Below are 144,179 nucleotides of genomic sequence, written 5' to 3'. Positions count from 1 at the left end.
AATCCATACCACTGATGAACCATGATGTCAAATCTCAGATCTTTAACATATTTTGTATACTTGGCTCTCAGTCATGTTGCTGAACTGTTTAATGGTGAACTTCCAAAAATTTGGAACTAACTATGTGTTTGGATTTGGTAGGTGTCTTAGTTTCTAGTATTCTACTCTGTCCACTGAGAGGATTTCCCTTCACTGTGGCTTTCAGAACCACCCCGGAGTGGAGCTGTGTGTGGCAGCACTAGATTTATGACTAGCTGTGATCCAGGCCCCAGTTTTTCTTTTTCCATCATTTAGTCATAGGAACCTTCCAGGAAGCCATAGGTATGAACTGATGGAGAGGCATCAGTAAAAAAGAGAGATTCAGTTATAATCTTGGCCCCTGTCGATGTAATTTACACATATTTTTGGATGTTCTTAGGCCTGATTATGAATTCATAGTACAATGGATTGTTGCTGCACCTTAGCCCTCACAAAAGTATGACTTGTTGAGAATCTAAGGTCCCACGCTTTCTTGGTGTCACATGTTCGGGCATTCGGTCTCTACTGAGACCCAATTGAAATGGAGACTAGTTTACACTGTAGAAGATACAGCCTTGTTCCAGCTATCTTGAAGATCTCTGTTTTGGCCTCTGTATTAAAACTTGCCAGAGACTCCACACAGCACCCTTATCCACCGGCTTTTATGTGTTATATGGCCTAATCAGCACAGCCACTGGCACCACAGTCCGGACTCAAAGCTAGTAGTCATCTAAGTCATGGTAAGGGGATAAGAACAATGTTACCAAATGCAATGTGGCATGTAGTGTCTTCAAAATTCAGATGTTATACCTCTTTAGCAGTAGAAGGTAAAAAAGGAACAACTTATTTTTTCTCTTAGTAAGAATGCCTTTGCATGCCTGGAAGTACTGTAATCCTCTAAACTTACCTCTAAAACTTCACAGATTTTATCTCCTATGCTCTAGCATGTATACGTCTTCATAGGTAGCTAGACTGTATATCAGTTATTACTCACCATGTCTAGTTAATAAGATGTCATCTATAGAGTTGATCATTTGCTGTTCTATAGAATTTTAAGATGTAAAAATTCCTTTTGGAGTCTAGTTTTGCAATGAACAGGGTGTTAATATGGCCCCAGAGCAAGACAGAAAAATGGATTATTGTATTCCTATGTAAATTCAAACTGCATTTGACTTCCCTTGCTAATGTGGATATGTAAGAATGTTTTTACTAGACCAGTTACCAAGTTAACCAAATATCAGGTTATACTGATATTTTCCAATAAAAATTCTACTTTTAGCAAAACAGCTGTGCTTTAAGCTACTACTTACTTAAGATAAAAGTAAATTTTCACACACAAGCATCTTTGATACCATATATCGAATCCTGCTTATAACATAGACAGAAAACCCTATTTCACCTACAGCTTATTAAGGCATTTTCAGAAGACCAAATGTTTTTTTAAGTTTTTTAAAATTTTTTCAGTGTATTGATTTACTGGGAAGGAGAGAGAAAGAGAGAGAGAGAGAGCGCACACAAGAAGGTAGAGGCAGAGAGATAGGGAGAAAGAAAGAATCCCAAGCAGGCTCTGCACTGTCAGAGCAGAGCCCCATGTGGGGCTGAAACCTGACACAGGGCTGGGGGTTGATGTGAGGCTCGAACCCACAAACCATGAGATCATGATTTGTGCTGAAACCAAGAGTAAGACACTTAACTGACTGGACCAGCCAGGCACTCCAAGACCAAATGCTTTTTAAAGTATTTTACCTTTGAAACACTTGCATAAACCAAATTTCACGTAGAAATTTAATGTACAAAGCAGGCAAAGATGGAGCTCCTCAGGCTAAATTAGAGACAGGGTCAGCTTCACTCTGGCAATTCCTTGGCAAAAACCTAAGGATCTGAGAAATACAACAAGAAACCATGGCCTTGAAGGAACAAAGAATCCAAGATCCCTAATATAATAAGGTCAAGATCATCCAGAATAGCCACCTACCCAGTATCTAAATCTTAAGAATTTCTTCTACGACATACACTCTGGGTATTTATCTAGCCTCTGCATAAACAATTCTAGAAAGCTAATGTTCCTACAGGGTTAAATTCCCTAACATCCATTCATTCTAATGAGCCAATATTTAGATCAACACAATTTTTAACCCTAAGCAATGTTCTAAGAATGTTACTATGATATGGTACACAGAATTGGCCTTTGCTAACTTTCAAAGTGATAAGGATACAAGTAATACAGATGTGATTTATAGTTTTGGAAGGTGTTATGTATTAAATTGTGTTCTCTCCCTGCAAAAAATAAAATTGAAATCCTAACCCTCAGTACCTGTGAATTTTGACCTTATACGAACATAGGGTCTTTGCAGATTTAATCAAATGAAGATTTAATCAAGTTGAAGTCGTATTGGAGTCAGGTGGGCTTCTAATACAATATACCTGTTTCTTTATAAGAAGACAGCTCTGTAAGGACATGGAAATAAAGAGAGAATACTGTGTGAAGATGAAACAGAGATTAGAGTAAGGCATCTAAACACTAAGAGACACCAAGACTCTCTGATCATTACCACCAGCTAAGAGAAAGGCATGGGAGACATTCTCCCTCACAGTCCTTAGAAGAAATCCATGTTACTGACATCTTGATTTTGAACTTTCAGCCTCTAGAACTGACTCAATTTGTGGTACTTTGCTATGGCAGCCTTAGGAAACTAATATCAAAATTAACCTTTCTTTCTACCTTGATATTTAAAAGAATGAATTGAGGAATTATATCAAAGTGACTGAGAGGGACTTGGAGTTTAAAAAATTTGACTGAAATACTAGTTTTATCTATTATTTGCATGATTTTGACCAAACACCTTAACTCTAAAAATCTCAAAATATGCATTATTTAATTTGGAATTATAATAATAGTGCCTACTTTTTAGAACCCACTGAGATTAAATATTATTTCATGTGATGTAGTTAACATAAAGTTAGTACTTAATAAATATTAATTATTACTATTATTATTATTACCATAAAAACTTTGTATTCCAAAGAAAGAATGGAGACATTTTATCTGACATTGACTCATCTACTCTATAAATATTTTTTTAGCATCTTTTGTGTTATCTAGGAGCTACATTAAGAGTTTAAAACACAAGATAGAAAGACATAACATAGCTGACATTAATAGAGATTATATTCTATCTGAGAGAAACAGTAAATTTTAAGCAAATAAGTCAAAAGAGGAATTTCAGAAAATTTCAGGTAATAAAATTTGTGAAAAAAAATAAAACCACTCTGGGGTGAACAGGAACAGACTTGTGAATATGGAGAAGGCAACAACTTTAGAGAAAGTGGAATGTGAAGGTTTGTCTATCCTTGGAAAACTTTTTAAAGTTATTAATGTCAATTTACTTTAAAAATGATTTTGTATGGTTTGAAAAATAAGATGTGGATAGTCATAGGCCCCAAATAGAAATATATCCTATTTGAAGCAAAGAGTTGTAACCAGAAGAAGTAGGTGAAGGGTGGAGATAAAAAGGGAAGCCTTAGGATGAGACAAGAGGTGATATAAGACAAAAATAAGTTAATCAGTGGAGCTTCTAGTCCTTTCCTTCCCTCTGACTAGAGAAACTGGCTTGGTTTTGCTTGCTGTGTCTTTTCCATCCCATTGAGGAGAGTGCTGCTGATTTTAGAATAGCAGAATTTGGCTCCATCAAATTAAGAGGTTGAGGAAGTGGCCAAAACATAAACTCCATGTGGATTTTGTCTATGAGAAAAACCATCAGAGAGGGTTAATGATACTGCTGAGACTATTTTCAAAGGTGGGAGCCACCCAGGCAAAGATGTCACAGGTTTGCATGGGAGAGTGGTACATCGATGAGATGAGGAGAAGACAGACACAGAGTGAATGGGTAAGGAAGCTGGAATTTTCTTCCTAGGAGTTGTAAGCATTTAGAGAATGGGAAGGAAAACAGATTTAATAGGATCTGCAGTGAACTAAGTACTTCGACATGTTTTGGGCTTTTAACAAAAGTAAGTAAAAACATGATTTATTTTTGGGAGTGTGCTTCATCACCAACTATGGGCAGGAGCCTCGAGGACTGTAGCATCCAAAGGGTTACAAAAGCATTATTAGTCCTTCCTCCAACTGACCCCATTCCCATCCATCTGTTCAGCTGATGGTCTGAGTTCCCTGGACAGCACAACACTTCTCTTGACCAAAAATATTATTAAAAAGCCCCTTAGAATTTAAGAAACTGTATAGTTCATCAAGTAAGTATGGAAGAAAATCTGTTTTCTTTGTGTTGAAGCCAAGATGAATTGGTTATCTGTGAGCTGCTTCTGACTTCATCGCACTTTAGGAGTTTCCAGTTTGTCCAATGAAACCCCTGTTTGAGTCTCTTGGCTATCTGGCATCCAGATACCCTTTTCCTTAACCATGGCTCCTATTTTTGCAGGGGAGCAGTTTTATCCTATACTCCAGACTATCCTGCACTCTAAGCCTAGGGCTGCCTCGGACTTGGTTGTTCATTTCAAAACTTTGGCTCAACATTGTGTAATGAATCTTCATTTTTGCTTGTCCTTTCTCATAAGAAACTCCTAGAATAACCTAATATCATCTGAGTCTCTACGTGAAACTTACACCTTTCCTGAGCTACATATTTGAAGCCCCATGCCTGATGTGCTCACCGTTTTTCAGATTTACTGATCATTGATCCTTGACCTCTAGACTGAATATGTTGACCTTTTCTGGGACTTGGTCTCTAACTGCTGGCCATACATACTCAAAGGGTCTCCAGCTGTACATACTCTCTTCTACTTCCTCAAAACTGCATCTCTTAGTCTTAACGCTTAAGTCTCAGTCTCATTTCCTTTACATATTCCATGCTGATGGCTTGGTCAAGTGGTCTGCCTGAACCCAAAGTGCTTGAAGAATACAGACTATCTACACAAACACAACTGTACTCAATTAGAAATATGGAATGGAAAATCAAAAGTGATTTTTCACACCATTATTGATATCCAATGAGCTTTAAAGATGAACTAAACACTGTTGTTTATTTATATGTACTAAATCAACTTTAATAGCAAGCTGATATTTTTTATTATTTTTTTTAAATTAATAGTTTATAGTCAAGTTGGTTTCCATATAACACCCAGTGCTCATCCCCACAAGTGCCCTCCTACATGACCATCCCCTTCCCCTCCCCACCACCCCATCTGCCCTCAGTTTGTTCTCAGCATTCAAGAATCTCTCTTGGTTTGCCTCCCTCCCTCTCCCCCACTATTTTCCCACTTCTTCTCCCCCATGGTCCTCTGTTAAGTTCCTCCTAATCCTCCTATACGTGCAAACATATGGTATCTGTTCTTCCCTGCCTTACTTATTTCACTCAGCGTAACACTCTCAAGTTCCATCCATGTTGCTACACATGGCCAGGTTTCATTGTTTCTCATTGCCATGTAGTATTCCATGGTATAGATAAACCACATCTTCTTGATTCATTCGTCCGTTGATAGACACTTAGGCTCTTTCCATGTTTTGGCTTATTGTTGAGAGTGCTGCTATGAACATTGGGGTCCATGTGCCCCTATGCATCAGCACTCCTGTATCCCTTGAGTAAATTCCTAGCAGTGCTATTGCTGGGTCATAGGGGAGTTCTATGGTTAATTTTTTGAGGAACCTCCACACTGTTTTCCAGAGGGGCTGTACCAGTTTACAAGCTGATATTTCTTAAGAACACCTATACCTTTATCATCCTACACAAATTTCTATACTTAGAAAATGATTGGTTATAGAGGAATGGAATTCATCAATTGGTATTAAAAAGCTCTAAAATTTTCAAGTCTGTTGGCTTACTGAACCAACTGAACAATTAAACTAATTATGCTTGAAATTCTCTTATGGTTTCCTCCTCATAAGATCAAAGATTTTTATTATAAAATATAAGTAAAGCACATATATGAGCATCACTGTCATTTAACTCGTACAGACAGCTTTTCAGCACATTCTCTTACTACTTTGCTGTTTCTACTCTATTCCCTTTTACCTTTGTAAAATATATTTCTCTTCTGAGCACAAAATACCTTGTCTCTTAACATTTTTCAACACAAATCTCATGTACCAATGATATGCATGTCTTTACTATAATATTCATTTATACTTATTATTTTCCATTCCCATCTCAGACCCACCAGGTGTTTTTGTTTATATCGCTTTGATGTGTTTCAATGGATTTCTTTTCTGAAATCCAATGTAAGATGAATCTGAAGCCATTAAAGTGTTTACATATTGCAACATCTTTGTCTCCAGCCTTTGTCCAGCGCACATATCCACTGAGCCTCTTGTCATGTAGGTAACCTTATTCCTTCCTGGTGCACTACTAGTAATTTGTACCGAACCTCATCAAATGTAACACCTGGATCCAAGTTGGGAGGCACAGACTCAGTGTCAGTCTTAAGGCTGTCTGCAGAGGAATATAGTGAGAGACAGCCTGTGCTTTGAATTTGCTAGCCCTTTAGTAAATTACATGCAAAGATAAAGAGGATGACTTGCTTGTTGATAAAACACATTCTTTATTCTCCCTTTTCCAACAATATATTTAATAACACCATAGGGCATAAGTCATCAGATGCCTAATATAATAAGTGTGTAAGTGAACACATATAATTTTTTAAAAAATGAACCTTTACAAAGAACATTGTATTTTATACAGAAAGAGAAGAGAGATTTCAAAATGGTATACAATGCTTTCTGTCCTGTGGGGAAACACAACCAGCAACAGCATTAAAAAATTGTGGATATCAGGAGGGATTTGTTCCCACTGCTATACATGAGAATCTTTACTTGTAATGCTGTTATAACAAACCCTGTGGAAATGGTATAATTATTCCCATTTTACAGCTGAAATTCAGAACTAGAAAATGACTCACCGAGTTGGAAGTGGAATCTGGATTCAAATAAAGTGGGTTTCATCTAATAGCTCTTGTGTGGTTAAACTGCAGCCTACTATAGAATTTCTGCAAATAAAATGGCTATTACAGTTTTCATCTTCTTTTTTTAAAAAAAAATTTATGTTTTATTTATTTCTGAGAGAGAGAGAGACAGCATGAACAGGGGAGGTTCAGAGAAAGAGGGAGACACAGAATCTGAAGCAGGCTCCAGGCTCTGAACTAGCTGTCAGCACAGAGCCTGATGTGGGGCTCGAACCCACGAACCGTGAGATCATGACCTGAGCTGAAGTTGGACACTCAACCGACTGAGCCACCCAGGCGCCCCTACAGTTTTCATCTTCTTGAAAGAAAAGACACAAGAGTCCCTTAGGGATTTTGTATAAATAAGCAGGGCTTCTTAAAGTCACAATCATAAGGCATGAGTTAGACATAATATTAAATACATGTGTACATATGTACATAACATGTCAATTACATATACTACCATATATTTTAATGTTATTTTATATATTATATTCTGTATTATATATATACATACACACATGTTAATATTATGTCTTTGAAACCTATGCCTTATAAATATAACTTTTGGAACTTTATTTGATGTATTTATTATACAGCAAAATGTATTCTTTTTGTAGCTTCATTACCTCCCAATATGTAGTCTTATTCAACAAACACATTTTTTTCCCTCAATCTAAACACAAGATATTATCTAATGGGATTAATTTTGAAAAGTTTACTATTATGATTCTCTGGGTGTATTTCTTTGCTCTTTGATTTTTCTTGTCCTTTTTGGTTTTTTTATAGGTTATCATCTTCCTTTACGCCTTTTGAGACAATTATATTTCAAAATTAACAAAACATTAAAGTTACATTACACAAGGAAATGGAGGGGGAAATGAGGGAAGTGTAAGGAAACCTACATATATGTGGCACTCCTGCCATCTTGTGGGTTTTCTGTGTTATCTATAGACCTCATTTAATTTTTCCTTTTTTTAGGGTGGGGGTGATTTTTGAAGGAGTATTTTGAACATTTTGGCTCAACTCCTATACTGTCAATTATTTAAACCTAACACACTCAATAATAAACAGAAAACAAAATGTAATTTATTCTCAAATAGTTCTGAAAAATTATATCTATACCTATATCTATAATCTGTAGCTATACTGGGGCACCTGGGTGGCTCTGGTGGTTAACTGACTCTTGGTTTTGGCTCAGATCATGATCTCACAGTTTCCTGAGTTTGAGCCCTGCATCAGGCTCTGCACTATCAGTATGGGTCCTGGTTGGGATTCTCTCTTTCTCCCTCTCTCTCTGCCCCTCTTCCACTCATGCTGTCTCTGTCTCTCTTAAATAAATAAATAAACATAAAAAAGAATAATCTATAGCTGTACTTATACCTGTATCTACCTTTATGCCAATACCTCTACTTTTCAAGAAAAAGAAGAATAGCTAATAATAAACAAATGGGCCCAAAAGATAACAAAAGATAAATTTGGGTAATATTTTATTCTTATTTCTGCCATTTGTCTTTGTTTCAAATTACTCTCCAATAAACACTTTCTCTCTCTCTTCTCTCTCTCTTCTTCGTAGATACTAGTCCAGAAGTTGACCCTTCTCACCCCTTCATTATCAGTCTTTCTTCTGGTACTGAATTAGTTTGAAAAACCTTTCAATGCCCTCCACCCTTACTCTTCTCAGCTATTGCATAATTTCTTATTGGGCTTGCCAGAAAATAAGTCCTCTAGAGGAGAGTCTGTACTTGTTCCCATTTATTTCCCCCTTATTAGCTCGAACATAACATAATTAAAAATTAAAACTCAACTCCTGATCTTCCTTTCTAACCTACCTTTCCAACCATCTCCCATCTACTTAATGGGAATTCCATCATCCTGTTTGGCCAAACTCCTCTGCACATGTATTGTCTTCCTCTTTTTCTCACAAATCACATCAATCTATTCAGTAGACGTTATAAGTTCTAAAATCAAAAATATATCTAGAACCTTGACCATTCAAATCCTCTACTACAATCTTCCTGACTCAACCACCGATTACTTGGATTACTTCCATAGCCTTCTAATAGGTCACCTAAGGGGCCACTGGGTGGCTCAGTCAGTTGATGGTAAAACTTCCATTCAGGTGATGATCTAACAGCTCGTGAGTTCGAGTCTCACATCGGGCTCTGTGCTGACCGCTCAGAGCCTGGAACCTGCTTCAGAATCTGTGTCTCCTTATCTCTCTGCCCCTGCCCCACTCATGCTCGCTCTCTCTCTCGCTCTCAAAAAAAAAAAGAACATAAAAAAAAGTGAGTCAGCTAATCTCAATTCTTGCTTCTCTGGAATTTATTCTCAGTACAGTATCCAGAACAATTATTTTAAATAAGTGAAATTAAGTCATTACTCTAATCAGTGTCTATAATGGCTTCAATTTTGAGGTCCTGAAGTCCTTATAAAAGCCTATAAAGCCCTTTAGAATCTATTTGCCTCCTTAGCACTCTTCCTGCGCACACCCTGCCCCTCCCATCTCTTACCTGATGGGTAAGACAGAGACTCTTCTCTTCCAGCCTCCCTAGCTGCCTCACTGTCCTTCAATCATACCAGCTTGCTCCTGCCCTGGTGCCTTTGGACTGCCATTATCCTCCTTCAAATTTTCTTTCTTAAAGATCTGTACAGATGGACACTTCTATAATTTTTTAGAATTTATTTTGACAGAGAGAGAGAGAGCAGGGGAGAGAAAGAGAGAGAGGGAGGGAGAAAATCCCAAGCAGGTTCCAGGGTCAGCACTGAGCCTGACTTGGGGCTTGAACTCAAGAACCATGAGATCATGACCTGAGCTGAAACCAAGAGTTGGACGCTTAACCAGCTGAGACATCCAGGTGCCCTGATAGATAAACATTTTTAAAATTTTGCTCAAATACCACCTTTGTGGTGGTCAGGTTTAAATTCATGACACTGCATCATACATTCCAGGTGCTCCTTATCTTGCTTTCCCTACCTTTTTTCCCATCATAATATTCCAATACAGGCTACACATTTGTTTATTTCTATTTGCCCATTCAGGATATAACCTCCCTGTGGGCCAGGCCTTTTCTGATTAGCCCAGAAGAGTGGCTGGTTCATTGAAAATGATCAATAAATATATGTACAAAGAGTAACTGAATCCTTTTCTTTTTTTCTTTTTAATGTTTTATTTATTTATGAGAGAGAGAGAGAGAGCGTGAGCAGGGGAGGGTCAGAGAGAGAGAAGTCACAGAATCCAAGGCAGGCTCCAGGCTCTGAGCTGTCAGGGCAGAGTCCGATGCAGGGCTCGAACCCATGAACTGTGAGATCACGACCTGAGCCAAAGTCGGATGCTTAACCGACTGAGCCACCCAGGCGCCCCAACTGAATCCTTTTCAAAGGCAATTGCCCAAGTTGCTTTTTCTGATGATTGAAATTAAAATAAGTAACTGTACATTTATTGTAGAGTTGATTTAAAGGAGATCCGTGTGCTGTAAAAAAACGTATTGTAGTAAACATGTTATTTTTCTCTCAAAACTTAAACTTATCAATTCTTCTGCCTCTTTAAGATATGAATCTTTTTATAAGCCTCTTGACTACTTTTACAACCCAGGATTGTCCTTCTCAAGGACCTGGGAGTCATGCCTTTGAAATGTAATTATCCAGGAAGATAGAGCCTCCATTTGCCAGTCTGTAGGAGGGTAGAAACTTAACTTCAAAGAGTAACCTACTCCAAGTTGTAAAAGCCACCTTCTGAAGAAAGAAGAAAGTTTACTTTATTTTGGGTAAATCCAATTTGTAAACTAAGATGCCCTAATATTCCACCTGTCACCCAGGCTTTGTCTCATAAGAGCTGATTATCAGGACTTGATCTTTCCTCTGTCCCAGGTTGCTGGCAAAAGTGTTAGAATAGTATCAATTTCTTTATTCATCTTATTACAGTCTTTGGAAAATGGTGGCTCACCAGAGGACACTCCTGGGGTCTACTTAACAAATGTTAATTTAACACAGTTATAGCACTGGTCCATTAAAGAAAACTTATTTAAATATATTTTTATTTCTGAAATTGACATAAATGCTCATTTTTCATAGAAATGAAAATCATTTAGCCCCATATTCCATAACTTATATATGAAATCCGGAAGTGCTAAATTATATGTAGCTATGTTGAAGAAAATAAGTTTTTTCCAAGCCTTTCATTTTTAAATTTGACACTTAATGAATTTGGTCATACAGAAATGAATTTTCTAACTCATTCTCATCAGATTATTGGTGAAGGTTTTGTTAAGGCAGAAAGTACATGGATTGTATATGAAACTCCACTGACAGCTAGAAAATTGAGTAGTTCAGGCACTGTTATCCCACTTTTTCGCTCCCTCTCCTACTTTTTCATCCATCTTCAATATAAACTCCATTGGGACTCTTTAAAAGATTTTTTCAATTATGTATTTATCACAGAGACTATCCCTCTAGCCCTGTAATCTCCACTTCCTTTTATATCACATTCACATTCATTCAAGTATTTGATTTTCATGCTCAAATTCTCTGAAGTGAATGGTTTCTTCATATTTCATGATGTGATATTGTACCAGTGCATTCACAACTTAAAATTAAATTTTCCATTTTAACTCTATAACACTGTAAGTGCCCAGATAATCTTCCATCTGTTATTATTTCTTATTCCCTTAAGGTATTAATCATTTTCAAATGTCCACTCCTCCCAGCTTCTCTATTAGATTTTTTATTATTGTGATTTATTTATTAACCTGTTATTGGCCATAAATTAATTTTATATTGTTTTCATAGGAAGGAACAAGAAGGTACAAAGGTGTAGTGTTTAAAATCAGTAGACTTAGTTTGTTACTGGTGTGGATACAAAAGGAATATGCAAGAAAAAAATGTTTTCTATCTGCTTTGTGCTATTATGTTTAGATCTGAAAGTGAGAGTTTTCACTCATGTAACTTACTATCCATCACCTTGGAGACTTGACTCCAAGAGCATTTTTTATTTCTGCCACTTGCAGATTGGAAGTGGAAGGAGGGCTTTAAAATGGATAAGAAGATTTAAAAAAAAAAAGATGAATTGGTGTTCTGTGTCACACAGCCAAGATATTTGTGCTTTCTGTGTCTTTGAGTTATTTTACAACTCTATAAATTGTAGAAAACAGATAATAATACAAATGAGTCTTGTCCGCAGAAATGCTAAGCAGTTGTGTCCAGTAGAATGCAATTGATTATTGCTTTGTTGATAGACCAATTTTTGCATATATTTGCAAATTCATTTAAACATTCTCTCACTGAATACAAATATGTGAATTTTAAAATTTTGTTTGAACTAATTTGTAACATCTTACTGATTTCTTTATTAACTCATTAATTAAATTAAATCCCTGACATGTTCTTTTCATATTTGTATGATATTCATCATTATGCCCTCTTTTTAAACTTATTTCTTTAAAAAAGAGTAAAGAAAGGCAGTTCATTGCCTAATGTTAAGTCAAGTTACTTTGACCTAAGAAACATGTTATCCAAGCACAGTTCATAACCTCCTCCATGACTCAAGAGGTTAGGGTTCCCTTCTCTTCGTGTTCTCAGTGCCAGAACGTAAGCAGATCTTAACCCTAATACTTTTATGAGGGATAATTCCAATAACATTCAACATTTAGTGTGTGTGTGTATGTGTGTGTGTGGTGTGTGTGTGTGCACATGCTTTCATATGTTACTGGAAATTATTAAGAGAGATGAAAGAGCATTTTATAGCAAATACCCCAGTTACACAATCTAATAAAACCTCAGTCAACCTTCCTGTCCTCACCAAAGACCTCCATTGATATCTTTCCAAGGAAACATTTTTTTCATGCTTATCCTTCGCACAAAACCATCTGTTCTGCACAAGAATTTTCACATGTTTACCTCTATCAAGTGCCTTTATTATTTAGTTACAATATTCAGCAGGAAATTTGGAGCCAGTCCAATCTCCAAACTTTGGAGTCTCCTTGCATTATCATTTGTTGCATCTTCCAACAAAAATCCAGTGTTCCTGGTAGTGCTATAATTCATTATGACTTACTTTACAGAGATTAACATTATAAAGATTCATCCTTAGTTTTTATAACATTCACTCCATTATTCACATCAATAGTGTTTATTTTTTTTTAATTTTTAATGTTTTATTTATTTCTAGGAGAGAGAGAGAGAGAGACAGCGTGAGCAGGGGAGGGTCAGAGAGAGAGGGAGTCACAGACTGAAACAGGCTCCAGGCTCTGAGCTGGCAGTCAGCACAGAGCCCGACGCGGGGCTCGAACCCACGAACCGCGAGATCATGACCCAAGCGAAAGTCGGACACTTAACCGACTAAGCCACCCAGGCGCCCCACATCAATAGTGTTTATTGTAGAAGCTATATAAATACATATTACTCAGCCAGACTTAAAAAAACAAAAACAAAAACAAAAACAAAAACCCTTAACTTCCCAAAGCAACAAAATGATTGTCAAACCGACATTTAAGACTTATATTTTTCGTAAGGCTATTTACTTTGATATTTTGATTATTTTTTTTTGTATTCTTTTTGTTTCTAATTTACATCCAAGTTAGTTAGCATATAGTGCAGCCATGTTTTCATGAGTAGATTCCAGTGTTTCATCCCCTCTGTATAACACCCACTGCTCGTCCTAACATGTGCCTTCCTTATACATTGATTCTTTTCATAGAATTAATATAATACTTTCATTTATTAAGTGAAGAATGTTATAAAGAAATCATCCTGTCCTTTTTCCTTTGCTCTATAGCCTCTCCCACTACATTAAATCTCTCTCTTTCAATTCTGCCTTATAAACATCTCATAAAAACTACTCATTCTCTCCATTTCCTGCCACTGGAATACATCAGGCCACCTGGATTTTATTAACTGGATTCCTATAAACACCTTCCTTACTCTTCATTTCCTCTTTCTGATGACTTTACAGATTCTAGTCTTCTAAAACACATGGTTCAGACTCTTAATATTACATGTAAGATATTTCTTGTCCTCTCCACCAACTATTTCTGAATTGCATCTAATCTGCCCATTAGATTTTAGAGTATTCGGGACTCAATTCACATTGCAGCCACTTTCAGATCAATCAGATTAGGATGTGATGCTCACCCTATAATGCAATCTCTGTACACTGATAAGCTAAAAAAATCTCAATGTTTACTTCAAATATCTACAACTTTTATTTTTTTTCTTGTCTTATTGTTTGACCTATCCTTCCCCAGATGTTCTCCCACTCAAAGTGTCATTTTGGTCCTTTAGGAAGCAAAGGTTAAAAAGAAGTTAGAAGTAACACTTATGAAACCTAAAAGGAGTAAGAAGCATAGCAGGCTTTATAAAGGCACCGGACCACAATGGAGATCAGAAATCTGTGAGAGGGAAGGAGAATGAAGATGATTGTACAAAGGGAATCTCAGACTGTGATCCAGGCCTGGCAGCATACAAGACAACCTTGTTAGCAACTCCAGAGCAAAGATGAGCCATTGTAGAATTTCTGTATTCAATAAAAATAGCCAGTCCATAGTACCTCCAGCACACCTAGTCTGGACTTGTGATGTTCAGGTGAAGTGTGGTTGGCATAAACACTGAGGTACGTCCCAAGCCTGCCAACATTGTTAACATTGAAGCTGAAGAGAAAATTATTTGTTGACAAAAGACTTCACTGGCATATCTCCTGACACCATACCAGGTCAGCCTAAGACTTCTGTACTCTGTGATTTGTTGCATTTAAAAATATATATTATTCTCCTATGTTGATCTGGGATAGCACGGTGCTTGGCTCATTCTAGAGATCTAGCTCTCAAATATATAGATATGTTATATTCATACTATTCCTAGAAATTGATGGCTCTCTCAATTTAATAGTTTTTATTCACTTGAATGGTTACCTATTTAACATTGTCAAACCAAAAATCAACCTCCGGGATGATAACATTAATACTTTAGTGTGAAACTAAGTCAAACTATCCACTGATCACCTTCCATGAAGCACTGAAATTAATACAATGAAAAATACATCTCTGGTAGCTGTATGTAGTAGAGTAGATTTCAAACTATTCACTACACATCACTATATATTTTTATTCCACAGCCCCTCTGTGTGGAAATATTATATTTCACATCCATTGACAAGCTTAGATATATGACATACTTTGGATGAATGTAATATGAGAGGAAATGACATGAAGTACTTCTGAAGAAATGTCTCAGAAGCTATCAGAGTTAAACTAATACTCCTTACATATTTTTCTTTCCCACAAGACTACAATGACAGGGACTCAGATATGGGCTGTCTAAAAATAAAATTTAAGAAAAGGTGGAAAAGACAAACAACAGTGAAAACATGTATAGCTTCCCTGCAATACACAGAGTGTGAGGTAAAAAACAAACCTTTGTTATTTTTAAGCCATTGACATTTTTTGAGTTGTTTGCTACCAAAGACTAACCTAGCCTAAGAAGATTGATTCACTTTGCATTTACTGGTCAACTTTGGGGTTTCCATATGGTGGAGCAGGGTTTTGCATCCTTGACTAGTTTCTTGACATCCCACATCTCTTCAGTAAAACAGAAGAAGAATGAGACTTACTTCATTCGGTTCATACTCCATGTGTTGTCATAAACAAATGAGTTCAAACATGTAAGAAGAATTCCAGAAGAATCCCTGGAACACAATAGAAGCTTCTAAGATGTTATCCGCTGGGTGTTACCACTTCCACCAATGCCATCGGTTCTATCATACCACTGCCCAATCAGAGACATTGGTTCAAGTCTAATTTCCCAGTTCTACCACTTACAAAATTTATCATCTGGCATAATTTCTTTAAGCAATTGAGCTGCGGTTTTCCCACATAAATTACTTCATACACATAAGTGTTTTATTAAACATTTGATTCAGACTCTACAGTTTTGAATGCCACCAATATGTCAATAATTTCTGGTTTTTCCTTCTTGGCTATATTCAGTCAAATTCTGACCTGTGCTCAATGTATAAGGAATACAAGAGGATTATAAAATGCCGATCAGTATATCAGACTCCTCTGGTGCCCGTGTGGGTTCATTTTCCAAATATTTTGAGAAAGTAGTGCCTTCATTTTGATATTAACTTCTAATGATCATGTCTAGTGATTTCTGTATTTGTTTTTTTTCCCTTTACTCTTAGACTGACTGACAATCTGAACACTTTAAACCTTTCAGTTCTTCTTTTTGGATATCCTAATATTTTATTTTCATAAATTTTCATTTTTTTCACTCTAAACAGAGCTCTAAATAAATTGTTTTAAGTATCAGCATTTTTGTTATAAAGAATATTCTACAAAGTTTATGTTAATGTGGCAAACACTTTAAAGTATCTGATTTGGTCATAAGTAATGGAGACTCAAGGAAAACTCTTTTTAGAAGTTATTCTTTCTACTATTATATATTCAACACTGGAGAATAATACTCTGTTTCATTTCTTTTACCAGGAGTAATTAAACAAAAAGGCAACCTTTGTTTCTTAGAAATCCTATACATTTTTATGTCCTTATTTTTCCATGTCTGTCTATACTTTTCACATAAAGCATCTTTCATCATCTGTGTGTGACATCGGTATTCATTGTAACCCATTTTCCTGAATTCTATACACAGGTTGCATATACATTGTTACCAGAAAACAAAACAGAACAAAACAAAACCATATTTTTCAAAAACACATCATTCATCGCTGAAAAGAAACAAAGTACAAAGTTTGATTTTACATTACCTTTTCTGACACTCTTGTTTCTCTTCATATTGTATAAATCTTTTGCCTTTTAAATTCACTTTTTCGCTCGGCTTTTTAGATGTTAAATATTTTCGCATTATTCCCTGACTTTCTGACCTCCTTGACTTCAATTTCTCTCTGAATTCAGTCTACCCTCTAACAATGTCAAAGCTACCCTTATAAAAATTAGATCTGATTATTACACTTTCCTGAGTTCAACCTCCATAGACCCCCTAATATTAACAGGCTAAAGGTAAAATACTTCATATGAGCTATTTGTGAAAGTTTTTATGGATTTCCCTTTTCATTTGATTCTTGTGATGCCACCTACTTCTGCTTATTCTTTAGATCCTTCTGGCCTCCTTACCTTAGACCTTTAAATATGGAAAGCACATTCTCCACAATTTTTACCCTTCTGTCTGCCCTCCAACTTTTGTACTTTTCCCATAGAAATCTCAACTATTCACTAACTGTTTTAGGTTAATATCATCTACAGCCCTAAACATTTGCCCAGGTGCCACTTCTGTGTTTTTAATGATCTGGACAGTATCTCCTCATGAGGGATCTCCTCATATTAATTGTGTTTAAAAGAAAACTTGCAGAGTACCTGAGTGGCTCAGTCAGTTAAGCGTGTGATTCTTGATTTCAGTTCAGTCATGATTTCACAACTATGAGATCAAGTCCCACCTGGGACTCTGTCCTAGGTGTGGAGCCTACTTAAGATTCTCTGTCTTCTTTTCCCTCTGTCCCCTCCTCCATCCTGTCTCTCAAAACAAAAACAAAAACAAAGAAAAAAGAAAACTTGCTTCCTATGTACCATCCTCTTCACCCATTGTCCCACAAAAATATCATCTTCTTTGCATGCTTTCCTTGGATCCATCATTGGCTCCATTAGTATCTTAAGACTTAGGTTTATAATTTTATTGAGTTGTGGAATTGGAAGAAGGCTTATCCAAGCCATCTCTCAGAATTCCTACATTTCCTCTACAAATTTGACTTCTGGCCAAGGTATCTGTGAACTCAGCAATTACAGGCTAAATTGTGTATTTATGTATTTCCTCAGTATCACATTGCAACCTTTCCTCAGTATCACATTGAGAGTTTAAACCAATGGCCTAGACTTGCCCTTTTCTTTTTTTATTCACTACTTTTTTGGGGCTTATTTCCAAATTTTGCCAATTGAGTCTCCCCAGTATTCCTCAAATGCAAACCTTTTCCTTTTCCTTTTCCACTGTCCTCAATTTCAGCCATATTCATAGATCTCCACCTGCCCTATTGCTGCTCTGATTCAGACATAAAAGAAAGAGACCTGGCCAATGAACATTCAAGACAATAATCTGAGAGTCTGGAGGCAGAGTGGTTCACAGAAATCTCTTCCTAGTGGTATTAGTTTCTTATTGTTGCTTTAACATATTACCACAACTTTGTGTCTTAAGAAATATTTATTATTGTACACTTTTGTAGGTCAGAAGTTCTAAATTCAATATATGATTTTTTACAGAGGCTTTTTGGGAGAATCCATTCATTTGCCATTTCCAGCTTCTAGAAGCTTCTTACAGCCTTAGCTTATGATGTCTTTCTTCATCTTCAGGGCCAGCAATGTAATATCTTGAAATATTCAACTTTCTCTCTCTCTCTCTCTCTCTCTCTCTCTCTCTGTGTGTGTGTGTGTGTGTGTGTGTGTGTGTGTGTGATTTCCTCTGTCTCTCTCAGTCTCTATCTTACTCATAGGCTTTTTATCGAGTCCAAGTTGATGAGAAAATATATGATGTGAACAATTGCTGTGATATGGACTAAGAAATTGGAGGCTGTATTTAAAAGATGGCAGAATTCACCACCAGCGGTTTTGATGAGTCTAACATGACTCTGTTTAAGGTGATTTTTCTAATAATTGGTGGAACATTTCTGCTATTAATTCCTGGAACAGAACTTTTTCTGTGTCCCAGTCTTGTTGGGAGTCATTCTGAGCCCACTAGTCAAGAAAACTCCTGGTGAGGTTAAAGCAAGTTTGCATGATCTCTTATCAATCAGATGACAACTGATATCCACCCCCACTCAATTATTTCTGCTTGAGCACCGACCCCTGAGGTACCTTGTTGATCGGTATGTATCAAGAGTGACTTGTCCCCTTATTCCAGCCCTGGTAGGATGATTGCACCTTGTAAAGGAACTTATTGTGGGAACTTCTTGTTTCAACTATGGGAACAGACATCGTGTCTCCAGCAGGTCCTGTTTCCCTCCATACTTTCCCTTGAGCTATGAACAGGCTAATGACCCTTACTCATAAAAGATTGACCATTACATGTACAATTCTGTTTCTACCTTTGCATTAGTCCAAGAGGCTCATATAGCTCAACATGTAAATCAGCTAACCAAAAATGTCTCACATGCCCTAGCTATTCAAGAAATCATAAAACTAGACACAAAGGTAAATGCACTCGATGAGGCTATTCTATGTATTGGAAATGAGCTAAACTCTTTAAAGGTATGGTTGGCTCTCCTGTGCCATAAAGCTTATAACTGGAAAATCAAGGCTTGTCCAGAGACAAAGAGCCTAGCTTAGAGAGAAGGAACAGATAAGAGCAGAACATAAGTTACTACATATACCTTTATTAAATGATGGTGTATAGCAGTCCCTTCCCTAAGGCCTACATTTCCACAAACACCTTCCCTTCCTCTGGCAGCTGTGATGAAGATGGATAAGAGTATCTACAAACCTATGACTTAATCTTAGTGTTATTAAAATGTGAACACCTGTTATTTTCTTAGTTACTCAACCTCACTATAATTGGGGCAGTTCTGCAAAAAGACTTCTGTAAAACCTGTTTCTGTACATTTTCCAAAAACATCTTGTCACAGAGAACTATCCATTGTAAAAATTCCATTTTCTGATGCCATGTTAATGTTTGATCTATAAATAAAGACACCAAAACCGACAGGACAGAGATGCCTTCCTGGTGATCAGAAAGAATCTCAGGGCTCTCTCACTCTCTCTCTCTCGTCGACACAGTCCATCCTTCAGGGACTCCTCGACCCGGCACAGTCTCACAGAGGAGACTCTTCCAGCCACATAGATTTGTTATCATCTTCCGGAAATTTCTGGATATCCTTTTGTCTAATTGGAGACACAGTGTGAGTATCTTCTTTCACTTTTGTGTAGATTTTAATTCCCTCTAGAATTTAGGTTTTTGGTTTTGTTTTAATATTATTCCTCGCAGTTCAATTTTTTCTCACATCTTGGGGTAGAGTTCAGAAAACCAGACTTTGGCAAAGCCTTTATAATTGTAATAGTCCCTTAATTCACTTTTTCATCTTCAGTATCTCCCCAAGTTTTACATATTTAATGTTTCTGCTTATTTAAACTTTTTTGAGAAAATGTTTAATGTCTCTTTCTTAAGAACAATTAAAGGATTCCCGCAGCCTCGCAAATGATATCTAAACTCCCTGTCATTGAATTCAGGACCCTCTATGATCTGTCCTTAAAACTAACTTTAGAGACTTAACTTGCTTATTTCTCTACCCAGAGCTAATTTCTCATAAGGGAGATACAGCGCATTTCTAAATTCTGCTAGTCATTTGGTTCGTGTTTTAAATTCGGCTGGTCATTTGAAAACCGTGTACAATCAATTGTATGAGGTAAGAGTCACTGCACCCTGATATTGGATCTCCTCATTACTCATAATAATCTCTGTTCAGGACGTTTGATACACTGACCATAAGTAAAGTATTTAGATGCTGTATATTGCTTTGGCTATGGGAATCAGGAATATATTTATAAGCTCATGTAGCTTTCATCAGCGAGTCATTCCTTCCATACAAACCTTTGCAGTCATGTGAGAGTTCAATGTCATATAACATAGTAACCTGGAAAAATGCCTTCAGATTCTTTAAAAAATAATAAGTTGCTCTCCTGAGGTTAATGTTAAATGTGGCCTAAATATTTATATTCACATTTTGCAACTTGTCACTCCTAAAAATAATCAATCTTCCTGGAAATTGTTAATGTTTCAAAAGGTGAAGGGATGGTAGAACTTTCTGTTATATTATTATATGACTCTTGGACAAGAGCTCATCTCTTTCTTTCTTTCTTTCTTTCTTTCTTTCTTTCTTTCTTTCTTTCTTTCTTTTCTTTCTTTCTTTCCTTCTTTTTTTTTTCTTCCAGAAAGAGAATGCCAAGCAGGCTTAGCATGGTCAGCAGGGAGCCCAAGTTGGGGTTTGATCTCATGAATCATGAGATCATGATCTGAGCCCAAATCAAAAGCCAGATGCTTAACTGACTGAGCCACCCAGGCACCCACAATTTGATTTTTTGGCCGTTTTCTGAAAATGCTCATATATGCAATAGATCTATAAATAAAAGCATTAGGTTTATTTTTGCCTCACACTGTCCATAGATCATAGTACAAATTGCTAACATGTCATTTATGTCCTTATCTTTACTCACCGGCAGAACCAGAATTGAACCTGAGAGAATACTGTAAGTGTTTAGTTGCCCATGCTGTTCATCAAAATGCCTGCCTGGAAAAAAGGAACTCATTGCCATGAGAAATAATACTTCAGATTTTCAGACCTCCACTGAGAGAAAATATCCAGTGTTCACAAAATCCAGGTAATGTAAATTAGCAATCTCTTTGGCTCCCCTTGTTCAACAATAACAAGGACCCAAGGGGGTGTGTAAGTATCTTTGGAAAATAAGTGGGAGGTTGGTGACTTCTGCACAAAGTCTCATGTAACTTAGGAATGCCATTTAGTTAAAAATAGTATTGGTGACTGGATTTAGGGATATTTTTGTTTTAACTAATTTAAAATGCTTACTGAAATCATAGGCTACATAGTAATTCAAAAGGACTAAACTGTTCTTTTGAAGAGCAAAAACTCTTCATAGAATTACTGAAATAATTAAATGAAATAGAAACCTTTACAATTCTTTAAAAAAAAAACAAAACAAGAAAGGAGGTAAGGAAAGGAAAAAGGAAAAAGAAGACAATGTGCCATATTAGAAAACATGCTAATTATAAGTGACTTACTTTATTAATTTTATGATAATTGAATTAAGTCAAAATTGCATAGGAATTTTTTCTGTGTAATCAAAGTAATAAATGATATTTGTATTGATCCTGTCCAAAGATAAACTGATAAGATTGTTTTTTAAAAATATTTCTCATTTATCTAGTAATCTGAACTAATCAAAGCCTTAAATAAAATATTTCCAATTCCAAAATCTAGACCTTTAATCTGGTGTATGTATGTATGTATGTATGTATGTATGTATGTATGTATCTATCTATCTATCTATCTATCTATCTATCTGTCTGTCTATATCTATATCATCTTTATCTGTATCTGTATCTATTTGTCACTGAGCAGTAAGAAATAGTTTGTAAACTAGATATATTTGTAGGTGTAGCTAATTATAATGGGTAAGAGATTTTCATGACCTCCCTTAAGACAATATTGATGGCTGGGGCGCCTGGGTGGCTTAGTCGGTTAAGCGTCCGACTTTCGCTTAGGTCATGATCTCGCGGTTCGTGGGTTCGAGCCCCGCGTCGGGCTCTGTGCTGACTGCCAGCTCAGAGCCTAGAGCCTATTTTGGAGTCTGTGTCTCCCTCTCTCTCTCACCCTCCCCTGCTCACGCTGTCTCTCTCTATCTCTCCTAGAAAAAAATAAAACGTTAAAAAAAAAAAAAAGACAATATTGATGGCTTTCCTAAAACTCTCCTAGTTAGGAAGAGACGGATATTGTATTGACTTTTTTACTGAAAAATTTCTGGCATTGCTGAATTGATAGGGATGTCATTTTAAATACAAAATAGATACATTTGTTTATTTGAAAATATCTTCAAAGAGCAACACTTTCTTAAAGAGAGACATATATAAGGGTGCCTGGGTGGCTCAGGCAGTTAAAAGTCTGACTCTCGATTTCAGCTCAGGTCATGCATGATCTCACAATTCGTGAGTTTGAGCCCCACTTCGGGCTGTATGTTGACAGTGCAGAACTTGCTTGGGATTCTCTCCTCTCTCTATGCCCCTCCACCATTGGTGCTTTCTCTCTCACACACAAAATAAATAAATAAACTTAAAACAGAAGCATAATATTTAATCTATTCTACTTTAAACATATATAAACTCTGTTTAAAATTCCAAGAAAGAAGTTATAAAAAAAGATATTTAATACTGAAGGGAATATTAAGTCTTTCACATATCTTTAGTATTGATGCCTTATCTTTTGTAGGAGAGTTTGGCAGATGTCTTCTTGACATCGAAGTCTGCATTTGTCCCCAGGAAGAACTTTACTCAAAACTTCATGGTGCATTTTAACAGATTTTAACAGCATTTGTAATGCTGACAGGACCAAAGGTGGCCACCATGCCATGTTTTGGAATACCAGTCTCTCTTCAGCCCACAGGGATAAGACCAATACCACCACTTTTGTAGATATCCTAGAGGGGCAGAAGAGATATCTTGCCACTTGAACAGTCTGGTGGGAGAATGCAATACAGAGCTTCAAGCACTGTGGTTCCAATGGCATTTCTGTCTTTATGGGTGGCTTTCCAGTCCTTGAACGAAAGTGTGTTAGTACCTGGCTCCAGCATGTTGTCATCACTTCAACCAGAAATTCGTAGAAGTGTTACTGTATTGAGACTGTACATGATCTTATGCATAAAGATAGAGTTAGCTTTGACCTTGTCTGTGGCTGTTCAGGCTGTTCCATCTTATCTCCAAGAAAGTCTGGAACCATAGCAATAAATTTGACTTAAGACAAGGATTAAGTATGCTAAATAGTAGTAGGACAAATCACCTGATATTCAGAACCCACCCAAATCTCCTCTGGTGGAACGCTGTACTAGCTTATCTCATTATTATTAAAATATGTAAATAATAATTATTAAATAATAAACATATGTTAAATAATTAAATAACATTAAATAATAAATGTATATTTAAAATATAATTTAATAGATAGATAATTTAATGCTAATTATTATTATTGTTATTTAGTTTATATAACCTGGTTTTAGCTGGAAACTTGCACCTAGGCTCCCTTGAGCCCAAAGAGTCTCACACATATTTTGATGGTACTTTTGCATACTATGATTTGCCTTTATACAGTTGTTTGTAAGTACTTAGAATACCTAGTCCTGTGTGATAGCTGCAGCTGGCATTGTAGGAAGAATAAATGAAAGTATCCTTTGGTGCAGGTTTGCTTCCCAGGCTGTCCTTGGTTTGATGTCACACACACTGATGGAAGACAATATAGATGTAAGTTTAGAGACATAAGGGTACCAGCATGGTTAAGTGTCAGTTGATTTTGGCACATTTCATGATCTCACCAATTATGAGATCAAAACCCAGTCAGGTTCAGTGCTTACAGCCCAGCTCCTGCTTGGGATTCTGTCTTTACCTCTTTTCCTCTCTCTCCATCTTAAAATGAATAATTAAATGAATAAACATTAAAAGATAGAATTGGAGAAATAACTCAATTGGGCTCTTTTTAAGTTTTAAACAGAGAAATTTATCAAGAATTTTTATGCACTCCCTGGGCTATTTCAGTGAAAAATGTAAAAAAATGAAGAGAAAAACCTGAAGACTGACAAAATCCTTTTTAAAATGCAGAGAACTGATTCCAAAAGAAGTTCAGGAAGACATTCTGCCCTTTGATACTAAGTGAGATTCTTCTGAGGCTGCAAAAAGATTAAGAATGTTCATTTGGATTCATTTTATGATGACAAAGTATCACCTAATTTTATATCTTTGATCAAGTGTTATTCATACTTTGATAAAAAAGATTCCTTCTGGACTCCTTCTGACCCGAATTTTGGGAGGGCAGGATAATTTGTGGTAGACTATTAGCTCAGGTCCTCCAAATGAGATTCAATTCTGGGAAAATATATGAAATTATTTTGAAAGAAGAAAGCAAGATTAAAACACTGAATAACTTTGAGACAATTAAGCCGGTGAAAACATTTCTATAGTTCATTTAAAATGAAATAAACTAGGAGTTAGAGGAAGTCACTATAAAATTTTTAATAGATTACAGTAAATATTAGGTGGTCTGGCTGGTCCATCAACTCTTTAGACTATAAAAGAACTGGAACAAAATCACTCAAATTTTCCTAGCCTAAATGAACTTTTAAAATGTGATGATAACACAAATATAGAAACTATGTTCTCTTCAGAACAAGTAATGATCAAAATGGTGTGAAATAAAATAGGGAATTGCATTTCTGTGTGATGGGTTGATAAGGGTCCCTTGACACAAAAATTCAAGAGATCTGAGAACAATTACATTGACATGAGTTAAATGCCTGAGGGTGATGAGGAAACTATTGGATACTACTGCTCAATGTACTCATATCCAAATTGGCTAAGGAAATAAATTGCTAATAAAATAGTTAAGGGATGACATGCTTCTGTTAGGGAATATAGTGATACAATTTTGGAAGGCTTACATGTAAAAATGACTCAAAGTAGATATTTATGGAAGAAAGTATTGTATTCTAATGTATTATGCCTATCAGAAAGTACTATGAGATTAGATATGATGTATGAATGTGGGATTTTTTTCCATACTTAAACCATTAGGAAAAAGACAGCCATGCCAATCTCCTCTTCACCTGTTTAAATGTGGTTTGCTAGATGGACCTCTTTAGAATTACCTAAATCTACTCAGGAACTTAATTTAAAGCAGTGTGGGATATTTGGATGTCATCAAGGGATTTTTGCCTTATTTAATAATATTTTAAATACATTAATAATATTTAAATAAATTAGTACCCTAAGAGTCATGTTTAATATTCCAGGATTATCTGCGAGGAAAGCTAGTAAATCTTGTAGTTTACTTGCAAGGTGTAAAGAATTAGACAAAGTGTTGCTTTAGTAGTATTCTGTATTCAGTATGGTTTTAACAAGTCATACTATACAACATGCTAAAGTAGATCAGTATTTTGTGAGCAATTTGGTTAGTTTTTTTTTTTCCTCCCAGTTCTTATTTCAAAAGGAAGCCAAACTAATTTTTATTTGTGTGGAATGGAACCCAACAAATACTTACTGTATTCTCACACAGATATAGATCCTGCTGATTATTGACCAACTCTGTCATGAGGAGACTTAGACCTCACTAAATGAAAAAAAGACTGTTATTCATCATATTGATTATACTATGTTGACAACTCAATCTGAAGGTCAAATGAACTAAACTAAATGCTGATAAATCAATATAGCCACCAGAGAGTCATGGATTAACCCAGCTAAACTACAAAGTCAAGCACAAATGATAATATTCTTAAAAATTACCTGGGCTGGAGACACTACAGATATACCTCAAAGAACCAAAACTTAAGTTACTTTCTCTGCCATCTCCAAAGTGAAAATAAAAAGCAAGAAGATTGATTGGCTTGTTGGTCTCTGGAGAAATCACATACCACAAGTGAGAATTTTACTAGTCTCTTTTCACAAGAGTATCAGAGAAAAAGATGAATTTTAATGATGTTATGTACAACAGAAGACACTCAGCGTTTCAAAACACTCCATCTAATGGCTTATCCAGTCTATTTCTTGGGGTGGTACAAGCCCAATGCTGAAATGATATAAGTGTCAGCCACTTGCACTCATGTTGTCTAGGGCCATTTGCAAAAGCTCATATCTTTTACCCAGCAATAATAACTGCTGGGATTTTGGAGTAGAAGCTTGCCAGAAGCTGTTGCCATATAAATTCGTTTTGAAAGACAATTTTAGGTTTGTTACTGGGCTTACAATGAAAATGTTTCTGCAATGGAAGGACATGAAATTATTTTGAGACACAAAGCACTTTTCATGTCATGGATTATATCAAAACAACATTCCAACAGAGAAAGATACACACAGAGGAGTTCGAAATTTTATATTAAAAAACATGTTGCCACAGTACCCATCTCATCCATGATGAGATGAAGAGGTGGCTGCCATACGTTGAGTTCTATATTAGATTTAGTTGAGGAATTACTTAACTCTCCAGTTGCATAGGTGTGTCCCTAATCATCAGTTAATAAATTAATTCTAAATAAGCAATAATGTTCCCATACAGTACTTCCCAGGATACTCAATCTGAAATGCAGCTGTATTGTATCAGGTCAAAGATTGAAATTTGCAAAAATACTTAAAACCAGATCCATTAAGTTAGCAGTACTAGGGCCAGTGTTCCTTGTGGCATCTGAAGAGCTAGATAAAAATAATTATAAAAAAATAAAACAGTAACGTTTTTAACCAATTCTTAGACAGTGGCTAATGAATTGGCAATATGATTTATTAACTGTGTCTTAAATTATTAGAAGATAAAAGGAGTCCCAGTATGTGGCAATATTGTCATGAAAAAGTTATTGTTTTAAGAGGAAAAATCAAAGATGTATATAATAAATTGATTGTGTCCATACACACACACACACACACACACACACACACGCCTGCACACACATGAGTGCTTCAGAATGGAACTGGATCTAAAAAAAAACAGATGTTATTTTTCACTCCTTGCAAGTAATCACTTGAGTACATGAAATGAGTAGTCATGAAGCCATTCAGACGTAAAAACTGGCAGAGAAAACATGCACCTCACTGTCTTTGAAACCTCAAAATATGGGGCACCTGAGTGGCTCAGTCGGTTAAGCATCTGACTTCGGCTCAGGTCATGATCTCATGGTTTGTGGGTTCGAGCCCCACATCAGGCTCTGTGCTGACAGCTAGCTCAGAGCCTGGAGTCTACTTCAGATTCTGTGTCTTTCTCTCTCTCTGACCCTCCCCTGCTCACGCTGTCTCTGTCTCTCTCAGAAATAAATAAAACATTAAAAATTTTCTTTAACCTCCCCCCAAAATCGGTCTAATAATTCTCTTTGTTCAACAAGACCCGTCAGAAAACAAAACCACTTAAAAGCACCCTGAGGGGATCTGGGCTGACCTGCATCTAATTAGAGGATGATACTGGCAAGTTACCCTTGGCCCCAGTTGCGGATCTTGACTGGGATAAATATTCATTCTGGATTTGGAATTGTATACTCAGCAACTAAAACAAATCTCCAATGCTATTGCCTGCTACAGAAAATAAAGTTTTTAATGTGCAGACCATTAAGTTCTTTGAACAGGAAACTCACTTTACAGCAGGTGGAGTACAACAATGAACTAGGAAACATCACATACAATAGGCTTTTCATAAAACTTCCATTCCAAAAAGTAGTGGACTGTTTGAAATTTGGAATGAACTATTGAAATATCTGGTTATGAAATTGGGTGGTGATTGGAGACTGAAAAAAATATCTTGAAAGATACAGTGATTTATGTGTTAAAACAATGTGTGAAGGTAAATGGGTTGTACCATTGGATAGACTGATGAGATATCAAGGAAAAAAATAGGAAATAGATGGTGGAGCCTGATGTAAGAATGGACTTATATGAACTTATTTCTTCCTCTTTCTCCCCCTCCTCCTCTTCCTCTTTCTTTTATTCCCCCTCCCCCTCCCCCTTCCCTTCCTCCTCTTTCTTTTTCTCCTCTTCCCCCTCCTTCCCCATCCACCTTCCCCTTGACCCCTCCTCCTAATCTTCCTCCTCCTCCTCTTTCTGTTTCCTCCTTCCTCTCCTCCTTCTCCTCTACCTGGTCTAGCAGTTCTGGGACCTAGATTGCAGTTACTAGTTCCAGACAAAATTGTCAACTTTTAAACATGACACCATAACAATTCTAAATATTAAATATTTGGGTTCTTAAAGAATAATAGTATGATTGTTCCTTCCTGTCACCTATCTAAACTGAGATTAATGGTTCTGCCTCTTTACTACCTTGTGAATGAGCAGTTTCATTAACCTATATTTTTCCAATCCTACCTGATATATCTGGGAATGGACACTGGCGGGTCTTATGCTGTGCCCAGCACTATGAGTCAGCACCCTTGCTGAACTTGACAGATCTATCCCAAGGCGACTTTCTGGGTGAAATTTAATAATAAATGGAAGTAAGTGGACATAATTGCTGATTGAACAGGAGAAAACAAATTGGTAATCCTGAAAGGAAAATGTAACAATATTTTGGTGCCTTGATAGCAAGAGAGTCATGCTCCTATCTTTATTCATAGATGCCCATAAGGTTTAAGCTATTTCCTGTCAGAATCTCTTCCTTTGTTTGAATCTGATGATCCATGATGGGTCCTGGATTCAGCAAGCACTCATTCTACATTATCTATGTGATGGTACATCTCAATGATTTTAATAACTTTCTGTGGATGAACATTTGAGAAAACTCTGAAGTTGATTTTTCTTTTGTTTCTCATTTTACATGTTATAGTAATCACATTGGACAGCTTTTGAGAGATAAGCTATGGAAAGTCTTACATTTAAAACTCCTACAAAGAATTTTGTTGAACAACTGAGCCATGTACCATTATGTAATTATTGACTTACATTATTATATGTTGAGAAAAGTACCTAAATAAAATAGTCTTAAAATATCTTCACTGATCAACTTATTGTAGTATTCTCTGTCCCAAGATTTTCAAGAATAGAGGCCAAAATCAAGATAAAGAATACTTAGCAAACTGAAATCAGTGTTAGTTTAGGAAAGACTGGGTAGGCTCACAATAGTCCCAATGCTCTTTAAGTATACCTGTGGGGAATTTTTTGGAATACACCAACTAAACTATATTTGGAAGTTACAGCCATCCATATGACATTCTACTGAGGAGGTCATCTTTTCTGGTTCCAATATAGATTCTCAAACTACTTAATCAATAAACTAACTGGCAACAATATGTTTGGTCGATAAGACAAAATTGTTTGAAACATTCTAAGAGGAACTTGAGTCATCTTGGCTCAAGTCTAGAAGTCATAGGATAAGCCAAACTCATCTATAATGAGGAGAGATATACTGAGGAAAAAGATTCATGAGCTTCTATTGCCATTTAGAATGCACTATATCTTAGGAAAAATATAAAGGGTAATAAGTGGCCTGTATACAAGATATGGTTTTAGAAAGGTAGTTTAAAAAATTCAACATATTGTTGGCCTTCTAGGAGGCTTGGTTGAGAAATACTGTGCAGACTGATGTGAGAAGGGTTATCTATGAATCCTCCTCTAGATGGAAGTAGCATAGCTCAGGGAAAATAGTCTTTGACTTTGGAAGAAAAAAGCACAAGGAACCTATGTGAAACTTTTGGTCCCAGTAGGCTATAGAAATACATTTATGGACACTATATTTTCAATAAATGTTCTTTAACTTTGAAAGCATCATGAATAAATTTAAGAAGAAAATTTATCTAATATACAGTAAATTAGACCAGACACCTATTAAAAATGTCTAGGATTCTTACTAGAGGACATAAAGCGGGGATTATTTAAGGAAATTTTCTATTGGGAATCAATGAGTGTGCAAACTTGCAGTATGATACAGGAAATAAGAAATCTGGGATCTGGGATTAACTGACAGCTGGCCCACTGAATGATTTAACAATATCTATAAGAATACTGGTATTGATGACCATACTGGGAGATTGAATTGGTAGGTTGACCACATACTCTTCCAATGGAAGATGATTGGCTAGAGAAAGTGTAGGTTTATCTAATTATTACTGCATTAAACCCATATATTGATCCTTTTCATATATTTTAAATTTCACCACAGAAAGGAAGTGAAAAGATTGTAAGCTTGTGCATGACACACAAATTTGAATTGATATATTTGGTAAATTAAAATCCCTCCTTAAAAAGCAATACCTAGGGGCACCTGGGTTACTTAGATTCTGACTCTTGATTTTGTCTCAGGACATGACCTCATGGTTCCTGTGTTCAAGCCCTGCATCAGGCTCTGTGCTGACAATGCAGAGCCTGCTTGGGATTCTTTCTCTCCCCTGCCCCTCTCTCTGCCCTTCTCGTGCTCACACATTTTCTATCTCAAATAAATAAATCAACATTTTAAAAAAGAAATGGAAACTCATTAAAAAAAATTCCTAGGTTTTATTGGGTGATATGATTAGTGTTTTGATTCTTATCATTCAACTTTTTCTATTTTATATGTATTTTTAAAGACACAATATGAGAAGTGATGATGTTAAGGCATATGCATTGAGAAAGCCAGAAAAAGGACAGAGGGCTGACTATTTAATAATGGAATTAACTGATAGATTTTTGGTGGTTATTTTATGTTTATCAGAGATGCATGGAACTATGGCATTCACCTATGGCCAAAGAAGGATGGAAATGTTTTGTTAGTGAATTAAAATACATTGAATTGTTTTCAAACTCTTCTGTAAGCATTGGGTCTAGGTTTGTCTACATATGTCTACAAAATAAGCACATAGATGTATTGCACCTGATTTATAAGATTACACAGCCTAGTGTCAGCTACATTAAAATAAAGAAATAGGGGAGTAAAAAACTTCCTCAGTAAACTTGTAACATGGATGCCTTAAAACCAAGTCATCTAGAGCGTATTTTGGTGCTCCATCTTCCAAAGACAAAGTATGCCATCTGCAGCTGAGAATGGATCCTGGAAATTTTAGCTGGAAGTCTCGATTCTGCCTCATGTTTGCACGTGCTTCCTTCTCCAGCCATCTCCTGCTTTGCATATCTTTACCTTTATGAAAGTTATACCTGAGTATTCCTCTGGACTGTTGTGAGTTCTTTCAACTCTCTTTTCTTGTGTAATTGCCAAATCTTACAAATTTACTACTTATGCTCTATGGTTCCTTTTGTGTTTTGGAAATATTTTCAAATTATTTGATTTATAATGCCATCATTAATTTAAGCACTTATACAGAAGCTTCTAAGAGAAGATCAATGTTCTTGATTTTACTAGAACAGCTTATAAGAATAGGATTTGAGGAGTAACGAATCGAAAGAAGAGTGGCCTTGGAAGTACTCTGCTTTGGATCCAGGAAATGTGAAGGAGCTTTGAACAGAAAAGATTTTTAAAAAGAAAAAAGAAACTTATGAAAAGTTATTATTCTTTTTATCTTCAGTTTGCACTATTAATTTTATTTTTTTAATGTTTATTTATTTTTAGAAGGGGAGAGACAAAGTATTAGCAGAGGAGGGGCAGAGAAAAAGGGAGACACAGAATCTGAAACAGGCTCCAGGCTCTGAGCTGTCAACATAGAGTCTGACGCAGGACTCAAGCTCATGGACTGTGAGATCATGACCTGAGCTGAAGTCAGCTGCCCAGCCGGCTGCACCGTTAATATTAAACAAGGTCTATGATAAGTTACTCTTTCCTGCTGATGTGACTCCATCTCCTACATGATAAGCCCTGATTCTATCCCTACCTATGGCGTTAATTAAATTAGTCATGCCACCTTAAGATAAGTCATTTTTCTTCCCTGGAATCTCAGTTTCTTCATATATAAAAGAAGTTAGTTGCAGCAGCAGCTGGGCATCAGAACCTTTTCATACCCAACATTCTACAATATTTTGTGTTTCAAAATTCATACATGTCTAACCTATACCAGATATACCAGCACATTGGAATAATTGTTTTAATGTTTATTTATTTTGAGAAAGAGAGCATGAGCAGAGGAGAGGGGCAGGGAGATAGGGAGAGAAAGAATCCCAAGAAGGGTCTGTGCTGTCAGCTCAAAGCCTGATGTGGGGCTTGATCTCACAAACCATGAGATCCTGACCTGAGCCAAAATTGAGAGTTGAATGCTTAACTGGCTGAGCCACCCAGGAACCTCTGGGATTATTTTCATTCATTCCTGCAGGTAAATGTTTGTATACTAAGTAATGTAGTACACTAAAGTCTATACTTTCTGATTGTTACTATTTTAAAATCATATTTGAATCATTCTAGGTCAGAGTGATGGATCTAGTGATTAGGTATTATCCTGAATGATTAGAGATATAAAATATATAACAGACTGCTTCTTCTTTATTTGTCCATTGTGTTGACAGAGGTAAGTCAACCCTCACCGTTCATTTACCATGAAAGATAAAAGTAAGAGACATGGAAAATATCAAGATAATATGTAATGCTGATGAATTAAAATTAACAACAACAAAAAAAGAACCAATAAGATATAGTGAAACCTTGGATTGTGAGTAACTTGTTTTATAAATGTTCCACAAGATGAACAGCCATTTCTAATAAATTTTAACCTGATAAACAAGCTATGTCTTGCAAATATGAGTAGTACATGATGCTGAACACGACATGATCACAACTGAGCCAATGGTTCTCTCTCTCTCTCTCTCTCTCTCTCTCTCCTTCTCCGAGATTGTGGGTGATCATCTCCCATGCTCATATGCTTGGTCTCAGACTGTGGTGCTTGATAGAAATCCATGATTTTTCAGAACATTGGAAGGGCTCACAAATGGTATTGGTGTATTTTTTGTCACTTCCAAGCACCTATGGACAGTCCTTTGCTTTTCTAGACAAGAGTAAGCTTAGAAATGCTTTGCTTCATTTGAGGTCAGGCTGCTTGCAGATATAGACCCTTTCCTCTGCTGCCTTTTTTCCAGTTCCATTAAATACAGTCTATGACAAGAGTTTAATACTGTACCGTAGTCAACATCTATGTAAGTGTATACAATGGCCCCCATGCAAAAAAAAGCTTGAACACAAAAGTGGTAAAAAGAAGATGATGATTAGAGTGGAAGTTAAGAAGGAAATCATTGAGAAGTACAAACGAGGTATTCAAATGGCTGAAATTGCAAGACTTTATAAGAAGTCTACGCCTGTATCTCGTCTGCAGAGGAGGAAGAGAAAAAGGTGGAAAATACTTCACATCAAATGAGATCAGGGAGATTTGTAAAATGTTGGAAACAGTACAAAATTTGTAGAAAACACCACCCGAATAAGGCTGTAGCAGTGTGAGAGATGAATCAGTTTGAGGACAATGCAATGTCTCATTTCCGTGAAATCCTCAAAGGAGGCAAAAATGTCATTGGATAGGTTTCCTGTTAAAGTTGCGTAAAAAGAAAAAGATTCCATTGAGCCAAGAGATAGCAGTGATTCTGTTAGTGACAGTGAAAGTTGTCCTACACAATAACCCTCTTCTCTCTCATCTCCCTCACACCAGTCATGAAGGTCTTCAAAGGTAAGTTCAGGTTAATTTGTTTATTTTTTATATTTTGTATTTTCTTTATTATTTTGTATTATATTATAATATAACATATATTATATTATAGTATTATAACCTTTTCATATGAATATTTTTGGGTTATGGAATGAATGATCTGAATATCCATTATTTCTTATGGGGAAATTCATCTTGATACACAAGTGATTTGGATTCCAAGCATGTCTCCCTCACTTTCTCTCCAAAGTGATTAACTTCATTTAAATACCATATACATGTTTCAGGTACGTCTGGTCACTTCATAATTTAAAAATATTATTCTTTAAATTTTATCCTGCTCCTTTGATTTAGTTATTGTTCTTGAAAATTAGTGTCATTGCATCTTAAGAAGATTTCTTATCTGCTTTCAGTATGAGAAATAGAGGAAATTCTAGTTGAAAATGCGTATAATGACTGATAAAAACTGAAGTTATCTAGTTTGCTTATTCCTTCCTAGTTGGATCTGGGCCATTAGGTGATCTGAAATGTACTTTAATTAGTGACATACTTATCTTAATAATGAAACTATTAGTAATTTCCATATAAGCAGGCCATGGAAAGCTAGTTATTGCTGAAAATAAAATACTTAACATCGCAAATACTTAGGCTACTTTTATCCTGAAACTGTGTTTCATGGTTTTGTTTGTTTGCTTCACAGACTTAGTGTTTATCAATAAAATCGAATGGAGATTTTAAAAATGAAATAAAATTGCCTATTATTATGTTAGAAAACTTTCAAGACCAAACTTTTTACCTTTGAACCCAGCATATAATTATTTGCTACAAAAGTGTAGAAAACAGCACAAGCACTCACAATTGGAAGCCAAACTTCTTATTATATTGTCATCAAGTCTAAGAAATTTGGAAAATTAGGTTCTTTTTAATGTTCAAAACTGCTTTTATGTTTCAGGTTAAGCCAAAACCAGCCTATTTATTTTCAACGTTTCAAAGATACTATGCTTTCAAAACAAAGGAGATTCCAGGCATGTTCTATTTGGTTTTACAAAATAAGCACTGATTGCACAATACATTTAATTACATTTAGATATCATTTGTAACAAGGTAGTCATTACATATTATCTATTAATTATACTTCATGATTGTATGAGATAAATTTAAGTTACATGTTGACGATTCATGATATGAAACATCAAATTATCTTATTAACATTTTTCCCCATCGAGTTTTCTGCATCTGTGATTATTTCTGTGCAGAGATAAGCCAAATTTTTCGTGAGGGATAAAAGCAGTAGTTAGCAATACAAGATACTTTCTAATGTCCAAGGGATATAAATTAAGATTCCAATAAATCCATCACACTTCAATATTAAAGTAGTATTTACTGAATTACCATATACATGTTTTATTACCAATGCATGTTTCATTAATATAAAAATAATTATGAGAGTCTGTAGGTACAGACTGAGTTAAGATGTGATTTTTTAATGTACAAAGGAAATGAAAGTAACAAAGCTTTATAATAGAAATTAGACTGTCTTAAATATAGAGGGAAACATTTTACCTGTGATTTCAAAAATTGTCTTATTACCCAGATTGTACCATTATCCTAGTATACTTAGAGTCCTAAAACAAGAATAAGAGAGCTACTTTATTATCATCGATTCTGAGGCCAGCAATAATTCCTAGTTTGTACCTAGTAGGGTATTCTTAAGGATTGTATTGACACACAAGAATTAATTGAAACACATTGGTTTCACTCCAGTTAATATGAAGAACAGTATATTAAAATAAAAGCATTTTTTAAGTAAGTTTTTTTCTTAAAAACAGAGAACAGAGGGTAGATGGGGATAGGGGAGAGGGGAAAATGGGTGATGGACACTGAGAAGGGCATGTTTGGATGAGCACTGGGTGTTGTATGTAAGTGAAGAATCTACTCCAAAAACCAAGAGCACACTTTACACACTATATGTTAGCCAATTTGACAATAAATTATACTAAAAAAAGAAACTTATTATGTCTAAACTTTACTTTCTATTATGCCCTAAACCACTGATGTAGAATAAAAAAAAAAAAAAAGCTAATTCCTTTGAAAAATAAAAATAAAAACAGGTCTTTTAGTTTCTTCTGTATGGTAGATTAGAAACGTCTGTAAACGCCTTGTGACTCCTCTAAGTGAGAGTTGGAATCACATGTTTTTCCTCTCCTTGAATCTGGGCAGGTCTTAGTGAATTCTTAGCCCAAAGTAATGTAGCAGAACTGATCTTTTAGGAATTGCAGGGACTCTGCCAAAAACGACATTTCAGCGTGGGCCTGGGTCTCTTGAAATACTTTCTCTAAAAGTCCTGAATTGCAAGGTGTGAATGCCAATTACCCTGGAACCGTCAACTGAGTCCAGCCAGACAGCTTTCAACCACAGAGCAAACCAGATTATCCAGACCCATCTGCCAAGTGAATCTGAAGAGTGACCTCTATTGGTGCCATGCAGATTTTCTGATCCAGACAATGATGATCTATAAGAAATGTGTGGTTGTTTAATTCCTCTGGGTTTGGGGGTTCTTAAATAAAACAATTTCTTTCTTTTTTTTGGAGGATTGGAGGTTATCCAGGTTAGCTATGTAGGAATCCACCAGGAACACTTGAAAATATCGTACATTCCTCATATGCACAAATGTTTACAATGGCTTCATTTCTATACAGTGGTCTAATCATGCCTTTGTCACAGATCTAACAATTACTACTTGATTTGGATTATATCTGGTAATCTGCTCAGAGAAAGTGAGGAAAAACAGGTGAGGATATTTTTTTTCATTTTAAACTCCAAGTAACGCATATTATACAATCACAGAATCTTCATGTAAACTGATACAAACCAATTTCTGGATTACAAAGAATGTAAACATATGTGTGGGAGTGGGTGTGTGTTTATGTCACAACAAAAATTTCATGGCTTGACATATATGTAGGTTAGTTTCGACAACATTTCTATCTTACACATACTTTTAATAAATTACTACATTGTTTTTTTTTTAAGATGATGTTCTGGATCCTTCTAGCCAGGCCTACATTTGTGTCAGCTTTTAGAGTAACTTCACCTATTCCGACCTCTCAGGCTTTTGAAAATGCCTATTTCTAAGTTTAGATAGTGTATAAATAGTTTCCTTTGTTATCTTATGGGAGAGGTGTTTTCAAATGTTTTCTAAAATACAATAGTTCTCCTTATCCACCCAGGGGTACATTCCAAATCCTCAGTGGATGCCTGAAAACATGGATGGAATTGAACCGTATATATACTATGTTTGTCCCTATACACACATACCTATGATAAAACTTAATATATATATTAGGCATAGTAATTAATTAACAACAATAACTAATAATAAAATAGAACCATTATAACAATACACAACAAAAGTATTTTGAATGTCATTTCTCTCTTTCCCAAAAGATCTAATTGCATTGTACTCACCCTTTTTATGATGATGATGTGCGATGATAAAATGTCTATGTAAGGAGATGCAGTGAGATAAATGACAAAGGCATTGTCATGTGGTGTTAGGCTACTATTGACCTTCTGACTAGACATCAGCTGGAGGATGATCTGCTTCTGGAATGTGGTTGACCACTGAAACCACGGGAAGTGAAAACTTAGATAAAGTGGACTCTTGTATGTTAATAGATAGACGTTGGAAGAAAGGTAATCTATTCTGGTACTGGGTGCATTTATTGATGATATGTAGCATTTTTATGTGTAAGGAAGTATATGCATGTAATATTTTAATTTGATCTACTTATATCGACTATATCCCTATTCACATTTCCATTTACAATTAATATGTTAACATACCAAGTTATTGTATTTTGTCATGAAAAAGCCATACCTTTAAAATACTGTAAATGCCAGCAACAAAGTCTCTGAGATCAAAATTGAGAAAATAATCCTGTATCATTGATGGAAAATGACTTCTTTCACTATAAAAAATAGTTTGATGCAAACTTCAGTCAAAACAAAGACTTTAGCTGAGATTAGAACTGTTAAGATTTTAAAATCATAATAATGGAATCTGTACAGGACCTTACTTACAGTGTATACAAGCTAAGCTCAGTAATATTCAAATTACTATCTCCATATTAAAATGCATACATTGTAATTACATCCTGTGAAGCTACTGCCTATACCTAATTGGGTGGCTGTTTTCAAACTATAGATAAACATTACATCCTTTGAATAGTAGGGATAGAAGTTATTAGAATAACTTTATTTTATAACACATTTCATTTATAACATGCTGTCATTTAGGCTTGATACTTTTTTTAATTTTTAAAATCAAAGAACAATTCTAGGTATAAACTAAGTTTTCATTAAACTAAATTGCATAATAATTTGTGTGACCATAGGGAAGCAACAAAGTATAAATTTTAACTGACCAAATATTTCTGATTCAAATAAAACATATATGTCCTTTAGAAAGAAAAATAGTTTGTACACTATAAAAGAAAATTTACATGAAGAAAATATTAAATTTTCAATTTCAATTATAGTGACTAAAAAGAGGAACAGCTGTTTGGTAAAATTATCATTTTTCTAAATTGAAATCACAGTGAAATACATGTTTATAAAATCTAAAACGAGAGTGAAGAAGATGTCACATTGCCCTCACCCAGTGAGCTTTGTTACATTTGGGATCATATTCTCAAAACCTGTCAAAATGTCTCACTTTTTATATTTAGATGAAGTTGTTGATTTATGAATTATGATTCAGCATATTTGGAAAGTTAATATCCTATCACTTCAGTTATGAGAACGATTGTTAGGGCTTCAACTGAGCTCTGAAAATGTACACTTATACCCACAAGCCTTGGGCAAGAATGCACTGGTGACAGTCTCATCCAATTAATTAACAAGTTTCTAAGGAATCGTTTATCAAGTGCATTTTTGTGTTGGAAGGTATTCTATCACTCTAATCAAGTGATAACTGACATTGTAAGAAAGGCATGTCAAATAGCTTAACAGAGAGATGAAACACACAAACTAGATAATAGACTGGAAGAAGTTATTTTAACCTCGAAAGATAAATAAAAATATGGAAAAACAATGTTAAATTTAAGTTAATGTATGTAGTCATGGCTAATGTGGTCATTTCATGACTAATTCCGGCATCGACCCAGAAGAAGAGTTTTGAGAATAAGGAAGGACTTTCAACGAAAGTGCTGAGAATTTGTTGTAAACTGGCAAAAGTTAGGCATCGTTAGAGTCTAGAAGCCTGATTTCCAGAAAAAAAAAATGGAAAAGGAAGTCACAAAAAAATCCCTAAAACACTGAGGCAGTGAGATCTACTGATGACCTACAAAGAAAGAGTAGATTTTACCATTGCAAAAATTGGAGCCAGAAGTCAGTGAAATATTGTTTCCAAAGTGTCGGGGGGAAGTAACTGTTAAATTGCAATTGTTTACTTAGGTCAACTACAAGTTAAGAACGAATTTGAAATACCATTTTCTTTAAATTTTGTTGTTGTTATATGGACACTTGAGAGATTCTAATGAAAGGTATGGACTTCTGCTCTGGCTAATACATGTGCATGCAAGGATTGCATGAAACTTTAAATTTGTATATGCCCTGAAGCCTCTTCTCTGTTCTAGAGCACATTACCTGTGAATCAAGCTACTGTAGTACGTATGAATACACATGATATATAAGAGAATGTATATACTGAATATCTATGCCACTTTCTTTAGAACCCTGTAGTCCTTTTTTTTTAATAACCTGTTCTGATTTTTTTTATGTGTTTTTGAGAGAGAGAGAATGGGGGAGGGGCAGAGAGAGAGGGAGACATAAGATTGGAAGCAAACTCCAGGCTTTGGGCTGTCAGCACAGAGCCCAACGCAGAACTCGAACTCACCAATCGCAAGATCATGACCTGAGCTGAAGCCGGAGGCTTAACTGACTGAACTACACAGGTCGCCCCACCTATACCAATTTTATTAAAGGTACCATCCATTACTTCACACTTATGCTAACACAATCCATAGACTTACGATATATTTCATGCTTTCTTCAAGCACTCTCAGATACTGGCACTCTCAATTTCCACTAACTCAAGTAAAGGATACTTGCCCTAGATTCATATGTAGACATGCAGATACATAGTCTTCAGAAGCCAGACAATATAATTACTTGTTCAGGGCAAGGGATTATCTATCTGTTCTCTTCTGTTACTAGTAATAGCTTTTGACATTCCAAAATATAAATCCCTAGTTTTTTTTAAAGACAGAAACTTACAAGGAACAGTTTTCATTTTGAATACATATACAACTCAGAATGGCAAAAGGATCTATAAAATTACTCCCCCCCTAGCCATTGAACACATTTTGAAATTGAGACACCTATAAGGTCTTTGGTGCAATAACTTTTTCCCCAGTCTTTCCACCCAAACTGACTGGAGGGTGAGAATTGCACAAGTGCTGATGGCAGAGGTCCTGGAACAGACTGCTGGCTTGAATAGTGTCTCTGTGTCACCAGTATCTGGCTATTTGAATGAGGACTTGTTTCAGTTTTCAGATATGCTTTTTACTTTGTGAATATTTAGCCTCACTTTCCCACCTGCAAATAAGAATAATGATAGTAAATACTTCTAAGATGGTGGTCAGTATCAAAGGTTTACATTATTTCTATCATTTATTACAGTTGCTGAAATAAAATAAGTACTCCCAAAACTGTCATCACCCATTATTATTAGTGTAAATACCTACACAGTCATATTCTATTTCAGATAGAAGAACAGCTCAGTTATTTCAAAATAGCATTAGTGTTGACTATGTTATAGAATGAGTAAATTTTAAAGGTAACAAATTTCAACTAAATAGAATAAATTTACTTATACACAAATATATCTTAGTTTGTAGTTTGGGTAAGTAAATATACAACTTGGGAACTACTCACACTTGGAAAAGTTTTGAGAAAAATATTTAAATATTACTTAAATTATTAGTATTACCTATCAGAAATATTTAAATATTAAAAACGTTATGGTACATGTAATGAAAAGCTATTGCCTACAAAATTTCAAATCACAAATTTCTTGTCTTGTTTTACATTTATTCATATAAAGAATAATAGTTGAATTAGAATTTGATATCTAGAGGCACCTGGGTGGCTCAGTTGGTTAAGCAATCAAATTTTGGTTTGAGCTCAGGTCATGATCTCATGATTTGTGAGTTCCAGTCCCTCAAAGGGCTCTTCACTGACAGTGCGGAGCCTGCTTGGAGTTCTGTCTCCTCTCTCTGCCCTGCCACCACATGCTCTCTTTCTCAAAAAAGTAAATAAATAAACTTAAAAAAAAGAATGTTATATCTAGCTGAAATCCTAAGGGACTTAAACGCTGCAGATCAAATTATACACTGAACTGGCTAAGATAAACTAAGAAAAATGTCAGTATTTTAAGGCATTTATTTATTTTTTAGAGAAATGGAGAGTATAAGTGGGGGAAGGGCAGAGAGAAAAACAGACAGACAGAGAGGGAGACACAGAATCCAAAGCAGGCTCTAGTTTCTGACCTGTCAGCCCAGAGCTCTACATGGGGTTCGAACCCATGAACCATGAGATCATGACCTGAATCAAGTTGGATGCTTAACTGCTTAACTGACTAAGTCCCCCAGACACCTCAAAATGTCAGGGTTTCCTTTTTAAAAAAAATTTATTTATTTATTCATTTTGAGAGAGAGAGAGAGAGAGAAAGACGTGGAGAGAGAGAGAGAGAGATTGAGAATCCCAAGCAGGTTTCCTGTTATCAGTGCAGAGCCTGATATGGGGCATGAACCCATGATACGTGAGATCATGAGCTGAGCTGAAGTCTGACACCTAACTAATGAGCCACCCAGGTGTCCCAAAATATCAGTTTTGAATAGACATGTTTCACATTTTCTAAAACCAAGAAGCAAATCATATAGAATTCTCTCTACTATAAATATGGAATTTCTGGCAATTAAAGAAAGTAAATTATATGCAATATTCTTTCTTTAATATTTAAAATTTAAAATTATTAATAAGCATATCAATGCATATAATTTTGTCAGATAAATTAATGCATGTGTCATATACTGTATTTATTATATTAACATATAATTTATTTGTAAAATATAAGAAAATAAGCATGGGAGACAAGAGCAGAAATGGACTATTAGGTCTTCACCAAGATAAAAAGTTTCTGCACAGTGAAGGAAACAATCAACAGAACTGAAAAGCAAACTTTTGAATGGGAGAAGACATTTGCAAATGATATATCTGATAAAGGGTTAGTATCCAAAATATATAAAGAACTTACCAAACCCAACACCCAAAAACAACCCAGTTAAGAAATGGGCAGAAAATATGAATAGGCATTTTTCCAAAGAAGACATCCAGATGGCCAACAGACAAATGAAAAGATGCTCGATATCATTCATATTCAAGGAAACACAAATCAAAACCACAATGAGATACCACTTCACATGTGTCAGAATGGCTAAAATTAACAGCACAGGAAACAACAGGTGTAAGTGAGGATGTAGAGAAAGGGGAACCTCTTACACTATTGGTGAGAATGCAAGTTGGTGTAGCCACTCTTGTAAACAGTATTGAGAATCCTCAATCACACAAAATCCACTTGCTGAAATTTAAAATTGGTTCTTTTTGTTTCAGGTTCAGTTAACTGGAAAACACTTCCCAGGAATATTGATCCTTTTTATATAAAGGGGTTTTATTTCAAGTATTTTTTTTCCTTTTTCTTATTTGATTTTAGCTTCTCTTATACTTTTTAAAAAATTTTAAAGGTAGAAAATATTTGGTGCAATAACATTAATTTTTAATGTTTGGTTTTCTTTTCTTTTAGAGCATAATTTTTATTCTCCCACAGAGATAAAAATATGACAAAAACTAAGTATCACTTTTGAAATTTTAAGGGTTATGTTGAAGATAAATTATTATTTCTTTGAATAGAATCCCTGCCAGAGTAACAGTGAAGTTTATAGAACTTGCTCTATAGAGATAGAGCAACCCACTCTTTTCCTCATATACAAAATTTATATTCACACACAACTATACTCTAAGAAATACCAGTTTTGCTTAATTTAAAAGTAAACTCTGGAATAGTATTGGATATTTTTTACTCTATAATTATTTATTAAATACTCACTATGTTCTGAACACTATTCTAGGTGCTGAGGCTACAGTGAGGAACAACAAATTCCCTCAGAGAGATCAAATATTTAATTTCCAAAATTAGCTTTTCTCTTTCTTTCTCTCCTTCCTTCCTTCCTTCCTTCCTTCCTTTTTTCTTTCTTTCTTTTTCTTTCTTTCTTTCTTTCTTTCTTTCTTTCTTTCTTTCTTTCTTTCTTTCTTTCTTTCTTTCTTTCTTTCTATTTTCTTTCCTTCCTTCCATTCCTCCCTTCTTTCCTTCTTTTCCTTCCTTCCTCCCTTCCTTCTTCCCCCCTTCCTCTCTCCTTCCTTCCTAGTTTTCTTCCTTCCTTCCTTTCCTTTTCTTTCTTGTGAAAAGAATATAAAACACTTTTCTTCAAGATTTCCTCAATTCATCTATAAATTGAACTAGAGTATGAATTTCATTGGTTACACAACTGTAACAGTATTTAGCAAAACACATATTGCGTTCTAAATTTAAGTGCAAACATTGCTCACAAAGTATCTCCTTATGTCAAAAATGGAAAATCTAAAATAATACAAAAATATGATTCTATGTCAGGAAGTTATTCTAGACAGCTTCAAAAATGTGTGTAAGACAAATGGGTCTTGATTCACTGTATGTGATGGCCTATTCAATTGACTGAGATAAAGCATGTTAACAAACGCCAGGGGTTTATGGAAAAACCTGTACTTGTGTAACACATGCAACATTTAAAGTGCTTAATCAATAGGGAAGAGATCGTGAAAACAAATTCTGAAACTTGCTAACTAATAGCAATAGAAATTGCTTCTTTTTCTCAACATTCTACATTTTCACAGGTATAACATGCATTTTCCTCCTCCAGACGTTAGAGGAAATTATTAAAAATAGTCTTGGGGAGGACAATTATGAACAATAATTTATTCTTCATGGCATTTTATTAGGTTTGACTAAGCTCAAATGAATCTCATAAGAAAAGGATTATAATTTTAACTTATAATTTCTCACAAATTGGATTACATGAAGGCTTCCTCAAAATTCTAACATAAGAATAAATACTGCATCGTTCAGTATTTTTAGGTAGCTATATGAAAGAATGATTTTCCTAAGGGTACTTTCACATTATTTTAAGATCTTCAATGTTAGTAGCATCATTCCTTCTGAAACTAAGGATGTATGCATCCCCTTTAGTGCATTGAATCAGAAGCCAGCGTAATCATTACCTATATCTCAGTTATAACTGCATAGTTTGGTGTAGAGCACATGTGTGAAGAAAATGATCTGTCTGATCTCCATTATTTGGAGATATGGTTGAAACTCTTGAAATGAGTACACTGAATAACTAATTTTATTTTTGTTTTTAAATGTTTAGTGAAAACTTAGTTTAACTAGGACAGAATACAGGTAAGTGTGCCTGATAAGTGTCCTCTTCCAGAATGGAAACCATTAAAATCCAAAACTTTATCAACTAGATGGTCTGGTCTAAATTTGCCTTGAATCTCTGATCACTCATCTTGATTTTGATGATTACATGTGCTTGGGATTTAAATAGAAAAATCTTGGGGCGCCTGGGTGGCTTAGTCGGTTAAGCGTCCGACTTTCGCTTAGGTCATGATCTCGTGGTTCGTGGGTTCGAGCCCCGCGTCGGGCTCTGTGCTGACTGCCAGCTCAGAGCCTGGAGCCTGTTTCAGTCTGTGACTCCCTCTCTCTCTGACCCTCCCCTGCTCACGCGCTCTCTCTCTCTCTCTCTCTCTCCTAGAAATAAATAAAAAACATTAAAAAAAATTTAAAAAGAAAAATCTTTTGATGTTATTCATCTTATAATGTTTGGAACCAACAAATATAAGCATATACTTATTTTGTGATGGGTACAATGCACCCAGAATCAGGATATTATTAAAACAGAAGCATTGTTTCATAAGTTGTAATTAAATTTAACCAGATATAACATTTTTATTTTATTACTAAATAATAAGTATACTGAAAAATACAATGAATTTAATACTTTTCTTATTTTACATAGCCATTGGAAAAAATATATATACTCAGTTCACCTGATTTTACATATTCCTTTTTTAAGCCAGATCTTTTGTGTTTGAGCTTTATAGATAGACATGGTGCTCTGATTGATAACAAAGATATTGTTAGAGAGAAACATTTCCAAATGTAAGAGCAGGTCCATACTATTTTTTTTTTTTTTACTTTATATTACCATTTCTCTATATCCTGGTCCATAAAATTGAAAAAGTCATATTTCAGGTAAGTCTAAAGATTTTAAAAACCTCATGTGGCATGAACAATGAATGTTTTTTTTCCCAGAAAGTTATGGGATTTTTTTTTACAGTAATAAACATGATTTAGAGATTCACAACAGAACTATAAAACAAATAAGTGATAAAAGATAGTATGAAGCTTTGCCAAGTTCTACTAGATGTCAGCTTCTTTAAAAGAGGACTCCATTTGGGGACACCTGGGTGGCTCAGCCAGTTCAGCTTCTGACTCTTCAATTTCATCTGAGGTCATGATCTCACGGTTTGCAGGATGGAGCCATGCATCAAGCCCCACCTTGGGCTCTGCACTGACAGTACTGAGCCTGCTTGGGATTCTCTCTCTCCTCTCTCTGCCCCTGCCTTGCTCAAGATCTCTTGCTCTCAAAATAAGTAAATAAACTTTAAAAAAATTAAGCTCCATTTTGTACAAGCTGATGAGAGTGAAAGTAGAGGTCACCTATGCCAGAGAGTCATTTGACTTTATATCTTCCATCTGCCTCTGCCACCTTGCTCCATAGCTGTTTCCCAAAATAACCAGAGCTGTGGCCAGGAAAACACCCATTGTCCAAGAGTAGTCAATTACTTGCTGCTTCCACTCTGGACACATCTGAGATATGCTGCAACTGTGACACATCTAAGTAACAGGTGTGTGGCATTTTCAGAAGATGGCATGGTCCTCAAATGAGTTGCTGGTATTTTACATTGGCAAAATAACTTCATTTTACAGATCGGAAACAAAACTAAAAGCTGATTTTTATGCATTTCATTATTTTAGAATAAAATAAGTACATGCTGTTGTAATAAAATTGTCTTTAATCACTTTAAAATAATTTAGCATATTTTTAAAATAACAATTCATCAGGTTTTTAGTGGATAATGATTTGTATTCAGAAATGAACTAGCTTTTGTAAGGACAGAAAACAATACATATAATGTGCTTCCTGCTCAAAGGAGATTGTGATCAAATTAGGCTTATAACATATTTATACAATAATTAAAGGGCATAAATGAAATAACCACATTCCAATTAAAAGCAGGAACATGAGCAATAACTATCAGTACTGTGGTGGATAGAAAAGTTATTAAAAAGTTAAACCATGGAATCCGGTTTCTGAGATACCATGGAATCATTTGATTTACAAAGCTCAAAAAGGAGCTTTTAAGAGGTATTAAATAACTTTTAGAAGTTATTAAATAACTATTAAAAAGTTAAGTAGCTTAAATGATGCTTAGGGTTTCTGAGATACAATGGAATCATTTGATTTCCAATGCTCAAAAAGGGGCTTTTAGTCGAAGAATTACTTATAAATATATTTTCATCTAAAATTCTGGAAATTTAAGAATATCTGAGTGAGAAATAAAATACTAATTATTTGATTAACAAGTTTTATAAGGATGTGCTTACAGCCTACAGTTTGGAATATAAAATAACTTTATTTGGTAATTATACTTGTGTCATACTTTACATAATAGATTATTTTCTGAAAAATTCATTAACTGAAGTTCACTTCAGTGAGTAATAGTTCATATACATGAGAAATTTTATATATGAAGTGTGACATAACATCCACTATTATGTACACAATTCTGATTAAGAATGGACTTGCCTTGGGGCGCCTGGGTGGCTTAGTCGGTTAAGCGTCCGACTTTCGCTTAGGTCGTGATCTCGCGGTTCGTGGGTTCGAGCCCCGCGTCGGGCTCTGTGCTGACTGCCAGCTCAGAGCCTGGAGCCTGTTTCAGTCTGTGACTCCCTCTCTCTCTGACCCTCCCCTGCTCACGCTGTCTCTCTCTCTCTCTCCTGGAAATAAATAAAACATTAAAAAAAAAATGTTAAAAAAAAAAAAAAAGAATGGACTTGCCTTTCTTCTTTTCTGGGTGGCTCAGTCAGTTGGGTGATTGACTCTTGATTTTAGCTCAAGTCATGATCTCAGTGGTGTGGGATTGAGCCCCCTGTCCAGCTCTGCACTGAGCATGTAGTCTATTTAAGAATTCTGTCTCTCCCGGGGCGCCTGGGTGGCTTAGTCGGTTGAGCGTCCGACTTTCGCTTAGGTCATGATCACACGGTTCGTGGGTTCGAGCCCCGCGTCGGGCTCTGTGCTGACTGCCAGCTCAGAGCCTGGAGCCTGTTTCGGTCTGTGACTCCCTCTCTCTCTGACCCTCCCCTGCTCACGCTGTCTCTCTCTCTCTCCTAGAAATAAATAAAACATTAAAAAAAAAAAAAAAGAATTCAGTCTCTCCCCTCTGCCCCTCTCCCCCACTCTCTCTATACATATACGTATAAAACATAAAATGACCTTGCCTTTGTATTTTATTTTATTTATTTATTTTTAATTTTTTAATGTTTATTTTTGAGAGACAGACAAAGCACAAGCAGGGGAGAGGCAGAGAGGGAGGGAGACACAGAATCCAAAGCAGGCTACACACTCTGAGGTATCAGAACAGAGCTTGATGTGGTGCTCAAACTCAGGGAGAGTGAGATCATGACCTGAGATGAAGGCAGACACTTAATCAACTGAGCTACCCAGGCAGACCAGTATTTTAAATATTGATTTCAAATATTAGGTACACTACAAGAAGAAAAATCTATTTTAAAAGATAATGAGATGTAGATTTGCATAAATCTTGAGTTGTTTAAAATACTTATTTTCCAAACATTTATATATATTTATAGTATTTTATACTCATGAAGTAAAAGAACATTTAACTTAATAGTGGATAGATAAAACTACTGAAGATGAAAATAATGAACATGCTCTAAAAATATTCTCATCAACATAAGATTTTGAGTAGGAGGCTCACAGAAATAAATTAGAATATTCATTATACTTAATTATTACAATATTTATTGTTTATTTTTGTTGTTCAATTTATATACTCATGGAAATTATTTAGTCAATTTGTTTCTGATTAATGTTTCTTATTACTTAAGTCAAATATGTCAGATTATATTTGTAACAAATATGAATTTGAAAAATAATATATGTATAAAAATAAAAATTTAAATTATGAAAATGTATAATGGAATTGAGATTATTACATATACACTTCTTTTAATTCTTTATTTCTGAGAGAGAGAGAGACAGCGTGAGCAGGGGAGGGTCAGAGAGAGAGGGAGACCCAGAATTTGAAGTAGGCTCCAGGCTCTGAACTCGCTGCCAACACAGAGCCTGACATGGGGCTCAAAGCCATGAACTGCAAGATCATGACCTGAGCTGAAGTTGGAGGCCCAACCCACTGAGCCACCCAGGCGCCCCTATTACATATAAACTTCTTATGATAACTTAAAGAAACATTATTTGCATTTGTAACTGAATTAAACATTGTCATCCCTACATATGTATAGAATAAGCAAATTATAGCATTTCTATACTGCAAATAGATTTAGAAAAACTTTTATCACTATTCTGGCTTGTTATATACTCCTGCACAAAGGAGTAATATAATTATCTCAGAAAAACCCTCATACTTCTCAATTATTGTTGTATTTCTTTTTTTTAAACATTTTTTGGGGGTTTTTATTTATTTTTGAGACAGAGAGAGACAGAGCAAGAGTGAGGGAGGGTCACAGAGAGAGGTAAACACAAAATCTGAAATAGGCTCCAGGCTCTGAGCTGTCAGCACAGAACCTGATGCGGGGCTCGAACCCACAAACTGTGAGATCCTGACCTGAGCCGAAGGTGGACGCTTAACCGACTGAGGCACCCAGGCGCCCCTGTTGTATTTCTTAAAGAGGAAAAATTAACCTTTATTTATGTAAGAAACTGCACTTACTTCACTGTATTTTCATATTTATCTAACAGCAAGTGTAATTTTTAATGATTAGCCTTTCTATTTTATATAAGCTTTATGACTTCACATAAATATTTGGTATACTTCACTTTTCTTCACAAAGGTGAACAGTTCCAGTTTATGTGGAAAATACAGCATTTCTACCTCAAGGGAATCCTTGTATCCACTAACACTAAATGGTGGGAAATGTCATTTAAGATCAGATTGGCTGCAGGGTGACATTGAATACTTTAGACCTTTGCTCAGCCTAATTTATTACCAAATATGTAATTTCTTCTACTCCTGTGGCCATAAATTATTTTGTATCCTGTAATTTCTCTTATCTGCAAAAGGGAAGGGATGTGTAGCATATCACGTATATGAAAAAGAAACTTCCTCTCAATTTCCATTTGATGAAGTCTGATTCCCTTGAAGGGAAGCTACAATTTTTGGTATTACATTTCTCTCTGTATGCTATGGTTTCCACATTTCCCAGCCAATGTTTTGAAATGTTTATTTTTTCACATGATTACTTAAAAATCATGTTAAGTGGTTTTAATCTGCATGTTACACTAAACTTTTGAATTGAAAGCAAGAAACTGAAGGCTTCTACATGAAGCCCAGTTATATTTGGACCATGCTGACACAATGAATTATGAGGAAATCCAGACTGTAAGATCTATCACTCTGACCATGTCAAAGAAAAACTTCTATGTGTAGTGTTCTTCCACTAACTGCATTGATAATTTGATAAAATTTTATCTGGTTTACATTTTTTATGTGTATTTATTTTTGAGAAACAGAGACAGAGCACAAGTGGGGAAGGGGCAAGAGAGAGGGAGGCACAGAATCCAAAGCAGGCTCCAGGCTTTAAGCTGTATAGAATCCAATGTGGGGCTCAAACTCTTGAACTGTGAGATCATGACCTAAGCTGATGTCAGACGCCCAGGCACCCCAAATTTTATCTGCTTTAAATTATCAGCATTTCATCTTTCAAGGGCAGTTTGCTTTCAATCCCCACCTTAGTTAATCTAAAAGATTGATTGCGGGGTTGGTGTTCCTGGGTGGCTCGGTCAGTTAAGCGGTCAGCTCTTGGTTTCAGCTCAAATCGGGAATCAAAAACAGACTAACTTCTATTTTTATTGGAACTCTGAAAAGTTCAGTGACAAAGTTAGTTTCTTATACCTCTTACCTGATATTTTTGAATGTCATCAATAAAACTTCTCTCCCATGTCCATGTTGACTACTTAAGCTCAGGTTACAGAGACTTTCTTTATAATTATTACAATTATTTAATTTCTACAAAATTAAAAATCTGCTGAATAGACTGTAAAGTGTCTTCTCTTTAGGGTGCAAAATTCAGAAGAGCTAAAATATTCAACATTGTGTAAATGTTAATTGCAATATAAGGTCTAAAATCTAGAGAATATTCCAATAACATACAGACCTTAATTCAGTATTGATGCTTAAAATCACCAAGACGTGTAAGTTATGACTGGCAAATTTTTTTCTTCGATTTCTCAGTTTTATTCTGTGCCTTGTAAGAAAGCCAAACTTTATTTTTAAGAATATAATGCAGCAATGCCAAAGCCTCCAATTATAACACAGTGTCAGGAAAAAGGTGTCAGAGACCAACCAGGAAAAGATTGATTGGCAGAGAAAACTGACTGATTAGAAGCAGTTGAATTAATGGAAATCCAATGCTTGAATCCAGGGATTTCTGGAAGGCTAATAGCCTGAAAACTTTTTCAAGAAGACCAGCCCAAGGTGCTAACCTGGAATCAATGAGTATGTAACATGATTCCAACACAATTACAGATAGCATATAATTTAAGTTACACAGATCAACCATACAGTGAATATGATATACCAGGAGACCTGAGAGTTTGCAATATATGCAGATTGGGCACATAGAAGGAGTTGCCACTGTTTAGCCCAGGTGAGATGGCATATTGTCAGGGATGCTGGAATGCCCTTGACATACTATGATTTGGTTAATGCAGTGACAGCATGTCCTGTGTGTTCTAAAAATGTCCAAAGCAATCACCAAAGGAGTCTGGGGCCATTCAGCAGAGTTCCCAAATGGCGAGTTCCCACATTGATTATATTGTCCCCCCCATATTTGGCTCTAACATGCCTTAGTTGTGTGGGCACTGCATCTGACCCAACCCAAGCTTTCCCCGACCACTGTGCCAACCAGGCTGCTATAATAGAGAAACTGAGTAACAAGCATGGATATTCTCAACAACTAAACAGTGATTGGAGGTCATATTCCAAAGGTCATGATGTGCAAGGTTGAACAAAATAACATGACATTGAATGAAGATTCTATCTCTCATATAACCAGTAAGCTGCATAGTTGGTAAAAAGAAAAAAAAAATATGAAAACAGCAAATGAAATTACTAACAAGTAAAATCACCTTGGCCAGGTGTCCTAAAGAATGGTTCCAGACTTTGATACATTTGAATGTTCACCAGTAGCACCTGTTGCTCTATATGCCTGACCAGGGACCTTTGTCAAGACACCCAATACCATAACTGGGTTGAAATCATAGGAAACAGCCTTTGGCTTGACTCTCACCATAGATCAATATCCATGCTTCTCGGAACACCAAGACCCATCATACCTGGAACAGGAGTTATCTACTGGTCAATGAAATGCACCTCTAGGATGGGTGAGTCACTTTGCACCTTGGGTAAGAGGGTCCTACTAAACCTCCACAGAGATTCCATTATCCTGCTGCAAGCTGGACCTGTGGAAATGTATTATACTTGGAATGGACCATCCACTATTGGAAGAGGGAAGAAGACAGGGGCCCTGCTCTGGAATATCCTGCCCCCATTTATCTCCTCATGACTTAACGTGCTGCCTCTCCTGACCAACGTGTTTGATATGTACAATGAGGTCAAGTTCCTAAAGTTTCCAGCTTCTCTCTCCTCAAGGACAGGTGGGCACATTCTGTTTTCCACTGATACATTCTTTTGACTGCCATTCTTTTTTCCCTCCATCGTCATGGAGGCTATTACAGCACATATAGAAGCACTTACTACATTCACCCAGTAAATCTTGAATATAGCTGACAAAGTCTGTATTCACTGAACACAGAAATGTTTCTGCTGAGGAAATCTGTCCTTCAAAATAAGATGACTTTGGGCATTATTACTGCCTCACAAGGAGACACTTGTGCCATTATGTAAACAGAATGTTGTGTTCATTCTTGATGAGTCTTCTAATATATCATCTTTATTATATCACATGGGGACACAGATGAATGCCCTGAATGATTTAATCCCCAGCCTAGATGGGTTCAGATCATGGGGCTTTTAGTGGAAAAAGTTGTCACTGATTTTGGGAATCATTATGTTTTCTCTGCCATGTGTCTATATTGTTGCTGTGGCATATTATTCCACAGTAGCCAAATTGCTACCAAAGGAGCCACCTTCATGGTAGTGAAACCCTTTTCTGACTGCTCTGGGCACATGAAAGAAGAGGAAAGCCTGTGAAATTGTGAGAGCTGGTCACAAGATCCAGGAATACTGGTATAGGTCATCAAGAGGATGTGACCTCTAGTTGACTCAGGATCAAAGGCCAGGAATTGGAGTCTCACCGCCATCCACCATTCCCCCATCCTTGGAATGTATATCCCATACTTTTTCCACCCCCAGGAACAGCCCCACAGACACAACCTTGAGATAGCAGTGTGTTGTTGAGACCATCTGAATGGTATACATGACTAAGCCTCATTATAAACTAATATTTGGTAGGGGGTTGTGGAGATCTACTGCTCTTGTGGCCACCCAAGACAGGTCTTAACATAGAAGTTCCCTTGCTTATTAAACCTCTGCCTGCCAATCTGGAATGGCCTGCCTCTTTCTTTGGTCTTTCAAACTTAATAAAGGGAAACCTCACCCTTAATAAAGGAAAACCTTATGGAGGGAATGGAATTGAATGGTTTAGCAAGGGGAGCTCATGTCCTATCACTCACCGTTAACTGCACATGGATGAATCTTGCACATGAATACTATTATACTATTGCTGCAGAAGGAAATAAGGCTTCCTCTCCCCGTGTATCAGCTTAACCAATGAGAGATTATCACAACTCAGCCAATGAGTTGTGCTATACTTCCAGGTCTCAGACAATGGACATTTTGTTTATAACAAACAGTCTTCACAAATTCCCACTTTCCTCTATAAAAACGCATTCCTCGCCTTAGTTCTCTAGACTTAACTAATGGTTTTGCCATAGCTTGCTTGTCCCAGATTGCAAGTTTTCACTATTCTTAGATAAATCTTTTGCTCATAAAAGAAATGGCAGTTTTATTTTTAAAGCTATCTGTTTTCCTTGCCCTAGGCTTACAGGAACCGGTTTCAGATTTCCCCTGGAAAGCTCTTGACTAACAAATTAACAACATTGTGGGTGTGTGTTATTTTATATAATAAAATAATTACTTATTATTTTATTATATAAGATATATTATNGCTGCCAGCACAGAACCCAATGCGGGGCTCGAAAACCACAAACTGCTAGATCATGACCTGAGCTGAAGTCAGACGCTTAACTGACTGAACCACCCTGGCGCCCACAAAGTGAACTGATTCTTTAAAATTGAATATTTAATTAAAACCAGATTATTTCCTAGAGTTGGTTCAACAAAGCCCAGTGGCATGACTATTGGAAAAGTTTTATATTGTTTTGTTTAGACAAAATAAAAAAGATGTAGGAAACTATACAATTAAAATGGCTATAAGAGTAATTTGTGAAAATGAAAAATTTTTAAAGTTGGACTTGCATATTGAACACATTAGAACTCCAGGGTCCAAAATAGTTTCCACTACCCATATGTAGTTTATAAGCATTTGAATTGTGGCTAGCCAAATTTAGAGGCACTGTAACTATAAAATATACACAAGATTTCAAAGATGTAGTATGAAAAAAGGAATATAGAGTATCTCATTAACATTTTTATATGAATTACATATGAACATGATTACATTTTCATGTATTTATTATTAAAATTAATTCCTACTTTTAAAAAATATTTTACTAGAAAATTTAAATGACCTATGTGACCAGCATTTAAGACTTATATCATAGTTTGTTTGTAGTGCATGGTTCTATTAAGGATTCTAATCTGCAAGGGATTATCATTACTGTTGTAGAGACTTTTCTATCGACCTTCAATTCTCTCTGCTTACTTTGACTATATCTTTTATTTTGATAAATTATACTACTCCATTTTAAATACAAGTCATTTAACCTGTATGCTTATATTTAAAAAAATTTATTTAATTTGAGGTTATAATATAACCTACTTTGTTTCCATTTTTTTTAAATTTTTTCTAATGTTTATTCGTTGTTTTTGCATGAAAGAGTGAGAGAGAGAGTGGGGAAGGGGTAGAGAGTAAGAGAGACACAGAATAAAAGCAGGCTCCAGGCTCCAAACTATCAGCCCAATGCCCAATGTAGGGCTCGAACTCATGAAATTTGAGATCATGACCTGAAGTAAAGTTGGACACTTAAGCGACTGAGCCACTCAGGTGCCCCTAAATAACCTACTTTGGATGAAGATAACACTTTTGATACATGTCTTTGATGTGTCTGACATACGTCAAATTAGAGACGCATGTTCTATATTCAAAGTCAATATCACCATTGAATTCTAAAGGAAAAATCCAGTTACAGTAAATAGTTCTCATTACTTGTTTCTTGGTTTCATAAAGATGAAAGACAGTATTTTACTTTCTCTGTGATTATAGATACTGTGAGAAGAATCTGTTCACTTTTGATAAGGTATTTTCAAAAATGTTTTATAGTGAAATAATTTTTCAGAATTATCTTGTTGCTGTTTTTGTCAGTATAATTTCTTGGGTGTAAGTTAGATAGATAGATAGATAGATAGATAGATAGATAGATAGACAGATAGATAGATAAATATTGGCAAATGTTTGTTTTGAGCAACCTAGAATCAAAGTCAAACCATGAAATCAGGGTTTCTGATATACATAGAAAAGAGCAAAGGAATAAAAGTAAAGCAAAACCTTCCAATGTAACCATTCTGAAATAATCATGTCCTATTGTGCTAATGCAAGATTTAAGAAAATATTGTCATGTATTATATTGTCTGTTCTCCAACAATTTTTTTAAAAGATTAAAAAATGTAGGTAGATGGTTAACACTTTTCATAAGTGACTTTTATCTATCTTGAAGGAGTTTGGGATGACTATGATATCTCAGAGTATACAAAATAATCTTACACTGGTCTGAGGAAAAAAAAGGTGTATTGAAAAACTTAGAGAAAATTTTTTTCTCAAGAAATTGTTTCAATAAATGTGATGTTGTACTTATTCATATTCTGATTAATTGGATTGCAATGTTGAGACTTCATTCTGTGTGATAATGGAAAGTTGCCTATGTTACATGACCAATATTCTATTACTTTAATTTGACATGACTATTGCTTTTATCTGATAAACTAGCCACTAAGTTTGAGAAAGTGGAACCAATAAATTAACCTATTAAAATACTGACTACAGGGGTACCTGCGTGGCTTAGTCAGTTAAGCGTCCAACTTTCTATTAGGTCATGATCTCATGGTTTATGGGTTCAAGCCCCGTGTCAGGCTCTATGCTGACAGCCAGCTCAGAGCCTGGAGCCTATTTCCAATTCTGTGTCTCCCTTTCTCTCTGACCCTCCCCTGCTCACGCTGTCTCTCTCTCTCCTAGAAATAAATAAAACATTAAAAAAAAATTTTTAAATACTGACTACAGAAGAATAATGACTATTGTAGCCTGAGACTTGTAGCATTTCTTTGATATATTGTCCAGCAAACTGAGCTTACTTGAGAATGCTGAAATACAATTCAATGGAAGTAAGATTTCCTTCAATAGAATATGTTATATAAAACAACAAAAAAATTTAATGAGTCTAAGCATACAGTTATAATCTATCATCTATCTATCATCTATCTATCTATCTATCTATCTATCTATCTATCATCTATCATCTATCTATCTATCTATCATCTATCTATTATCTATCTATCATCTATCAAATCTATCAATCTGTCTAAGTAAATTATTGTATATCAGTAAATTGGAACAAGACATTGACCACATATGGGAAAGACAGATTTGTTCAACTTATGTCTTCAGGCTTTCCAGAATATTGTATTTTCTGCCCTCAGCCAGCATCTCCCTGTACCACCTGCACCAGCTACTTTCCTCTACCAAATTCATTCTGTGTCCCAAGCCTGGACCGCATTTTCCAATTTCTCCATCCATTGTTAGGTGAGATAAACATCCATAGACTCTTACATATCAGACACCTAGCTGTGTGCATAATGATTCTGTGTGTAGACTGTGAGGTAGCAACATGTTGAGCACCTAAGTACTTGACGCATACAAATCCTATCCATCCTTCACAATCCGGCCTAATGGACCTTTCTTCTTTCCCACCCAGTCATAATCACCTATAATTGTCTGTCTATTTTCTGAACTTCTAAAGTTCACTACTCTTTAGGAAACATGAATGAATACCACTGAGTCTAAACTGGATACTATGGAGGAATCGTGATAACAGAGATGCCTGCTCCATGAAGCTTCTATCCCAATAGGTAAAATAGATAATAAACAGAAAAATAAGTTGATTGAAATACAATTTCAGAATATATTAGATACAATAGTATATATAAATTGCAGTTACTTTTACTGGGATTATTGGTAAATCATTCCTCAGAATGAATTATTTTAATAAACTAAGCAGATGGTTTTATTCTTAACATTATAGAGACACCAGACACACTGAGAATATAAGGATCTTGGCTGGACTTGAGAGTGAAAGAATAGCATTCCTGGAGTTTAAGCAGCACCCTCCAGAGAAAGCTGCCTTAGAAAGGGGTTTAGATGGCCATGAACAAGTTTATGCAGTCAGAGACAGGTAGTTAGGAATTGAGAGGTGAAGGAAGCCAACAGACTTATCTAAGAGGTGGCTGGACAAATTTGTCACTTTTCTTCGAGCTATCAAAGTATGGCTACATATTGTTTACTTAAAATCTATTAAAAATGAACACACTTTAAACAGAAGTTATGTGGCATTTACTTATATATATAAACATCTTGTTAATAGAGTCAGTTATCTAGGTATTGTGATTGAATTTTTACTGTCTCTTTCTCTCAAAAATAAATAAACAAAGAAAAAGGGGGACACCTGATGTCTCAGTCGGTTGAACGTCTGACTTCAGCTCAGGTCATGATCTTGCAGTTTGTAAGTTTGAGCCCCACGTCAAGCTCTGTGCTGACAGCTCAGAGCCGGGAGCCTGCTTTGGATTCTGTGTCTTCCTCTCTCTTTGCCCCTCCCTACTCATTCTCTGTCTCTCTCTCTCCCTCAAAAAAAAAAAAAAAAAAAACAAAAAAACACACACACACACATTAAAAAATATATTTTTAAAATTTTGTTCGGGGTAACTTTTTAAGCAGAGGAATTTTTAACTACTTATGAGTGATTGATCTGCAGCATTATATTCCACAATGTTTGAAACTTCCATTTTAAGAGTTCCAAATTCAAATATCTAATTTTTAAGACACAGCAAACATGATTTCAAATATTTGATTTCTATCATTATCATTAATCATCAGTTCATTCTTTGAGACACCAGCATGAGATCATGACCTGAGCTGAAATCAGGAGTCAGATGCTTAATCGACTGAGCCACCCAGGCACCTGGAAATTATTTTTTATTAGACAATGCTAGACACTATTTTCTGAAAATGAGTCAATATGGGACCTCTCTCTAGGCTACTAGCATTTACTAGGGCAGTGAGCATATGCAAAGAAATGAAATTCTAGGTGGGCAATTTTCACCATTAAAAAAGCAAGTATAGCATGTATACAAAATGACCTTACCTACTCTTGGATTTAAAAGATACCCAAAGAAAGGAAATACTGTTAGTTATTTGAGAATTGCTTGTTATTTAGTACAACAAAAAGAGACACTTTTGCACATCTTCATGGACTTCAAAAAACCTTTAGTCTAATTGTACTTTGCCATGGCAGTGACTGAATAGGAATCTCTCTGAACATCAGATCCTAAAATAAATTATCTCCCATCTTACCTCAGTTGCCTAGTTCCCATGCTGTCAGATAAACAGTCATGTCTGCTCTCTTTCCTTTCCATGCTATCTGATATTCTGCCCCCTGCCTCAAATCACTGAAATGCTTTCCAGAATATTCTATATACTCCTTAGATTTTCTTCTCTGTGGGTTTCTCATTTCCCCTTTTTATCTGAAGAAAATTTTCCAAAATGTCAATGACTGGCATTTGAATGCCTGCATCACTTTCTTGCTTCTGAAAACCTACTCCAACAATTTTGTTTTTTCAGCCTGTTTCTCAGCAAGTTCAGTTGGAGATGTCTATAATCCAATGACAAGTTATACTAACAGGGCCTTCTGGTCTTCCAACTAAGGGTAAAATATCTCTCTTCATATTTTTTATGAAGAGATTAAATTTCATATTTTCCCATTTTTAATATGAAAATTAAATATTTTCACTACTAAATATTTATGATAGCATTTTCCTTGATATTTAAACTTGATGTTTTAAAAATAATTTCCAAAGACGTTCTTGACCATTTGTTATCTGTTATCTAATAAAATTTCCCATTTTCATGCTCTATGCTAAATGAATTTACACAACCATTTGGATAAAAACTGCAGGGGGAAGCTAAGACAATAAAAGATTTTTCAGGTGTAGTTCTAAATTCCATTCTTTATGTTTTTTTCTATGTATATGTGTTCCTGCTACAGTAAGACTATATGTTACATACACCAGGAATATAAAATTAAGACAATATATTACCTATGTTTGAATTGCTTCCTGGCATCACTGATAGTAGTAATTTGGACCTGGATATCATTGAGAATTAGCTAGAAACTGTCCATATTTTAAGAGAAAAAAAAAGAGTAGTCCATAGAGAGTAGACCAGGAAGTGCATTTTAACCACTCGCCTCTAGGCTTGGCATGTGACTCCATTCGCCCATGAATTCACACAACAACACTGATAAGATAGTATCAGATGGTGCATTGTAGGTCTCTGTAGGGCTTTAGTAAACATTGAGGTAACAAAATTAAAAAAAAAAAACTTGGAGGACAAAAGAATTAAAATGAGTATAAAAATGTCACACTGTGTATGAAAAATTGCATGGAAAAAATTTAAAAGCAGATTGTTTCGTATCTACTTTGTACTTATGCTGTCAATACAGCCACATATGTGGCTTTTAATGGATGCTTTTGGACATAGTTCCATCCTTATATTTTAACAGAAAATAAATTGTATTTAATGTGATGATAGCTCTGGTATTATATTAGTCTTGGCACATTAAGTAAGTTTTCTGAGCTAAGGAGAACTAAAGAAAATTGGTAGTTTAAATTCAATTAAGGGAAAAATGCCAAGGGATTAGCAGTTGTGCTCGTGGCATACTTTCTAAAGCTTAATTGACCTTCTTAAGTTACTTGCAGTATGACAGGTTATACGACACACAATGGTAATAAGAGATGGATAGACTTTTTAAAATAAGTTTTTAAGACAATAAACAAAATTAGATGGAATTGTCAAGATAATGTACTTCCTAGTTACTGATGTCTATTTACATACACTGAAATGTACTTGATGCCATCAACCTACCTTTGAAATACATTTCAGCCACCGACAGTTTAAACATTACACATCCCTAAGCATTTAAGTACATTTTCTCCTTTGGGATGGAAGTGACTGAGGTGTCATTCATCTTTGAGCAGAATGCCTCACGCATAGTAAATCCTCAGGGGATATTTGTTGATTTATAAATAAATGTACCCATAAATAAATTTGTCAGTGTCACACAATGATGTGACCTGTATAAAGAAATCAATTAAAATATTTCATAATTAACATATTAAAAACAAATGTCCTTACAACATGTAGCTTGTTTAAGAGGGTGAAAACATAGGAGATGAATGAAGGAGAAAATATTATTATTTTTTCCAGAGCAGGTTTTCTCAACCTTGTCATTTTTGACATTTTGTGGCAGATAATTTTTTGCCTTAGGGTGATATACAATGCATTATAGGATGTATAGCAACATCACTACCTTCTCTACACATGATATTAGTATCATCCCTCCCACCCCAAGTGGTGACAATCAAAAATATCTGCAGATATTGCAAATATCCTTGGGGAGGCAAAGTCATCCTAGTTGAGAAACACATTCCTAAAAAAAATATATGGAAAAGCCAGGAGTAGCTGAAGTAGGGGTAAGTCCAGTATTAAACATGAATAAGTAAGTTGAATGAAGTTTAAATCAATGAATCTTGATATGAAACGAGACTCGCTTGAATAAATTATGATAATGGAAAAGACAGATTAGAAGCTGAAACCATATTAAGAATATCTAAATTGTGCAGGTATGTTTCTAAATCTCAGAAACAACTAGAAGACCTCATGTTTTTTTTCATATTATAATAGCTAACAAGATTACTAACGATTTCTTAAGTAATCACCTCAAAGAATCAGCTCTCTACGTTCAGATTAGTAAATTGAGGGTTAGAAAAAGTGGGGGCCTTTCTCCTGGACCCACAGTCTCTATTCGGTCTCTCTGCATCCTTGCCACTTCTTGGCTTTCTCGGGACTCTCACCCTTGTTCACTTTCTTTGTTCTCTGCTTCTTTTTAAATTCAGGAGGAGGGTGTTGCAGATATGTTGTTCACCATTGCGCTTCCTGTAAATGTTTGATAAATGAGTGGATAAATGAGTGCATAAATGAGTGACAAATGCCTAAAATGAGAGTGGTTGCTTAGAGGAAAAATTAATCGACGCTCAGGGCAGCTGACTGTTTAATGAAAATTCAGTTCACCTGGCTTTATTTCCTAACTTAACAATTTATTTCACATCTGGACAAGTCATCACCTTTCTGACTGCCAGCTCAGAGCCTGGAGCCTGTTTCAGATTCTGTGTCTCCCTCTTTCTGACCTTCCTCTGCTCACGCCATCTCTCTCTCTCTCTCTCTCTCTCAGAAATAAATAAATCATTAAAATTTTTTTTAAAAAAAAATCAAGAAGAATGGCATATGTGCTTCTTATAATTGCAAGTATTTCTTCAAAATTGCTTTCAAAAGAGGTGTTACTGGGCACCTGAATGATTCAGTAGGTTAAGCTTCTGATGCCATCTCAGTTCAGGTCATGATGTCACCGTTCGCTTTGTGATATCTAGCCCCGCACTGGGCTCTGCACTGACAATGCGGAGCCTACTTCAGCTACTTGAGGTTCTTTCTCTCTCTCTGCCCCTAACCTACTGGCTCTTACACTCTCTCTCAAAATAAGTAAATAAGTTAAAAAAAAAAAAAAAAGGAGGAGGAGGAGGAGGAGGGTTGCCTGGGTGGCTCACTGGATAAATGAAGGACTCTTGATTTCAGATCAAGTCATGATCTCACGGTTTGTGAGTTCGAGCCCTGCATCGGGCTCTGTGCTGACAGCACAGAGAATGCTTGGGATTCTGTCTTCCTTTCTCTCTTTCCCTTCCCAGCTCTCTCTCTCTCTCTCAAAAATAAATAAATAAACATTAAAAAAAGAAAGGGTTCTACTACCTCTTGTTTTAGCTATAATAAAGTAATTGCAAATTCTGTTTAAATCCAGTTTATGTACTTAAGAAAACGTCTCATGGAGATAATTGTGTAGGGACAAAAATATCATAACATCAACATCCTATACCAATTGATTTCTACCCATATGCCCTAAATTATTGACTGAGAGAAGTCTTTTGTCTGGGTTACCATCTATGCAAAGTGAATGTATAAATATATCCTACAAACCGATTTTAAAGATAAATCCTCTGTTGTTACCAAAACCTCACAAATTTTATTAATTATAGTCAAAGTAAGGTTGTGAAACTATGGCTTAATATAAATTAATACCAAACAGGTTCAAGGGAAAATCCTAGTGTATTTTATATCTTAAAAAAATATGGGTGGGTGTATGCTTTTATCTCTGGAGAAAAAAAGTGAGGTGCTTACTGCTCCTCAGAACTAGCAACACAGTTGAACTGGATCATGAAACTGAACCCTTGTAAGAGCAAAGAGAGGTAGGCCCATCATGTTTCTCACTTTAGAGATCAGAAAACTGAGGCAGAGAGATTATAAAATCACCTAAATGTATATAATTAGCAATAATAACCTTAACTCATTTAATACATAACTGATTTGGGGCACCTGGGTGGCTCAGTCAGTTAAGCGTCCGACTTTAGCTCAGGTCATGATCTCATGGTTCATGGGTTGGAGCCTCATGTCAGGCTCTGTGCTGACAGCTTGGAGCCTGGAGCATCCTTGGGATTCTGTGTCTCCCTCTCTCTCAGTCCCTGCCCTGTTTGCACTCTGTCTATGTCTTTCAAAAATAAGCAAACATTAATTTTAAAAAATACATAACATGGGGCGCCTGGGTGGCTTAGTCGGTTAAGCGTCCGACTTTCGCTCAGGTCATGATCTCACGGTTCGTGGGTTCGAGCCCCGCATCGGGCTCTGTGCTGACTGCCAGCTCAGAGCCTGGAGCCTGTTTCAGTCTGTGACTCTCTCTCTCTCTGACCCTCCCCTGCTCACGCTGTCTCTCTCTCTCTCTCCTAGAAATAAATAAAACATTAAAAAAAAATTAAAAAAAAAATACATAACAGATTAATAACACATAACATAATCAATTCCTTAATTAACTAGGGAATCAGTGTTAATTGGAGAGATTAATAAGAAGGGTAAATTTTTATATGGACAGTAATTTAAAGACCTACTGTCCAAACATTGCTATATGAAAAAATCAAATAAGATTTAGTGTGGAATGCTATAATGCCTTAGTTAAAAGACCTAATAACTGGTAATGAGTTTGGGTTTCAGAATGAGTTAGATAATAAGTAATTCACAGCAAAATAGTGCAGGGTAAATTATATAATGAATGTTGATTTAAATGCATTTAAAATGCCTATTGTAATCATAAGAACACATAAAATTTGTAATTTAAATCTATAAATAGTTACACTACATTATTTACAAGTCACTGTATTTTTTCCTAAATTTTCACAAAAATTTTATGTAATGTTTTTAATTTCTAGATTTCACAATGTAAAATGTTTTAATTTTCTCTTGTGATATTGAAGATACTATCGATCAAAAAGTAAGAAGAATAGGTAAATAAAGGCAAACTAAGATGAAAAAAAGTTTTTTCATTAATTTGTTTAGTTTTTCACTAATTTAATTAGTTTTTAAATTAATTTTTCATTAATTTAATTAATTTCAGTAATTTCATTACTTTGTCAATGTCTGAATCATCAAAAAGTAATCATAGAACCATTAACTTTTTTCCAGACTTGTCAAGGACATGTATCTTCAAACAGTATTATTCTCTGAGTCATCAAGATCCTTGCTAATGCAGCTTTTTTGATTTAAACTTTATATATGTTTATTTTAAATTTTTTAATATTTATTTATTTTTGAGACAGAGAGAGACAGAACATGAGGGGGGTAGAGGCAGAGAGAGAGGAAGACACAGAATATGAAACAGGCTCCAGGCTCTGATTTGCCAACACAGAACCAAATGCGGGCCTGGAACCCACAAACTGCGAGATCATGACCTGAAGTCATGACCATAAGCCGAAGTCAGACGCTTAACCGACTGAGTTACCAAGGCACCCCAATATATGTTTATTTTTAGATATATATTATCAAGATAACAATCCATCTTACTTTGTAATTTTGCGGATTCCTTTTTAACATATGATGGAAATGAATGTCTAAAACCCATATTCTGTTGAAATATATCACATAAATGTTGATCAATGTCAGAGAAAATTTACTGTTTATACATATATTTCTAATCTTATTTGAAAATGAATGTCAGAGGCAAATACATGTCAAAATTGAATTTTTAACACTAATCGTGAGTCCAATGAAATTGGCACTCTAAAAATCCAGTGAACTTAGTAAATATTGGATCAGGAAGGTAATAATAAATTTAAATGCAAATACACTGTAGAATATAAATATCAATTCTAAAATATGCATAAGAATTCTTTTAGTAAAGAAGATTTGTAAAGTTTAAAGCAATCTTATGCTGTCAATGGCTTTCAACTCCACAGAAAATGATATGGAATATTTACTCATGTTCTCAAAGTCTAAGCAATAGGACCACAAAAAATATTCACCTACCTGTCTTTCAGTCTTATTTCATTCTGTGCATTTTACCTTACAGGATTTTTCACATTATGCTCTTGTCTTCATTAACAGGAAACATAACTGAAGCCCCACAATTATGTCTTGCATTCCTATGCATCGAGCCTCATTTTCCATGTTACTCTTTTATTCTAGAGTTTCTACAGAACTGGAGTAATCAATTCAGTGAAAACTGCAAAGTTGGAAAACATATGCCAGGGTTCATGTTTCTAAAGTAGAATGGATGTCCCATTTGATTCAAATGAAGGAGTTTGGTAGAAGGAATTATTAAATATATTTACTTCTTTACTTAAAAAATACACTTACTTCTAACAAGGCTGTTAGATATACAACAAAACAACACATCTTGAGCCTAAAAACTTTTCATTTTTATTTGGCCTCTAAATAAATGGCATCAATTCTTCAGCTACTAGCATTCCATTATCTAAAACCTCTAAATATGGAGATTTCTCAGACTAAATCAAAGACAACTTCAGAACCCAAAGAAAACAATTTCTATTAAAAAAATCCTCCTTCTGACAACTTTTTAGGGAGTTAAGGGGATGAATTATTTAGGTGAATACAAAGCACTACTGTGCAGATTAGGAATATAATGTACATTTTAAGGTATTTTTAAATAGTTCAGTTTAACAGATTAAGATTGAAATTGTTTATAGAAAGTACTCAGATTCATAATGGATGCTGTGTTTCCTCCACTTCCAAAATAATAATCCATTTGCATGAATCAATGAATAACAATGTTTTGTCTATTAAATAACCAATAGAGTTTGTAGATTTTTGTTTAAAACTATTGAATAATGTTTATTTGGATATAACCAGTTGGCACAGCTGTACTTAAAAAAAGAAAAGAAAGAGATGAATTGTTAACCAACTTAATTCTTAATTGTGTGATTAAAAAGAACATACAGAAAGAAAAGAAAATATTGTTGATTTTAAGTATTTTACATAAGCATAAATAGTGAAATACTACTTTTTCAAAAGTGAATTACCCAAGAATTATATCCAAGGATTTATAGGATAAAAACTAAAGCCATTTCTTTGTATCAAAATTCCATTGTACATCATGCTAAACGCTTATGTAAATTCTGATTTTCCCTACATTTAAAAAAATGTTAAAGTTTATTTATTTACAAAAAACAGAGCATGAGTTGAGGAGAAACAGAAAGAGAGGGAGACACAGAATCTGAAGCAAGCTCCAACCTGTGAGCTGTCAGCGCAGAGCCTGATATATGAGACTTGAACCCACAAACTGTGTGAGATCATGGCCTGAGCTGAAGTCAGACGCTTAGCCTACTGAGCCACCCAGGAACCCCTGATTTTCTCTACATTTTTATGTCATCATTTAATCATTTATTTTTAATCTCATGTTGCAAAATGTGTAGAACTTGGAATGGAAGAAATAAAGTACTGTATAATATATACTCTACATGGAAAAAATGACCTTGACAGATATATCCTCATTGCCTTGACCTGAGCAATAGAAATTAAAATTTTTTCTTATGGGAAGTCTAATTTTCATATGGTCATATCAGAACCTTTAGATTTCAGTGGCTTGTATTTAACATTTTAAAGTGCAAAAGAAAGCTGTAAATAGATTTCTGAGTACAAGCAGTGCAATGTTATTCTTTTAATGTAATTGTGAGCTTACAGTTCGAGGGGTTTAAAATTACATATCCAGCCCTATTTTGGAGTGGAAAGAAGCAATTTTATTGTGTGTGAGTTATCTTCCAGCAAATGACTTATGGAACTTAAATTAATAGTGGATATAGACCTAGCAAAAAGCTTGGCATCAGCAGTTAGCTTTGTCAAAATGATAACTTATTATTAGCCAAAAGTCCTTAAGGATTTGACATGACAATTGAAACAACTTTCTTAGAAATGAGAGCAAAGGAAGTGGAATCCAGATATCCATACCTGTGTAAAGTAAATCCCCTGGAAATTTAAATTTTCAGACAGAGAAAGAATTTCTGGAATAAATCATTTCAAAACCAAACAAAAATATCAATATATTATCATATGAGAGTCAATCAAATTTGAAACTGTTCTTCCTTTTTATCAGTACAGAAAGTGGCAGAGGCAGATGTTTCTAACATCTGGAAGCTTCTAATATCTTGATTAGAGGAAAACAAATTGGATAAACTAAGTCATTATCTTACCCTCTACCCACAAATACAGCTTTCTTTACTCATCTATTTCTTTCAACTTTGTCACAATTCTGAATAACATTTGAAATCAACTTGGGAAGGCTGAGATTAATAAAAAAAGTTACAAGAGTCTATCCAAAACAACATAATACAGACAAAGCTCTAGCTTCGAAATTATCAGACACCATCACCTTCTTTTGGAAGATTCAGCTTATGAATGGCAAAGTTTGGAGACCAATTCCAGTTTCCATTATTCCCAGAGGCACTAGCTGAAAATAAGCCGACAGGCCTCTCTTCATAAAGCTACTCATGGAGAGTAAGGCCAAGGCACAAATTCAAAGTTTATACATGAGAATGAGGTCTTGGGAGATGAGGAAAGAATTTTCCACAAAGTTACAATGGGACAGTATCTTTCAAGTCAGTTTTGTAAAATGTATACGAACTTAGGAACTGGAGTTAGAAAGACCTGAGCTTGCACCCTAATCCCATAACTTATTAGTAACCTTATGAATGCATATTCTGTAAAATTTCAGACTGGGTTTCTCCTCTATAAAATAGTTTTGATGATAGGAAAAATAATACCTATTTCAGAAAGCTGATTTCATGATTAATTGAGGTGATCTTTATAGAGCAGCCCTTGTAGCATCTAGCACGCCACAGCACCCATAAATAGTATTCTGTACCTGCCATCTTTTTCTCTGGTTTTAATGGATTGTTTTACAGAAACAAAGTCTTCAACTTTGGTTTTAAAATGTGATCTAAATAAATTCAGTGGCTTATACTTCATTGTCATCTTTATTAATAAGACAAATTGGAGTTCTTAAAAAATAAATGAAAGGAGGATTATCCATTTCATTTGAATTTTATATCCAACCTGAAAATGGTAATAGTTCAATATACTTAAAATTCCCTTAGATAATACATGAGGCTCTAGCCTAAAAAATTATATAATAGAATTTTTAAATAAAGGATAGAGCTGGAAATGACATTAGAATCTTTTTAAGTTCTGTTTTGTTATAACTAAAATTCAGACAGTAGAAAGATAAAGCTATTTATCTTAGTTTGCGTAGGTAGGAAGTAAGTAATTAGATTTAAACTTGTTTCTCCTGCCACCTAGTTGAATATTTTCTAACCAATAACAAAATATCATGAGAAAACTCACACACAAACATATGCACACACATTTCATTTTATAATTGTATAATATTTAATATATGTATGTATATCTTTTAGATTGTCTAGATTTCATCAATCTAGATATGTGTATTTAAATTCAATTCCAATATTAATATTTTTAAATAATTCTACATCTTCTTTAGTTAGAGTTTCAATACATGTCCAAGTTTCAACAGCAAATCAACATAATTTGTATCTACAAAATGATATATAATTAGATAATTGTATTTTAAAAAGAAAAAATAGCATGTTTATAGTTTTATAAACTCACATAATGTATAATAAAACACTGATATTTAAAATTCAGAGAAACAAATTTCAAATAAAGTGAATGTCAATAATCCAAAATCTTGCTTAACTACAAAACAATAAGTTGCATTTAAAGCTTATTCAGTCAATTATGTGGAAACTAATTTGACAACAAACTATTAAAAAAAAAGCTTATTCAGTCAAATAATATGTTATTTTAAATAGAAATATTTAAAAATAGAGAATTGTTGCAAGGAAAAAAACTAGTTACTCGGTTTATCATTTCTATTTTTCTTCTATCAATGCAAATTAAGATTTTTCCACAGATTACTGATTGAAATAAACAAATGTATAATAACTTATGCATCTTGAGAATACAATACACTTATTCAAACTTCAAATTATCCAGTTTTTGGAACTATCCAGATTCTAAATTATCCTAAACTTGGTAGATTATGGGTTTTTGTGATTACGACTATATAGAACTTCACAAAACATTTCACAGCATGAATAGTTTTATTATATTAAACATTCTGTAGTAAAATTCCCAACTCTTCTTGAGTCACCTTTTTGTACTACAGTCCAAAAGATAGTGTTTATAAAGAATAATGGATGCCTCTAATGAAAAAAAATATTGCAGATGTTATATCTGCACCATTGTGCAGGCATCTTGAAGCCACTTCATGCTAAATTTTTAAATAAAAATTGGAAGACACATATCTACCTAACTTAAAGAAGATATAGCTGAATGCATATTATGCATACATGTATTTAATAACACAGAATTATACAAAACATACCATTTGTGTGTGTGTGTGCGTGTGTGTGTGTGTGTGTACAAAGGCAAGATCAAGAGTCAAAATAAGAATGATTAACAATACACAAAAAATATTAGGTATACAATTGCCTATGGATCATCTTACAACTCACACTAAGAAAGTGACCTTATTCAGCATCAATAAACTAGTCTGGCCTAGAGCATTAAGTTTACATTGATTAAAATTGTTTGAGACTTTTCATGTTATCCACGCATAAACTGAAGACAATGAAAAAGGAAACCATAATAAAATATTAATTTTTAACAAAGTGATGAGTTTATTGAAAAATGAGAGACAATGGAAAAAAGATAAAAACATGATTTAAAGTACATTAACATCAACTAAACTATTTAAGGGTTAATCTTCCTACACTGGAACAAATGGCCCTTGGACCCAACCAGAGGAACATCTGACCTAAAGTTGGCAAAGAGTAATCTGTGGGTGTAAATTCCATAGTATAGAAGGACAGCAAGTAGTGATAATTAGATCCTTGAATAGCAAGAAGGGCTTACATGAGAGTGTTTTCTGTTTGATTTCAACTATGCTATGACCTAGTTGCCATTGATAAAGAATAGAAATAAATTCTGGCTATTTAAGTTTTATGGTTGTTTAAGACCCAAGTAAATGGGAGTTTATTGCACACCATCATTATCATCAGGGCACACTTCTTTAAGAGTAATTGTTCATGATGTTATATGAGAGTATATAGAAAAAGAACTTTGAATTAGCAGTCTACCACCACCAAAGCGGAGATTTCAATGTCAGCCAGGGTGATTTTAAATAGCATGTGTTGGTATAAGTACCTAATCATAAAAAATAATTATGTACTAAATTAGAGAAATAGGTTCTAAAAAGACAATAGGATGAAAACACATAAAAGTGGTACGAATAATCACTTATAAATTTTTAATGGCATTACTGCTGTCACTTAACTTAGCCTACCATTTTTATCTGACAAAGTTCTATTCAATAAGAAGCATCTAGGATACTTTATTTTAATTACAATTGCTTTAAAAGATACATAAATACAGTAGAACTTATTTAACCGCTTTTACTTTAGAAGGGATTTGGAGGAGAAATAACCTATATCTTTTGAACACTTACTACTTTTTAAAAAAAGTTAACTTTTTATTTATTTTTGAGAGACAGAGACAGAACAACAGCAGGAGAGGGGCAGAGAGAAAAAGAGTCACAGAATCCAAAGCAAGCTCCAGGCTCCAAGCTATCAGCACAGAGCCCCACACGGGGCTCTACATGGGGCTCAAACTCACAAATGGTGAGATCATGACCTGACCCCAAGTCAGACACTCAATGGACTGAGCTACCCAGGCACCCTGACTCTAACAATTTTGTCTTCACTCTGTGCTAGGTGCTTTGCACATATTATCTTTTTAATCTCCCCCAAGAAACCTCTGAGGAATAGATTATTCTATTACATTGAGACAGAAATTGAGGATGCTTATAGTGTAATACAATTTAATTGAAGTCATTCAAAATAGTAAGTAAAGCAACTTGCAAAATCCTGTTCAGCCAGACTTTACATCTCAGGATTTTTCTAGTATGCTGTGCTTTTTAAAATGTGTAACTGCTTTTCAAGTATCACAAACACACAGAGACATAGCTTAATCTGAATGGTACTATTACTCCAAGAAGACATACTCATGGGAATGATCCACAGTCATCGTCTTCCTACTCTCAGATATACATAAATATATCCAAACTCTTTTAAGTTAATCTTAAAATTGATTCACAGTTTATGCTCTGCACCCAGATGTATAATCAAGATATCCTTGACAAACATACAAACTGAAACAAAGCTTTAGATTTCTATAATCTTGCTATGCTGTAACATAGAGATTTGACATGGCAGAGAATTATATAACTGGACCCTTTGCTCAGGGTCTGCATAACCAATATTAATGATGTCTTCTATAACACATATTGTTGCCCACAACTTGTGGCCAGTGGCCCTTTGGCCACCACTTAATACATCCATGCACTGCTGCACCCGACAGTTGTGTGCCTGTTAAAAATCATACTGGCTGTACAACCTTTACCTCAACTGATAAGATATGAGTGCAAATAAACAACAACAAAAAGTTGTCGCTACTATTCCCCCTAAGAAAACCAAGTAAAAAGTCTTAGATTTGATAAAGGAACGTTTCAAAATAAATGTTCTGAGGAACAAGTAAGGGATAAAGATAGAGCAGAACTGTCAAAAGCAAGAAGAATTGCACTGAGATTATTCTCTAAGTAACTTGAAGTGCTCACCCCAGCTAAAAGAAAGGAAAAACAAATTTAAAATTGTATAATTCTCTTCCTTTTGGATATATCTTTTTTTTGAAAGAAATATATGCTTAAGGAAAATCACCTGGTCATGTGTCATAAGATTGATGTACAAATATAATTTGATATACTCTAAATTGTTTTAAGGAAGTATTTATTAAAAAGAATTTATGATTTTCATGACTAGATTTCATGATTGTTGACCAAGTGTTTATTTTAGTTACATAAGATAAGGGGCTTTTTCATGTATTTTAGCACCATTGTAGACTTTCATTGATTTAGCAATTTAACATTAACTCATTTTGGGCTACATGCTCTGAGTAAACCACACATGAAACATGTGGTTAAATGGTTTTTTTTGTTTTGTTTTGTTTTTTTACTTAAAGCTCTTTGGGTGCAAATCCTTTTGAAAGGAAAATTATTTTTTGATGTCTGTTTATCTTTATCATCTTTCCCAAACCATTCCTTGTGGATTAAAGGTGTCATGAATTGAGTTAAATGTAAGACACAAATACCCTTGTAGGGGTTGTAATTTTTGTAAAAACCTCTGTAAATAAAATTTCTCTCTTCCCATTAGCAACTTGCATAGAAAAATGATGTCACTGGATAAATCCTAAAAATAATCAACATTCTTCAATAATTGGACAGAAGGACATCAGGTCATCTGTGAAATGGAAATCAAGGAAATGACAATGGCAAGACCCAATCAAGATCATTAATATTCTGATAATGATGCAATATCTGAGTGACCTATGCCATAATAATGTTTATTGATCAAGAATCTAATCAGTAAGGCCCTTAAATTTCCAATATATAAAATTATACTGTATATGAAAGACATATTCCAAGGAGATAATATATCCTAACAGATAAAATATCTTGGTAACAAGTTTTAACTTATTTTTTCTCTAAATGCAAAATAAATAACAATTCAACTACTTAAACTTTTTCCATTTAATATGCTGCCTATATTTTTAAAACCATCATTCAGCCATTTATTGGCTCTAGTTGTATAACTTCAAGGTGAATGTAATTAGAGATTATTATATTTGCCACTGATAACATCCAATCTCCTATATTCTTAAGTCTCACATATTTCCATATTCTCAATAAGCCAGAACAATGTTCATGTCTATGTCGGGCCTTTATTCTATGAGAAAAACAATGGTCATGTTCACTTTTTCCACAGTTACCCTGACGATATACTTAATAGCAAACCAAACTATTATTGCCATTAGTGAACAAATTTGGAGTTAAGTTTATCCTTATATCAAGGAAACTACCTCCTTTATTTACCTTGTCCAGTTCACTACCTATAAATCACTAGGCAAAAGTGTGACCTATGGGATTAATTTCCCAATCCACAACATGATACACACAGACCTTTAAATTCAGATCCAGTGAACTTTCACAATCTCAATCTTTTTCTGATCTCGTACTCTCTCTTCTCCATCAAGATGGAACTCACTAACCCTACTGCCTGCATAGGGGACTCTTATCCCTATGCTTCTGTTATTCCCTCTACTTGAAGTGTCCTTTGTCTCTCTATCAAGTTTCTCCCCAAACTTTATATAGTTCATGTATCCTACTTAGTTTTTCTGACTAAACTTTGCAAATTCAGCCCCCTCCCTCTTTCTTCTACTCCTACAATATTCCCTCCAAGCCTTATGTTGTTTTTGTTCATTTATGGGTCTGACTAGCCACTTGGTATGGAGCCAGTTGTATCCTTGTAATTCATGTATTGAATTTTGAAGACCCAATGTGATAGTATTTGGAGATATGGCCTTTGGGAGGTAACTAGGGATAATTATGGTGTCTGTTTGCCTTCCTTTTATCATCTGGTTTTATTTTATTTTTTATTTTTTTAACATTTTATTTATTTTTGAGAGAGGGAGAGACTCTGAGTAAGAGCCAGGGATGAGCAGAGAGAGAGGGAGACAGAATCTATGAAGCAGACTTCAGACTCTGAACTGTAAGCACAGAGTCTGACACAGGGCTCGAACCCATGAACCATAAGATCATGACCTGAGCCAAAGTCGAATGCTTAACTAACTGAGCCACGCAGGTGCCCCATCATCTTGTTTTAATTCATCATGACTATCAGACTTCCACATTCTTATCCTGTATATTCCTACCACTTTCTAGATTTAAACCACAGTAAATTCGTAATTCGCAGTGTTTCCCTTGGCATCATTTGAACTGTTTGCCATAGATAGAGAAATGGATTAAAGAATCATATGTTATATTTGGTTGTAAAGCAATCTTACTGATGGAAAATACACTGTTATTGATTTATTCTTCTAAGTTTCTATTTAAATTCCAGTTAGTTAACATACAGCACAATATTAGTTTCATGTGTACAGTATAGTGATGCAACATTTCCGTACAATACCCAGTGCTAATCACAACTAGTACACTCCTAAATCCCCATCTCCTATTTAATCCATCCCCACACCAACCTCCCCTCTGGTAACCACCAGATTATTCTCTATAGAGAGTCTGTTTCTTGGTTTGCCTCTCTCCTTCCATTTACTTGTTTCTTTTTCTTTCTTTTTTAGCCATAAATTCCACATATGAGTGAAATCATATGGTATTCGTCTTTCTCTGACTGACTTATTTCATTTAGCATAATATTCTGTAGCTCCATTTGCAACAGCACGGATGGAGCTAGAGAATATTATGCTAAGTGGAAAGAGTCAGTCAGAGATTTAGTCTTTGATTATAACAAAATTTAAAACATGATTACAAATCTAAAAGTTAATCATGAAAATCTGACATATCTTAGAAATCCATAATACCTTATGTAATTTAGATAATTTAATATATTCTTATAAAATCAATAATTACTACGTTCATTTTACAGTTGTAGAAGACAAATCAGCAATATCAAACAAACATTTATATACATATATATACAAATATATATACATATATATACATATATAAAATTAGCACAGCAGGATTCAAATTTCTGAGTCCAATTATATGCCATCTTAATATGGTTCAGTTTCTCCAGTTATCTGTTATAATATATGCCCCCAAATATTTTCTTTTTAAATGACCTAATAATTGTACCATGTTATTATAAGAAAACCACCCCAAATTTGGAAAGATACCTCTTAAATATAAAATATAGAGCCCAGCAAGAGGCTCACAGAAATACAGACAACTGAATTTTAGCAAAGGCAGAAATGCAGTTTATGCAAAGATGATGATTTTTTTTTAATAGATGGTCCAAATAAATACCTGACCAATTTGCCTTAATTTGAGGCAAATCTCTTGGGCCTTTCCAGCTCCAAGGGATCAGCTGAAACTTCTGCATTGCAGTCCAGCTTCTCCTTCTCATTGTTTCTATCATGTCTCTTCAGGAGACTAGTGATTAAACACCTATCACTTAAATCTGCTTCAGAATCTTTTTTCCCCCAGGAATATGATTAACTAAGGAAAAGACCCTAGAAAAATGAGAATTGGTCCTTGAAAATTGTGTTACTTTACAGAAATGTTATAAATAGTAAAACAGTGAAGGATTTGGAAAGAAGGCTATATAAAAGGCTGAAATTAGGAAGAAAGTGATGGTGTATCAGGAATTTGTGATAATCTCCCTCTATGGTCTTTCCTGAACTAATCTCTATACTTTATCTTGCAATATCCAAATAATGCAACATGATTTTGTTTGTATTATTCTTTTTCAACAGAATAACACTTCAACATATTTTTAAAGGCTGAATTAGCAGTGTTGTCTCCTGAGCTAAGATGTTGAATAGGCAGGATAACAGCATAAATGAAAAAAAGGAGTGTCAAGATAGAAAATAATCATACTGCACACTTCTTCACGTGAGTTTATTCATCTTCAACACAATCAATTTACCATCTTGTTTTTCAATGAGTAATAATGAAATATCCCAATCTCTTCTTTTACTCTAAAGCAAATTATCACATTTTTGATGTTCAGTTTTCCCCCGGAAAATTAATAAGAATTTAAAGTACCATATTTCATAAATGTCAGTACATAACTGCATATTTTGCCACAAAATAATGTAGAAGTTTTGTTCATTTGTTAGCTTTTGCCTCTAACATCCCTCTCTTTTTTAGATCCTTCTGTTTTTCTACATAGTGGTTTTTTTTCTACATAGTGTTTTAAAACGGACCCTGAGTAAATTTTATACCTGCAAAGTTTTAATTTAGTTTTAATTTTATTTCACTCTCAGACTACTGTTTGCCATTTTCCATATAGCTATGAAATCCATTCATTTTTAATTAATTGACACTGACTCACTAAAAACAATTTTTACCTTTGCTTGTATGTTGTATGTAAAATTTACACTAAATATTTTTAAGGTAATTCAAAGCTACAAATTAAATTTACAAAGAAAGTATTGACTGTATATGTGAATATATTTTACTGGATACTTGAGGATAAATTGGGATTTAGATAAAACTGATAAGACTATCACAAAATATCTAACATACAAAAAAGGAATCATATTCCGGCAAATGAGGTCGGCACTTCTCTTTCACAGTCAACTAGCTAGTTTGGTCACAGGACTCCAATCTAACTTCCTGGTAAGCTGGAAGGTTTTCCAAAATCCCAGGAAAGAGAGGAAAGCCCAATATGGTGAGCACAAGTAGTCTCTACTACACTGTGTATCAGCTGTGAGATCGTGAGTGTTCATGTCCATCGATTTGTTAACATTCTAGTTTTCTCATCTTAAAATGTGGGATAAGAAAGCTGATCCCCAGCTACACTTGGCCCTTGTAGAACATGGGTTTGAACTGCACAGATTCACTTAGATGTGGATTTTTTATGAAAATACAGTACAGTACTGTGAATACATTTTCTCTTCCTTATGATTTCCATAATATTCCCCCATAGTTTATTTTATTTTAAGAATACAGTGTGTAATACAAATATACCAACCATGTATTAATTGACTGTGTTGTCAGTAATGTCTGTCAACAGTAGGCTGTTAGTGGTTAAGGTTCAGAGGATCAAAAGTTATACATAATTTTCAACTGCTCAGGGGTTAGCACTTCTAAGCCCTGCATTCTTCAAAAGTCTGCTGTACTGTGAAGATTAAGTAGGGTAATTTATGAGCCTCACATAATTTCCCTAGTCTAAAATCCAGTAAATATTCAAAAATGCTAGTTCTTTCTTTTTAAAGAAAAGGACTCGTAATTATCTTCTCTTGATAATGAGTTATTTCTTTTTTTTAAATTGTTATTGTTTATTTTTGAGAGGCAGACAGACAGAGACAGACAGAGCACGAGCAGGGGAGAGGCAAAGAGAGAGTGGGACACAATCTGAAGCAGGCTCTAGGCTCTTAGCTGTCAGCATAGAGCCCGACATGGGGCTGGAAGCTATGAACCATGAGATCATGACCTGAGCCAAAGTCAGACACTTATACCACTGAGCCACCCAAGTGCCTCATAATGAGTTCTTTCTTTGGGCTATATGTTTAAATACACTTATTGGAAATTTTCAAGTTTCAATTTCACATAGTGCTGTTTTTGCAAATCTTTTAAGTAGGAAGGAAAGATCATTCAGGAAAAAAAGAAAATGTTTTATGAAATATAATGAACCTGTTTAGAAGATGTATGGATAGCATTTTTAACAATGTGGTCATGTTAAATTTATGTGGTAAGTGAATTAAAGACAGGATGGATAAAAAAAAGTTTTAAAATATAAAAGTTTGATCCACTGTCTTATAGAATAAATATTTTTAATTTCATTTAGTATTAAGAAATTTTATAAGCCTGAAACATCCTTAATTTAGAACCATGAGTGATATCACTGGTTGTGTAGGCAATTGTGGGAACAAGTAAATTGAATTAAAAATGTATAATCAATACTAAAGTAAATATTACAAAGAAAATCTGTTTATAGTTGTAGAGAAAGTTAAAACTATTTACAAGAACATTTGAAGTGTGCATTCCTACTTTATAAGTTGTGTGGACTTTCTTTATTAATTCTTTTAGAAATTACTTGCTTTTACTCTTGACATCAGGAAATTATTGTGTACGTTTTAATTTAACTGTCTAAAATGATTTTTTTCAAAATAGTATTCAGCATAATAAAGTTGCCTGATTAATATACCTTATTTTTTTTTATTTCTTTTTTATTTTTGAGAAAGAGATAGAGCATGGGTGGGGGAGGGGGAGAAGAAGAGGGGGACACAAATCTGACTGAAGCAGGCTCCAAGCTCTGAGTTGTTATCACAGAGCCCAACGTGGGGCTTGAATTCACAAACTGCGAGATCAGGACCTGAGCTGAAGTCAGATGCTTAACTGACTGAGCCACCCAGGTGCCCCTAATGTCCCTTATTAATTAAAAGTTTATCAGGTTACATTTCTTTTCTCCTATGACCATGCTGAAAAGACAAAAATGTAAAATAATCACCTAAATTGGTGAGACCAAGGTCTCCTGGACAATGATGTCCTTGATTTGGACACAGTAGAATTTGGGCAAAAAACAGTGCGGAGAAGAGAGAGGGGAAGACAAGGGGATTCCTCAGGTTTTCCCTTCTCACCTTCTCTGTTCTTATCCCAATCATCCCCCTCCATGACACTGCACACCTTCTTCTTCAATAATTTTTCTTGGCTCCCCTTTCACTGTAAAATTTCCACACTTTAGTTACAGTATTTGGACAGAATAGACACGTTTACACTTCCTGGTTTGGACATAAGTATTGCAAATTCTCTAATGTTCTCCATTGTTATTAAATAAAATCAACTACTTTCTTGCAGGAACACATATTGAGCTGAGGCAGGGTAAAGAAGAAGCAAAATTCAATAATGAAGGATTGAGTTTTCACTGTAGTACTCCATCTTAAGTGATTCAGATTTCTCGTAAGTACTGTGCATATCTTTAACCAGTGTAAGTATTTCCAGTTCTCTGACAACATTTTCACAATGTCTATACTTTTTAATATAAAGCCTGTATCAATTTTTTTAAAAAATGTTCTTTACTGAAATAATACAGTTCCCAACCTTAAAATGGAGATCTGAGTTGCATAACACATAGCAAACACATTTTAATATGACAGATTTTTCTTTCCCAAAACAAAAAGCCTATTTCTCCTTATCTGAGTTAGGCATAAGCAATTAGCACCATAGATGACATTTTAGCTAATTTTTTGTGGATGTATTTCCATGTTTTATTAACTTTTTCAAGTCACTTTGATTCCTAATTACACCAAATTTTTCTATCCTTAAGATTCACTGACGTGACATGTTTTTTGAAAAACCTATCAGTATTACTAGGTATATATTTTTTTCTTTTTTAGTTGTGTAAGATTTTAAAATTGAATTAGCTTCTCAAAATCTATAATTACTGATGGTAAAACAAAGAAGAAATCAACAGTTATATGATAGAGTGAACACTGTTTGCTTTATAGTGGATATTGGCAGTATTCAGTGAAAGCTTTTAGCTCAATATTATGTTTCAAATCTATGTGTTCTAATTTTCCAGAAAAAAAAAACTCATTAGCATTTAATAAAGAGAGTCCTGGGCTTTCTCCATGCCTCCAGAAACTGTCAAGGTACTTTGTTTAAATGATGAATAAGGTTATAAAGAAAAAACATAGCCTCTTCATAGTTAGATAATATCAAATTTAAAACAGAGCATTAACCTGGTTGGTCAGTCTCTGTGGAAAAGAATATAACCCTGTCAAATTTTAGTACCATTTTAACACTCATTTCCAAGTGAGAAATACAGGTAACACAGTTAAGGTATGCAACATTTAAATCACATAATGCAGGAACTACATAGAAACAAGGAACATTGGTCAATTTATAGTATCTATTCTTCAACCATATAAAATTTCTGATCATTAAATAGAAACATAAAAGCTTATAGTGTGGATATCAGGCTGAGCCCAACTATGTACCTCCTTTCATACCCAAAGTCACATTAAATGGCAGAATACAGGATCCCATAGACATCGCATAGAGTATATATTGAACTGTATGGTGTTTCTCTCTTTTGTTTTCTGTTGGATCTTTATCACTTCCTGCCTGGTCACTTGGAGAAGTCTCCAATTCGTTCTTGGCCTCATTCCACTTGTGTCTTGGCTCCTAGAGTCACCTATGTGAAAAATTTACCAAACCATGCATTTTCTGTGCTTTATATGTTCCTCTGGCTCCTGACCTTTAAGAATCTAGTCTAAGTACTATAATAAAAGGATCTATACTATCAAACAGTCCACATTACCCATATCAATGGATTCCCCCCTTTAGATTGCTTCTTCCCTTGTATTTTATACTTCAAAGACCCTGAATGACTTGCTAATTCCTGACTATGGAAGCCAGACAACGGCTTGCATTCTATATGATTTTATCAAGCTGCTCTTGCCCCTGCTCTGTTATGACATTCTCCTTGCCACATTCATTAGGCTGCTCACCTGATTTTTCCTTTCATATTTAGTTCAAGCGTTAGCTAGTTCAAGTGGCTCCTCATGATTTGTGCTTCTCTAACTGGGGTAACTTACCCTTTCTAAATATTCGTTTAAAAAATTTTTTTAATGTTTATTTACTTTCGAGAAAGAGAGAAACAGAGCATGAACAGAGGAGGGGCAAAGAGAGAGGGAGACACAGAATCCAAAGCAGCCTCCAGGCTCTGAGCTGTCAGCACAGAGCCCGACGCGGGGCTTGAACCCATGAACCTCAAGATAATGACCTGAGACAAAATCAGACCCTTAACGTCTATGCCATCCAGGCACCCCTACATATTTTTTTAAATTTTTTAAAATATTTATTTATTTTGTGTGAGAGAGAGAAAGCAGGCAAGGGAAGGGCAGAAAGAGGGAGACAGAGAATCCCAAGCAGGTTCCACACTGTCAGCACAGAGCCCAATGGAGGGCTCAAATTCATGAACAGTGAGATCATGACCTGAACTGAATACGAGTCAGACGCTTAACCAAAGGAGCCACACAGGCACCCCAATGTCTATGTACTTATAATTGTTTACTATAGTTCATATTTGTCTTATAATTATCTTTTTTTTTTCCTGCTTTACAACTAGGTTTATAGCTCCTTGAGGTCTATGCCTCAATTATCTCATTCTTAATTATCACATTCTGGTATCAATGAACATGGCTACAAAAACATCCTTGATAACCTGGATCCCAGCCTCTGACATATGAAAAAAGATGTTCTTAAATTTTTATTTTAAGAACAATAAAATAATCGTTCCACTTTAATATTCATAAATGGACAATCCTTTTATCACAGATCAGTGTTTTCTCAAAATGTAGTCTTCAAAATACTAGAAATATTATCTGGTATATATAATACAGACCAAGTTCAACATAAAAGGCTCTTTTTTTTTTCCCCTCCCAGCTTGGAGCTTCATTGCTAAGAAGGTTTTTTCTCTGAGCAGGTGTTTCCATGTGTCAGGCTGCAGGAAGTCATTTAAAACCAAGGCACACCAGGGTAGTTTCTGTGGATGCAGAAATTAACCCCTGGCAAGCCCATACCTGGTTCACATCTGGTACACCTTCCATCAGAGAGAACAATTCAGGGAAATTACTCTTCTAAAAAACAAATAAAATTAAGAGCAGTTTTCTTAGTAGTCATCTTCTGTATTATTGTGAATGTTCTGTTGTGACATATATTTTGTAATAATGTTAAAGTAAACAGCCACATCTAATTAACTTTTTTTCCAAATCCTATTTCTACCTTTTAGGGTACTATACCATAATACTGTTATTTTATTTTTATTTAAAACCTTTATTTTTTTAATTTTTTAAAATTTATTTCTGAGAGAGAGAGACAGAGTTGAGCAGGAGAGGGTCAGAGAAAGAGGGAGACACAGAATCTGAAACAGGCTCCAGGCTCTGAGCTAGCTGTCAGCACAGAGCCTGACACGGAGCTTGATCCCACAAACCGTGAGATCATGACCTGAGCTGAAGTCAGATGTTTAACCGACTGAGCCACCCAGGCACCCCTTAAACCTTTTTATTTGAGAGAGAGAGACAGACAGACAGACAGACAGACAGAGAGGGATTGAGAGAAAGTATCAAGCATGCTCCACACTCAGCATGGAGTCGAAATCAGGGCTCAATTCTATGACCTTAAGATCATGACCTGAGTCATGGAGTCAACAGTTGGGTGCTCAAATGACTGAGCCATCCAGAAGCTCATAAACTTTGTTATTTTTAGAATGATACTTTAAGAACCATATCTATGCCGCCCACTTACTGCTTTTTCTTCCCAGGTTTCTTCTATACTTGTGCATAGCATCAGAAAAGATTTCAATGACTTGGAAAAATATTTCAGTGACTTGGGCTGGTGAAAAATACTTCTTCATCGTTTCTGGTGCAACCATGGAAGTTGGAGTCTTGAGAGAAAAAGGATTTAAAAGCGTCTCCATTGGTTTCATTTCATTCGATGCCTAAGGTGTGGGAATACTAAAGGCAACCACAAATTTTCTCACCTGAAATTTTTCCTTTCTCTCCTCTGGAGCTGACCAGTGATCCAACATTTTAAAAACTCTTATCAAATGAAGAGTTAAACTTTTGTAGAGGACACGATTGTATGTAAGTATATTCTACATATGTGTGTGTGTGTGTATATACTTATATGCACATGTGATTCTAACATTACATTAACGTATATTCTACAGCTATATGTGTCAAAACATCTATGTTATATATAATTTTCATTTGTTATGATTGTTTATTAACTATAAAAGCAGTTGATAAAATAAATATAATGGGAATTTTCTATCTAGAAGGGAAAAATAGATTTGCTCATACCCTCCTGCTATAGTTACTCCCCATACAAAAAATACACAAAGTTTTCCTGTACTTATCAACATTTCTCTCCATTGAGAAATACACAAAGTTTTTCTGCACTTATCAACATTTCTCTCCATTGAGAAAACCCTTTACATTAATTAAAGTTCACATTGGCATAGTTGTTTTCAATATACTGAATGAACTCCATGGAAAAATCAGTGGACATTGAAATTATTTTAATGGCTAAGTTTTTCTCCATGCAAGATTGTACTATCTTTGACTCAGAAATCGCCTTCTGTGGGATCTAGGAGTTTATATTTTTTCAAGTTTAGAGATTAGAAACATGAACATTTATTGCAGTTAAAAATCTAAGAATTTCAAAGAGGCGATTTCTGAAAGCTGGCTAAAAAATGACCTCATTCTCCTTCAAGTTTATTGTCAACCCAGTGCTTGCTGACACTCCAAGATACATGATGTGGTTCAATTCTTTCTGCACAGGTTTCAGGGGCATGTTTCTCAATAAAGAATTGTGCTTGAATGGCTGATTTTATTTGTTTCCAAAAGATTGCCCCTTTTATAATTCATCCAACTAGGATAACACTGCTATAAACATTGCAAAATATTTATAATTTGGAATAGTAAATATCACTTTCTGTGCTTTGATAGCTTGGAAGGAGCCAAAAATTTTAAGCTCTTGAAAGAGATAGATGGGAATCTATTAGGTAAAAATTCTATGTTTTAATTCCCTGAATTGTCAGTTTGTAGGTTATTATTTTACCCGTTAAACCATGCTGTGTAGAATAGTTTTAATATATGTAAGGATGACTACCAATAAGAGATAAGTACAAAAATTGAGACTAAGCATTTAGAGTATTTTACAAAAATTTGACAGACTAATTACATGTCTAATAGATCTAATAATTTAACATTTGGATTTGTACTTTGTAATCGTCTTTTTGTTTTCTTTCAATTTTTTTATAGTAATTCACTTTTCATTGTATTTTACTGAAGTTTAAGTTTGGAAAAATTGACTCTTCACCACAGATAGTTCAAGAAGCACTGAATTACAGAACAGTGATTTTCAAAAAAGAATTTTAATATTATTCAAAGCTTCATTTCTGAAAATGTTAAATGTGGAGCTGCTCTGGATAAAGTGTAGATGGAGAAAAAATACTGCTCCTCTTTTCCCACTGAGCCAGAAACAGGAGGCTACACGGGACAGGGAATTAACATCAAGAGCAAAAAACATCAGGGTATCTGGGTGGGCCAGTCAGTTAAGTGTCCAACTCTTGATTTTGCCTCAGGTCATGATCTCAGGGTATGTGAGTTTGAGCCCCGTGTCAGGCTATGGGCTGGCAATGTGGCTCTCTCTTGGGATTCTCTCTCTCTCCCATTCACTTGCCCTCCCCTATGCATGTTCTCTTTCTCTCTCTCTCTCTCACTATTAATAAATAAATTTAAAACTTTAAAAAAAAACTTAAAAAAGAACTAAGAGCATCAAACAAAATGAAGTGTGAGAAAAGTTTTAAAATTGTAGTTATGGTAAATGACACTTCATGATTATAGACATTTAAAATTTAAATGTAATTTACAATTTAGATTATTATCTATCTGGCATAGTGGGAAATCTATACATGCAAGAGAGGTGCCTGAGATACAATAAAGAAATTGTTGAAGTCTTTTGACATATAGACTGTATTCAGTAATAATAAAAAAAAGGACTAACAAAAACATTGTGGAAATTCATTAACACTGAAACACAATCAGAAAAATATTTCCCCACACCTTTCTCATTAAGATGTTGGTTTGATGTGCAAACTTGGCTGGGTTTCAGTCTCCAGTATTTCAAGCACTTATATAGGTGTTAGTACTGTGTATGAATTTTGAAGATGTTATTGAAGTCCATAATCAGTTGAGTTTCAATATGGGAAATTATCCTCGACCATCTGAATAGGCCTAGTTCAATCTTTTGAAAAGCTTTAAGATCAGGACTGAGACTTATCTGAAGAAAAAGATAGTCCACGTAAGGAAAATAACACCATCTTGTTCCAGCCTGCCCTTCCTGACAACCTGCTCTATAGATTTCATCGTGACAGGTAAGAGCCCATAGGGTAAGCCAATTCCTTGTAATGACTCTCTTGATATGATATTGACAGATATATATCTTACTTGTCTTACTCATTCTGTTTCTCTGATTGTGTCCCGAATGAAACATTCATTAAAAATGCCTATTTCTATTTAGGACATTCAAAATTGTGAAATTGTGATCCTTACCAAGAAATATGTTTGGTCTTTATCCACTGTTCTGGCAAAAAGTGTTTAAAACCCTTAGAGTTTCCTACATTATGAGAGTAACAAAAGTGCCTTATGTTATGTTAATAAGATGACTTTTGGACAGTGCCTAAGGATGGAGGCTGGTTGCCAGAACCGACCATGTGACGAGAGGGTGGGAACTTTTAGTCCCATCTCCCTGGGTGGGACTAAGGGGAGAGGAAAGAGGCTGCAGATTGAGTTCAATCACTAATAGTCAATGATTTAATCAATCATGTCTATGTAATGAAGCCTCCATAAAAATCCAAAAGGACAAGTCTGTGAACACCTGGAGATTTGGGAAGAGTGATGAAGTAGGAAAAGACATGGGAGTTCCATACTCTTTCCCTATGCATTGCTCTCTGCATCTGTTTAAAAAGAGAGAGAGAGACAGACAGAGAGACAGACAGAGACAGAGAGAGAGAGTGTGTGTGATCCAAATGGAGTCACTTATGTTAAGGCCCCACATCAACAAACCAAGACTTACTACCTAACCTAAGTGCAAGTTCAAATCCCCAGAAATGTAACCTTTAACCAGATGATATGAAATTTCCTGGTCATAACTAGGAAAGTTGCTGATAGATCTCCTGAGGAGGGAAACCTTGCCTAAAATAATATATTCTTTGCTAATAATTTCCTTTTTTCATGTCTGTCTCTGCATTTAAAAATATTTCCTTTTCTACAGCATGTCAGAGCTCCTTTCTATTTGCTAGATGGGATGCTGCCTGATTCAAAAATTGTTCAATAAAGCTAATTTGGTCTTTTAAATTAGTTGAATTTTTGTTGTTTAACACATCTCCTCCATCTGGCTGTTCCTGTTATACCCTTTTATAATAAACCAGTCATCTAGTAAGTAAAATATTTCTCTGAGCTTTATGAGCTGTTTTAGCTAATCAGTCAAACGCAAGGAGGATGTCACTGGAACCTCTGATCTATAGCCTACAGCCAGTTGATCAGAAGCACAGATGACAACCTGAACTTTCATCTGAATGGGGGAGGTTTGTCTTATAGGACTGAACTCTTAATCTGGGGGATCTGATGCTATCTCCAAGAACATAGTTTCAGAATTCAGTTGAATTGTAGGATACCTAGCTGAAGTCACAGAGAATTGCTTGGTGTGAGAATCCCTTCACTCAACTGGAATTTGGTACAGAATTATAGTTGGTGACCAGAATCTTAACATCTATTCCAGAAACTTTCAACCTAATGAATAGCACTATTACTAACTTCATACAAATGTTTAATAATTATAACCAAAGAATGATGGAACATGCTACCATTAAATATTGGCATAAGGATTATTTTGAGCTAAAGACATTTGAGAAGAAGTAAATACATGAAAGGATCTCTGCCTATTGTCTAAAGGTAGTGCACAAATTTAAAAAGGTGTCCCTCCTCCCCACTTTACCAGGAAGGACAAAAATTAATCACTAGAGACAACTTAAGACCCTTATCGATTGACAAGGCACTGACTGAAATCTGCATAACCAACCTATTGTATACTGTACTTTTTTGGGTCACCTCCCCAAAACTAGCCTCCCTGACACCTTTCTTTCTTTTATTTTTAGCTGAAGATGGAATATACTCCTGAATTCTAGGTCACCGTGGAGAGTTTTTACTCACTTTTCCATGGGTATCTCCCATGTATGTATGAGGCATACACATGTTAATAAGCTCCTGGTGATTTTTCTCTTGTTACTCTGCCTTTTGTTACAGAGGTTCTAGCAGGAAACTCAGAATGGCAGATGGAAAATTATTTTCCTTTTCTTNCTCTGAGCTGGTGGTCAGCACAGAGCCTGACACAGGGCTTGAACCCACAAACTGTGAGATCATGACCTGAGCTGAAGTCGAATGCTTAACCAACTGAGCCATTCAGGTGCCCCTATTTTTCTTTTTCTATAGAGCTAAACAGAATTAACTTGTTGTCTTCTGATTTTACCTATTCAGTAATATCATTTATAGCATGTGTCCCCAATACTGTAGGACCAAGGAAGCATGTTTGTTGAATACCATCTAAGAAAAATGTGCTATTTTTCAGAATAATTGTATCTATGAATATCGGATTGATTTAAAGCTATACATTGTTAATTTCATAAAATTTAAAATATCACTGGCCTTCTTAGAGAGTTTTATTTTACTATATTATTGACATTTTAGGGGGAAAAAACACCAAGGATTGTAAGCAATCAACTCTCTCATTTTTTTTTAAGTCTATGTACTTATTTTGAGGGAGAAAGCATAGAGAGAATCCCAGGCAAACTCACCCTCAACTTGGAACTCAAATGGGGGGATGCTCGAAGCGGGGTTCAATCCCACCATCATGAGATCATGATCTAGGCCACATGAGCTGATGTCAAGAGCTAGATGCTTAACCAACTGAGCCACCGAGGTACCTACAACTCTCTTATTAAGACCTAAGAACCTCGTGCTCTTCATTACCATCATTGAACTAGGGCAGTGTTGAGGTTAAATCTAATTTCAGCTGTAAAACAAATAAAGTTCCTCCAGGTTATTTCTGAGCCATTGAAGATAGCTGCATTTCTCAAAAAATAAATTAATTAATTAAATATTTATTAGAGCATGAGAAAATAGTGCTCTAATATAAATAATATTCCTATTAGTGATACCAGCTTTCTAGTCATTCAAAGAAAACATTCTAGCACATAAAATGGTTGCTACAAAATTAGAGTTTTATTAATACCAGCATGGGAGAAATGTGGTGGGTTCATAATTGTATTTGAATAGATTACCTTGATTTTTTTCAAGAATATTTTTATGATGGGTCCAAATCATTACTTATTTGTATTGAGCAGAATATAATCTTTTTTTTTTTTCCTTGCTAAGACTCTTAACATGGGTGCACTATAAAGTGTTTGCCAATTGTCCAGGGGATTTGATGTCATTTTAGTGATTGTTTATTGAGGCAAGGATTTTCTGTAGATTTTGAAAATTTTAGACATTTACCATATTTCACTAATTAATACTGTTGCTGATGCATCAAATACAGCAGGCTAAAAATGAAAAGAGATAAAGCAAATTTTCTGGCACAGTCAGACAAAGGTTTTTCCATCAAGGAGATAATTTTTAAAACTAAGATTGTCTGAAATTTTGGAAAAGATAGTCTTTATGAGACAATTAGGCATAGTTATAAAATATCTGCTTCTCATAGTGCACATTTTGTTTCAGCGTATAATAAAGCTCACATTTAAACTTTGCTGGTAAGCTTCACTTCCATTTATTGCAGTTACATTGCCTACTTTGTTTCCAATGACTCCCTATTAAAAATGTATGTATTTTTTATTTTATACATTTATTATATAGATACACATATTGATGCCAATGTTTTATGTTCTTTGCCCTTTATGTATTTCTTTTATTCCCTTTTCCTCTTTTTTCACCAAGAACTGTGCACAATTTTTTTTTCACTTTTTACTCAACACAAGAAAAAGAAAGGAAATGGGAAAATATGTTTTTCTGCTTTTATGGTTTTTTCTAAATTCACCATAAAACCTAGGATTAAAAATCTCTACAATTAACTTATCTTATATATCATTTCGTATTAAAGAAACTACATCATCTTAAATTTAACTAGTTCCATCATGGGAGTATCTTCTCTGCAACCATAACTCATATAGCTAGAGACCATTTTTCCCTTTCAAGAATTTTGCAGAGTACTGATTGCCGTGTTGAATACTGATTAGTTAAGCCATGCAGTGAAACCAAAAGAAGACCCCCTTTGCATTAGAGTGGCAGTCATGATGAGATCATTCAATTCTTAAAGGATTAAGCATGCTTCTATCTGAAGCATTTCTACATTTCTACATTTTTACAAGAATGCTACAAAATTAGCTGGGTGACATAAAGTAGGATATTAAAATTCAATATATAAAAACAGGTTTATTTCACTTTCTTTTATCCTATGATGAGAAAATAAGGATTTTATGGCTTTCTAACAACACTGCTTTGACAAATAATGCTTTAAAATTTTTGCTACAGCTCGACCATCACTAAATGTTTGTAAAATATGATAATTTTTGAAGAGAAGAAATTTTTCTAAGCAAAAACAAATAGTTTTTCTATCCACATAATTTTGAAAATCCTTTTTTGTCTAATAAGATAAAAAAGTAAGGAGAATAACTAAAACCAACAAGTTTATTTATTTAAATGCCATCATTCCATAATCTGGATAATTATTAAATATTGATTCTCTAAAAAAGGACCATGCCAGAAAAACATGGATTTAAATCTTCTTTGTACATACGTACCCAACTCTGAGATTTAAACTCATTTCTCCTTAATTTTGCCCTCTGAAGAATCTGGGAATGTAATCTTTTGTAATCTTGTGATAATTGGACATAATGTGAAAATGTATCTGGCATGTACTTGATATTCAATAAACTATTAATATTCACTCATGTTATAGTATTGCTTAGAATTAACTAAGCTAAAAGTTTTATTTAAATTGTATTTTATAATAGTAAAAAAATATTTTACTGACCAAACTTTAGTGCCTCATTGAATTCATCAGTCATTACTTATTGATAATAAGATTATTGATAATCTTGACTAACATTATATAACATATAGATTAGTATTTCTTTTTTTTTTTTAATAATTACCTTTTCTCTTCTTGCCACACTTCTTCAAATTCAACTGTGGTTGATCTTTGTTAACAACATTTTGGGGACATTGAGTGGCCTTTTGAGACACTTTGGCAGCATCTTTTACAGATTTATAGCACGTATCCTGCCAGAGACTTTTTCTTTAATATTAGAGAGTTGTAAAATTATTTGGATCACAGGTCTTATGCTTGATTGCATTTAAAATATCTTAAAAATTAATTTGAATGTCCATATACTAATACCTATGTCATTGACGTACCTCCCCTGAGCTCTGACAGGACACTATAAAATAAATGGAGCCTTCAGTAACCTTTTGTCAAATGACAGTAATTATTTCTTTGAATTTTTATTTCATTTAAATTTGCATGAACTTTTAAGTGATTACACCCATATTGTCTCTTAACAGATAAAATTAAAGACAATATGTAGAATATTAATTGACCCCATTGTGTGATTTGCAGTTAAAATCAAAATGCAGCATTGACTTTGCAAAAGGCAGGCATTTAAAACTTTAATATTACCAATTTATAGAGTTTCTATTAGTATGCTATTTTAATAGAAACCTTCTTAAAGCAAGAATTCAGAACATATGAACATTCATGGACATATAATTACATGCAAATTTTTTATACATACATTTAACTTAAGAGAGGGTTATAGTTTTCATTTCATCTTCAAAAGAAGCTGTATCCACTGTTAAGTTACAAATCATTGTTCTTAGGACAATTTAGAGCATTTGGGAAACAAATGAATAAACAAGTGACTTTTTTTTTCTTTTCTTAATATTTTTTAATTTATTTCTAGGAGAGTGAAAGAGAGACAGCGGGAGCAGGGGAGGGTCAGAGAGAGAGGGAGATACAGACTCTGAAACAGGCTCCAGGCTCTGAGCTGGCAGTCAGCACAGAGCCCGACGCGGGGCTCGAACCCACGAACCGCGAGATCATGACCTAAGCGAAAGTCGGATGCTTAACCGACTAAGCCACCCAGGTGCCCCTAACCAAGTGACTTTTACAGTGAAAGTATCTGAAAATAGCACAGCAAAAGTATCTGAGGTATTTTCAAAATACCATTATCTAACTCACTTGTCTTTCTTAAATTTATTTCTCTTAGTTTAGTGACGTGGAATCCTTTTTATGTCATCAGTATAAGTAGCCTGCTGCGAAACTGAGCTGAGTATTATTCTTTTAAATTAATGCCATTTCCATTGAACATTTCTGAAGTCTAGCTAACATCCAAGCAAAATGATGGAAAGTGGACATGGGACATTAGTGAACATTCACTTTTCTCTAAAGCATCTTCCCTGATGGAATAAATGTGCAAAATGAGCTGCCATCGCCATGTCTCCCTCCCACTACATATAGAAATGCCACAATTATCAGCAGGTTTAAATGGTCTGAGCAGCAGTTCATTTGGCTCTAACAGGGGTTTTCAGACCACATGAGGCCATTTGAGTTTCACTGAAATGCATAACTATACTGCCTCCTGTCTTTCTTTTTATGATTTAGAAAAATTCAGCTCTAGTCCTCCCCACCCCCAGAATGCTGTCATTTATTCCTCAGATGTCATTCCAATTGTAATCTTACTGCATTTGGTGCATGGTCATAAGGCTTATCAACTCAGACTCTGAGTATTCAGAATTAGATGTAGGTTATATATTTATTGCTGAGTTTGGTAAAAAGCAAACTCAGACGTACTGAAATCTGTATTTACTTAGTTATACCCAGTTTTCAGTCATTATTGGTTACCTATTTTTTTTCAAGTACTAACTTCTTCTCAAACTTAGAGTAAAAGCAACAAACAATGTACTGTGCATGCTGGTTTCCCAAGATCCATACCCAGAGTTTTAATGGCGCGCACACACACACACACACACACACACACACACACACACACCACAATGCATATATAAGTCTCCTTTAGTTGTTATGTCAGTATCTGAAGAGAATGTAAAAATACAGAGTCAGAAATTTAAAATATAAATAAGTGAAGAAAAAAAATTGTGCATACAGAAAAGATAACTAAATTATATGAATAAAAAGAGAAAGCTGCCTGATGTATAAGACAAGATTTCAACAAGAAACATTTCATCCCAAAGTGTGCAAATGAAGAGACTGATGAAGACACAGTTTCTTGAGCTGTGGACAGGGATAAAGGACCTAACAAGGAATGGTAAGATGTCCAGATTCTAGCAATAGAGGGAAGCCCTTCCCATCCCTTGCCCCAAAGAGAAGAGATAGGAAGTGGTGTCATTTGGGCTCAGTGAAAAGCTGTCCTCATGGAAAGCAAAGCAGGGAGGGGACTGCTTTGGAAAAATTCCCTCTACCTTCTTCCCTTCCATTCTTCTTTTTACTGCTGGTACAAATGACAGCCACCTGGAGGGGCTATGTAGCGCAGACCAGAGGAGTCAGCCTCCTGGACACAGAGAAGACCAGAAAAGGGTACAGAATGAATTTGAAGAATGACCAGCACACTTGAGTCTATCCCATTAAAAGTATGTGTGTACATCTATTATGACATTCATTAACATCAATTTATTTAAAAATATTTATTGGGTTTATAATGATATCTATTGATGTCTGCAGTACTATTCTAGGTTCTCAGATATAGTGATGGGGGAAAAAAACAACACAATGAGGCCTGTGGACCCACAGAACTTACATCCTAGTGAGAGGCAGGCTCAGATAGCTATGAACGAATAAACAGATGGACAGTAATATGTGCTCTGAGGATGACTGCAAAAGGACAGTGTGCTAATACTGAAGAAGTGACATTTAAGCTAAAGTCTAAAAGGTAAGTAGGAGGCAGCCTGGGAAGTTCGGAGAGTAGAACATTCTAGGCAGAAGGAAAAGGCAAAAGTAGAAAGGCCCTGAGAACCCAGCTTCTGGGGCCAAGGGAAACGGAGTAAAGATGGAGGGATAAGGGAGGGTGGTGGAGAAGGAAAATGGCCTGTAGTAATATCATAAGAGAGTTTTAAGACCTACAGAGACAGTGAGGATTGGTGAGGAAAAAATAATATCATGTGCATGTGTATGATGTGTGTGCTACTTAGATCTCTTTGGCTGTGAAGGACTTTACAGTTGTATGCAAGAGAGCTCTAAGGGGTAATATGGGAATTGTCACTGATGTGGAGAAGCAAGGAAAGATTGAGGCTGGGTTTGGGAAATTTCAAGGGTCGAGAAGAGGAATGAAGGATGATATAGATGTGCTCTAATAATTCTTTATATTGTTTGGCACTACTTCAAATAAGCCTTATTAAAATCTCCACAGGAGAACATTGAAAGAAAGTAAATTACTAATTTACTGCCCCCAGTAAAAGCCTCTTTTATTTCTATAAAGGAGGGTATGGTATAATGCATGTCTATCTTGGACTTCCATTTTGTTTCTAAAATCCCTGAAGGCCCTCATGATCAGGTCATGGCAAGCATCGGGTGCTCTCACAACAGACATGTTGAGTTCAGTTACAAGAAGGGCAAAGGCATGGAGTGAAAATCCCCAAATATGGCCCATTTTCCACCTGTGTTGAGCTGATCCAATACTACTAGATGGAGATACTAAGATTAATTTTAAGTTAAGCCATTCCCCCCACACAGCCAGTGGGAGGGAAAAACTCATGAACTAGAAATGGTCATGAATGTATCATGTACATCAGCAATCTCATTGGTGGCATCATGCTTTAACTGTCCCTAAAATTCTGCCATCCAGAGATCATCACTGACAACATTCTTCTTCCTTTATTTTAAATATGTTATGCATATATACATTTTCTCAGTAAAAGAAGAAGGGTCATGTTATATTACTTGCATAGATTTTTAATATAAGCATTATAACATGATCATTTTCCTATGTTAGCAAACAGACTTCAAAAACATGCTTTTAATAGCTGCATCATATTTTCCAAACCTTATAATGGTGAGACTGTTATTTTTTTCTCATTAAAAAAATGAGGTTTAATTTACGTAGGGGTGAAATGCACAGATTATAAGTGTTCAGTTCGATCCATATTAACACATATATTAATTTATAGAACTCGTATTTCCATCACTGTAGAACGTTCCCTCTGTTCTTCTACCAAATATATTTCCATCATCTAAGAAACAACCCCTGTTCTCATTTCTGTTAGTAGAAATGAACTTTGTCTATACTACAGCTTCCCAAATGAAATCATACTCTGTTCTCTTTTTGTGTCTGTTTCTTTCACTCAGAACAATGCTTTGAGATTCATCCATATTGTTGTGTGTGTCAGTAGGTTGTTCTTTTTTAGTGTAGACCACAGTTTTATTGTTGACTGATCCACTTTCTACTAGTCCCATTATCCCATCCCACCTTCCCTCAACTCCCAACCTGAACTCTGGTAGTTAGAACCAGCAACAGTCTCTCAAAAGATACTCCCTTCAGAGGCAGGAAAGTCTGTAAGATATTTCTTTTTCCCTCTGTCCAGTTCTTTTTCTAAATGTTTATTTACTTATTTTGAGAGAGCATGACCAGAGGAGGGGCAGAGAAAGAGACTCCCAAGCAGGTTCCAGGTAATCAGTTAAGACCCTGACCGTGGGGCTTGATCTCATGGTTCATGACCATGAACCTGAGCCAAAATCAAGAGTCAGATGCTAACTGAATGAGCCACCCAGGAGCCCCTACCTCTGTCCAGTTCTTAATGACAATGTCATTTACTGTTTGTTGAGACTCTTCTATCTGTATTATTTATGTAATGGTTTAATGTTACTATACAAAGCCAGCCCCTGAATCATAAACATTTTGTTTTCTTTTTATTAGTCAGAGGTCTTCACAGGGGAAAAAAAAAAGAGTGTGGGTAAAATGCGTGGTAGGAGGTGCACAGACAAATATTAGAGAATTTATTCACTTGGAAAGTCTAAAATATGCAGGCATGCCTGTAGGTTGTAAAAGCTGTAGCAGGATTTCTGTTATAGTCTTAAGGTAGAAAGTGATTGGACCAGACCCATCCACATTACAGAAGATAATATTCCTCACTTAGAGTCAAACGATTATAGATATTAATGACATCTACAAAATACCTTGACATCTAAATCTGAATCTAAGTCACTGTTTGATTAAATAACTTGGTATTATACCCTAGCTAAGTTAACATATAAGACTAACCATCACAAAATTTGATAGTACTGCCACATAAATTACAAAATCTAAATGTCACAGTACTTGTTTAAATACTCAGTATTTTCATTAAAATCCTCTTTATATGAGTCTAGCATTTTCTCATAAATATTATTATACAGTAATTCATCATTTAAGATATAAATTTGCTTACCTGATTCTCCCACACAGACACACACACAGCAAATCCCAGGCCACTTTGTGAAAGAGGTAGATGAAGTTGTTAATTAGAAGGACACAATTTTGGTTATATAAACTTCTTTCTTTCATGATTCAAAAGAAAAAAACTCTCTGGAACTATTAGTAGAGATAACCCTTTAAAAATTTCCTGATTGACTATTTCTTTATATTTGATTATGTATCTATATACCTTAGTTTTTAAAAGATAGTTCTTATACCTTTATTTTATTTTTTATTTTAGAGAGAGAGAGAGCATGACTGGGGGAGGGGCTGAGAGACAGTGAGGAAGAGAATTTCAAGCAGGCTCCAGGCTCAGTGCAGAGCTCAACATGGGGCTTGATTCCATGACCCTGGGATCATGACCTGAACCAAAATCAATAGTTGGATGTTCAACGAACTGAACCACGCAGGAGCTCTTACACCTTTATTTTATTTTGTTTTGTTTTTTAAATGTTTTTATTTATTTCTGAGAGAGAGACAGCGTGAGCAGGGAGGGTCAGAGATAGAGGGAGATACAGAATCCGAAACAAGCTAGCTGTCAGCACAGAGCCCGACGCGGGGCTCGAACCCACGAACCGTGAGATCATGACCTGAACCGGAGTCAGCCGCTTAACTGACTGAACCACCCAGGCGCCCCATCTTACACCTTTATTTTAAAGAGGGTAAAATTCAACTTGTTTCTGTGTATTCTCTTTCTTCTCTGCTCATAGATCTCTCTCTCTGGATATGGGCATCGATGTGTTTGAATCTTAGCTCAGTCAGTCCCCCAATTCCTCTGAGATCTGTTTCTAAGCAACTATACAGCACTGAGATACTCTTCTCTACCAGGGTTTATTGGGATTATGGGTATATGAGAGACAAAATATTTTGACAGATGTAGCATCAATCTCAGACCAAACAGAGTTCTGTAAGTCAGTGTTACTATGTAACCAAAAGCGAAAATATGAGGCCATGACTTTTACTCAGTTTCACCAGCATTAACTCTGATCATTGTACTTCAGTAGTAGGCAAAGTCTCAGGTCCAAGCCTGCAGGATGCCTCCCAGCATTTAAAATGCTCTCACTCAACATGATGCTGAACCTATCCTATACAAAGAATGAAAGACAGGATCTTCAAAGAGCAGTTTTGTGATGAGTCACAGGCAAGTGATTTTAAACAACAAAAAGAAAATTCTACCGGGATTCACCAGCACTTAGTTAGTATATATGCCTTTGAATGGAAGGGTGGGAATAACCACAGATGACAGATGAGATTGGCATCCAAATTCTGGATATTAAATTGCCCTAACTAGGTAAAATCTTTTGAAGACTCAACCAAAAGCCTGTGAAGAAATGTTCAATATTCTAATGCAGCTGATGTAAACTCATATTGCTTTTGGTTGTTGTTAATTTTTTTATTTTAAGTAAACTCAGTACCACATGTTGGGGCTCAAATGCACAACCCCAAGACTAAGAATTGCATGTTCCACCGACTGAGCCAGCCAGGTACCCCTAAACTCACATTCTTTTTTAAAATTTTTTTTCTTTTAACATTCATTCATTTTTGAGAGACAGAGACAGGGTGTGAGCAGGGGAGGGACAGAGAAAGAGGGAGACGCAGCATCAGAAGTAGGCCCCAAGCTCTGAGCTGTCAGCACAGAGCCCAATGCAGGGCTTGAACTCAGGTACCACAGGATCATGACCTGAGCCGAAGCCCGACACTTAACTGGCTGAGCCACCCAGGCGCCCCTCTTTTTTTTTAATTTTTTAATGTTTTATTTATTTTTGAAAGACACAGACAGACACAGTGCCAGCAGGGGAAAGGCAAAGACAGAGGGAGATGCAGAATCTGAAGCGGACTCCAAGCTCCAAGCTGGCGGCACAGAGCCAGACGCAGGGCTTCAACGCATGAACCCTGAGATCGTAGTCAGACAAGAGTTGGACGCTCATCCGACTGAGCCACCCAGGCTCCCCTAAACTCACATTCTTAATGTGAAAACTTTGATCAGCATCATGTCAACTAGGAACATGAAGGATATCAATACCAGCCCAGGGCATATCACTTCTGAATTATGCCTCATCAGTGGCAGAACAGAGGGTGGAATGGCAGAGACTTCTGGAGAAACTACCACACAGATAGAACACAATTCTTGTTCTCTATCTGTGAAAAAATGTTCTTGTATTTTAGAATTGAGAATCACATTAAATCGTGTAGCAATAACATATCAGTTTCTTTCTTTGTTCAAAAAATATTCTGGAATGCCTGACAATCAAATGAGTTACTGTAAGAAAGGATGAGAAAACAATTGTGTCTTGTCTGACTCCGCAAATAGACAAGCACAAATAAATTTGTGTTTGTTGTGACTTCGTTATAAATTAGAGGAGATAAATCCTCTTGGCCAAATTAGCTCATGTGAAAGTTATATTATATCTTCTAGGACATGACAATCTAGTGGGCTGAGAGATCTACAGACCTGTGACAAAATTGATTACTATGTGGAAAGTGGTTTATCACATACTTATAGGCCAGTTGGCTATGAAATTAGCTTCAAGTAAATACTTGTCTGATTAGTAGTAACCCATCATTCCACAAATGTCTAAATTATTTTTTGGTAGTCTTTTACAAGCAATGTTGAAAATATTCCTCCCAACTATTTATTTTTATGTGATGTTGGTGAATACTAGCAGTAGTTTCAAGCAATATTTTTTCTGAATAAAAAATAAAACAAAGGTCAACATATAAGTTAATTCTAAGAAATGGTTTACTCTCCGAGGTTCTTGCTGAGGACTAAAACTTTTTTAATTCCATTTCCTAAAAAGAAACCAAACTGAAGAGAATATTTCAATTGTATTTATGTAAATTTTCATTTTCTTCTCCTTTGGCACAAGTAGTGTGAATGAGCCTTTATGTCTGTATTTAAAGATTATTAATAACAACTCAGAAAACACAAAACAATAAATCAGTCATCAAAATGTTTCCTTTTTATTTTCTGTTACAGATCTTAGCAGTTGTAACTGTGACTCACACTTCAAGGAGGTGATAAAAATCTGTGTGACACATTTTTGTAAATTTACTTGATTGAGATTATTATTGAGATCAGATCATGCATTCAAAAACTACTGTCAAAAGAACCTTAGGGAAAATGCCTCTTGTATTTAGAATAAATGTGTTTATTTCTGACTACTGTTGTCTTATAAACTTCTGGGAATGGTTTCAGGTTAAATCCCAACAAGCTCCATAATAAGAGTGTCTCTTTAAAAATAAAAGGCTGCTCAGATTTTCGAGAGGAGCTGGTAAGGAGAGCTTGCCTTCCACCTTAGGATTCAACATCATTTTCTAGATTTTAAATGACAAGCATACGTTTGAAGAGGAATAAGTAGGAACTTCAATGCCAAAATCTGACAGTTGAAAACATGCATCCTAACAAGAATGATACTCTATAATGTCAATTTTAAGACAGATTAGGAATCATATACAGGAGACCAAGAAATATATGCTTTCCATGTACTTTTTTTAATGGACAGAGTGTGATTGCATTGTATAGAATTGAAAGGACAGGCTTTTCAGATAATGATGATTAAAATGATTTTAAAGAGAACTGTAATAAAGCACATATTTTTTGTTAAAATGATATTTTCAGTCACTTATTTTATGTTACCCTATAGTCCTTTGATTTACTTTCATTTGATTTAGCGACTCTTGCTAAACTCTAACCTGGGAAAAGCCCCCAATTTGACATGGTGGGTGTGATTCCTGCTTGAATAAGTCATTCAGCAGCACGTATACTCATCAAAATAATTTAAGGTATCTGTTTCATTTGGGAACTCAACACTGTTTCATCTGTCTTGTTCTCTTTTAAATTAGCTCACTCTGGTGCTTTCCACTACAGTGAATTCACACATTCTCTATTCTCCTAAACCTCTGACCACTACCTTTGCCTCTCCCTCCCAATCTTATCCCCTATTATAAACCATAGGCCTAATTCTTATTTACAGAGAAGGCATCTGTCAGAAAGCACTTAGCCTCCAACTATGAATGCTTTTGAGACATGCAGCTGTCTCTTTCTCCGTCCTCCTTTTTTACTGAGGAGATGCAACTTTTTGAAAGAATCAGAGGAAATAAATTTTAAAATCGGGAAGAGAGGAGGCATTATAGGCATAATGTTATTACATTTTCTCTTTCTTCCTCTTCCCTTTCCTCCTGTCTCTCCATTTGCCTTACAGTCTCCATGCTTTCGTATTATTGGAAGAGACTAATCCCATTAACAATAAGAAATAAACAAAGGTAACAGCATTACTTTATTCAATTATTGCCATTGCAAACAAATTTATTGGCGGTATTTCTATTCAAGAGCTCTTATTATCCAGCAGCTAACACAGAAGACTCAAGACATTTATCTAATTAAATGAATGGAATGAAAGTGACATGAACGTGACACAAGGATCAGTTCAATGTTGACATCATAAAGTATCCAAAACACAACCATCCAATAATATAAAAATGTTGTAGGAAATTTATTACTTTTAATACTAGTGTTTGGTAAACACATCATTCTATAAAGACTTTTTTATAGAAAGAAGAATGGTTAAATTACTAATAGATAAAAATCAATATGTTACTAATATGACTTGCTTGAATTTTTGGAGATCAGATTACAAATCTACTCAAGATAGCTCTCCAAAATCAAAAGCATACTTGTATTGAGTACTTACTTGATAAAGAATCATGGATAAACTCCCATTTTGAATAGTAGGTCAAGAAATTGAGAATGAGCTAGGAAGAATGTCTTAATCTCTCATAATATTCTTATACTTTTCACCATGACCTATAAGCATCTACACAGCATTCCCAGTTTCTAGAATGTCATTCTCTGTCCTACATGTGTGTATGCACACACACACACACACACACACACACGTAACTCATTTGCAAAAGCCAATTCTACTCAACTCAAACATTTTTTAATGTTATTATTATTTATTATTGAGACAAAGAGAGGAGATATACAGATAGAGTGTGAGTGGTGGAGGCGCAAAGAGAGAGGAAGACACAGAATCTGAAACAGGCTCCAGGCTCTGAGCTGAAATTACAGAGCCTGAAGCAAAGCTCGCAACAGGAACCATGAGATCATGACCTGAGGCAAAGTCAGACTCATTAGACTGAGTCAACAAGGTGCCCTTGACCTCAAACATTATTAAGAAAAATTCTCCAAAAATTCTACATTAACTAAGGTTTGTAGTATTAATTTTACATTCCTTCAGAAAAAAAGCTTCACAATATCTTAAAAGTATCCTATATATTATTTCACTTTCATTTATACTTGTCTTTGACATATCTGCCACATATTGTAATTTAATGGCCACATGCATAAGGAATTGTTAAACTTTTTTGTCTCCTTGCTAACTTCCTGTCTATCACTTCTTATTACTATTAGTTGCTGAGAATGGGGTGTCAAAGTTCTCAATTATAATTTTGGGTTGTCTACTCCTTTTATCTCCATCAGTTTTTTCTTGATTTATTTTGAGGCTCTGCTTTAGTGCATGCATTAGGATAGTTACACATCAGGATCCTTGTTGATTGTGCATTTTTATCAGCATGTTATGTTCTTTTTGTCTTACTATAAAGAATAGTATTTATTCTTTCCTCTGAGGTCTACTTTCTCTGATATTAATAACAGTCACTCTTGCTTTTTACTAATATTTAAATGATTATCTTATTTCATTCTTTCATTTTTAATATATCAATGCCAATGTGCCAATGCATTTGAAGTTTCTTATTTACAGGGTACGGTTGGTAGTGTGTGTGTGTGTGTATGTGTGTGTGTGTGTGTGTGCGTGCATGTAATGAGGGAATATTCCTTGCCAATCTCTGCCTTTTAATTACTGTACCATTTACCTTGAGGATAATTGTTAAGTCAGAGTTTACATCTGCCTCTAATTACTTGTTTTCAGTTTATGTACTTTATTGTTTCGTTTTTTTGCCTTCTAATAGTTTACTTGGGCATTTTTAAGGATTCAATCTTAATTTATTTCAATGTGTTTGAGTGTATCTTTTTGTAAAATTTGTAGATATCTGAGCATTACTATATACCTGTGTGGCTTATTACAATCTATTGGTAAGAATATTTACCACTTTGCTTAGATCCCTTCGCATTCCCCAGTTTAAATATAAATTGACATTATAATTGTTTCAATTATCAAATACGATTTTTAAAAACATTTTTAATAGTTATTTATTTTTGAGACATGGAGAGACAGAGCATCAGCAGGAGAAGGGCAGAGAGAGACGGACACACAGAATCTGAAGCAGGCTCCAGGCTCTGAGCTACTAGCACAGAGCCCAATGCGGGGCTCAAAATCACCAACTGCAGGATCATAACCTGAGCCAAAGTTGGCCACTTAACCAACTGAGCCACCCAGGAGCCCCTCGAATACCATATTTTAAACTTATGAGTAATATAGTCTATTCAGTGAGCCCATATTACTGTTCATACGTCCTTCTTGATGTTCTAAGACTGCTTTATCATTTATTTTTTGTTTGATATACTTCTTTTAGTCAATCTTTAACAGTAGGTCTGCTACTGATATATACATAATACATATTATAATATAATATATATTATACTATAATATAATAATTATATAGTATATAATAATTATATACCTATTTATAGAGTTTGTCATTATTTTTTCTTCATTTGTGAAGAATATGGGTTCTTTCACTGAATATAGAATTTGGGGTTGATGGTACAATTTTTTCAGCACCTGTAAAATGTTATGTCATTTCCTTCTTGCCTCCATGATTTCAAATGAAAAATATACTGTCATTCAGCTTGGTGTTTCCCTATGTCTTCCAATTTTTTTCTTTATCTTTAGCTTTTAAAGGTTTAATTATGATATGTCTTAGTATGATTTTCTTCAGATTTATCCTAGTTAGGATTCACTCAGCTTCTTGAATCTATACACTTATGTCTGTTATCAAATTGTAGAAATTTTTAGCCACTTTGAAAAATACTTTTCCCATTCCATTCTCCTTTTCTTTTTTTTTTTTAGGGGCAGGGGAAGGAATTCTAATGACACAAATATTGGGTACTTTGTTATTATTCTACAGGTTTGTGAGGATTTGGCCATTTTTTTTTCCTGTCTGTATTTCCCCTCTATTATTCAGAATGGAAAAATTCTATTGCTCTGTCTTCAAGTTCATTGATTATATCTTCTGTCAAATCCTATCTACCACTGAGCTTATATAGCAAGTTTTATTTTTTCTGTTATTACATTTGTTCTAAAATTTGTTTACTTATTTTTATACTTTTATTTCTTTATTCAAATTTTCTATTTTCATTTGTTTCAAGATAATTTATAATTTATTGTTTAAGAATTTTTATAACAGGATGCCTGGGTGGCTCTGTCAGTTAAGTGTTCAACTCGTGAGTTCAGCTCAGGTCATGATCTCACTGTTGATGAGTTCAAGCCCTCATCAGCATCCAGCTTGACAGCTCGGAACCTGCTTGCAATTCTGTGTCCAACCTCCTCTGCTCTCTTTCTTTTTCTCTCTTTCAAAAATAAATAAATAAACTTAAAAAATACACTTAAAGAATTTTTATATCAGCTGTTTTAAAATCTTGTCAGAGAATTCTAATATCTGATCCATTTCAGTATTTGTATTATTTCATTGTCTTTTCTCAATCTAGTTGTGATTTTCCTCATTCTTGATATAGTAGGTAATTTTCATATGCACATTTAAAATTTTGTCTATTAGTACACTTTGAGTCTTATTTAAATTATTTATTGGGGCATCTGGGTAGATCAGTTGGTTAAGCACCAACTTTGGCTCAAGTCATGATCTCATGGTTCATAGGTTCAAGCCCCACATTGGGCTCTGTGCGACAACTCAGGGTCTGGAGCCTGCTTCCAATTCTGTGTCTCCTTGTCTTTCTGCCCCTCCCCTACTTATGCTCTTTCTCTCTCTGTCCCTCAAAAATAAGTGTTACAAAAAATTAGGCATAAATAAATAAATAATTTATTGTAGCAGACTGTCTTTCTGCTTAGGTTTAGCACACTAGTCTTTGCCTAATGATAGTTCAAATGACAATTTATTTTTTAGATCTTTGTTTTGTTTAGTTTGCTCTGCTAGGTTTTACTGCTGCTAGTAAGACACACACTAAATCACACTGGCCCTGTCTGAGGGAGTAGAAAGTTTCTCTAGGTGGCAAAAGGTATTTTCCATGCTGTGGGAATGAGGAGTATCTTCCTGACTAGGCATCTCTTAATATGTATGATATGTGGTATAATGAACCCTACCTTGGCCAGTTCTTTTGCTATGTTGGGTTCAGGAAACATCAACCTGAGTCTTCCACTGAGGGGTTAAGATGCCCTGACATTATATTTTCTCTCTTGTCCTGGAGTACCTAACCAGTTCATCTTTTCTTTCTTTCTTTCAGAGTTTCCTTTAGACTTATACTTGCACTTAATAGAGAGGAGAAGGGAGACCGATCCCCACCATCTCGTCTAGACCAGAAGTCAGCCATTTTTTATGTTAACACTTGATATTAGAAAATTCTTCAGGTTTCTTATAATGAGTGTTTGAAGAGAGAATTTCTCTAGGAGGTTCACTAACAATACACATCTTTATATCAACCAAGTTTCCATGAAGAAAACAGAAACCACACAAGCTTTCCATTACAGGGGGTTGGTTACACAAGTTTTGCATGGATGCAAAGGAATAGGGAAAATTAAGCAGTCAGAAATTTATTAAATTAATAAAGTATCTGCTCTCATTAGAACAGGGTAAATAAAGGGAAGAGTCTGGATTTAATAATCTAAATTTGTGGAAAAAGTCCATGGCTTTGGGACTCAGATTTCTCAGGAGCGGGTCCTGGCTGACTGTTACCGGTGTAATTAGACAAATCTTGGAAACAGTAAAAACAACTGGATAATAAAATGAACTGCTGCTCTGTTGCTGCTAAGTAAGGCATTACTAAGGCAAAGCTAAAAGATACTGTATACATGCATAAAGGGGTAGATTCTTCCACCCACTCCTACCTTTTTGATTTCCCTCTAGCGCTCCCAATGCAGTACCTACCAGGAGCTCACTGTTAACAGAGAAATGTCATTTGCAGGCTCCACATCCCAGCCCAGAAGCCCAGAACAAAGAAACATAGGTTTATAGCTAAGATACAGTCACACCCTTTGATCATCCCTTAATGATTCACATAGATGTGGGACAGTTAGTTATGGAAATTAATAACTAAAACTCTTCCACCAGAGGAAAGAAAATGAAAGCCTCATAAAAAAATCAAATTATGTGCAACAATCTTCTAAACATAGTTTATTTGTCATGATGGACTGCATATGAACTAGCATAAACATATCTTTCTTCATGGCTATTAACTAACAGTTACTTTATTTATGCAAATATTAATTAACATATTAAAATAAATATGTTGATCTTTTTACCTACTATGATTCATTTTACATTATGATACATGAATCTATATTCTTAACAAATAAATATATTTGTTCAGAAGCTACGCCAACTATAACCTGAATGTGCATTAAGAGGATTTTCTGACCCTGCCTTCTCTAATGTTTGATGCATAATCCTAAATAATAAGAAATATATGAGTAGTATTTTCAATTTTAAAATGCACTCAAGCTGTTTTAAGCTAAAAATTTACTGTTAAAACTTAATATGCAAATAGAACATCCTGAGTAACATAAAAACCACATTTGATCTATAATAAAGTTTTTATAAGAGGATTTATCCAAAGAATATAGCCTTATTCAGAATTTCCTTAGACTTCATTTACTACCAACTCAACTAATTCTCAAGTATCGTTCAAAGACCATTCAAGCAGTTGTGTAAGTGTTAGTGGGTTAATATGTTTCATCCAAGTCTTTATCTTTATTTGCATAAAACTCAAACCGAGTAGTAGATCATACATATGTCTAGTATAAACATATATATAAAAATAATAAATCAAGTTTGTTTATAGGTAGTATGAACTATTGTAACATTGTATACATTATTTTTGATGTAGAAATATAAATTTCTTAAGGAATTACTGTTAACCACTTGATACGTGGATGAGAAAACTGCTCTTTAAAAACATATTTTAGGGGAGCCCAGGTGACTCAATCAGTTAAGCATCAGACTTCGGCTCAGGTCATGATCTCATGGTTTGTGATTTCCCAAGCCCTACATCAGGCTCTGTGCTGACAGCTCAGAGCCTGGAGCCTGCTTCAGATTCTGTGCCTCCCTCTTTCTCTGTCCCTCCCCTGCTCACATTCTGTCTCTGTCTCTCAAAACTGAATAAACATTAAAAATTCTTTAAATGTCTTTTAGATTAACTTTATACTACATATCACCTTTGTGAATACATTTTAATAAATGCTACATACTCCTTTATACGTATTTATTTACCATATTGGTTTCCTTTAGCTGTACTTGAATATTGTTATTAAATTAAAGCCTCCAATTTTTTCTCATTATGAGACTGTAACCAATATGACTAATATAATCCTCCTCTCAGTCTTTAAGGCCTATCTGAATTAAAAAGGTGGACATTTTTTAACTTGGTAGTAAAATATGCATTAACATACAACCATATCCTCTTCTACTTACCATGTATATACAGAAGGTAAAATTTCATAAATGTTAGAAATTGACTGTTGCAGCCTTATTTTATTGTTGGATCAGCATCTTATTCTCATCAGAAAAATTATGTGGGGAGTGCCTGGGTGTCTCAGATGGTTAAACGTCTGACTCTTAATTTCAACTCAGGTCATGATCTCATGGTTTGTGAGATCAAGGCCAGCATCAAGCTCTGTGCTTTAAGCACAGAGCCTGCTTGGGATTCTCCTTCTCCCTCTGTCTCTGTCTCTGTCTCTCCTTCTCTACTCTCTCTCTCTCAAAATAAATAAATGAACTTACAAAAAAGAAAAAGAAAGATTCTATGAATATGTATGTCATTCTTCATTGTCTGGAAGTCAATATCCATTCCAACTCCAGATGCATTTGTCAAACTAACAAGAGTAAAAATAAATTTCTCTCCAATGACCTACTTCCAGATCTGTCCTTTCCATGGTCCCACAAAGATTATTTCTTATTGCATTTAGCATAATGTGACCCATTATTGGACTTTGTGTTTTTATTGCTACCCTATTGTATTTCCACAGTAGGGAAATGGCAGTGAAACACATTTCTCTTTTTACTCCTAGAATTATATTCTACAATTCAATCATAAATCTACCACCTGCATACTTAGAAAAACAAAATTAAACTACAAATTAATTACATCAATAAATATTCTTTCAATTTTTACTATTTGTTATACATTCCAAATAGTTCTTAATATCTTGGTTGTTCAACATTTAAGGCACATCTACCTCTAATTGTTTGTATGAGAAAATCATAGAATATTCATGGATAATAGAGTGGGAAATCTGAAAGAAATTGGAAATAGTCTAGTCCAACGTTCTCTTCATTGCTATTGTTTTTTTTAACTGATAATATGTGTCACTGATACCTATACTAAGTGACCTCTCCAAGGCTAATTAGCATAGCCAAGTAATGACAGAACAAGGAACAAAATCAGATTTCCTGATTATCCACTGTTTTCCAAGAATCACATACTTCAATTACCCTGTTGTATAATTTCATCAAATATTTATATCATATGCTAATCAATCAATCAATCATTCAAGAAATGGATGTGCATGTCTACTATGAGACAGATCTTGTTCTAGGAACTGACCATCTAACAGTGAACAAAATGGACTAGAATGTTTGCCTTTATTATCACTAAGCATACAGAATACATACATTACATAGCCATTTTAAAGATTCTATGTGCTGTGCACTAAAGAAAAACATCAGGACAAGAAAGATTTGTTGTGCAAATGATAAAGAGCAGCTGGTAAGGTTGGGAGACTGTTGCAGTTTGAAATAGGGGGCCTGAATAGACTTTATTGTAAAATGATATTTCAGCAAAGATTGAAAATAGTGATATAGTATTCTAGTAGATAGAATGGGGAAGAACATTCAAGGAAGAGAGGATAGGCTTGCAGTCTCTGAGCTGTGTGAGAGGAACACCAATACGGAGGTTAATGACAATACTAGGAGATAACTTTAGAGGAGTGACTTGTCAACCGGTCCATAAAGGACACTTTGATGTAAGGGGTTCATTTTCTACTCTGATAAAGAAGGGGCACCATTACAAGGTGTTAAGTAGAAGATTTACACAGCTCAACTCACAGTTAAGAAAATAACCTGGCTGTGGTATTGAGAACAGACTGTTGGGAGTAAGTTTGGAAACACCGAGGAGTTTCAGGTACTATTACCATCACAGAAATAAGGGTGGTGGGGTTCAGACCAGGATGAAGGCACTTTATGGCAAATGCCTTCATAGTTTGAAGGATGCATGATTATTTTATTCCTGTAATATGGTTGTGAAAAACTCTCGCTTCCGCAATGACAGGAGTAATGTGGGCTTCCATATAGCTTCAATCCATTGGGAGTGAGAGGGATTTCTGGAAAAACGCACAGTTCTTAAATGGTGATTGAACCTTAAAAGGTGAAATGGAGGAAACAGTGGCTTCCAGTACGTTCTCCACTCAGGAAGGTAGAAGATGTGGGGCAAGCATGTAAGATTCCTGAAATCTCTGCTCCCATTAGGTCTGGAGCTCAAACAGGAAGGACATAAAGAAACAATCAAGCTCTTTATAATTCCTTTTTGTACAAAAAATTTTTTAGAATCTTTTGCACATATTCACTACAGTCTCTTAAGAGCTACTCATTAACTTTTCTTTTAATTTTAAGAAGCAAAATATAACATACACCATAATATATAATAGCATCATTGGAAGATTCTGGAATGTTAAAGACATACTCTGTAATCAAATGTGTTTGTATTTCTGCAGCAAAACATATGAACATTACATATTTAAATAAATTTACAAAATAAATTTGCATATTTAAAGAAACATGTATTTAAATGCAATGCAGAAATTCTTTTATAATCTCATATTATTTTAATAACCTCATTATTTCATGCTAAATTTCTCCATAAATTAATCAGGTCATGTATTCTGTTCAATATACAGGAAGATCTTTTTACATTTTAGAAATATACATAAAGGATTGTGAACCTATATTTTATAAACATGTTCTAGCTCAGTTTTTGCTAATAGATGTTTATTTTAACCTAAAACATTTTTTTTTTTTGGTCTAGAGAAAATAATTCAGATGGAAAGAACCCTTCAAACATAATCTCGGGTCTACAGGCACTGTCATTTTATCATGTTTTTGGTTTTTGGTTTTTGTTTATTTTTAAAATTTTTTTAATGTTTTATTTATTTCTAGGAGAGAGAGAGAGAGAGAGAGAGACAGCTTGAGCAGGGGAGGGTCATAGAGAGAGGGAGATACAGACTCTGAAACAGGCTCCAGGCTCTGCGCTGGCAGTCAGCACAGAACCCGATGTGGGGCTCGAACCCACGAACCGCGAGATCATGACCTAAGCGAAAGTCGGACGCTTAACCGACTAAGCCACCCAGGCGCCCCTGTTTTTTGTTTTTTTAACAAACAAAAAATTTAAGCAGAATTTTTAGATGTAAAACATATTTCTTAAATACAAAATTAGTTTTTGGAAAATGCAAGCATTATTTCCTCAGAGTGCTATATATATCATTCTTTTTCCCCCAGCTTTATTAAGATATTCTTGACTGCATAGATAAGTTTGCGGTATATAAGATGGTTTGATACGTATATATTGCAAAATGACAACAAGAACAAGGTTATCTAGTATCTCTACTCCCTCACATAATTACTTTTTTTTAGTGTGATGATAACATTTAAGATCTTTTCAATTAACAACTTTCAAGTATGTAATACAATATTGTTATAGTCACCATGCCGTACATTAGGTCCCCAGAACCCACTAAACTTACAGCTTAATGTTCATACTCTTTGATCAATATTTCTGCATTTACCCTACCCCGTAGTCTTTGCCAAACACCTGCCACTCTATTTCCACGATTTCAGCTTTTTTTAGATTCCACATAGAAGAAAAAACATAAAGTATTTTTCTTCCTCTGTCTGGCTTATCTCACTTAGCATAATGCCCTAGCAGTTAGCAAACTACAGTCTGTAGACTCAATCCTGACCGCTGCCTGTTTATGAAAATAAAGTTTTGTTAAGATATAGTATGTTCATTTCTTTACACATGGCCTATAGATGTTTTCCTGATATAACAGCAGAGTTGAGTACTTGTAATACAGACTTAATGGCCTGAAAAATCTAAGATATTTACCACCTGTCTTTTCAAAGAATTCTTTCCAGATCAACATTTAAGCCACAACTTCTATTAGCCCTCGATAATTAATGTTCTGGTGAGTTCACAGTATGTAAAATTCATCAAAAAAAGTATAAGTTCATCTTCTTAGGCTTTATGTATGCCTTTCCTTCTGCTTTAACATTCTTTCATTTTTTTGACTAACTTGGGAGGTTCAATTCCTTATTCAATGTCCAGCCCAAATACCCATTCTTTTATAATAATCATCCCTTTCTCCAACTCCACCAGAAAGAATAATCACTTACTCTTTCATGCAAATGATGTACTTTCTTGAATGAAATCTTATCTTTGCAGTCATCATATTTGAAGTTTAGGTCCTTACTTCTAGACCATAAGCCTTCTGAAGACAAGAATTGTGTCCCATTTACCAGTAATTTTTTTTTCTTTACCTTTATAAAAATCTTAAGGGCCTAGTTTTATGCCTGTCATGTAATGGGCTAGCAATACATAATTTTGAGTTTAAGTGAATGGAGCTATTTTAATGTTATCACTGGAAGTCCTGTGGGGATGCAAGGAACATAATAAAGAACATAAATTCATTGGGGGCAGTGGAAGATAGGGTACAGTTACTCCCTCCTCCAGTAGCAACAGTGGCAATAGTTGAGCCAAATAGTAAACTTCTTGAGCTATTTCTTTTTTTTAAAGACCTCACTTTCATTGCTTATAGGCCCCATTGAAGAATTACAAAACAATTTAATCTTCTTAAAATAGAAATGAAACTAACTTTATGCAAAACTTTGAGCTCTTAGATAAGTATCAATCTAAATTTTAATATTGGCAGATTTAAGAAGAAGATATAACCTATCCCTAATTTGCTTCTCTGTATTGGTTGAAAATAATAATCATAGACAATATAAAACATACTTAAATGGAGTTGTTCACTGCTTGGAATTTTATAAAAGGATGTGTTTCCAACAGAATGAATCCATAAAACTATACAGACATTATGACACATTTTATTGATTTTTATTGATGACTTAACAGTGCAAATTATTCTGCCATAATCTTATTGTACTTGAGACATGTGGTTTCCACTACCTTCCTAATGTATTATTTAAAAGTTTGTGAAGAAAAGACAATTTAGTTTTTTTCCAAAACATAATCATTCACTGCCTTTAGATTTACTGGGAGAAAGAAACTGGTTTTTACATGATCTTCTATATTTATGATCTATGTCATATACCCAGGAATTGTAAAAATGAGTTAGGAAAGTTTATTTAGTGATTAGTATTTCAACTTTAATCTTAATCTTGTAAATGTAACTTTTTCCCTTCTTTCCAGTTTCAGTAGACTTGCTTATGTTCATTAAATGATGATGAAACATTTAATAAAATTTATTTATCTACATACATTGATATAAGACAATGTTTAAAAAGAAGAAGAAAAGAGAAGATAGTATCTTCCTATAAAATTTCAACTGTGGCCTGCTTCATTTCAGTCTTGTAGCAGATTTAAGATATTTCCCCAAGCTTTATCTTTCCTGGAAGAAAATTTTCTCATATTAAAAGATCTGATGCTCTTTATAGCAGTACTTCCATGGATAACAATAAAGGGAAACAATGAATATTACTAAAATGCATATTAAGAAGAAAGTTTGGATGTACCTATTCTTACACTGGACTCAGCCATTGCATTTCTGTTCACGATTCTGGAGAGTGGTAGGAGTGGAACTCCTCAGCATTTAAATTCTACACATCTTGGATCTATTCACATTTACCAAGTATGACTGAGTTCTTCAGACTTTTTCTTCCCCTACATCTAACCCTTGCCATCTCTGTTAAAGTTGCTATAAGAACAGCTTACACGGTATATGAACATTGTGTGTATGAATTTATATGGATTCTATCAGCTTTATTTTGTAGTCATGTCACATAATTTCATACTTAAAACTACTTGGAAAAAGTTGATGCATCATTTCTTCAAAATGATGCTAAAATTTCCCATCAAATTTAATGTACAGAACTAAATTTACAAGTTATGTTGTAAAAAAAACATATTTATTGACACTGAGTGTTACCTAAGTAGCAAAAAATGTCTTTGAGAAAGCAAAACATAAGACTTAAATAATGAAATGTCATAGTTCAAAAACTGCAGTGAAAATCAGCTGCAAGTGGTTCTATTAGACGTCCATTTCAAAAGTGGAGCTTGTTAAAATATAAACTTTTGAAGTAGCAGTTCTGTTGTTCTTGCCATTTTAACTATAAAAGTGATTTTCACTGAGAAAATGAAAAAAAAAAAAAAGAAGCAATCTTCAATCTGCATGACCTGTGTAGCATGTGCAAAATAAGGATAGTTTTAGCCCTGCCATATAGGAAATATTTTGCATTAAGCTACTTTACTTTTTTAAAAATGTTTATTTACTTATGAGAGAGAGAGAAAGAGAGAGAGAGAGAGAGAGCAGAAGGGGGGCAGAAAGAAAGGGAGACACAGAATTCGAAGCCAGCTCCAGGCTCTGAAGTGTTGGCACAGAGCCTGATGTGGGGCTGGAACCCATGAACGATGAGATCATGACCTGAATCGACATTGGATGCCTAACCAACTGAGCCACTCAGGTGCCTCAAGTTATTTTACTCTTGTCTGAAATCTTGATCTGCAAGCTTAAGCATACCCTTGCTTATTGAAGACATATAAACATTGGTTTTAAAATGTAAAGGTAGAGAAAGATAATTACTGTTATCAAAAAAAACAGGTAAAAAAAGCAGAAACTGACTTAGAAGAACTGTATATGTGAACACAATAGACTATTTTTTATGTCTCATTTCTTTTTAGCACTAAATAATATTCCATTGTATGTCCTACAGATTGTTTATTCATTCACCTATGAATGAACATATTGGTTACTACATAGAGTAGACTTTAATCAAAATAATAATAAAAACAGTTAATAATAATAATAAATAATAAGAAGTTAATCTTAAGCACTAATGATGCACTTTGTCAGGCTTTTAAACTTTCTGTGTTTTCAAAATATATTAAAAAAAATATATTAAAGATCTGCTACCTTTTGGTTCTTGGCTTTGAGGAGTTAGAGGAACTATTGTAATTATTGGTCAGGTCAGTAAACTATTAGCTTTAAAATATTCATTTTTGTCCTCCTGTTGCTGGTTTGAATAGTCACCCCATTCTCTCAACACTCATTTCTTTCTATGGGAAATAGAGAGCCTTTTGCCAATAAAGAATTAGTCTAGAATAAAAAGCTTGGAAAGGCTTTTCACGTTTTCAAAAAATCATAGCTCACTGCTATTCATCAGTAAAGTTTCTTATGAATATTATGAATTGTTTTCTCAAAAGAGTATCAGGAAAAAGCCTTTGGAAACCACTGGTGAAATATCACAATATTGCAGGCGAAAAGGTTTCTCCTGACGATCTTAGTTATGGGGGAGGCACCAGGAATATCACCTTGTGATTTAGAATAATAAAAATCAAAACTAAGACCTCTCTCCCTGTAAAGTTCCATTTTAATATCTATCACTTTGTGTTCTGTATATTCGAGGTGTTTTTCTCATTGTATTTTATTTTGAACTTTTTTTTAATGTTTACTTATTTTTGAGACAGAAACAGAGCTGGAGGTGGGAAAGGGCAGAGAAAGAGAGGGAGACACAGAATTTGAAGTAGGCTCAAGCCTATGATCTGTGAGATCAGGACCTGAGCCGAAGTTGGATGCTCAACTGACTGAGCCACCCTGGTGCCCCTCATTGTATTTTATTTACAAAAATAAAAATTGTCACGAACATCATATTATACAATAGTTAGATTATGGAAAATTGTCAAAAATTTCTGTGTCACTTCATTAATTTTATAGTAATTACATTTATGTACTAAAAGTTCTTTAGCTTTCAGATTTTTATTAGAGCTGGAAGAATAGCAGGGAAATAAAGAAATCTAAGATGTCAGACTTCTCTAGAGGCACAGTGTCTCTCAAATTACTCCAATAACTTTCTAGAAGTTTATTTCTTCAACAAGTGAATAATGGTAGAGGTAACATTTTATGAAAATTATCATTCATTTAAAAGCAAAAGCAAATGGTGCTGCTGTTATGGCTAATATCATGGGCCAATCCAGCTGGGCCATGGTGCACAAACATTTGGCCAACTGTTTTTCTGAGCGTCTTGGTGAGGCTGTTTTTGGATGAGGTTTACATTTAAATGGTGAACTTTGAATAAAGCAGATTGTCCTAAAAGCAGAGTTTAGGCCTCCTGTCAGTTGAAGGCCCACAGAGAACAAAAGGCTGACCTCTCTTGAGCTTGCGGGTATGCAGCCTGTGGACATTCTTTGGACTTCTCCTGCAACATCCGTTCTTCCTGGCTTGCTGGCTGGCTGTGTAGACAGGACCTATCATGTTTCCTGGGTCTCAAGCTAGCCAAACTCTCTGAACCTTCAGATTTTGCATGCACAAAGCCTCTTCAATCATCATGTGAGCTAGTTCTTTAAATCTCTTTCTCTATCTCATTTTCTTTCTCTTCGTGTGGGTGTGCATGTGCGTGTGTGTGTGTGTGTGCGTGCGTGTGCCTGTGTGTGTGTGTCTCCTATTTGTGAAAATGTTTGTCTGCAGAACCTTGACTAGTACAGTTCTCAAAACTGACTATTTCACTTATTATTTTCAGGGCTAAGATCTGTCCCTGAAGGTCTGCCATTTATCTGAGATTGTAGAGAGTGAAACTAAGATTTCTAGTGCAGTTATTTTACCTTAAAAAGAAAGAAGAAAGAGAGAGACAGAGAGAGACGAGAAAGAGAGATAGAGAGAGACAGATACAAGACATTCTATAAGCAAGATTCCGTTAAAAGTAGTATTTTCATGATCATATTTGCTTTCTTTGAAGAAGTCATACATCTTTAGATTTAACAGATTTTTGTGTTATTATTTTGAAAGTGTGGATATAATGTATTCTAAGTTGTATGTTACTTCTGAATTTAAAATATCTTCTTTTCCTTCTTTTCCTTCCTTCCTTCCTTCCTTCCTTCCTCCCTCCCCCTTCCTCCTCTCTCTCTTTCTTTCTCTTTTCATTATTTGAATGCAATTCTGTTGAATTCACAGAATTTTTAAAAATGTGTATTCTCTTTCTCTTACTATATAAACACTATCATAATTGTAAAAGGAATGTTTTATAAATTGTAGAAAGAGCACAAATTTTTAGCACATAAGAAACATAATCTAATACTGTTATTTAATATGATAAAATGTCCACATGAAGAGTATCTAATCACAAAATTTAAAACCTTTAAAATTATATTTCTCTGTTTATATAGATTTCTTTGTATTTTCCAACCTATTTTCTTATATGCCCCCAGATGTATTATATGTAATAGTCTCTTCACAAATGATTATCACACAACTACCACAGACATGGTTCTGGGGAAACAGTGGGGAAAATAAATCACTACTTAAAACAATATTGTTTATGGTAAATAACATGGGTTTTACTGTCAAACATGAGTTTAAATAGCACACTTTAGTTCTAATACCGTGGGCTTAGAGCTTCATCTAATAAACCTCAATTTCCACATTGTAAACTGGACATCATAATGTCACCTACACATAAAGTCACTGTGCAAATTAACAGTGACAAGTCAGTCAATGTGCTCAGCCTGGAGCCTGGCACAGTATGCATTCATTACTGTTAACTGTTCTGTTCAAGTTCTTGAAAATTAGTGTTCATTGCTTGTGCCATATCTGACTCCATGTTATCCACTATCCGGTTTTGTCCACACTGTTATCATTTGCACCTTTTATGAAGATCTATCCTGAAGATTACTGTTTTTTTAACAGCTTGTCAGAATCAATGTTAAAATAATATCATCCACATTACTATGAAAATTAGGAGTAAATTGAAGGCAATTTAGTCTAGCCTCAGTTAGATAGGCTTTTATTTAAGATGTTCAAAGAAAAATCAATTTTAATCTTTGTCTCTGTAGTCTCTCCTGCTAGTATGTTATCAAATCTTAGAAATCCTCACCAGCTCTTACCTACAGGTAAAGCTTACTCTACACTCTTTCTGTATTATATTTGTCTCCTCTCAATATCATCACCCCCAGAGTAAGACTTTCTTTGCCTTTTCTTCATAACTAACTTATAATTTAACACCATTGACTCCTTCTGAACTCTCCTTACACTTCCCACAATGGCATTAATTTTGATTTTGAAAATCAGCCAAGTCACTGCTGAACGTAATATGAGAATTATCTCATGGTTTCTTGGTGTACAGTACCTACTTAGGAATTCAGCCCTGGATTTGCTTTCCTCAGGGCTGTATCACTGATCATGGTTAGTTTATTATCTATTATGACACTTAGCTATTTTTCTGCCACCCTTGCATTTCTTGTATTTTTTTGCCGTGAAAAATTATTTTTCTCTTCAGATATACTACCCTCCTCTGATCTTGACTGCATCTTTTCTATGTGTTTTTTTCTATTCAACAAGGTCACTTTGAATTTATCTTCTACGTTTTTAGCTACCTTCCTTTCCCTTCTTATTTAATGTTACGTGCCAAGTTGATAAATGCAGAGAATATTCCATCATCCTGATTTCATAATGTCTTCTGTTAAATAACTCAGAGATTCACACTAACCACACATTTCTACTAAGGATATCATTAATGCGGTGGTCATTTCAGTTGTCTTTAGTTGACTAGACAGAGTGTGGGCCCTAAGCTCATGTTTCTGGCATCTTTTTAGTGATGATTCATTATCCAATTACTAACAAATTGACTTTAAGTTGCATGCCCTAACATTCAATACTATCTATTATTTGATTCTAATGTCTTTTGAGATTAATCTTCCACTAATTTTACAGCCTAAAAGATGCATGGTACAAATAAAGACTCCACTGTGGCATGTATGTGGAAAGGAAGAAATGGGAGTATGAGTAGAAAGAGAACTCTGTTATATTATTTATCTTTTATTCTTTCAGATTCACTAATACATAGTTTAATGGGTTGAAGATTCAATGATAAACAAGATGGAATAGCTAATGATGTCACAAAGATCATATTTTGGAGACAAATAATTAAGAATGCAAGTAAGTAAACATGTGATATATTCATTAATAAAGGAGATGATGCATTCAGATAGAGCCCATAGAATGGCTCTTATCATCGAAACAAGTATGGACAGCTTGGTTATCATGGTATTTGGATGCCGGAACTTTGGGAAGTAATTAGGTCATGAAGTAGGATCTCTCATGAATAAGATTAGCACCTCACAAGAAGAGTCTAGCTAGCTCTCTTTCAGCCATGTCTGAAACCTGGAAGGGGGCTTTCACCAGAACATGACCTTGATCTTAGATTTCAAGCCTCTACAACTGTGAAAAATAAATTTCTATTGTTCCTAAACTATGTAATCTATGTTGTTCTGCTCTAGCAGCCTGAGCAGACTAAGACATCATGGAATGCAGATATTATGCAGAAAGAATAGCTTTAGAAAGGACAAGACACATCTCTTATCTTTATAAGAGGAAAGAATGTAGGAAAAAGAGGAATGAAGACAAGTAGGTTTGTAGATTCAGCAGCATGAAATTGAAGTATTTCCTTCCTAATGGCTTTTATCTTACTGATAAAATACACATGTTCATCTCTAAATGGGAGTTAAGGTCAAAGAGGTATTTGGCCTTTCCCTACATACTGAATATGTAGGGAAAAGTCTGAAAAAAAGGTGGAATAATGAATTGACGTGAGAACTAAGGAATCATGGAATAATTGTTGTGTAGACTTGGGGCCTCTGTTAAATATATGGGGGAGGTAACCAGTTACTATAAGTGGATAGACATCTTCTGATACAAGTACAAGAATTTTCAAGGGAATAAGAACTGCAAAGTCTCTAAATTATATGCATTTATCATCATGTACAGGGAATAGCATGTGCCCAGGAGTTCCAGTGTGTTTGAAACAAGACTTCAGAGACTGAATGAGATATTGGGAAGAATAGTACGTCTTGAGAAGGGAGATGGGCTAAGCATCCTCCATAGCTGCATGGTGGGCCTGAGAGGAATATGGATAACTGTACCAATGATAACAGTAATCACAGAGATAATGATTAGCACATATATAGCACCCATTATTTTCCATGCAACCTATCTTACACAATTCTCTCTACAAAGCTATGAAAAGACATTATTATTTTCTCCATTATGCAGGTGAAGAAAAAAGCATGAGTAATAAGGTCTCTGAGAGAAGACACCATGGGATAAGCCTGCTGGGTGTTCTTATTGGGATATTTGTATTAGTATAAGGACATGAAGCTTGCCCTTCATATCCTGCCTCCCACACATGGAACCCAATCATCTGCCCCCACATGAAACAACTCGAAGGATCCCATCCAGTTATGTTTCCAACTTCAAATTCAAAATCAGTCATCTCATCAAGTCAACATAATCTCCTTGCAAACTGACAGCCAATAAATCAAAATTCAAGCTATCATACCAGGCACATTAGATACACAATAGGAAAAAATGAACTGGAAACCCAGAATTAAAATCCCCGTTTGGAAAAAAAAAAAAAAAAAGAAAAAGAAAGAATAGGAAACATACTGCTCTCATTGATTCAGGCAAATTATCAAATCCCATAGGAAAGAATAGTGACAATTTCCTTCTCTGGCTCTTAGGTAAATCTTTGACTACCCCATCTGTTAAATTCTTATTCCGTGCTGATAGAATAACTTTGTCCAAGACCTTCATGATCCCTGACTTTGCTCCTGGGGGATTCTTGCCTGTGGCCTGCATTTGGAGACCATGTAAATGTAAAGCTTGGGAAAACCTTAAAAAAAAGAGATTGTACTAATATAGCTCTGTGGTGAGAGCAAGTGTTGAAAGAAAGAGATGAGTTTCTTTGATGAACATGTTAATTGCCAGATCATAAAGACCTACTGGAAATTCTTGTCAAATAATGAAGTATTAAAAATAGCTTTCAGAGGTGCCAGACTGGCTCAGTCAGTTAAGCATCCAACTCTTGATTTTGGCTCAAATCATGATCTCCTGGTTCATGGGATTGAGTTCCACATCAGGCTCCCATACTGACAGCATAGAGCCTGCTTGGAATTCTCTCTCCCTCTCTCTCTGCCCCTCTCCTCCTCAAAATAAATAAATAAACTTTAAAAAAATAAGTAAAATTATTTTCATATTTAACTAAAATACATGGGAGAAAGACAATGCCACGGACTGCAACAGACTTCTGTGCCTTTACTCTGAAGATATTTGTCTATATTATAGCAAAGTGTGAGAAAGTAACTTCACTATAGACAAATTTGGCATCCAATTATCACATATGTTTAATGCACTCAAACCAAGCTACTACGGTAGAAAATGTATCACATTCATGTATCAGCAAAAGAAAGTGTGTGTTCATATGTGTGTGCTCACGCATGCACATAGGCCTCTGTCAAAACCGATGGAAAAGTTAAGATTTTGGATAGACAGTGTCTTAAGTTGAATTTGCCAACTGATTATATTATCAATCTGAACTTCAGTTAAAAGGTTTCCTAATTTCCTATCAACAAGTTTAATATTCTCGATTCTTTCACTTCCACATATTCCAAATGTTGCTTTCCTATGCAGGTTTGAGATCCTTTCATTTCCACTGTGAACAACTACGCCCCTCCTCTCTTTCTGTACCAGTACACTCAAGGATTTTATGTTTGTCTAGCCTGTTACAGATATTAGACATTTGTGTGCTTCATGGTCCAGTGAATTTAATTTAATTAGGTTTTCAGCTGGTTGGTTTACTTCTTCCTTTTATTATGGAGATTTGGTAACTATATTTGGCTCCTGGCACCGGGGACATTACCTGAAGGAATTTAAGAATGGCCTGTGATTTAATCATTGCAATTTTACGGATTGTCGGTTCTACTTGTATAAGAACCTGGATTTTTCCCCCCTTCTCTCAGTGGTTTTCTCTCTGTCTCATTTAAACACTTAGGCCATTCTGTTTTCACTACTTCTAGGAATGATTATGACTCAGAAAAAAGCAGACAAGAGCCATCAGTAGCCTAACCCCTGGCCCATGCCCCAGAGGGACAAAGAATCTACTCAGTATTAGTGGTATCCTAATCCTGGAGTAGAACTTACTGAGTTTTCCTTCTGAAAGGAATAGCAGACTTGAAAAAAGATCAGGTGAGTGGCTACCTAAACAAATCAGTGACAGAACTGTCAGAGGATTTCCATGTGGACAGATTATTTGAAAGATAAATGGGCCCCATGAAATGCTAATCATCTCCCAAACTATTGAAAATGTATGAGTAAAGAAACAGATCCCATTTGACTGAGATTAATCTTCTATTACTCTAGAAGAATGGAGTTTCAAATTAACATTTAATTTTAGTTTTTAAAAAGGTATCTTAGGGGCTTCTGGTTGGCTTAGTTCTGTGAGTCTCCAACTCTTGATTTCAGTTCAAGTCATGATCTCAGGGTCATGGGGTCGAGCCCCACTTCAGGCTCTGCATTGAGTGTTGAGCCTATTTAAGATTCTCTCTCTCTCTGACTCTTTCCCTCTGCCTCCCTCCCCTACTCTCTCTCTCACTAAGAAAAAGAAAAATTTTTTATGTATCTTAAATACTTGAGTTAATGCCTAGTTTCAACTCCATTGAGAGAGAGAGAAAGAGAGAGAGAGAAAGAAGGACCACTGTTATACCCAGATCACAGTATCCTCAATGACCAGAGATCACCAGGGAGACCGAGTCCCGCATGCAAAGGCAAAGGGATTGCTTTATTACGGGCTCGAGCTCGGGCTCCCAGACCTCACCAACACAGTGGATCTGTGCTGAGAGCCCTGAACAAAGGCAGAGTAGGGTTTTTATGGGGTTTGTGATGGGGGAGTTACAGAAATTGTGGCATGGAAACAGTGATCTGATTATAATTATACAACATTATTGACAGCAGGTTTAACCATACATGTTATCTAGAGTATCTGTTACTTTTGGCAGGATCCAATTACAACATTCAGGGCACCCTTAAATTCAACCAACCATAGAGGGAGCCTAGAGTCTTGTTCGGCGACTAATGGGTTAACTTTTACATTAGGCAGTTGAGATTTATCTATAGTTGCTGGCCTTTCTTGATTGGGCGTTGCCAAGGTAGTGTGGTGGAGTGAAGTGGTGGGCAGTTTCTTTGGCCTTGGGCAAAGTGTAGCTGCCTGATAGTTTCAGGGAAACTGAAACTTAGGCCTTCTAGTTTAGAGGGGAAACTTAAAGCTTATTATGGAGTCAGTCTGGTTTAGACTTGTGTCCGTACAATCACAACTATTAATCTTGTTCTCATTCCCATGTCTTTATCTATATATTTAGCTTGAGTTACTGTTCATTGACAAGATAATAACCTAGCAGTGACCAAATTCAGTTGTACATAGGAGCTTAATAAGTGACACAAATAAGTGAGGATGACAGGCCACAAGAATTATAAGTGATAGCAGTCCTTATATGTGCTTGGGGTGAGGAGTGCTTAGTGCTTCCTTCTAACCTGGTTTACTTTACAGTACTTATTTTATTCTAGCTACTTATTGCATCATGGGAATGCAAACCAGGTATGGCCAGATTCCCCTCTCTCCCTCCTTTCTTCCATCCTTCCTTCCTCCCTTCTGTTTCATTCTTTCTTACAAAGTAGAAAATGCAGGGGCTCTTGAGTGGGTCAGAGGTTGACTGTCCAACTTGATTTCAGCTCAGGTCATGATCTCAGATTATGATCTCACAGTTTGTGAGTTCAAGCTCCACATGGAACTTTATGTGACAGGGCAGAGCCTGCTTGAGGTTCTCTCTGTCTGTCTGCCACTTCCCTGTTCATGAGTGTGTGCCCATGTACTCTTCTCTCTCTCTCTCAAAAATAAGTAAATAAACATTAATTTTTTCATATTTATTTTTGAGAGAGACAGAGTGCACGTGGGGAAGGGCAGAAAGAGAAGGAGACAGAGAATTCTGAAACAGGTTCAAGGTTCTGAGTTGTCAGCACAGAGCTCAGTGCGGGGCTCAAACCCACTAACCATGAAATCATGACCTGAGCCAGAGTCGGAGGCTTAACCGACTGAGACAGGGAGGCGACCCTAAAATAAGTAAATAAGTTGAAACTACAGCCTCCTTGGGGCACCTGGGTGGCTTAGTCGGTTAAGCGTCCAACTTTCGCTTGGGTCATGATCTCGCGATTCGTGGGTTCGAGCCCCGCGTCGGGCTCTGTGCTGACAGCTCAGAGCCTGGAGCCTGTTTCAGAGTCTGTGACTCCCTCTCTCTCTGCCCCCTGCTCACGCTGTCTCTCTCTCTCTCCTAGAAATAAATAAAACATTAAAAAAAAAAAAGAAACTACAGCCTCCTTATGTGTAAATCAACAATGCTTAAAAACAAGACCAAAAACCAACATGTCGGTAGTTTGCATCTTGCTTTTGCATGCCATTTTGTATTTTCTGCCTCAGAGTATTAATTTCCAAACTTAGACACAGCATGGAAAACTTTTGACAAGTATTGCAAGGGAGCCAAACAAAAGAATAACCTGGAATGTGTCTAGTTACAGTGCTGAAGAGGAGGTTAATGCTTCAAGTTCTCCATATCCTTCCTGTCACCATGGGAACTCTAGGGAACACAGACTGAGGGTCACTAACTAAAAGAATTTCATGCTGTTTTTAGAGAAGCCAAATGAATAAATCCTTAGACTGAACAGCTCTCCAATCAAGGAATAGAAAAAGTATTTAGTCTAGCAATACTTGATTGAGCATTCAATAGCTTCAGTGAATGTTAAGTTGAAACTTAGTTTACTTTAAGAAACATGTGGCTATTAGCTGATTATAAACTAGCTATTGGTGAAATCTCAAATCCTTTAAGATTAAAGCAAAGATAAATTAAATATACATATTTAACAAATATTGCTGTTAAGAAATTGTATCAAGGGGCTCCTGGGTGGCTCATTTGGTCAAGCATCCGACTTTTGCTCTGGTCATGATCTTGAAGAGCCAAAAATTAAGTCCTCCATTAAGAGAAACCTCGGGCTGCACGTAGCCCCAGTCCCAGTTCCGGGAAAAGCCTCAGACTGTTCAAGGCTAAAGCCATCCTCGGACCCCCCTCAGATCAGCTAATCAAAAAATATTCCTTTGGTCTGAGTCAAGGCTGAGAACTGCAGATACAAACTAGCCAATTTCTCACCGCTTGCCTGAACCCCACATGGGCCCTTTGAACTCACCTCATAATTGGTCATTTTCAAAGGATTCTCAAAAGTCATGATTGGGTCCCACCAAAAGTAATGAACACCTCACAGACACTGAATGGTCAAAGCTGTTACCAGGGGTGCTGTACAATTGTAACTGGTGCTTATGTGATGATGCTACATGTACTGTAACACCCCCATCCCTTACTCCTTAAAAACCCTGTTCGCTATTGTTCTTCGCTTCACCTTGCTGACATGACACCGGTAGGCGGGTGAGCCCCTGCTTGAGCTTGTAATAAAGACCCTTTTGTACTTGCATCGGTGCCGGCTCCTTGGAGGTCTCTGGGACTCGCGATTCGGGCACAAGAATCTCGCTGTTTGTGAATTTGAGCCCTGGGAGGAGCTCTGTGCCGACAGCTCAGAGCCTGGAGCTTGCCTCAGATTCTGTGTCTCCCTCTCTCTCTGCCCCTACCCAACTCGCACTGTCTTTGTCTCTCTCTCTCTCAAAAATAAACATTTAAAAGAAGAAATTGCATCAAAATCTTTAAAAATTGCCAAGTGAGGGAAAGAAAAATGAAATTTTACTTTATTCTGTTCCCTGTTTCTATTATTTTGAAAAAAATCTTGCCCTTGATCTTATTGATTGATTGATTTTTAATATCTGAATGTGCTGGGAGCCTCACCAGCCTCACCGGATGACAGTCACAGTGAGGAGGTGGCAGTGTTTGCACAGCTCCTGCCATGAGAAGCAAAACTGGTATCTCCTTCTGCTACTACTGGCTCATGTTGGAAATGAGGCTGCTGGTATTGACCAGACCTCACAATATTCCAGATCAGACCGATATTCCCCACACAGATTCCTCATAAGGAAGAGCATATCCCTGCCTTTTCCAAAGAGATTTTAGATGAAAGCACTGTGGATGATTGTCAAAAGGCTCTTCCTATGGGCCTTGCAGATCCAAGACTTAGATAATAAAGGGGGCTAAGAACACAAGAGTTAGAATTAAGCCTGGCCCTGAGACAAAGAGCCTAATTTAGAGTTAAGGACAGATATCCGCCCCCACCCAATTGTTTCTGCTTGGAGCACTGCCCCCCAAGGCATCTTGTGATCAGTATTCAGAGGGACTTTTTCTGGCCTTGAATATGCTGATTGCACCCTGTGAAGGAACCTATTGTAGGAACTACTTCTTTTGTGATTATGGGAGCAAACATTGTGTTTCCTGAAAGAACTGTTTTTCTTAATACTTCCCCTTAAGTAAACAAGCTATTGACCCCTGCCCACAAAGAACCAACTTCACCCTTCTTATGCTAAAAACATTGTCTTGGATGCTAAAGATACCTTATTTCTCCATAGGATAAGCATCTAAATCCCCTACCTCAATCACTATTGATAAAGGTTATGCAGGAGTCTTCTACAAATCTATGTTCTGGGAAACTCTTACATATCAAAGAAGTTTGTCATCAGAAATCATTGTCTAAGGCAAATGCCACTTCTGTGCCTTCCCCCAAACACTTAATTGAACCCCAGTCAGAGCAGAGATGCCTACCTGGTGATCAGAAAGAATCTTGTGGCCTCTCATCCCTCCCTCACTGACACCATCCATCCTTCAGGGACCCCGGGAACCAACCAGATCCAGCCTCCAGCATGGGGGAGAGAGAGAGAGAGAGAGAGAGATTGTGAACAGGGGAGGGTCAGAGAGAGGGAGACACAGAATCCAAAACAGTCTCCAGGCTCTGAGCTAGCTGTCAGCACAGAGCCCAATGCGGGGCTCGAACCCATGAACCGTGAGATGATGACCTGAATCGAAGTCAGCCGCCCAACCTACTGAGCCATCCAGACACCTTATTTTTTTAATCTTTTTAAACTTTTAGGTGGTCTTGTTCAATTTTATCCTCACCACGTCTTGAATGATAGGACAAAAATCCTTATATTCATTTCATTTTTAGCTTTCCTTTTCTCTGCCCAGGGACATCGAAAATTTCATCATTTCCCTATATTGACTGAGATTCTCACAGTTTCCTCCTTTTTCAATATTCACATTCAAAACAGTCTGTTTTGTTCCTATATACTGTTATTTTTTCTTTGAAAATTGATCATCCTTTACCTAATTCTCTTAGATTCCAATATAAAAATTACCTAATGTTTTAAATCAACTGAAAGAAACAAATTACTTTGATTTCAGAAGCTACCATTTAACTCATTATATGGTCTGTGTGGCCTTTTGGAGGCAATGTCACTACATGTTTGCCTATTAGTAACATGAGCGATAAGAATTTCAAGCTGTGGTATATTAAAAAATGATCCAGCACTTGAGCTTTCCCCAGATAGCCCACCCAAATGGCCCATACCCAGCATATTATTGATCAGAGCTCTGAATTCAGGACCACTGCATGAGAAAAAAAGCTAAAACAAAGAAAACATTAAGCCCTTTGAAGTCCTTCTAAAGAGGCGATAAGAGGAAGTACTCCCATACTCTTCCAGTTCAGCTAATTGGTAGAATTTGTTTAATTTAGGTAAATGTAAAACTTACATGAATTAGAATAGAAAATAAAGGGAGCACCTGGGTGACTCAGTTGGTTAAGCATCCAACTATTGATTTCGGCTCAGGTCATGATCTCCCAGTTCATGAGTTTGAGTCTTGAGTCAGGCTCTGCGCTGATGGTGAGGAGTCTGTTTGGTATAATCTGTCTCCTTCTCTCTCTGAGTCTCCCTGCTCTCTCTCCTTGCTCTCTCCCTGTCAAAAATAAATTAATGAACCATTTTTTAAAGAATAGAAAAAATTTTCTCACTGTGGCTTCCTGTTATAGCATATGAAAAATATAATATCAAAATGGAACCTCTCGTTTATTTCTTTCATATTGTCAACAATATGGATCGTTCATTGTTTTAATCAGTTTGTGCTACTGTAAGAAAACGCCACAGACTGCGTCACCTATAATAAACAGAAGTTTATTTTTCCTAGTTCTAGAGGCTGGGAAACATAAAATCAAGGCACCAGCCGATTCAGTGTCTGGTAGAAATCCCAATTCCTGGTTCATAGCTGGCCATCTCTTCACTGTGTCTTCACATAGCAGAAGGGAAAAGAGAGCTCCTTGGAGTCTTTAGTACAAGGACACCAATCCCTCTTATGAAGGCTCTGCCCCCATGACCTAACCACTTCCCAAAGTCCCCATCTCTAAATGCCAGTATACTGGAGTTTATGTTACAACATATGAATCTTGGGGAGACAAAAATATTGTCTGTAGCATTCACCGTAACATAAGTAATTTCCAAACCTATTTAGTCTTTTGTAAACCTGCTCAGTCTTTTGTATTACATCAAATAAATATCTCTTCAAAATATAGTGTATACAGCTATTTCATGAATATTATGCCAGAAGATATATTATAAAAAGCATATAGAATATTCCAATCTAGGTAAGAACAGTAATCTTTCTGTTTAAAATCAATTTAACTTTTTTATAGTTTATTTATTTATTTTTGAAAAAGAGAGAGAGAGAGAGCTGTCAGAGCCTGGCACAGATCTCAAACCCATGAACCATGAAATCATGACCTGAGCCAAAGTTGGACATTTAACTAACTGAGCCACTCAGGCGCCCCTAAAATTAATTTATCTTCTTATGACATTCTTATATTTTATTATGACATTCTTAAATTATCCAAGTTCCCACTGTAAACATGGCTCATCTTTACTAATTATTTTACTTAATTATTATTAAATAAAATGCATTTTTCTATTGACTCTTTGAAAGCATGATAAAAATGTAATATATTCTTTCTTTCATCCATTGACTGAAAAGTAATTATTGAGTTCCTACTGTGGGCCAGTCACTAAACGTTGACAACCTTTACCCGTATAAAGAAGAACGAGTCACTGCCCCTCATCTGAAGAAAATCATAACCGACTGAGGGAGACAAATATGTGTAGCAGTCGATGCAGCACAGCACTTTCAGAGAAGAGGAGGATAATGGCAGTGATGTGGTTAGTCCAGGAAAGGAAGGCTGACACATGCCTTGGGATCCACATTTAATGGGATAATAACACCGACCAATGGGCAAAGTGGTGAAGGACATTCAAAGTAAAGTAGATCAAAGACACACAAAAAATTAAAAATCATTGTGTGTCCAGAGAACGCTTTGACATTACTCTGGTGCAGCGTATGGGGTCAGAAGGCTAAATGGAATCACATTTTAAAGACTCTTGTGTGTTAAATCACATTTTACCTTGTAGGTAATAGCAGACCATTAGACCAGTGGCTCCCAACCTGGGGTATGCACGGATTTATCTTCAAGGAAACACCATAATTAGAAACTCATTTTAGGAAGCTCATTCTGCTACCTATATCAACAGTGCATTGTAAGAGAATCAACATTAAAAACCAAAAGATCAAATGAAAGCTCTTTTAAATTAACCAGGCAAGAAGTAACAGGTATTAGCCAAAGCCTGGGAGTTGGAATTGCAAATTAAAGAGGCTTATAAAGATAATATCTACAGGGGTGGCTCTGTCGGTTAAGCAGCCAACTTTGACTCAGGTCATCTCACAGTTCCCTCACAGTTCCTGGGTTTGAGCCCCGCATCTGGCTCTTTGCTGACAGCTCAGAGCCTGGAGCCTGCTTCAGATTCTGTGCCTCTTTCCATCTCTGTCCTTTCCCTGTTCATGCTCTGTCTCTCTGTTTCTCAAAAATAAAATAAAAATTAAAAAAAAAGATAGTATGTACAAACATATGTGTCTTTAAATGTCAGGAATGTGTGGGAGTGCTAACTTAAGATAACTCTAAATTTCTGACATAGGCAACTGGAAAATTAAATGAGCAAAAATTAATACCATTTGGAAATAATTAATTAATTAGAAATTGACATGTTTAAAAGACTTCATTTCTGTTATGTAATTAGATGTGTGTGTTTGAGTATATGTGTTTGTCACAAATCATGAATGGTAATTACTAATTAGGGGCTTTATTTGAAAGAGAATCTGGATTCCCCAAACCAATAATCATTATTGAATATTTATTTACATTGTTTCCTTAGTGAAATCTAGATTTTTAAATCAATAGGACTCACTATATTGAGCATTCATTTTATTGATACCAGTCTAGACAACACAGGAGACAATACAGAAGTATAAGTAACAATGCTCATCCTAAATACATGAAGGGAAAAGATGGAGATTTGCAACCTATTAATGACATATTGAAGTGTGTAATTAAGAAGTAAATGGGGCACTTGGGTGACTCAGTCAGTTAAGCATCCAACTCTTGATTTTGGCTCAGATCACGATCCCAAAGTCTTGGGATTGAGTCTTTGGTTGGGTTTCTCTCTCTCTCTCTATCTCTCACCCTGCCTCTCTCTCCTTCTCATTCTCTCTTTCTCGTTCTTAAAAGTAAATAAAAATAAAATAAAAATAGTGGTAGATATTACATAAGGTTTAGATATGTTGAGTAAGCACTTGAGATGCATGTATTAATTAATACATAGAATTTCAAAACAAATCATATCTAAATTCCTTAGAAGTTTTCATTCTTATAATACTTTTGATTAAAATACAAGAATTATCCCTCAAATAAATTGATAGTATATTTTTATAGGAAAACTATATTCATTAAAATGTTAAGAAAAGGATGAGAAGGAAACTTTCTATACTGGGTTAACAAGAGTTAATACACAACAAAGGGAATTCTACTATCAATCATATATAATATCGTTCAGGAATTGTATCTACATTATTTTTCTCTAGAGATTTTATGTGTATATGCAAGCTGGCATAGCTTGATTTTTAAAATATGCAGCATGTAAACATTTTTTCTAATGCCTAAAGGCACTGAGATAGAAACCTCATATTTTCTATAGACTGAGCTTTCTATGTTGAATTGTGAACTACCACAGGTTTGCATTAAACATAGGAAAATCCAAAATAAGATACAGAATAATCTAAAATACTGCATTTTTACTAAAAGACGTTTAATGGATTAATCTCAAACTCCCTGTGGTAAGGTAAGTGTTTCTACCTCTTCAAGTCTTTCTCAAAATGGTTTAATCTCAGTGGTACATTCACAGGCACGTCTGGCAGCAAACAGCCCATATATCATACCCCTCAATACTCTTTCACTGAACACTGAGGAAGGGAGCACGTCAGGTAGTGATGACAAATGTCTCTGCCCAGGTTCACGATAGGCAGTGGTTGTTACCAGAATTAGATATCTTTGGAGTATCAGAGTTCTGCACCAAAAGAAATAGTTAGTGCTAACTGTCATTGTAAGTGTATTTTCTGCAAAAAACTAACTTACAAGTTCAAGCTGTTCATACCCCCTCTTAGAAGTACATCCTTTACCTCTTCTTTATAATTTCTATGTTGTGTGCCAGAATTCCAATTTTGTGTCCACCGTGTTAACTGTATGAATGTTAATTTTGGATAGATTTTAATTATTTGTGCAAATAATTAAGGCAAATTGTTTCTCCACTATTATGGTAAGTATTCCATGGCTCTGTTTTAATCCATGTAAAGAGGCTCATATATTGGAAAGCAACAAAGACAAAAATAATTTGTGGCATTTTGTGCATTTACGTAGGAAATTGCTTACTATGTTTCTTCTCTCTGATTTCATTATTTTTCATGGGTCATATATCTATACCAAGTAAATGTTACTAATCTTCCTTAACATTTGACTGTAATTATCAATCTATCAACCATCTCATTTTATTGTATCTTCATCCTAAAACAAAACAAAACAACAACAACAAACCAAAAAGCAAAAAATCAAAACCCTGACATTCATGTCATATAAACAAGATGCTTAAAGTGCTGTATAAACTGGCTGGAAGTGTTCCCAAATTATGACCGATTTTTTATCTATGTCACTATTTTTAAAACAGTATTCACATGTGATATATTTACAAGTGCATACAAAGCAAAAATTGTTATGATTAGGTCTCAATTTTTCTAAAAGTATTATATTTAGGCTTAAGAGGCATATCAGAACATATGCCATGTGATCAAATATATAAGATAGATTTAACTACATAATTAACTGTGCTTTACAAATGTTATTTTTTTCCTTTGTGTAGATAGTCCCTGAATTCAGTATTTGAAAACTTGAAGAAAATTGTCTAATTTTACCAGGTATACTTAAAACTACACTTGTACGTACTTATAATAAACTTGTAAAGCAAGTTTCCCATTGTTGTATTTTTGACAATCATTTCCTAAAATTATAATGGTCATTATGAAGAATATAGTATACCTGTCCTTTCTTCTTCATTATTACTTTATTTAACACTGTAGAGTTGTGAATGAGATATGAACTAAGATCTGAACTAAGAATGCGAATATAAAGAAGAGATAAGTTACATATAAATTTCATGGTCAAACTGGACATTGCATTCTTTATATCTTGTCTCTCCATATCACCTTCTAAGGGAAATCACTGATTTATTGCCTCTTCCCCATCCTGTTCTCCCACATGGCTGGTTTCCTCAAAGGCCAGATTATATACCATTTAACCCAGGCCTTCACCTTTATAATCACAGGGATCAGACCAGATGGTAGATACATTACAAAAGGTCTGTGGTCCATGGATATTGCAACTATGCCATTGTGCTGTGATAAAAGGCATCATCCATTTGGATTCTCTTACTCAGGTATTTGCACTAATAACAGACAAAGAATTTGCCTCCCCAGTGGTGCAGAAGCTTCTGAAAACTTCTACAGTTAGGATGAGGGAGCCAATTATGGGACACATGCCCCTGAAAATTAGGAGACTATTTTACCCCCTGTTAGGATTCTCAGTGGTGTTGGCATTTTGAAGTTAGGGGTGGGTAAATGTGAATGGATTGGACAAGACAGCTTCACAGCAGAGGATGGGTTTCAGGTATGATTAGTGAAATGATTGGTGAGGTAGACTTTAATCCTGGTCAGAATGATCTTACTCACTCTGAAGTACATATAGTCAAATCCAATTAAATTTGGTCATCATTAGTCCATGTCAGAATCAAACCAAATTGACTCATTGCTCATCATGTCAACATAAGGTCTCAGAACAAAGAAAGCCAGCTTCAGCTATAAGGACGGTGCCATGGAAACATTGTCTCTCCTCTGCCATGTGGAATCTCAAGAATCATGTGTGTTATCCAAGGAGCTCCATCCGTCATAAAACAAAAGTGGGGGTAAAGAAGAGGAAAAGGAGGGAAAGCCCATATAATCAACTGGACTATTAGGTGCTTGCTCTTGACCAATGGTAACTTTAGTGGCAATTGAGTGTTTCAAGGCTTTCCTGGATGTCTCTTTCTCTCCTTTCCTAAATGGGATCTGCTACTACAGTCTTGCTGCCCTTTCCCAATTACTATGTGTTTGTGCTGCTGGTGTTCACATTTGCTATTTGTTTCATAGGCTCCCAAAGTAACTGGAAGATCTATCTAAATATGAGCAAACTATGAAAATGGTGAATATCTCTTGGGGAATTTGGGGCTCTACCACTAATACACACTTTTCAAACATCTATGTTACTTTATATCTGGATGTATTTCTGATTTTATTTTCTTTTGAGGAGTATTGTTTCATGAATGAAAGACATGAAAGTCTTTGGCAGAATGCAAGATGGTCAATCAGGGTATGTAGAAGTATATTGGCAAATGGAAAAAGTAAAATGGATACTATAATAGTTAAAAGTTAAAATGTATTCAATCTCAGTCTCATCCACATACCTTCCTGATGAAGGCATGAAACTTTTGAGCCATTATCCTTTCTGCTAGGTAGTCGCAACTTTTAGCCTATGGTTCAACATCGAGGGGTAAGGGGGCAATAAAGTGCAATCAATGTGTGGACTACCCAGTAATTTGTGTGAACTCTGTGGCCTGAGTATAGAATGGCTGAATCATTCATAATATCCTTCACCTGTTAAACTAAGAAAGAGACATATTATAGCAGTGAATTGTGGGAGGTATAGAAGACGAATCATGAGGAAGCCATAAGTCTGGAAGGCTATGATGAACCAGTGGAAATCAAAGTGATATGGGAAAAGTGATGTGGAGTAAGGCACACAAGCTAAGAGTAAGTTGAGTTACAAAAAAAAGAAGTTAGAATATAATTAGGCCATGCAGACCATGGAAGAATGAAGAGTTGTAATGTCAGGCTGTAAGGTGGCCACAATCAACTTGGAAACAGAATTCACTACGGTATCCATCTCCAAGAGGTTTGGTTCTCTGTGAACCATGTTCTGAGATAGGTATTGGGGCTGCCTCTTCTTTATTTACCATTGCACACTCATAATAATATAACCCATTAGTCACTACCCCTTGCAACCAAAACAAAAAAACAAACAAACAAAAACAAAAGCAAATTGAAACAAGTGTGTTGTAAGGAAATTTGGTTCACGACGGCTAATATAATCTACAGGATGTAGGAAAGAAATCTGCAAGGGGGTGCTACTTGAAAGAGTCAGAAAAGTGAAGACGATAAATTAGATGCTTAGGCAAAGAAAAAAGCCCAAGTAAATTTATATAATGTCCAGGAGTTTGGAAAATTAAAATAACTTGAGTAGGGCCAAAGCATGACGTTCTATATAAAGCCACAGGAGAGATGTAATTGGACATAGAACCAGAGTCAGATGTTCAAAGAGATTTGATTCCATTCCATGGGGTTTGTATTTGGTACATAAAATAGTGATCATTCATGGTTTATTTAGGCAAATGGTCTGCCTAAATCTGCACTGAGGAAAGACTCTTTGAAGAGCCTAATAAGGAAACCAGAGAAGCCAGTTTGCAATCTATGGTGGGCTCCATGTTGCAGAGGAATATGGAAAGGAGAACAGATGCAAAAACCTTTAGTTAGAATTTGTAGGACTGTGAAACTGATTAGATGTGCCAAGTCGAGGAAACAGAAGGTCTAGAATGACGCCCAAGCGTCTTCGGTGACTGAAGGGAGAGGGCTGCCCTTCTCTATGACTGTGAGTGAAAGGAGTACGATTGGATCAGCAATACCAAGTTTAGGTTGGGCTACACTCCACCTGTGGTGCCAAAGGAGCAGCCAAATGGAATTAAACTCAGTTAAACGAAAGGAGGTGCTTGATACTTTCACTTACACGTCTGGTTAACATTTCCCCGCACCTTTTCCAAAGTTCTAATACTGATTCTGCTTGTTTATTCTGTAAAATCTCCTAATGAATCTAATGAAAACAGAGAATGCATTTTCCTTGTTGACCACTGCATTATGGGCCCAGCATTGTACAAAGCCAAAAATGTGTATGTATTGTAAATATGTACATTATAAATGAATAAATGATCTGGAAGCTGAATTTAAAATTTGATTGTTATCAGCCTCGAAGTGGCAGCCAAAACCCTAGGTATAAATGAGATTACTGTAGGGAATAGCTAGTTTTATCTATGAGGCCAGAGGGACAATATTGTTACACTAACATTTTTTTCTCAGAATACTGTAAGGGGCACCTAGCTGGATTAGTCTGGTAAGTCCCAGGATCTTGATTTCGGTTCAGGTCATGATCTCATGATTCATGGAATCTGCATGGGGCTCTGCACTGACAGTGTGGAGCCCACTTGGGATTTTCTCTCACTCACTATCTCACACACAGAAAAAATAAAGAAACTTAAAAAATACCATAAAATATGAATCAAAGTTAAGGATTAAGGAGGATAAAACATTGAAAAGTCATGTCTAATAAGCATCAGACACTGTGCTGGGCACTATATAGTATAACCATCTCATATAAGTTGCCAAAAACTTTACCATGTTTTCTGTGAATAATTTAGAGGAATTTTCATTCAAAGCATGAAGATTTGAATGTCATATAAGTAAATATAGCACAGTGGAAACATATCATAAAATATGCAGGGTACACCAAACAATAAAGTAGCTGTATCCATTTCAGCAAAATAAACAAAATAATTTGTTCTTGGAAAAGTATTTTGTATTAGTCACTAAAACTTATATCATGATTGATGTAAGTTTACATGCATTGCATAAACCTGGCTTTGACTAGCGATAAAAAACAAAATCCCACAGTTAAAATGCCTGAAGAAATATTGTTCACATGAAATTATAACTGATACTCATGCAACATTGCTGAGACATCAATAACAGAATTCAAAGTTGATAGCACTGTCGTCTATTGTACTCAGTTTTGTTCTTGTGATATATTATGCTACTTCTCTATATATCATACTCTGATCCAGACATTACCTATGTGACTTCTGTTCTTTATCTAGAATGGAAAGTGTTATTTTCTCCNTAAAAAAAAAAAAAAAAAAATGGGTGGGGGAAATTTCAGTTATTTATTGAAATTCTTTATTGTTTACCAGTAAATAAACCCTGATATAGTTTTAAAAAACAAATAAATAATATAAAAACAAAATACCATACATAAACAATATGAAGGGATTTATTATTTTAATGAAACACTGTGCAGTAGTGTTCAAGTTAGTTTCTACCTATGTTCCTCAGACTTTGAGAGAAAAAAAAGACACCAAAGTTTCTTTAACAGTGTCCTAGTGTTAGAAGTTACACTTCATGAGTTTTATTTTATTTTTTATTTTTAAACATTTTATTTTTTAAAAATGTTTATTTATTTTCAAGATTGAGAGAGAGAGCATGAGAAGGGGAGGAGTAGAGAGAGACAGGGAGACACAGAATGTGAAGCAGGCTCCAGGCTCTGAGCCGTCAGCACAGAGCCTGACATGGAGATCAAACCCCCAAACCATGAGATCATGAGCTTAGCCAAAGTCAGATACTTAACTGAGTGAGCCACTGAGGTGCCCCTAAAATTTATTTTAATAGATAAGATTATTATGTAAAAGAATTGGAATTTAGAGTAGAAGAAACTGAAGAGGTGCTGTTATCTTTTTTTTTTTGTCTTCAGTTAGTGTGTGTGTGTGTATGTGTGTGTGTGTGTACACATACATGCATATGCACATTACATTAAAATACTTGAAAACATAAAATATACCATTTATATTACACAAAAGGTGAAGAGTTACATATGGATCTTTCTATAACTCTAACCCATATTACTTTTTTTAAACCTTTATCCCCTAGAACCAAAAGCATTTTTGCAAAGCTCATCAAGGTTCACAGTAGAAGAAAAGTAATATTTGGAGCAAAAGGTGACATATTAAACACTTCTTGTGCTTAAAGGTAGACGGGTGTCACTTTGTTCCTTAAGTTGGGTACCCAATATCCATTTCAAACAGAAAATCTCACTGCTAAATAATTTTTTAAAACGCTGATATAAATTATTGGGAAAAATACCATATAAACATTGTTAAAAATGAAAAAAAATCTATGTGGGACAATCTTTTATGAACTTGAGTTTTGTATTGGAATGAAGGAAAATTAATTAACTCATCTTCATCTGTTTTCCATTGTTTGACTAAGTATTTGCATTGAATGTGTGGTCCAATACAAATCGTGTGTGACACGTTACCATTGACTAACACCAACCGTATTTAGGTATTCTGCCAGCAAATTGATAACTACTATGTCTAAACAGCTAATTCATCTTTATCCCTTATTAAATCCAGTAATCCAGGAATTGCCAAACTTTTTTTTCTGTAAAAGTCCAGATAGTAAATATTTTAGGGTTTATGGACCATGTGGTCTCTGTCACAACTCTTCAACTCCATAAATGTTGTCCCAAAGCAGTAAAAGGCAACTAAATGGATTTGATTCTGTTCCAGTGTAAGTATTTACACAATCAGGCAGCAGAAGAGATTTGTCCTTTGTGTAGGAGTTTGCTGACCTCTGACTTAAGTTATTATTTTTTCCTCATCTTTAAGATGAAGGAAATGAGTCTCATAGAAGTACATTAACATGCTTAATGTTACACACCTAAGTGATGGGAAGCAATTTAAAACCAGATCATATTATGTATAGCCTGTTCTATAGTCAAATACCTTCTCTTATGTAAATAATTTTTATGTCCCTTGAGATCTTGAGACATAAAAGTAGTTACATGAGTAAAAATCAGCAGGAGGACACAGTAGGATGGGTAATGTTATACAAACCAGAGAGCTTGGGGAGCCAGCTAGCCTGAAAAGGAACGTGAAGAACTTGAAGCTGTTTCACAAGGGAGAAAATAGTCTTTTATGATAAGAAATATGGAAAATATTATATATACTAAGAAGAATCAGGACAAATTTGCCTAAGGAATAAAGGGCTTTGATGCATTTAATTTGGATCTTTAGCCTCTGTGAAACTGCATTCTTATTAGAACATTTTCTATATAATCATTGCATAGGAGAGACTATAAATAGAGAATTTGAAAGCTTCAATCAACAATCACCTTCTCCTTTTAAATATAACATGGAAGCTAGATTGTAGTTTCTTATGTGTCTTAGTTAAAGTCTTCAGGGAATATTATTAATATATACTAGGAGGTATACATAACAGAGAAAGATATGCTGCAGTTCTGATTTTATAACTACATAGTTATGTAAGTTTGTACAATTGATTCATTGCTCGGGACTTTATATTTCTCATCTATAAATGATCATTTTGAATCATGAAAAATTATTATTCCTCTTCCAGAAAATACCATCTGTTGTGAGTGGCATTGTTTTCAAAACCTCTCAGCTGAGAATACAAGGAAATATATGGGTGTATCAATGCATGTGTCTACTCACATCAATAAATATTTCTAAATGTTAACTATTGTATTTATATAAAGTTAAACTTGCCTTCACAGTGATGTATCCAACTCTAATCAACCAACATGGACTATTCTAGACACTTTCCTTGCTTCTATGTATATTCCCACTCCACCAGGGAGAAACCTGTCTCCCACTATGTTATCCATTTCTCTAGTCATTCAGTTTCAGTATATGTGTATGTTGGTCCCAGAGCTGTTAGCCCACATCTCCATGGGTAACAATGTTACCAACCAGAGCACAGTTTTTATGTGCTGTTAGTTACCTTTGCTTTGAGTGTCACAGACTCCACTCACTTCGAAAGTAATTTAGTACAATCCCCGCCCCCCGCCAGCCACTTCCTTCAGTGAGATTGTTTCATACCTTTGTAACACAGTTATATTCTCTTCTTGCGATCTGCACTTCTTAGAAACCCCCCTTGCGATCTGCACTTCTTAGAAACCCCCCTGAGTTTTTAAAATAAAAAAAATGTACATTAAGGTTTATTGATTGTGGTATAAAGTTCTATCTTTTAAAAAAATTTTTATTTATTTTTGAGAGAGAGAGAAAGAGAGAGAGAGAGAGCGAGAGCGAGCACAGGCTGGGAAGTGGTAGAGAGACCGGAACAGAGGATCCCAAGTGGGCTCTGTACTGACAGCAGCGAAAGATGTGATCATGACCTGAGTCATGATCAACCCACTAAGCCACTCAGGTGCCCCTAAAGGTCTTTACAGGTTTTGACACTTACATAGATTCATATATCCAATTAATGTAGTATCACAGAAGGTATTTTCACTGCCTCCAAAATCCTTTATGTTCCTCTATTAAGCCTTTTTCCCTTCTCTTGAACCCCTGCCAACTACTGATCCTTTTATTTGTCTCTGTATTTTTACTTTTCTTAGAATATCATTTAATTGGAATGTTACAGAATGTAGTATTTGCAGACCTGGTTTTTTTCGCTTGGTAATATGTAATTAAATTTCTTCCATACTGTTTTTTTTGGCTCATATCTGTTTATTACTGAAAAATTTTTTACTGAACAGAGGGATCTGCTGCAGTTTGTTTATCCATTCACCTATTAAAAGACATCTTGGTTGCTCTGAGTTTTGGGCTACTATGAATAAAACTGCTATAAACATTGATATACAGGTGTTTGGGTTTTTGGGGGAGAATGAGGGTCACAGGTTTTTAAGTCAGTTGAGTAAATACAATAAAGTGCAATTCCTGGACCCTGTGGCAAGACTATGCTTAGCTTTGAAAGAAACTGCCAAATGGTCTTCCAAAGTGGCTGCACCATTTTGCATTATCCCAGCAGTGGATTAGCATTCCTGTTGCTCCACATCCTTGTCAGCATTTGATGGTGTCTGAATTCCAGTTGTTAGCCAATCTAATAGGTGTGTAGTGTATTTTACTGTTGTTGTCTCCATGTCTTTTTACTGCTCCTTTTTTTTAAATAAAAAGGTTTTTTTAAATCTTTATTTATTTTTGAGAGAGAGAGAGGCAGAGTGTGAGCAGGAAAGGAACAGAGAGAGAGGGAGACAGAATCTGAAACAGCCTCCAGGCTCTGAGCTGTCAGCACTGAGCCCGATGTGGGGCTCAAACCCACAAAATGTGAGATCATGACCTGAGCTGAAGTCAGACACTTAACTGACTGAGCCACTCAGATGCCTCTTTACTCTTCCCTTTAACTGTTCTTTCTGATCAATTGTCTCATTTGTGTTTCACTCGATGAGTTTCGATTCATTAATTGTCACTGTGTGTAGCTTAGAATTTATTCCATCCGTTGTTGGTTTATTGTATTTCAATGATATTTTTTCTCTCAATTTAGATATTTCTAAAAAGTTATTTACCTAACAACATGATATGTTCTTAATTTTCCCTTTTCTCAGTAATTTGTTTGCTTTATTATTATTTTATCTGTAGCAAACTCATATTTTGATCATTGCTTTGTTTGGCTATCTTTCATAACATACTTCTTTTTTTAAAACATTTATTCATTTTTGTGAGATGAAGAGAGAGCAAGCATGAGTGGGGGAGGGGCAGAGAGAGAGAGAAGGAGACACAGAATCTGAAGCAGGCTCCAGATTCTGAGCTGTCAGCACAGAACGCAACATGGGGCTCAAACTCATGAACGGCTGAAAGGCGAGATCATAACCTGAGTTGAAGTCAGATGCTTAACCAACTGAGCCACCCAGGCGCATCTTTCATAACACATTTCTAGATTTGAATTTGTTGATTCTACTGAATAGATGGTTTTCTTGTGTGTGCTTTTACTTATTCTCTCTCTCCTTCTGTTCCTTTATCTAATCTTTATCTATCTCTTTAAGCATTCTGATCAGAATTATATGTTATATAGTGGTTCAGAGTTTCTTTTCTATGGTGACATTGTTATATTCTATATTTAGTAGGCAAGTCAGCCTATAGCTATCCGGGCTCCTTGATCTGTTTTATTGCCCCTTGTTAGAGATGTAAATTTATCTAATCATGCCCTCCAAGACAAAGTATCAGATCATTTTTCCCTCTCTTTTTTCCAATGTCTTTGAAAGACAGAGAGGTCGAGTGAGCGCTATCTCAGGTTCTGAGTTTCTGATTTCAAAGACTTAGCATCATGCTCCTTTCTTTCAAAGGATATTTTAAATCTGTTCCACCACAAAGTAAAACCTCTTATGCTTCCTTTCCGACACAGAACCTATCTTACCTACATATTTTATCTACTTACTATTGTGAGTTTCAAGGAACAACATGGCAGTTTCAAGATTACCATGTTTCTTTTATATTTTTTTCTTTTAATATTTTGTTTTCTATAACTTTGTTTTGAGTATGACAAGAAGTCAAAATAATCAAATAATGCCATTATATATGGCATGTTAACTGACCAGAATTCTCTTTTGATGTTAAAAATTATCCTTGCTATTAAGTAGATTTGTCCACCCATTAAAGGAAAACCTTTTCTAAGGGTTTGTTTCCTGTGTTCTTTTATTGAAAGATGAGGTAATTATCTTGCTGTTAAATGTGGTGAAGTAGAAGTAGGAAATAAATGAGATATAGCATCTGTAAAGTATAAGATGTTAGTTATGGAGATTTACAGATAAAATGAAAGAAAATGTACTGCATTTGGCAGCATAATGCCTGTGATAGGTATGTAGAATAATTTATTATCTTGTATAATTGTCCCAAGTATTACCTTACAGTTCTGAAATTACTTGTAGGTAAGACCTATTGAGTCAACTGGGGCATCACTTTGCCCTGCAGAGCTATTCTGTACAGTGTATTTTCCAGGAATCTGTCCAGTTTTAAATGATCCAAACTATCAGGTCTTACTAAGTGAGTTCCTAGCTGAGTAAAGCATTTTATAGTGATACTGTTGCCGCAAATAGTAGCTAAAAATAAGCTGATTTTACTTTCTTCTCATCATGTTGCAAAGGTTAATACAAGAATTGTGGCTATTAGCACACAATCCAATCTTCTTTTAGCATCATATATAGAATAGATTTTTAAGGTTGCAAGTTCTAACAGTTAAATGCCATGCATTCTCTAAACACCCTCAGCTTTAATTATGTGAAAGAGTATTTTTTTCCTACCTTGAAAGACATCTCACTGGACTCCATCTACCTGGAATTATTGTACTTATTTTCTTCTTTCCAGAATCATGACAAATATTTCTAATTCATTTCTCCAATTACCATAGTCATTTATTATTTTCTTCTCCTAGCTAACCTTCTTCCATCCTCGTCACCATTTCCTAAATTTTATGTTTCACTTGTTTCCATTGTCTTTAAGCCAATTCAACTTTCTGGGTAAAAATAATCGGTATAGAGCATAATGCAACCAGTATCTGGCTAATTGTTAAAAGCAATCCATGCTTGTTCCAGCAGCTTCCCCTTATTAGACACTTAGAATGTTATTTTCATATCTAAGTACCTATAAATCATATTTTGGGGGAGGAGATTCAGTTTATAGTTTTCCATCTGCACCATCTCTGTAACTTCACTTAACACCTACCATACAGATGACATTGGTTTAATATTATCTACAAGCTCTTTCAAGCAAATGGTCTGAGCCATTTGTCTTAGACTGATTTAGAAAGTTAGGTGCTTTTATTGTTGTTTGTTTGTTTGCTTTTTATTTTACAGAGAGAGAGAGAACATATGTGAGTAGGAGACTGGCAGAGCAAGAGAGAGAGAGAATCCTATGCAGGCTCCATGCTGTTAGTGCAGAACCTGATACAGAATTTGATCCCATGACCTTAGCATAACAACTTAAGCCAAAATCAAGAGTTGGCCACTCAAAAGACTGGGCCACCGAGGCCCCCCTAGAATGCTAGATTGCTTTAAAAAATTTTCCTTAATTGTTTTGGAAAGTTTTTTCCAAATTATCATCTATGTCTTGTAATGCCTCTTTCCTTTCTCTTTATCTTTTTTCTACTGAGTTCTGGATAATGATTTTAGCTCTATATCACTGTTGACAAATACATTGTTTAGTTCTAGATAATGTGCTATTTAATTCATTCCTTGTAGCTGGGAAAATGAGGTTGCAAAACAGGTACAAGAACAAAACAGTAGCAAACTAAAAGAAACTGTGACAGATTTACTTTGACTATGAGTTTGAAGTATTGTTCGGCCAACCAATGAAGATTTTCATCATGAATTGGGAAATATGGTAATAGAGTCAAAGCAGGAAACCCAGAAGAGGAAATTGTACAATCCAAGTGTCAGATAATGTTATACTACACAACGTTATTGACTTGTAGTTTCTGCTTGTTTGTAATGTAATAAAAACTAATTTCATAGTGTATGGTAATAATAATATAATAACCATGATAATTTAACATGAAACAAGAAAATCTTTATCAGAGTCAACAATTGGGGGCTTTCTATTCAATAATAATTTCGGAGCCATTGGTTAGGAAAATTGGGGGATGATGGCAAATGGTAATATCTTCATGATTAACTGCACAAGGAGAACAATTGATTAGAACACAATATTATTCATCATATCCAAGGCCATGAACACTAGGAGTTACTAAGTTGTTTATAATAAAAATTATGATGTCTGACTTGTGTTTTGTTTTTTCCTTTACCCATTCCCCAATTTTACTATTTTATGACTATGCATTATACTTAAACTCTATTATGCTGAATTTAATACTGGTATTCATTGAGTATAGGCAAATTTATTTTTTAAAGTATAATGGCTGAATCATGTTTTATATACTATATTTTGGGCTCTATAATGAAGGATTAACAAACTAAGAACTAACTGGAAGGCAATAAGTTTAAATGATACAAATTCCATCAGAAGAATAAATGAAATCCCACTGAGGAATTAAAATAGTCACTAGGCCTGCAGAGCTTAATAGACTAACATTAAAAAAATGTAAAGAAAGAAAAGTCCGTGAGAAATTTGATAACTTAGTCATCAAACATGGAATAATCACAAGAGCAAATGCATTCAGAAGCCATCTGTAGTAGATCATATTGTTGTAGAACTAATATCCACTCTCCTTTCCCTTTCTGCATAAGAGAAGTGTTCTCAACCCTACTTATCCTGAGTTTAGTATCTTTTGTTCCTGCTGTCCATGAAAAGAGCCTTTGCCAGCATCTGACCTGTTAAGTGGAGTCCTGAGTGAGAGGCTGCTGGACAGAGCTAAGTCTGACCCATTGCCTAGAGCAGAAGCAGATTCCATGCTGGGAAATAATGTCAGTTGTTATAAATCACTGAGATTAGGCCATATTTGTATTTAGCATTATTGAAGCTAAAAATAACAAACACAACAGTCAGAGCTATGGCTAATACACTAGGAGAAGTAACTTCCTAACTAAAAGAACTGAAATATTCTGTTCTCATTGGCAAAGGCCTGCTTTAGGCAAAGAGACAAATTGTTTTGTCTTAACACCACTAAACATTGAATATTTTACTGTAACAATGTTGTTCTGGTCACACAGGTTTTAAAGATGGCTCACTTGGGGCACCTGAATGGCTCAGTTGGTTGAGCATCCAACTTCCCTTCAGGTCATGATCTTGTGGTTGGTGGTTTTGAGCCCCGTGTCGGGCTCTGTGCCGACAGCTCAGAGCCTAGAGCCTGCTTCAGATTCTTTGTCTCTCTTTCTCTCTGCCTCTTCCCCACTCACACTCTGTCTCACTCTCTCAAAAATAAATAAACATTAGGTTTTTTTTTTTTTTTCATTTTAAAGAGGGCTCACTTGGATACTTGTGATTGGAGAAAAATGATATTTTTAGGCTAACATGAAAAAATACATTATTAGGGGTGCCTGGGTGGCTCAGTCAGTTGAGCATCCAACTCCTGATTTCCACTCAGGTCATGATCCTAGAGTTTGGATCAAGCCTTGCATTTGGCTCTGTGTTGAGTGTGGAGCCTGTTTAAGATTCTCTCTCTCCCTCTCTCTCTCTGTCCTCCTGCCCCTGTTTGCTCTCTCTTAAAAAAAAAATAGTAATAGTTTAATTTAATTTAGAAAATAAAAATATAATATGCAATTTGTCTACCTCTTTTATTTGAAATGAATAAAAATTTGTCAGTCTCATATTCTTGGTAAATGTAGGTTTATTCCTTCTGAAATCATATCAGGTTTCTGAGGTTCTAGGACAAATAACCAGATTTGAAACTGTGGTTAGTTGTCTAAGGTAACTAATAATCAATGGTAGTTTTTATTGTTGCCTCTGTGCCAAGGAAAAGACATCTTATTTTTGTATGCTTTGTAAGTGTGAGTGATTGTAACTAACAGCCCTGTAAACCGAGGAAAGCAAATTATCTCATTCAAGTATTAGATTCAATGTATATGTTATTACTATTATTTTCTGTTTTTTGATCTAGAGATTTTTTTTTACATTTTTGTATGTTTTATTTATTTCTGAGAGAGAGAGAGAGAGAGAGAGCATGAGCAGGGGAGGGTCAGAGAGAGAGGGAGATACAGTATCTAAAACAGGCTCTAGACTCTGAACTGGCTGAGCCTGATGCAGAGCTTGAATCCACGAACCATGAGATCATGACCTCAGCCAAAGCTGGATGCTTAACTGACTGAGCCACCCAGTCTCCCCTTAAGTTAGAAACTTTTAATACTTTGTGTTTTTTTTGGGGGGGTTTGCAAAAGGTAGAGAAATTATTGTGATGTATTAATAAAACTCATGTTTCTCAATTTGCACCAGGAAGAAAAAATAAAAAAAGGAGTAATAGCTTTACCAAAGACTTGGTTCTAAGGAAATATCTCTATAGACAACAATTTGCCATCCTGCCACGTTTACATTTACTTTCCAAGATAATATATACTATTTTAAAATCAGATAAAGCTTTCTATTTTCTTTCTATATGATGAATAGGAAGCTAGGCTTTGCAGGAAGAAAAGCATCTTTAACCAGGAGTGGACTTTAAGATCTTTTTGTTCTCTCTCAATTATCAAATTATCAAGATAAAAGGAAGACTTAAGGAAGGAACCAATTATGAGAAATCACATGAAAAAGAGAACATGAAGAGAGACTTGAAGGTGAGAGAAGGAAGAATGACAGTGAAAACAAAAATACAGGTTCAGACTTGCACCAAAAATGAATCATGTGTGCACTTCTCCAGAAACAGCTTGGAAGGGGTTAATATTACCATCTCCCAAGACAGTGGGACATAAACTTATTTAGAACAGATAAATAATAAGTCCAAGCACTGTTTGAAATACTTTGTTTAACCGTGGAGTCTGCAGTCTGGGGTGGTAACTTGGGTAGAAAACATATTTAGATGTGTAAGTGCTAGAAGACTGAACCCAAATTTAAATGTTAGAATTGAGTGCATTCTGTCTTAATTCAGAAATATTTTAGTTATGAAAAGGGTAGTTCTAATTTTCTTTGTATGACATTTTCTAAATAAAAGTGTTTATAAAACTTGACTTTAACATCAATTAAATATTTTTAAAATTTTTTTTAATGTTTTATTTATTTCTGCGAGAGAGAGAGCGTGAACAGGGGAGGGTCAAAGAGAGAGGGAGATACGGAATCCGAAGCAGGCTCCAGGCTCCGAGCTAGCTATCAGCGCAGTGCCCGAGGTGGGGCTCGAACCCACTAACAGTGAGATGATGACCTGAGCCAAAAGCGGACGCTTAACCTACTAAGCCACCCAGGTGCGCCATCAATTAAAAAGTCTAAGTGGCTGAATGCACCAAGTTAATCATTTAAGATTGAAATAATACTAAATAATTGGGGTAATTGAGAGATCTCCTCTTTTTCTCCATGATTTGTCTTATGTTTGCAAGTCAAAGTGAAATAAAAGAGGGGCGCCTGGGTGACTCAGTCGGTTAAGCATCCAACTCTTGATTCCAGCTCAGGTCAGGGTCTCACAGTCCTGAGCTGGAGCTCCCGCGTTGGGCTTGGCACTAGGTGTGGAGCCTGCTTGGGGCTCTTTCTCGCTCACTCTTCATCTGCCCATCCCCCGACTCTCTCTCTCTCAAAAACATTTTTCTAATTAAACAAAAAAGGTAAATAAAAGTTAAAATTATGCCAAGACAATTTAGGCATTACCAAATTATAGCTAGACTCAATTTATTACATTTTAAATTTTCCCAGAGGTGCTCAGAGTCTCCTAGGTATAATTGATAATTACATAAATTACAAGTTTTTCTATTTACAAATAGGGCAGTGAAGACAACATCTATCTGCTCACTGGCATAGCAACACTCCGCCAGATAATCAATTGTACAAAGAAGGGTTGCATTGACCACCAGTTAACTGTTGCCGATAAAATAGAGCCGCTCAGTTCCCAGCTGAGTTTAGTACAGAAAAATGATGGCAATGATTTCGTTACTCTTCTAGTAGGAGAGTCTTAATGGTTCAAATGATTCACAGAATTTAATACATGCACTTGCCACTTGCCAAGAAATTGGTCATCACTTTTTTGTCTGTTTTCCAAACTAATACTTGGAAGGGTGTTTGGTGTGTTGTATGAGCAACATATGGAGCAAATACTACATCTAGCTTGAGGCATGTAAATAAATCAGAGAAATAAAACATGTGGTCTTTGATTTTTTTGTTCTTCCAAGTTAAATTGAACTCTTGCTCTCAATATATAACATGTTGTAAAGCTAAGTGACTCCCAAGCTTGCTGGACAAAGAGATAAAACTTGCCTTGGGGAGATTCTGGGAATTGTAGTTTGAGATTCAATCTACACATGAAAAGAGTCCAAAGAAACCAATTATTTCATCAAGTATATTTGTTTTGATCATACTGTAAAAAATAAGTTACTCCGATGATAGTTTAACATTGAGGTTATAAAACCCGATATTGTAGAATAATGT

At 35.4% G+C, this 144,179-nt stretch overlaps 1 long non-coding RNA gene across 3 annotated transcripts; it reads left to right on the top strand.

The window, feature by feature from the left end:
* The first annotated feature begins 33,690 nt into the window (after positions 1–33,690).
* LOC144228405 (uncharacterized) lies at positions 33,691–97,406 on the top strand. 3 transcript variants are annotated; one of them, XR_013334183.1, is made up of 5 exons: positions 33,697–33,767; positions 74,545–74,683; positions 77,594–77,695; positions 81,063–81,384; positions 95,595–97,406. It is a non-coding gene; the product is annotated as an uncharacterized LOC144228405 (long non-coding RNA). The 3 variants fall into 3 exon arrangements; XR_013334181.1 differs by having other exon boundaries at positions 94,066–97,406; XR_013334182.1 differs by lacking the exon at positions 74,545–74,683 and having other exon boundaries at positions 33,691–33,767; positions 94,066–97,406.
* Positions 97,407–144,179: the final 46,773 nt, after the last annotated feature.

The sequence above is a fragment of the Crocuta crocuta genome, unplaced genomic scaffold, assembly GCF_008692635.1.
Source record: "Crocuta crocuta isolate KB4526 unplaced genomic scaffold, BGI_CrCroc_1.0 scaffold369, whole genome shotgun sequence".
NCBI lineage: Eukaryota > Metazoa > Chordata > Mammalia > Carnivora > Hyaenidae > Crocuta > Crocuta crocuta.
The sequence above is the reverse complement of the archived record's forward strand: the minus strand, read 5'-3'. Positions and strand labels throughout refer to the sequence as shown.